Source organism: Rattus norvegicus, chromosome 2 (genome assembly GCF_021556685.1).
Source record: "Rattus norvegicus strain SHRSP/BbbUtx chromosome 2, alternate assembly SHRSP_T2T, whole genome shotgun sequence".
In the NCBI taxonomy this organism is placed as follows: domain Eukaryota; kingdom Metazoa; phylum Chordata; class Mammalia; order Rodentia; family Muridae; genus Rattus; species Rattus norvegicus.
This window is the reverse complement of record NC_141535.1, coordinates 128756737-128900915: the sequence shown is the minus strand read 5'-3', so window position 1 is coordinate 128900915 and position 144179 is coordinate 128756737.

Sequence of the window (144179 nt, the reverse complement as noted above, 5' to 3'; positions counted from 1 at the left end):
TCTTCAAAATTATTGTCCATTTTTATACTCTTGTTTTGAAATATAAACAATTTCAATAATTATTTTAATATCTCCAGGTAAAATTAAGTTTAGCCCAACGTTAGAAAAATGACATTTAGTGTCTAGAGTATTAAAACCTTAATAAGTTTAAGTATGAACTCATTCTCATTTCTCATAAATTTATGCAACATTTCTTCATATTCATACATTTATTTTGTTAGTACATGGACATGGGAATGGGTATTCACCTATGTGTAGGTGAAAGGATATATGCACAATGTGTAAGTATCACTGAGAAGGCCAGGGTCAAACTTGTGTGTTATTTCCCAGATATCATTCACTTCATTTTTGAGGTATGGTGTCTAATGTCCCTGGAACTAGATGAGTAGGAAAGACTGACTAGATAGCACATTTCAGGGAACTCCTCATTTCTGTCCCAATTAGTGCTGGGCTTACAGATGTGTCTAACATACCTCACATTCTTTACCAGGATTCTGTGGTATGAACTCCACTTAACCCACTTTCAGGACTCGATATTTACTAACTGAGATTACCTTTCCAACCTCCTTTTATATAATTATTGAGACTCAGGAGCAGGCTCACATATTATATCTTTTTCTGTTGACCTAAAAGCAAACATACATTCTTGGACAGATTTTATTGTTTGTGCTTAGAATAAGCCAGCTAACGAGGGTACCGACATTATTTTATGTCAGTACAAATACTCAAAAACCTCTTGGAATTAACTTTCTGACATACTCAAATGTCATAAACACGAACCTCTTATTCATCATGTACATATTAGGGATGGCAAAATATCAGGCTTCCTGTGCTGTTTATTTAAAGTGCTGTGCATTTTCAGTCATCCCTAGAGTATTTATTCTGGAAAGCATGTTTCAGCTTGTCTTTCAATGCTTCCAATACCTTTAAGCAGTTTCTCAAAGCCTTTCTCTGAATTTGTGATTATATATACATGACATATTTCAATTTCTCTGTAGCTACATTTTCATACATCATACTATGAAATTATATTTAATGATCAACTAAAATTTGATTTTCAGAAAGGGAATCAAACAATGAATGTATTCACTAAAGGATTCTGAGAACCAAAAGATCAATAAGGTATGTTACAGAAACTGCTTTCTTTGAGATATCTTGTCTACAGTGATGGTAATGGCATCAATTGTTCTCCCCACCTGTTGAATGCAAACTCTCTTCCATGATGATACGTAGATAACTCATACCAATTAATTAGAGTTCAGTGTATATTATTTTGATAACCAACAGATAAAACAGATGTGGGAATGAATGAAAATAGAGCTACAAAGTTTCAGATTCTTAATAGCTACATGTTCCATTGCATCTGATGGAAAAGAATATATACACTCTTATAGATCGTTTTCTTATTCATGAAAATGATTTCTACTCTACACACTTTCCTGTCAACAGTTAAAAATAAATTATATCTGTTGCAAAAATATATAAACTACAATGCAAAATGTTTTTATGGTTACAATATGTTGCTACAAAATGATTTTTCTTAATAAGTCTGCATTTCCTCTGTCAATAAATGTAAAATATCTATAGTTCAGGATTAACTATTATCCAGATAATGAAAAAGCATTTGTACACAGGCAAAAAAAAAAAGAAACTATTTAATTTTAAATAGATCTTGAGAATAGAGTTCGAAAAAAAACCCAACCTATTAAAGAGTTAAGAGACATAAAGTGCTTTTTTTATTGCTGGTAAATTTGATGTAATCTTGATGGAATGACAAGTCCCATGTCTCTTAGCTCCTCAGTGAAGGCTGTCAGGAATCATCAGACTTCAACTGCAGTCAAAGCTAATAGCCTTTTTTGTTGTAACAAAACTAAAAGGATTGGTTAGACGTAACGTAAAACTGTATTACTGAAAAAATCTTCTTTTGTCTAATGCTTTGTGCGTTAGTGAAAATTGAACAAATACACACCCTTTTTATGCTCTTAAAATGAGTCCTTACACTATTAAACAGATATTCTTTGGTCCAAAGAACTCTTCAGTCCATTTCACACAACAGAATTATTAGACTATTCTATGAGATTTCTTTGTATACTGTTATGATTACTGTAGTTTAATATTTCATATGTACCAAAAGTGAGACAATTTATTGAAGATGACATGTATTGAATGCTATGGTTCAAAAGAAACTCTTTGAGTTGTTATCATATTTCAATAAATTTATATTCAAATCATGATTTTACTGTCTCTACTGAAATTCTTTTTCATTGATTTTTATTAAGGTTCTTACTTAATTAAATATCACCCATTAAACAAAATACACAACAAACAGGTTATCTTTTTGCTTTTGTTTGTGTGTTAGTGCATCTACATAAGTAAATAATACAAATAAAGAACTACATTTCTCATCTATTATAAACTAATTAAAATTACAAATAAATACTGGTTGTGTGACTCAAAAAATTAACTCTACTAAGTTGTACTTTTGGCCTCTGCATGAGCACTTTAGCATATATGATCTACCTGTGCTTAAAAAACAAAAATACAACATTAAAAATTCCAAATATACTCAGTGAATAATAGTTTTATTAAAAAATAACAGTTCAGGTTGATCAGTGAAATGAGAATATTACATTTTTTTCTTCTTCTTCTTTTTTCTTTTATTTATTTATTTTTTTTATTAACTTGAGTATTTCTTATATACATTTCAAGTGTTATTCCCTTTCCCGGTTTCCGGGCAAACATCCCCCTCCCCCCTCCCCTTCCTTATGGGTGTTCCCCTCCCAACCCTCCCCCCATTGCCGCCCTCCCCCCATAGACTAGTTCACTGGGGGTTCAGTCTTAGCAGGACCCAGGGCTTCCCCTTCCACTGGTGCTCTTACTAGGATATTCATTGCTACCTATGTGGTCAGAGTCCAGGGTCAGTCCATGTATAGTCTTTAGGTAGTGGCTTAGTCCCTGGAAGCTCTGGTTGCTTGGCATTGTTGTACTTTTGGGGTCTCGAGCCCCTTAAGCTCTTCCAGTTCATTCTCTGATTCCTTCAACGGGGGACCTATTCTCAGTTCAGTGGTTTGCTGCTGGCATTCGCCTCTGTATTTGCTGTATTCTGGCTGTGTCTCTCAGGAGCGATCTACATCCGGCTCCTGTCGGTCTGCACTTCTTTGCTTCATCCATCTTGTCTAATTGGGTGGCTGTATATGTATGGGCCACATGTGGGGCAGGCTCTGAATGGGTGTTCCTTCAGTCTCTGTTTTAATCTTTGCCTCTCCCTTCCCTGCCAAGGGTATTCTTTTTCCTCATTTAAAGAAGGAGTGAAGCATTCACATTTTGATCATCCGTCTTGAGTTTCGTTTGTTCTAGGGATCTAGGGTAATTCAAGCATTTGGGCTAATAGCCACTTATCAATGAGTGCATACCATGTATGTCTTTCTGTGATTGGGTTAGCTCACTCAGGATGATATTTTCCAGTTCCAACCATTTGCCTACGAATTTCATAAACTCGTTGTTTTTGATAGCTGAGTAATATTCCATTGTGTAGATGTACCACATTTTCTGTATCCATTCCTCTGTTGAAGGGCATCTGGGTTCTTTCCAGTTTCTGGCTATTATAAATAAGGCTGCGATGAACATAGTGGAGCACGTGTCTCTTTTATATGTTGAGGCATCTTTTGGGTATATGCCCAAGAGAGGTATAGCTGGATCCTCAGGCAGTTCAATGTCCAATTTTCTGAGGAACCTCCAGACTGATTTCCAGAATGGTTTTACCAGTCTGCAATCCCACCAACAATGGAGGAGTGTTCCTCTTTCTCCACATCCTCGCCAGCATCTGCTGTCACCTGAGTTTTTGATCTTAGCCAATCGCACTGGTGTGAGGTGAAATCTCAGGGTTGTTTTGATTTGCATTTCCCTTATGACTAAAGATGTTCAACATTTCTTTAGGTGTTTATCAGCCATTCGGCATTCCTCAGCTGTGAATTCTTTGTTTAGCTCTGAACCCCATTTTTTAATAGGGTTATTTGTTTCCCTGCGGTCTAACTTCTTGAGTTCTTTGTATATTTTGGATATAAGGCCTCTATCTGTTGTAGGATTGGTAAAGATCTTTTCCCAATCTGTTGGTTGCCGTTTTGTCCTAACCACAGTGTCCTTTGCCTTACAGAAGCTTTGCAGTTTTATGAGATCCCATTTGTCGATTCTTGATCTAAGAGCATAAGCCATTGGTGTTTTGTTCAGGAAATTTTTTCCAGTGCCCATGTGTTCCAGATGCTTCCCTAGTTTTTCTTCTATTAGTTTGAGTGTGTCTGGTTTGATGTGGAGGTCCTTGATCCACTTGGACTTAAGCTTTGTACAGGGTGATAAGCATGGATCGATCTGCATTCTTCTACATGTTGCCCTCCAGTTGAACCAGCACCATTTGCTGAAAATGCTATCTTTTTTCCATTGGATGGTTTTGGCTCCTTTGTCAAAAATCAAGTGACCATAGGTGTGTGGGTTCATTTCTGGGTCTTCAATTCCATTCCATTGGTCTATCTGTCTGTCTCTGTACCAATACCATGCAGTTTTTATCACTATTGCTCTGTAATACTGCTTGAGTTCAGGGATAGTGATTCCCACTGAAGTCCTTTTATTGTTGAGGATAGCTTTAGCTATCCTGGGTTTTTTGTTATTCCAGATGAATTTGCAAATTGTTCTGTCTAACTCTTTGAAGAATTGGATTGGTATTTTGATGGGGATTGCATTGAATCTGTAGATTGCTTTTGGTAAAATGGCCATTTTTACTATATTAATCCTGCCAATCCATGAGCATGGGAGATCTTTCCATCTTCTGAGGTCTTCTTCAATTTCTTTCCTCAGTGTCTTGAAGTTCTTATTGTACAGATCTTTTACTTGCTTGGTTAAAGTCACACCGAGGTACTTTATATTATTTGGGTCTATTATGAAGGGTGTCGTTTCCCTAATTTCTTTCTCGGCTTGTTTCTCTTTTGTATAGAGGAAGGCAACTGATTTATTTGAGTTAATTTTATACCCAGCCACTTTGCTGAAGTTGTTTATCAGCTTTAGTAGTTCTCTGGTGGAACTTTTGGGATCACTTAAATATACTAGAATGTCATCTGCAAATAGTGATATTTTGACCTCTTCTTTTCCGATCTGTATCCCTTTGATCTCCTTTTGTTGTCTGATTGCTCTGGCTAGAACTTCAAGAACTATATTGAATAAGTAGGGAGAGAGTGGGCAGCCTTGTCTAGTCCCTGATTTTAGTGGGATTGCTTCAAGTTTCTCTCCATTTAGTTTAATGTTAGCAACTGGTTTGCTGTATATGGCTTTTACTATGTTTAGGTATGGGCCTTGAATTCCTATTCTTTCCAGGACTTTTATCATGAAGGGGTGTTGAATTTTGTCAAATGCTTTCTCAGCATCTAATGTAATGATCATGTGGTTCTGTTCTTTCAGTTTGTTTATATGATGGATCACGTTGATGGTTTTCCGTATATTAAACCATCCCTGCATGCCTGGGATGAAGCCTACTTGATCATGGTGGATGATTGTTTTGATGTGCTCTTGAATTCGGTTTGCCAGAATTTTATTGAGTATTTTTGCGTCGATATTCATAAGGGAAATTGGTCTGAAGTTCTTTTTCTTTGTTGTGTCTTTGTGTGGTTTAGGTATAAGAGTAATTGTGGCTTCGTAGAAGGAATTCGGTAGGGCTCCATCTGTTTCAATTTTGTGGAATAGTTTGGATAATATTGGTATGAGGTCTTCTATGAAGGTTTGATAGAATTCTGCACTAAACCCGTCTGGACCTGGGCTCTTTTTGGTTGGGAGACCTTTAATGACTGCTTCTATTTCCTTAGGAGTTATGGGGTTGTTTAACTGGTTTATCTGTTCCTGATTTAACTTCGATACCTGGTATCTGTCTAGGAAATTGTCCATTTCCTGGAGATTTTCAAATTTTGTTGAATATAGGTTTTTATAGTAAGATCTGATGATTTTTTGAATTTCCTCCGAATCTGTAGTTATGTCTCCCTTTTCATTTCTGATTTTGTTAATTTGGACGCACTCTCTGTGTCCTCTCGTTAGTCTGGCTAAGGGTTTATCTATCTTGTTGATTTTCTCAAAGATTGAAGAAAGTTATCATGTCTGTATATTCATTTGGTTTTAATATACTATTTAAGAACTAATTATGTTACATAACATTACATACAGTTGGGTGAGCTAGTAACTCATGTGCTATGGAGTTTAAAAGTAGAATAATAGTCAAATATGTAGATATATTGATAATATTTAGTATAATAAAAAAGAGTCTTTGTACATTGAGAAACTACACATAATGTATAATGGATGACCCATGTTAATTTTAGGATGTTTAGTCAGAACAAGAGGCTGAAAATGTATTTGTGTTCATTTTATTCTATCAAAATATATGAGAATAGTTTTAGAAGATTTTTAATAGATTTATTTCAATAGAACATGAGTAGGATTCTGTTTTTAGAATCACAGTTTAAAGTAAGTATATACTGTGGTGCATACAAATTTCCCAAATTTAAAGTAAGACCTCAGTTTTATTAGTAGTAAAATTAACTCTGTTGCTTATAGTTACTTCTAGGGAAAGAAGAATGGTAGATTTAGAAATACTTATAATATTATTTTAAATATACTAACTATTTTATACAATTACTTTCAAAATGCCATATTTGTTTTGTTTTGTATAGTATTTTATTTTACTTTTAAGAAATAGAGTATAAAGTCATTATCTCAGGGAGGAGGTATATCTGGAAGAAGATGGGACCAGGAAAAAATATGACTAACATATACTGTATGAGAAATTTAAAAATAAAATTTAAGAAGTCACTCTATATTATAAAGAAATGTGGCCATTTTGAGAATTTCTTGTTTTAAACATTGAAATATATATAGATGGGTAGCTTATATGTGGGTCAATACCCAAAGGTCAAAACTGCATTGAAAGAAATCTTCTGCCGTGAAAACTATGATTTGATTCAAGAAAAGTAAAAAAAGTCAATGGATTAGTACAGGAGACAAATTAAAAACACTCAATCAGTGATGAAGACAATAAAGGAGGAAGGAATGACTTACAGCATCTCTCTGAATCTGTAATTGAAATAATTTGAGTCTGAAAATGTATAATGACAATTGATATTCTGAACACAGGAGCCAAGTTTGCATGACACAATCAATAGTAATTGAATTAATAGTTAAAATGGAAACAAGGACACATGAAGTAATAGATTATAATCGGTAAACATAGAAAAATGAAGACTGAATCATCCTTTAGCAAATGTCATAAAGTTGCTTTAACTAAAACTGTTCAAGTAAATTTGTAAAGGATGGTAAATGAGTAAAATGAAAGTTTATATAATATGAATATTTCTCTATATAGTTCTTATTTAAATAACTTGACAACAGAGCTAGCTGTAGACAGAATTTTAATAGAAAAAGTTGACTGTCAACTGGATCATTATACTTATCATAGAAGCTATCCTCTGCTACTGCCTACCAGAGAGTCTAACTTAGGAAAGTTATAGAGAACAACACCCTAAATGTGAACAGCACAACTCTTTCTACTGATTGATTTAAACAAATGAGGATGTTGAGCGCGCACACGCACACACACAGTGTGTGTGTGTGTGTGTGTGTGTTTCTGTGTGGTGTGTGTGTGTGTGTGTGTGTGTGTGTGTGTGTGACTGTGGATGGAATGATGTTGACCAGCTGCCTCATGGCCATGCTGCTCTAGTATCGTATACAACACCCTCAAATTGTGAGACAAAACAAAAATTTCTTCTCTTTTTTTGAGTTGTTTTCTTGGGCTACTTTGAATCAGAGAAAGAACTGGAAGAGCTTGAAGGGGCTCGAGACCCCATATGTACAACAATGCCAACCAACCAGAGCTTCCAGGGACTAAGCCACTACCTAAAGACTATACATGGACTGACCCTGGACTCTGACCTCATAGGTAGCAATGAATATCCTAGTAAGAGCACCAGTGGAAGGGGAAACCCTGGGTCCTGCTAAGGCTGAACCCCCAGTGAACTAGATTGTTGGGGGAAGGGCGGCAATGGGGGGAGGATGGGGAGAGGAACACCCATGAAGAAGGGGAGGGGGAGGGATTAGGGGGATGTTTGCCCGGAAACCGGGAAAGCGAATAACACTCGAAATGTATATAAGAAATACTCAAGTTAATAAAAAAAAAGAAAGTGACAAAATTCAAAAAAAATCATCAGATCATACTATAAAAGTCTAAACACAACAAAATTTGAAAATCTGGATGAAATGGACAATTTTCTAGACAGATAACAGCTACCAAATTAAATCAGGATCAGAAAAACCATATAAACAGTCTCATAACCCCTAAAGAAATAGAAGCATCCATTAAAAGTCTCCCATCCAGAAAAAGCTCAGGACCAGATGGATTTAGTGCAGAATTCTATCAGACCTTCAAAGAAGACCTAATACCAACACTCTTCAAACTATTCCACAAAATAGAAAGGAACACTCCCCAATTCCTTCTATGAAGCCACAATTACACCTATACCAAAACCACACAAAGATTCAACAAAGAAAAAGAACTTCAGACCAATTTTTCTTATGAATATTAACACAGAATTACTCAATAAAATTCCTGAAAACCAAATCCAAGAATGCATCAAAGCAATCATCCACCATGGTCAAGTAGGCTTGATCCCAGGGATGCAGACATGGTTCAATATATGGAAATCCATCAACATAATCTATAATATAAACACAAAGAAAAAACCACATGAGCATCTCATTAGATTCAGAGAAAATATATGACAAAATTCAACACCCCTTTTTGGCAAAAGACTTGGAAAAATCAGAAATTCAAGGCCTATACTTAAGCATAGTAAAAGCAATATACAGCAAACCAGTATCCAATATCAAAGTAAATGGAGAGAAACTTGAAGCAATCCCACTAAAATCATGGACTAGACAAGGCTGCCCACTCTCTCCCTACCTATTCAATATAGTACTCGAAGTCCTAAACAGATAACAAAAAGAGATCAAAGGGATGCAATTGGAAAGGAAGAAATCAAAATTTCACTATTTGCAGAAGATATATGTAACTGAAAAATTCCACTGGAGAATTCATAAACCTGATAATACAACTTCAACTAAGAGGCTGGATATAAAATTAACTCAAAGAAATCAGTAGCTTTCCTCTACTCAAAGGATAAAAAGGATGAGCAAGACACAACACCCTCCACAATAGTCACAAATAATAATAATATAAAAAAACCTCGATGTGACTCTAACCAAGTAAGTGAAAGATCTATATGACAAGAACTTCAAGTCTCTGAAGAAAGGAACTGAAAAAGATCTCCAAAACTGAAAAGATCTCCCATGCTCATGGATTGGCAGGATTAATACAGCAAAAATGGACATCTTGCCAAACGCAATGTGCCGAGTCAATGAAATCTCTATCAAAATTCCAACTCATGTACCTAGAACACATGGGCACCAGGGAAAATTTCCTGAACAGATCACCAATGGCTTATGCTCTAAAATCAATAGTCAACAAATGGAACCTCATAAATTCCCAAGCTTCTGTAAGGCAAAGGACACTGTCAATAGGCCAAAACAGTAGCCAACAGGTTGAGGAAAGATCTTTACTAGCCCTACATTCGATAGAGGGCAAATATCTAATATATACAAAGAACTCAAGGAGTTAGACTCCAGAGAATCAAATAACCCTATTTAAAAAATGGGATAGAGAGCTAAACAAAGAATTCTCAACTGAGGAATATCTAATGGCCAAGAAGCACCTAAAGAAATGTTCAACATCATTAGTCATCAGGGAAATGCAAATCAAAACAACCATAAAATTACACCTCACACCAGTCAGAATGGCTAAGATAAAAAACTCAGGTGACAACAGATGCTGTTGAGAATGTGGAGAAAGAGGAACATTCTTCCATTGTTGGTGGGATTGCAAGCTGGTACAACCACTCTGGAAATCAGTTTTGTAATCCCTCGGAAAATTTGACATAGTACTACCTGAGGACCCAAGTACACCGCTTCTGGGCATATATCCAAAAGATGCTCCAGCATATAACAAGGACATATGTTCCACTATGTTCATAGTTGCCTTATTTATAATATCCAGAAGCTGGAAAAAACCCAGATATCCGTCAGCAGAAGAATGGATACAGAAAAGGTGGTACATTCTGTACACAATGGAGTACTAATCAGCTATTAAACACAATGAGTTCATGAAATTCTTAGACAAATCGATGGAAGTAGAAAATATTATCCTGGGTCAGGTAACCCAATCACAAAAGAATACACATGGTATATACTCCCTGATAAGTGAATATTAGTTCAAAAGCTCAGAATACCCAAGATACAATTCACAGACTACATGAAACTCAAGAAGAAGGAAAACCAAAGTGTGAATTCTTTAGTCCTTCTTAGAGGGAGTTAACAAAATATTCAAGGGAGGAAATACACAAAGAGTGGAGCAGAGACTGAAGGAAAGTTCATCCAGAGACTGCTCCACCTGAGGATCCATCCCATATGCAGCCACCATACCCAGTCACTATTGCTGATGCCAAGAGGTGCTTGCTGACAGAAGCCTGACATAACTGTCTCCAGATAGCCTCTGTTAGTGCCTACAAATACAGAGGTAGATGCTCACAGCCAATCACTGGACTGAGCACAGAGTCCTCAATAAAGGAGTTAGAAAAAGGACTGAAGGAGCTGAAGGGGTTTGCAACCCCATAGGAAGAACAACAATATCAACCAACAGACACCCCCGGAGCTCCCAGGGACTAAACTACCAAACAAAGGGTATACATGGAGGGACCCATGGCTCCAGCCTCATATGTAGCAGAGGAGGGCCTTGTGGGACATCAGTGGGAGAAGCCCTTGGTATTATGAAGGCTTAATGCCCCAGTGTAGGGGAATGCCAGGGTTGGGAGGTGGGAGTGGGTGGGTGCTCACAGAAGCAGGGGAAGGGAGGATGGGATAGGGGGTTTCCGGAGGGGAAACCAGGAAAGGGGATAACATTTGAAATGTAAATAAATAAAATATCCAATAAAATTGGAAAGAAAAGAAATTAAAAAAAAGAAATACTCAAGTTAATAAAAAAAAAACAGTGAAATGAGTCACTAATATGCTTATTCAGTTATGTTGTGATTACCGGTAGGTAATGAGAACTGATAACATTGCCCCTGAAGTGATTGACTACATAGTATGTTGTAGCTGTCTTATGAAATAGTTTAAAGAGGAAGGAACATCAGAAAACTAGAATGTCAGTATAATCTCCAAACTAATTCTGAAGTCCTCTGCTAACATGAGTGTGAAGTGCAAGTGTATGTATTGATAGAAAAAAGAAGGGAAAAATTTACTGAGTAATTAAAATATGTTTCTTTAACTTGGTATTGTTCAAAAATGTTAACAAAACTATGATCAGAACTGGTAAGTAAGATCTGTAGAGAAGGTAGGCAGAGAAGATTCTAGTCACATGTCTCTTTCCTAAACATTATTTTATTAAAGTGCATAACATTAGTGGTTCGTAGAGCTGAGTCAAAATATATAGCAATTATCAACAGTATATTTTTGCCATTTTTTATTTTCTTTTTTTTAAAATTTTTTATTAGATATATTTCTTTTCCATTTTTAAATATGAACTTATTTTAAGGTGATATTGAAAAATACAATAGGAAAAAACAGCACTTAAGTGTTTTTAATTAATAAGCTAAATTATGAAATTATGATCATTATGTTAGATCTTTCAGATACATATAGTCACATATATATTTATAAATAATAAGGGATAATATTATGGTGATTAGTGTTACATTGTGCCCCTGGAAACCAAACAACCAGAGATGTTGTAGAATCATGACAACCTGTTCAGAATAATAAAATAGACACTAAGATAACGGAAAATACTTTCTGAACAGGCACATGGAAGGTTGAATGTGAGATACAAACTGAGAATGGAGAAGTATTAGCTTTTACTGAAATTTGTCAAGATACATTGCAAATATATATGTATTGAGAATGTTAGGTTGACTATAACGCTAAAAATATAAGGTCACCATGTCCAAAACACTTAAGGGCAATCATGTTGTAGCCATGCTTATTGGTAGTCTACTCACAATAGCCAGACAATGAGAACAAACTCCACATCTCTCAACTGAGGAATGGATAATAAAAATGTGCTGTATATACACAACGGGATTTTGTTCAGCAATAAAGAAAAATGAAATCATGAAAATTTCAGGTAAGTGGAAGGAACTAGAAAAATTTACAGTGATGGAACCCTAATGTATTATATATGTGAGTTAACAACATTTAAACTAGTTCTTTATTTTTCAGAAAAGAATATTTGGAATGAATTAAAATGTGTGATAACTCTTGAACTGTTGAATATCAGCCCTGAAACAATAATAGAGTAGCTGATAAAAAAAAAACCCTCTGCCTGTTTATCAGTGTTGTAACTGAATATAAAAGGAAGCTTATTTCCCATTTCCCTTCTACTGAAGGTAAATGTTCTGCTTAGGAAACACTATATGGATTAGAAGACAATATGATATTGAGATTCACTCATCATAGCATTGCAATATAAATGATCCTAAAGAAATCAACAAAGGAGTAAAGTTTTTGAGTTTAGTAGAAACATATGAGCAAAGTAAAAGGTTGAATTAAATTAAATAATGTTTGAATTGAACTTCAGCACATTTCCAAGGCCTGGCTTATACCAATCTGTATGGCACGGTGAATTTTATATTGGACTATTGTTTCAAATGGATCACTTCAAATTTTGCAATTATATAATTAATCTCTCTTCACACACGTTTTCTAGTATGCCTTTTCTTCCATTAACCCTACAGTGACATTCTTCATTATATGCAGTCCCTCCCCAGAGGAATGTATCTTGACCATAGAATTAATAAAAATGTGCAACCAATTAAAGGATTTATTTCTTGTCTTTAGAGGTTTGGTGGTGTAATTTTCTTGATAGTCAAAATCACATTGTCATACATTTTTATACATTCCACATTTCCTAGTCTTAAAAATGTTAATATGTGCAAGAAACATTTATAGTTTGAACATTTGGTATGGTTCTTAAGTCAATTCTTTTGAGGAATAATGACTTTCACCTACTTTATTTAATTTGGACAAGGAGAAATGGAATATGCATATGAAAACTATTGCCTTAAAATAAATTTTAATTCCAATAATAAAGGAAGTACAGTTTGTATATGAATTGACACCTTACAGTATTGAGAGAAACAGTTACAAAGTACTTTGCTATACAAATATAAAAACAAAAGTGAAAACCATCTTGATATGGGTGAATTCACACATACAGGCAGGCATACACAGAGGCTCATACACAATCTCATACACAGAGTGACACATACACAGGCACACATACATACCTATGCCCACAGGCAAACACATATACAGGCACAAACACACAAAGACACACACACATACAAACACACACACACACATAGACAAACACAGAGGCAAAAACACAGACACAAATTTGCACAGCCATACACACGTATACACTCCAAATTACAAATTGCTCTCCCACTCTCTTTTGATTTACTTCATTTCTTTGCACAAACTTTACTTTATTCTCTTTTGTGTGACTTTAGCCTGTTTTTCTTCTTTATAAATATGTCTACAGAAGCTTTCTGTTAGATTTTATGATTATATCAATAGCAAGATATTATCCAATAAATCCAAAACTGTTAGGAAAAGTAGTTATCAGAAGCAACAATCTCATAACCTAAAATTTAGATAAAAATATGAAATTTATACAAAATTATTAATACAAAGAACATCCATATAACTGTAGCTTAATATATAAGTATGTATGTTTTAGCAAATTTTGTTAAGTGATTTAAAAATTAGTTATAAAAAACACTGTATTTCATGTTCATGAGTAGACATCTGCATACATTCTTTCCCAGAATTTCAAGAACTTTAAACTTCATGTTGATTTCTGAGATATATCCTTAACCACTATTTTGTCTTCAAAGGAGCTGCAGGTACTTTGCAAAATTGGATGTTGTTGTGATGCAATGAATCTTAGTTGTTGTTCATTGAGATGTTAAATTTCATTTATCTTATGTGCCTTTGGACATCCTTATTCTATTGATTTTTTCCAGCCATGCAAAAACACAAAGAAGCATTCTTACTTTGTAGAAAAGTCAGTTTCAGTCAATGGCATGGCTTCTTGGCTCTGACTTGTTCCTAAGGACACTTATCTAAAGCTCCTGCAGGAGCAGATTATCCTGTGCACATGTAACTTTCATCAGCTGGAATTATGTGGAGTCCATTGTCATTACAGGTGCAACAGGTTGCTTGTAAGACAAACAACCATTTACAAATATATATATATGTGTATATATAATATTACATGTACATATATATATATATATATATATATATATATATATATATATATGCCACTGTCTGCTAGTTCTTCTCCAGATATTTGTTATCACTGGCTCATTCAGTTCCAGATATTTTTTCAAAGTTTACCAAGTTTATAGAAATATGTTCTTTCTGTTTTACTTTTGAAGAATGTGAAATGATTCTACAAACACTGTTTGATAAAAATGAAACAAAATACAAAGATGCTATTTTCCTCATTAATGGGCAATATGGAAATAGAGCAAAAGATTAGCAAGAGTGGGTGCTTTACATATGGAACTGTTATGATAAGCTTTGAGTTTATTATTTGTTTGCTTGTTTCTTCTTTTTCTCTTTCAATTTTTCCTATGGTAAATAATAATGGATGCTATTTTATTAATCAGTTTATAATGATATAGAATTTTTATTTATTCAGAATTTCATATTATATATTTTAATCAAGTTAATCCCTCTCCCTCAACTACTCCCAAATCAAATGCCACCTTCTTCCTCACCCTCCAAGTCTAGTTTGTGTTGCTCAATCACTCCAAGACATGTGGTTATTAAATATGTTGAATAGCCTTTGTACAAGGTCCATTACACAGCATATCAACATTTTTGTTAAGGAGGATACCTAGACCTGTAGATTCTCCTTGCTACTGCAGTTGCATTGAATAAAGAACAGAATGTGGTTCATTAGCTTCCTGTCAGAAACGCAGCTCTCAAGGACAAATTAACTTCCTACTTTCTAAAATTCAGCAAAAGGCCCAAATACATACATGTTGCCCTCTTGTGTTTCCTTCAGGACTTAATTTTTAAAAATTAATTATTTATCTGAAATGTTATCCCCTTTCTGGTCACCCATGCCAGTTCTTCACCCCTCCATCTCCCCTCCACATCCCTTTTCCCTGGGCCATCAAGTCTCTACCGGATTAGACACATCCTTTCCCACTAAGGCCAGACAACACAGTCCCCAGCCACATTTCTGCAGGAGCCTTGGACCAGTCAGGGAATGCTCTTTGGTTGATGGCTCAGTCTCTGGGAACTCTGAGGGGTCTATGTTAGTTAACATTATTGCTGTCCTATGGGGTTGCCATCCTGGTTCAGATTCTTCAATCCTTCCCAAAACTTTCCATAGGAGACCCCAACCAACAACACACAAAACTAAAATAATTTGTGTCATTGACTGTTATTGCCTGGATCACTAGAAAAAAAAAGACAGATCCAATAAATTAAATATTTCTGTTGAGAAAGTTTGAAGACAATTACTTATAAAAACTACTGAATCTTTGTCCAAAATACTAATGATCTGGGGATCCAGTATTTAAGGAGCTTCACAGAGATATACTGCATCACTCTGCTTTACCTGTGCTTTCCAACAACTGTTATCTTTGATATTATTAACTAAGTTCAATAAGATCTTAGATGTAAGGGAGTCTGACTTGGTAAGTGTGAAGTCTAGGAGATCCTATGAATATTTTAATAACATTAATTCCTTTACTATTCCTATTTATCGTGTTGTATAATTCATGACTCAGGGAATGATAATCTATATAATTCCTGAAGCCTTACATACTCATGGTTTCTTGAGTTGGTTTGTATTGACACATATATAATCCATGTGCTTGAATATACTAATGACCTAATAAGAGAATAGTATCTTAAGATAATTTGTAAATTTTGAAGTTGTCAAAAAATCTTCTCTATAGTTACATTTCAGTTGACTCCAAGATACTATTGTTTTAGTAAACTAGTATTTATAAAGTATTATTTAATACAATAATGGAAGAAGAATAAATTTATACAACTGAGGTGAAAATAATTTTTGCCAACTATGTGAATATATCTTTGTCTCGAAAAACCATAGGATACTGAGATATATGTAGTAAATTTACATCTGTATTACTTACAGCCCATTCTTATGGAATTTCATATCAAATATAATCTTATCTATTAAAATTTAAATAGGTATTCTTAAGGATTACACATTAAAATGGCATTTATAAACAAAATAGTTTTATAGAACAGTGAATGTTTAGTGAATTAATACCTAATTTTCAGGGCAAGAATATTTTCCTGAAATGGGTTGAAGAAGACCAGTGTCCCAAAAGAATGTATAAAGAAGATAAAAACTACTTTATAATATTAACTTTTGGATAATAATAATAATAATAATAATAATAATAATAATAATAATGAGATGCCATCATAGGTTTAATATAAAATATTGAGGAAGGAGGACTGTCAGTGGTAAAATTTCTTAACCACCATGGAGGAAGGCTTTGGTTTGACTCAGAGTCAGCACATATTTTAATCAATTAGGATGACAAAAAATAGAGAGTAGAATAGTGATTGACAGAGGTGGGCATGGCTCAATACAAGAGAGAGTGATGGATATATTGGTCTGAATATTAGAACAAGAGGCAAAGTCCAAACCATGATAGTTAAAGGCACAGTATAGTATGACAGAGATAGTGAGGTATTTTCATTCTAGTTTGCATTATGCCTGTCTTAATTTCATATATTTGGCTTTTGTTCCTCCCCTGAAAACCTCTCTTCCTTCATCTAGGGTGCAATAAACTACACCGCCCGTGGAACCTTTACTTTCTCACTCACCAGGTGTTAATTTATACATTTTTACTCATATCCCCTCTTTTCTCGATCTAAAAACACCCTGCAGGGATGAGTAGATGATTCAGAGGTTAGAGTGAATGGGACTCCTGAGGAGAACTAGAGTTCAGTTCCACTTATAACTCAACCACTTATAAATGCAACGTTAAGAGATCTCTACATGCATACACATATATTCACACACACACAGACATACACACACATACACACACAAACACACAGACACACACAAATACACACATATACACACATACAAACACACATGCACACATGCATGTATGCACATGCACATGCACACACACATGGACATGCACAATAAATATTTAAGAATACATTGTAAAAGAATCTCCAATACTTCTCTCATTGTGCTTGTTTAATGAGTACCGGTTTCCATATATAAGTATATAAGTATGAATAATACATTAATTAACTAAGGAAATCAATAGAAAAGAATACTTATTTACTCACAGTCAAAGCTAGCAAGCAAATGTTATCTTTTAATAATGCCAAGCAACTGAAGTGACAGCGCGCTTCAGAACTGTATTGTGCAACTGCAACTGTTAGACAATACAAAATCATGTTTATGACAGCTTGCTGTCTGCTGCTTGTGAGATTGGCATGTCCCTTTCCTACCCAGAAGGTGAGAAGATGATGGATTTAAACAGTCAGTCTAAAGCATTTAAACCAAGGAGGCAGAAAGGGCAATATTTTGTAAAAATCCCTTAGTTTAAAACTCCTCATTTAAGGTCAGTGAAGTAGAAATCAAATCAAAGTCGTCTCACACAATGAATGCAGACACTGATATAAAAAAGATGTTAACTGTTCTAGATAACCATTGGGACCTGAGTTGGACAGCTTTGGGCAATTCCTTGCTCTCCTTTTCAAAGTTTAATTTGAAAGAGAAAACAGAACTGAAATTACTTAATTTTTTGTTGTTGTTTTACTTATTTTGCTTTGTTTTGGTTTGATTTCGGTGTTGAAGATCCACATCACTGCTACAGTACTCAACCACAATACAAAACACAGGAATAACAATTATATAAATGTATTAATTTATTTAAAATAAGTCCTTAGATTTTAATGCACATAGCAGAAAATGTCTAGAAGTGAATCTGTTAGTAGGCAAACTACTTTTGATGAAATTTTGAGGACCTGATTTCAAACAGCTGATTCCAGATAAAGTCAGCTATGCTGGCAAGATTCTGAAATAATATTATGTCCATTGCAAAAGTGGAAGTAGAGATAAGAAAATCCTTAGAAATTTGCAGGTCAGATAACAGTGTATACATAATGGCACACACATTTACAGGTTTAAGCACATACAGCATGGAGATTTCCATGCACTGCACTTAAGAACACATACAAACACACATACACATATATGCACATAAGCATACAAATACACATGTAAGTCTCTCTCTCTCTCTCTCTCTCTCTCTCTCTCTCTCTCTCTCTCTCTCTCTCCTATTGGAAAATGAATGAACAGTCCATAGAGCTCTTCATAGGAGAGGTACTGGTGATCAGAGAGAAAATTCCCCACCCCTCTCTTTCTTCTTTCTTCCTTGCAGGAAAATTGCCTTTAATATGTTTTCTTTTATATTTGCTTTGTTCTTTTGTTTTGTTTATTGTGAAATAGCAAGGTAGACCAAAGTGGCAAGCTAAGGAAGCATACTTGGAACTGTAAGAGCTCAAACACACGCTTGAAATTGTACTACTTTGTTGACATTAGGTTTAATTACTCGACAGTGCAAGTTGGAACAATACCTGCATGTCACAGCATGTCTAGCACTATCATTTAAATGAGGCACAAAATATTTGAACACAAAATCAGGATTTTCTGTGATTTGAGACAACTGGACTGTTAAAGACTAACTTGGGAAACTTTTAATTTTTCTGTTACAAGTAATAAAAAATACATAAAAACATAAAAAAATACAAAAAAAACAGAATAAAAATACATAAAAATAGACTTAAGATTTTCATCCAAAATTCCATTATTGTATAATTTCATGCATGCAAGTAATAGAATTATAAATTTTATTAAGAAATTTGAATTACTTAAAAATAGTTGCATTTGATGATATGAGATTCTACATAAGAAACCCCAATAAATCTACCAGAGAACTTCTCCAGCTGATAAACAGCAGCAAACTTTTATATCAGCAAAGTGGCTGGATATAAAATTAACTCAAATAAATCAGTAGCCTTCCTTTACACAACTGATGAACAGGTTGAGAAAGAAATTAGTGAAACAACTCCCTTCACAATAGCCACAGATAATATAAAATATCGTAGGGAAACTATAACAAAAAAAGTAAAAGATCTTTATGATAAGAACTTCAAATCTCTCAAAAAAAAATCAAAGATCTCACAAAAGGAGAGATTGTCCATGCTCATGGATTGATAGAATTAACATAGTAAAAATGGCCATCCTACCAAAGGCAATTTGCAATTCAATGCAATCCCTGTCAAAATCCCAACACAAGTCTTCAAAGACATGGAAAGAGCAGTTCTCAAATTCATCTGGAAAGACAAAAAGCCCAGAATAGCAAAAACAATTTTAAACAGTAAAAGATGGCTAAGGGAATCACCATCCCTGACCTCAATCTCTACTACAGAGCAATAGTGATAAAATCTGCATGGCATTGGTACAGAGACAGACATGTTGATAAATGGAATAGAATTGAAGACTCAGAAATAAAATCACACACTTACACACAGTTGATCTTTGACCCAGAAGCCGAAAACATACAATGAAAAGAAGGAAGCATCTTCAATAAATGGTGCATGTCTAACTGGATGTATGTATTTGGAAAAATGAAAATAGACCTATATTTGTTACAAAGCACAAAGCTCAAGTCCAAGTGGATGAAAAACATGAACATAAAACCAGATACACTGAATCTAATAGAAGAGAAAGTGGGAAAGAGCCTTGAATTCATTGGCACAGGCAAAATTTTCCTATACAGAACTCCAATGGTTCACACCCTAAGATCAAGAATTGATAAATGGGACCTCATGAAACTGGAAAGCTTTTGTAAGGAAAAGGACATATTCAATAAGACAAATCAACATCCTGCAAGTTGGGGAAAAGATCTTCACTAACCCCACATTTGATAGAAGGCTAATATCCAAAATATATAATGAACTCAAGAAGCTAACCACCAAAAAATAACCCAAAGAAGTCAATCCAAAAATGGTGTACAGAACTAAACCAAGAATTCATAAGAGTAATCTCAAAAGGCTGAGAAGCATCTAAACAAATGTTCAAAGTCCTTAGTGATCAGAGAATGCAAATCAAAACGACCTTTAGATTTTACCAGTCAGAATGGCTAAGATAAAACATATGTCGGCCAGGATGTGGAGAAAGAGGAACACTCCTCCATTGCTGATGGGATTGCAAACTGGTACAGCAACTCTGGAAATTAATTTAGAGGTTCCTCAGAAAATTGAAAATGGACCTCCCTAAAGACCCAGAAATACCACTCTTGGTAATATACCCCAAAGATGTCCCACCATGACACAAGGGCACACATTCCTTTATGTTCATAGCAGCATTATTTGTGATAGCCAGAAGCTGAAAACAGCTCAAATGTCCCACAACTGAAGAATTGATACAGAAAAAAATGGTTCATTTACACAATGAAGTACTACTCAGCTATTAAGATCGAGGACATCCTGAGTTTTGCAGGCAAATGGATGGAACTAGAAAATATCATACTGATTGAGGTAACTCAGCCCCAAAAGAACATGTATGGGATGTTCTCACTAATAAGTGTATATTAGCCAAAAAAAGTTCAGATTACTCAAGAAACAGTTCATAGAAATCAAAAGTTCAACAAGCTGAAGGGCCCAAGTGAGGATACCTCAGTCCCACTTGAGAGGAGAAGAAAACAACCACAAGGAAGGAGGGACAGAGGGAGGAATGGAGAGGAATAAGGGATGGGGAATGGGAGGAGAGGTGAACCTGATTAGGACTGAAGTCCTGAGGGCCAGTAGAAAGAATGGAAACTGGCAACCTTGGGAGGAAAAAGAGTTGGAAGGAAGATCTAGAATGTACCAGAGACATGGGATGTGAGAGACCCTCAGGATTCAAAGTGGGGACCCTAGATGAAATGTACTACAATGGGAAGGGGGAACTTATTGAACTCAACTCCAGCAGACAGACAGGGCATCTAGTGAAGGATGAGGTTGCTATGCCACAGTCAAAGCTCTGACCTATAATTATTCCTGTCTGAAAGAAATGCCAGGATGGATATGGAGAAGAGTCTTAGGAAAAGAGGTCTAGTGACAGCTCCAAAGTGGGATCCAGGTCAAATGAAGCCCCATGTCCTGAAACCATTACTGAGGCTATGGGGACGCTCACAAAAAAAGGGACCTATCATGTCTGTCCTCCAAAAGACCCAAGAAGCAGCTGAAAGTGTCAGATGTAGATATATGCACTCAACCAATGAACAGAAGCTGCTGACCCTTCTGGTTTCTTAGGGAAAAGCTGGAGGAAGCTGAGGAAGAGGGCAACACTGTAGGAGGACAAGTAGTCTTAGGTAACCAGGACCCCTGAGATCTCTCACACTGGATTAACAACCAGGTAGTATACACAAGCTGAGTGAGGCCTCCAACACATATACAGCAGAGGAGACCCAGATATGGGTTCAGTCAGAGAAGATGTACCTAACCCTGAAGAGACTGGAGGCCCCAGGAAGTTTGGAGTTCTGGTGGGTGGATGAGATGGGGACATTCGTGTGGACAGGGTGGGTGCAGTGGGACTGGGTGGAGGTATGGGATGTGAAATAGTCAGGGGCCAGACCGTGACGGAAATAAGATCTGGATTGTAAAAATAACTTAATTAAATAATTAAAATAGTTGCATTTGATATCTTCTTCGAAAGGGATAAATTTTTTGTTGTTTTGTTTTGTTTTTGTAATAATGTGACCCCTGAAAAGTTGAGCTCACATCAAGGAAGTCCTGAATCCCAAGACTAGCATAGCAACATTAACTTGATTCTAGGGAGGATGATAGAAAAATGAGAAGTTATCTCAAAATTACCTTAAAATCAATAGGACATTTTGGAGGTTGGTAGGGAGTAGTTAAAGATACGGGTAATATCTTCAAAATGTAGTATAAAAAGTTCTTAAGGAACTGATAAAATATTTAAAGAAGTAGAAATTTTCAAAACAAAGAAAAAACACATTAAAATGATTGTGAAAATATTTACTCAATGAGAGTACTAAGGAGTTCATATAAATACAGAAGCTGAATTTTGTAAAAGTGTGATCCATAGTGACAGATCAGACAGAATCTGTTGTGATACTGTATTGCTATAAAATATTATTTTAACTGAATATTAAGCTGGCAAATGTTATATTATCATAATAAGTAAATATTAAAACAAAATATTACATACCTTAGGAAGTAACATTAAAATAATTCATAGAATATACTTTTTAGAAGACTCAGAAGAGCTGTGCCAGACACAATATGTGCAGAATATATACATGAACAAGAACTATGTCATTCAAAATCCTCAGAACAACTTAGTATTATCATTCACTAGAAAAACTTAAAATTTCTTAATAGTGTATTCATTCAGCCTTAGATTTACCCTTAGGTTGTTTTCATTAATTAAAATTGTATTTGTTAGTCATGAAAGTATATATAATAACTACAAAATCATTTTTGATAGTACATATGTTGATAATACTACATCGTACATATTATTTTATAGCAATATAAATACTGAGTTCTCTCATACTTAATATGTATTTATTTAACTTTTTGGTTTGACTGCTAGAATATGCACTGATCTTTTTGTTATTTTTCTACTTCTGTTTCTAAAATTCTCATGTGATATTTATGCTATAACAGATTTTTCAGCACATGATCTTTATAAGAAACTTTGTATCATTAAGTTAAAATACAAGTTAATCCCAGAGACCTGTTATAACACAGTTGGAAAACTGTTTCCGAGAGAGTTGATTTTATACTAAAAGTCAAGGTTAATTTATCTATTACTTTTTTGATTATTGATTAATTAGAGATCACTATGATTGGGAGTATCTGGAACATCAGAAAGGCAATGGATATTTTGGGGTCGACACATTACATTGAAGAGCAATCAAAATGGAAACTAACTTAAGGACAAAGATGGAGTCCTTCCATGTTTGGCTTAGATTGAATACTGAAAAAATGTTATTTCTCTGGAGAATAACTTGCCTGTAGGGTTTACATTTGAAGCGCAGTTGTTAGGAGCTAGTATGTAGAAAATTAAACATCTTACCTTCCCCTTCTTTTTCTATCTATAGTATAAAATCTTATATCTAAATTCAGAATCCTAAATATTCATGATCAGAGAAGAGCCTGTCCACAACATATTAAATTCTTATATATAGTCATCCATTTTTTCCCTCTGGATATTTTTTTCTGAACTATTTTCATTGAATAAGTTAGTAGATTTTATACAACTCTGATGCTTATATCTCAGCTTCTTCTTCTCATTCATGGATTCTTCATATTTGATTTGTTTTTTTGTGACACAGAATTTTTATACTTTGTCGTTATTAGCTCTTCAGTGTTTTTCTCCTTTTTTGTGCATTTTAATTATATGCTTGTTTCTATCCTTTTCCAGGTCATCAGTCGTATTATACAGAATTTTTTTTTAATCTAAGAGAGAGGTCAACTTACTAAAAAGCCTCATACTCTTAAAACAATAAACTATTAACATATCATTTGTCAGCATCCTAATAATCCAGAGGTAGGGAGCATATTACAAGCCCAGAAAGTAAGTGTTAATCACAATATGTGCTTTCCAAAAAAGTGTTTTACTGGACAGGTAGAGAAATAATTGGAGAACATGGCTATAAAAAGCTTTTCTTAAGGCAACTAATGACCACAGCGTCAGAAAAAGAAAAAAGACTTTAAAGTAATAATATACAGAAAGGAGAAAAAACATGGTCTCAAACACTTGAGCAAAAAAAACCGACTATTTTTGGGAGGAATTGATGAATTTGCCAAAGTTACGGAGGTGCTCTGCCTGTTTCTAAGAGAAGATCTGATCTTCGCTGAGGCTGGTAAGGGTGACACCGAATAACAAATAATTCAATGGATAAAAAATAAATAAAGACGAAGTTCAGTGGATTATCAAATGTTTTATAAGTAATAGCAGTTTTAACTCACCAGTTAAGAGATATAACTGTCTCATTTAGCTGAAAATTTGAACTTCTTAATTTTCCAAGAAATACATTTCACTGGAAAAGATTCCCAAACATTGAATGCAAATGATTAAAACACTTTACTAAGAAAGAGAAGCCAGCATCTTGAAAGTTTTGCCAGTGGGTTAATGTCACCCTCTCTCCTTTCTCCACTGGTTGGCTACAAGAGGTGGTCATTTCAGTCTCCATATCTGAGAAATCTGAGCTATGGTCTCCTCCATAGACTCCCTGTAACCTCCTCTGTCCCAGATCTCAGACTAGTCCCAGAGATGCCTCCTGCACTGATTTCCATTTTCTCACCCAAGCCTCTCCTGTGTTCCTCCCCCACAGCTGATCTCTATCCCAATTCTCCTCAGCTCCTCCCTACACAGTCCTCTCCCTCCTTCCACCTCCCATGTATATTTTATTTCCCCTTTTGAGTGAGATTCATGTATCTTCCCTTAGGTTGTCCTTATTACTCAGTTTCTTTTGGTCTGTGAACTGTAGCAAAGTTATCCTGTAATTTATATCCAATGCCCTGTTATTAGTAAGTATGTACCATGTGTATCTTCCTGGGTCTGAGTTACCTCACTTAGCATGATTTTTCTACTTCCATTTATAAAGAGTAGACATTGAGAAAACATTCAGATCAGTTACTAGACAAACTTGAGACCAATCCCATGTGAGAGAACCAATCCATGACACTAGTAATAATACTCTGCTATGCTTGCAGAGAGGAGCCTAGCATAACTGTCTCCTGGAAGGATTCATCCAACAGCTGACTTAAAAGAAACAGATGCAGAGACCCACATCAAAATCACAGAAGGAGCTTATAGAAGACTGGAGCATAAGATTGGCCTAGCTGGGAGGCTCATAACATTAATTTTGCTACTGCAAGGAATCATAATGGAAATATCTGATTGTAGATACCTGATGTTGGGTAATGTTACATGTTCTTTTGGCCTCTTTTGTTTCCCTTTTATTTGAATTATCTCTTCAGAGCTTTGATTCAACCATATGGGTATTAAAATTAATTGATAATCTATTACCAACTATTAATCTTGAAATATCAGCATATATATTGAGCAGGGTGAACTTATATATTTAGGTGTGTGTGTGTGTGTGTGTGTGTGTGTGTGTGTGTGTGTGTGTAACAATTAATTTAAAAAGAGGCCATGAATTTAAATATGATGTTTTGGAGGAAGAGAAAGTCAGATATAACTAGTATAATTATAATTTCAAAAATTGAAATGATGCATAAGTCTGTATAAAATAAATATAGTTTAAATTAATTAAGCTTCCTCATTATTGCTACTAACACTGACTCTCATACACATGAACAATAAAATTCTAACTTCACATGTGAAGCTGTCTTTCAAAATTTTGGTCAGGGTTATTCTGCATATATGTGTTTTAATTCCATGGCTGAATATGTTCTTCTCTGTCAGTTTTTGTCTTATTTAGCCTTATCAGAGCTTGTATAATCAAGGTTATTCCAACTTCAACTTGTATTTTTCATGTGGACACTTGGGAATTCTCACTCTACAAATAAAATGTTAAATGAAAAGGCCAACAAACTTTAAAAAGACAAGTACCTGTTTGTAAATATCGGATACCCTTAGCCAACTGTAATGAAAGGTTTTCAGTCCCCAAATAAGTCATCATCCACAGGTTGAAAACCTCTGGTATAAATCATTTAGTGAATTCAGCATATGAGAAATAATCTTCACTGTTAAAGGGAGACTTATTTTGAAAACACCTAGGAAATATACTTCTACCGAAAGTGTCTTGGAGAGACTTTACAAACAGCTTTAACTGAGATGCTAAAGGCTGCCTTAACAAATGCAACATGCCCTCCTTGGATATGATCTCACAATGAAGAATGCAAGTTAAATGTCAAATTTCTCTGCTTCTGTCCTCTGATATGGCCAGATCTGTGCATATTCCTGATGCTATACCATTTTCATCTGATAGATAGTAGCCTCAAACAAGAGCCAAGTAAATTAAATTCGCCTTAATAAATTTCTTGCTGGGTATTATATCAAAAAGGCCAGAAAAATCTCTAACACATAGCCTTTTACAAACTTTCTTCCCATGAATTCTATTTAATATGCACTGCTATGCCATTAAAGTTTTTATTTTCCTGATGATTAATTATAATCAGTGTTTATTCAAATGTAAATTGTGTAGATTTCTATGTAAAATATTCCAGACCTCTGGCTATTTACAGTTTCTAGATGTTTCATTTTGGCATTTAGTATTGTAGTAATTTACTCTGGGGAAAACACCTGGAAACATGTGTTACAAATAATTTCCTCTATTCTGTTACACGTTGTTTAGTGCTTCTAAACTTTCTAAACTGGGGATTTTGTTTTTTTTTATTTTTGCATAAGTATCACTATTTGATTCATTTTTTTAACATTTTATTGGATATTTTATGTATGTATATTTCCAATGCTATCCCTTTTCCCAGTTATCCTCTCTCCCATCCACCCAGCCCTCCTTCAGTGAAGATGCTCCCCCTTCCACCCACCCACTCCCACCTCATCACCCATATTTACCTTCACTGGGGAAATGAGCCTTAGCAGGACCAAGAGCTTCTCCTCTTATTTGATCCATTCTTACTTGAAGCTCAGTATGTAAGCCAGGCTAGCCTAGAACTTGCAGCCTTCCAAGATAAGCCTCTAGAGGGCTGTAGTACAGGACACTACCATCAAACATGGTTGTTTCTTTTCCTTGATAACTAGAAATTATTATTACAAAAGTTTTGTTAATGGATTTCCAGTTGTAAATTTATATTGTGATAAAAGATTAATTTTATTATCATAAGTTTAACCAACTTCAGTTTTGTTGGAGGTTTATTACATAACTCTTCACTCTTTCATATTGCCCAAACACAGGTGCATACATTCTTCATGTGAGCCTGACATTAGTTTAGTTTCTGATAACTGTGCTATTCCAATACTTCTAATCCATGTAGCTTCAGAAATCTTGAGGTAGTTTGCTTCAATTTGGGTGTTATATTATTTCAGGATGAACAAAAATTCATATTCCTATATGTATCTATCTACATGTTAATATCAAGAGGCTTGTTGTTTTATATGAAAATATAGTGATTTTTACTGAGGTTAAAATGAAAGTGTAGCTTACTTCATGGATAATGGAAATTTTTTTCAGATTTAAAAGGGATGTATTGTAGGCCTAGAAAGCATTTCCATTTTTTTATTTTTTATTAGATATAATTCTTTACTTACATTTCAAATGTTATTCTCCTTTCTGGTTTTCTATCCATAAGTCGCCATTTCCTCCCCTCCCCCTCCCCATATGGGTATTCCCACTATACATCCCTCTTACACCCCCATATTCTCCTACACTGGGGGAAGAACCTTGGTAGGACCAAAGGCTTCTTCCCCTGGTGCCCCAACAAGGCTGTTCTCTGCTACATATGCAGTTGGAGCCCTGGGTCAGTCCATGTATAGTCTTTCAGAAGTGGTTTAGTCCCTGGAAGCTCTGGTTGGTTGGCATTGTTGTTTTTATGGGGTTGTAAACTCCTTCAACTCTTTCAATACTTCCTCTAATTCCCCCAAGGGGGTCCTATTCTCACTTTGGTGGTTTACTGCTAGCATTGACCCCTATATTGGACATGTTCTGGATGTGTATGTCAGGAGAGATCTATATCCATTCCCATTCAGCATGCATTTTCTAGCTTCATCAATCTTATCTAGTTTTGGTGGCTGTATACATATGGACCACATGTGGGGCAGGCTGTGAATGGCCATTCCTTGAGTCGCTGCCCTAAACTTTGCTTCCATATCCCCTCATATGTATATTTTTCCCCTTTTAAGAAGGAGTGGGAGCATCCGCATTTTGGTCATCCTTCTTCTTGGGCTTTCTGTGGTCTGTGGGTTGCATCTTGGGTAATTTGAGTTTTTTTGGCTAATATCCACTTATCAATGAGTGCATACCAAGTGTGTTTTTCTGTGATTGAGTAGCCTCACTCAGGATGATATTTTCTAGTTCATTCCATTTGCCTATGAATTTCATGAATTCGTTGTTTCTGATAGCTGAATAAGTACTCCATTGTGTAGATATACCACATTTTTTTAATCCATTCCACTTTTGAATGGCATCTGGGTTCTTTCCAGCTTCTGGGTATAATAAATATGGCTGCTATGAACATAGAGGAGATTGTTTCTTTGTGTAGGTTGGAGCATCTTTTGGGTATATGCCTAGGAGTTGTATAGCTGAGTCCTCAGGTAGTGGGATGCCTAATTTTCTGAGGAACCTCCAGAGTGATTTCTAGAGTTGTTATGCCATTTTGCAATCCCAGCAGCAATGGACGAGTGTTCCTCTTTCTCCACATCCCTGCCAGCATCTGCTGTCACCTGAGTCTTTTATCTTAGCTATTCTGACTGGTGTGAAGTGGAATCTCAGGGTTATTTTGAATTGCATTTCTCTGATGACTAACGATGTTGAACATTTCTTTAGGTGCTTTTTGGCCATTCAATATTCCTCACCTGAGAATGTTTTATTTAGCTCTGTAATTTTTAATTTGGTGATTTGGCTCTCTGGAGTCTAATTTCTTGAGTTCTTTGTATACTTTGGATAGTAGCCCTCTATCAGATGTAGGATTGATAAAGATCTCTTCCCAATCTCTTGGTTATCGTTTTGTCCTAATGACAGTGTCTTTTGCTTTACAAAAGCTTTGCAGTTTTATGAGGTCCCATTTGTCGATTCTTGATCTTAGAGCATGAGCCATTGGTGTTTTGTTCAGGAAATTTTCCCCAGTACCCATGTGTTCTAGACTCTTCCCTGCTTTTTCTTCTATTAGTTTGAGTGTATCTGGTTTGATGTGGAGGTCCTTGATCCACTTGGACTTAAGCTTTGTTCATGGTGATAAGAATGGATAGCTTTGCATTCTTCTGCATGCTGACCTCCAGTTGAACCACCACCTTTTGTTGAAAATGGATGGTTTTAGCTTCTTTGTCAAAGATCAAGTGACTAAAGATGTGTGGGTTCATTTATGGGTCTTCAGTGCTGTTCCACTGATCTATTTGCCTGTGTCTGTACCAATACCATACAGTTTTGATGACAATTGCTCTGCAATACTGCTTGAAGTCAGGGATGGTATTTCCCAAGAAATTCTTTTATTGTTGAGAATAGTTTCACTATCCTTGGTATTTTCTATTCCAAATAAATTTGCAAATTGCTTTTTATTTCTATAAAAGAATTGAGTAGGAATTTTGATGTGGATTTCATTGAATCTGTAGATTGGTTTTGGCAAAATCGCCATAGTTTATGAATGTGGATTTGTATTATTCTATATTTTCTTAAATCATCTTGATGATAATTTATAGTTTTCAGGTAGAATGTTGATATGTATTCCAAGATATTTCATATATGTGACTTTTACAATATTATGAAAATATTATACTTAATGATTCATTGTTATAAAGCAGAAAATATAGATTCCTTTGTCATAACATTCATATATAAATATGTGTGCACTAGTTCAAGTTGTCTTTTAAAATGTCTTATGTTTTCATAAGCAATCATGTAATTTTCAAGTACCGAAAATGTTCTTTCATTATTCAGTCATTATCTGCTTTTTTATACTTTTTGGCAACAGGAATTTGGGGAAAGTAAGTGATGAGATAGACATTATCTATTCATTCATAATTTTATGGAGACATTCTAATATTACCTTGTTTAATAGTATAATTGTTGTAGATTCATTCGCAGGTCCTGGAAATAAATACTATAGTTATTTGCAGAAGAAATATCCTCCCTAGTCTTGGGCATTTGAACTAAATTGTTGAGTGTCTTCGTTAGAAAGCTTGGAAAGTGTGGTCTTGATGGAACACATATGTCCCAGGGGAAAAATGTGAGAATTTAAGGTTATACCCTACGTGTGTTTGCCTTTTCTACTTCATGGTTATAGGGAAGGTGGAACCCTTTAAGTCTTCCTCTAGCAAAATGCCCACCTGCTGCTATGACTATGTTACCCTAGTATGCTCAATCATCCCTAAAGAACCATAACCTCAAATGAATTTTCTTTTCTTAAATGCCTTTGGACATGGTGTTTTATTTTATGACAACAACAGAAAAGTAACTAATTTGTGCCAGAGAGAGAGAGAGGGAGAGAGAGAGAGAGAGAGAGAGAGAGAGAGAGAGAGATGTTGCTATGAAGGATCCATATGTGTGTGTATGTGTGCATTTGTGTGTGCATGCATGTGTATGTGTATGTTTGTATACACACATGTACAATGGATGGCTTTCGAACATTGAGTATATTAGAAAAGGAGTTCAATGATAATTATAAAAGAGAGAAGAGCTGATAACAATATGAAATATGGAGTTTATCCATTGACACTTAGCAGAATGCATATTAACACCATTCAAAAGGTTCTTCTTACACTATTTGGGGGAAATACACGACTCCTTCCTATCCTTGCCTTTAAAACTTACCTGTCTGTACAGTAAAAGTTAATCGACTAACTTCTTTGGTGGATGAAAATTCAAGGTAGCATTATACTGAATATGTGTTATGGTTATTATTATTTACTGTTAATGAATGTTGCAATCAATATTGTGCTGGAAATGATAAAGAGATAAAGAGATTAGTGCCATTATAATGGGGTCTGATGCTCACTGGAATGAAGGCACAGTTAAACTATTGGCAAAACCCTAACCTGTCCACTTCTAGAAAGAAACTACAGTAAGAACTGCTGGTAACATAAATCGAATGGCCTTGACAAGTTTGTAGTTTAATATGACAGAGCCATTCACATGGTACTAAAAGTAGAGGCATGGCAGATATAAGAATAATGGAGTCATGAATTATTCTCCCACAGTTTCACACAGTAACTGAGGTCAGATAGTCTGTATCATGGAAACCCTTGCATGCAACACTAGAGTGCAGGGAGACCAAGAGACCATAGCATGAAACTGTGATGTGAAGCTATGTTTACAATGGTGACACTCAGATTGTTGTGATGTGTCACGATCGTAGGAGCTTCTGCCAATGGAAGCTGCCCACTAGTAGTGGAACCAACATGAGGGACTTGTATAAAACAGTCAATAAAGCTGTAGGACTGGACCCTCTATGTTCTTTGAAATACAATTCCTGTGCGTCAGGTGTGGGGCTTCAGATGTAGTTTTTCCCGTTATGCTCCAGGTTTACATTAATCCAGTATTTTCCCACTATGATCCATTCATTTCTTTGGAAATGATAATGAATATTTAATACCACTATCTGTTGGATATGTACTTTCATTTTAGAGGTAGTAACAATTAGAACATTACCTCAAGTTTCTATAGAGACTTGAATATCTAAACAGCATTAAGCCTGTGTTAGACTATGGGGACATTTGACATTGACTTGTATTTTGCCTTATGATATGATTACAAACCTACAAAGCCCGGGAAGAGAACATGGTGTTCTGAAAGAGAATACTTCCCAGTGTCATGGTATGTGGATATTTGTTCTTGTTGGAGTGTTTTTTATGGTGGTCTGTGAACATGTCTGTGATAGGATATCTTGGTTGTCTTAATTTATGTAGGAGGTCTGCTGGGGGTAAACCATTTTCTACATATGTGGTAATGGGATACTTATAATAGTGAGCCTGAAAGGGTCGTCAAGCACATGTAATATCAGCTGAGAAAAACAGACCCAGGCTTTCTTGTAACCTAGGCAGCAGCATGAGTGAAGGGCACTGTGGAAATACTGACATATAAATTGATGTTGAAACATAAAATGGAGCTTGATTTAAATTATAGCTCTAGAGCAATTAACACTGTAGTATGTAGGGGCTATGAATTTGATACTTCTATACATAGAAGTATATAGAAAGGAGAATTGCTAATTACAAGAGATGTGGGGTGGATAAATATAAAAAGGACAAGATAAAAACCCATCACCTTACTTTTTCTTATTAACATACTTACATTTTTATTGTTGAGTGGCTCAGTGTAGACAGTTCCTGATGATGCTGATTCCATTGTGAGCGCCTTTGATGGGAACTAAAATAAAATAAATCACAAATTAATTCTACACTATTCTATGTAGGTCTGGTGGTACAATTTCATGTAGCATAATTTTTCAACACCAGGAAGATAAAGCAGGAGCAAAATAATTTTAAGAGCCCAGTTCCATGAGGGACCCTGTCTCCACAAATTGAAGTAACATACAAAATTCCAAGTCCATTTCTCTTAGTTTCTTCTAGGAAGATTTCTTTCTTAACCCATAGCACAAAGTTGTTGAATTTAAACCATGGATTATCTTTGGCCCTATCAATAGGTTGTAATGAATGTTTTTTCTGGGAGGCAGGCATTATCAATGTCAGTTATTTTGGTTAAGGTCACTGTGCATGCTGTTGCAGGTGGACATGCTGTCAGCTGTAGCTCCATATGGTTTCTGTTTCCTGATACCAGACTTGCTCAGCAGTTCTTGTCAAGGGGGTCTGGTGATGAATGGCCTACATAGACACTGGTTAGTCTTGGGATACAAGCAAATCTACTAGTAAGAGAGTTAAGTTAAATAGTAAAGCTAAAAAGAAAAGTAATATCAATTCTGGTTGGATAAAAACAAGGGTCAATAGAAATCTAGAGGGTTAATTACATATAGTGTTAGTTGATATAGAGTGGAAACTCATTACTGCCATTGATCAATTTATAGCATAAACAATAAAAAGATTAAGTGTCGTGGCGTGATCTTGCATATTTCATTTCAGCATATTAGTAATGCTAGCATGTATAACTCATAATGCTAAAAAAATTGCCAACAAATAGATATTTCAAAGTAAAGCATTAAACACACAATATAGTTAATTCTGCTACTTATTTCAAGAATACTGTATTAAAATGAGAAATCATTTAAATAGGCACTTAAACTTTAAACATACAAATAAAAGAAATCACAAGAAGAGTACCCAAATTTCTTATTAAATAATAGGAAATCTCTGTAAAACAAGTCACGATAAACTTTTCATGAACTGGTTTTGACCATGTGTATGCGCATTGTATTGAACATTTTCTGTTTTCTATATTCTTGGGGATTTCACATGTGTACTACATTTTTTTCTTTAATAAGTTATGAACAAAATGCTTGAGATCGCTTGTGTCTGACTCCTGCACCTCTTTGTTACTTTGTTTTTCTCCTGCAGTTTGTGTAATAAACCATTGAGTCCCCTCCCACATCTCTTAAGGTCTTGCTTTCTGTCCATTATATCATGTTAAGGGCACACAGCAAACCAGCACAGGGAATCCTATGCCCAGAGATTTCTGAATTATGAACACTCACATGAAAGAGAATAAATTATCCAGTTGATTAAAGGTCACTACACCCTTTCTCAATCTCTTTCTTTACTTCTGTCCTTCTGTCCATCACACCCTATCTTTTTTCCCTCCCTCCTTCTCCCAGTCTCTTTTTCTTCCCTGCCCATATTTAATGATCAACTCATGCTGCACAATAGACTTCTGTGCCTCCTCACCATGGTTTTGAACTGTTAATCTCTATGTACTATGGATATAAGAGTTACAAAATTTTTTGAATATTATTTATCCAGTTCTATTCTCTTCCAGTTTCTGTGCCCCTAGTTTGCTAATGACACTCTATATCTTCAAACTACACAATGCATTATAGAGGAAATCTTTGGAAAGATGTTCTAAAACAAGAAGTAAACCACACAGAAGTAAACAAGCAGCTGTGTTAATTCAAGGGTCATACATACTGAAATTGCCAACTATTGGAGCAAAGGCAGTAGGAACAGCAATTTAAGCAATTTAGGGGACTTAACTTTGTTTTAGATAATTAAAGAAAAACTGACCAAAATGATTTTTAAGCTTAATATATTAATTGTCACAGTTAAATAGGAAGAGATAACTGAGTCTTTCCTACTTTAAGCTATAAGGCATAAGGATTGCTTATACAATGACTTATTTTTACTATTTTTCCTTGTATGGTATTTTATAGCAATGTTTACATACTTGTTAAATGTAGTTTTACTGTTTTAGAAGATATTTCAAAGTTATTTGAATATATTTCATTCTTAGTTGTTAACAAATATATTCAAGATTGAGTACTTCTTTTTTTTTTTTGTTCTAAGGAAATGATTACATTTTTATATGCAAAGACTGACCTTGAAAACAGAAAAGGGTACACAGAGGACAAATAATATTCAAAATGAATCTAATTGTTTAACTGTTGTTTATTCATTTAATCATTTTCCCTTTGAGAGAAAGATACATACTGAATAATTAAGTAAAAAGATTCATCATCAGCAACATTATTTACTTGGTGATTTTGCATTTATGGGATCTTGTTGTGGACTTAAATAATATACTTCATGAATGGATAACTACTTGATAAAAGTTTGTATTATTGCAAAACAAAATTCTAAATATATGTGTTCTGATAAAATCAGGATTTAAATTTTAGCAGTATTTATTCTCTCAGCATATTTAAAGTAAAGACAGTAAAAGAAACATTTTATCTTTGAAAGAACAAACATATTTTTGCTATCTTAATTAGCTATACTAATTTGAACTTCTCAGCATTAGTTGTAAAAGCCCATAAAAGATTAATGCATATTTCTTATTGTTTTAAACATTATTCAAAGTATGCAAGTAAATATATTTACAATTCTGTCTCTATGGGATCATCTCCTCAGTCCTTTCTAGTTCCCAAGATTCTCTCTGTCATATTTCCTACACATACTTCTTCCTCCATCCATTTCCACAGTGTCCCTAGAAGTCACTCAGTCAGCTTTTTACCTGATCTAACAACTTCCAGTCACTCAGACTTATCTAGATTATTCATCATACAGTATTATATATGACTTTTAATTAAAAATGGGTTAAACATGTTTCTGAGCAGCTCTTATCATATCCTTTTAGATATATGTCAAGACATCTATTTGATAATTATTCTATCAATTGAACCCCTTTCCTTGATTCTGTTGTTAGAAATTCCTTTACATAATTTTTTAAGGTGCCTTCTGACCTAACTGTACTTCAAAAATCATGTAGTCATTGTTGGCAGACACTCACGAATAGAACTAGCTGGAGCATAATGACTTACATTTTGATATATCCTAATAAAAATGTAAGAAAAATTCACTTATTTTCATTCTGATTCCCATAAGAGATTGTCTTGAATGATCAGCAATGTAGGAAGTCCCTACCCACGTTTGGCAGCATTAACCCAAGGTAAATAAACCTGGGTTATTTAAGAAAGGTAACTTAGTCTCAGTTAGTGAGCAGAATACCATGAAGCATTGTTCCTCCCTGGTTTCTGTTCGAGTCCCTGCCCTCACTCTTTCAATGATGGAGTGTGATTTCTGAGTTAATCTCTTTCCTCTCTAAATATCTTCTGTCACTTTGTCAACCACAGCAGCAGAAAGAAAACTTGTGTAGGGGAGTTAGCATAAATTTCAGAATTTAATCAGTGCTGATATGGCAAAGGTAAAAGAAGCATAGAGAGATATTCAAAAGTATCAAAGACTCAAAACATGGAAATGAATTCCATCTTTTTGAAAGGTCTAAAACTTTCTGTCAGTTTTGCCATTCCTCGTGACTTCTAGTAATTTCCTTCTTAGGTAAAGAACTCTCTCATGTCTCCTTTAGAAGTACATATTTGCATACACAACTTTCCAAATCCCTCATGTTTATTCACTTCAAAAGAATTTTAATTTGTTTTAAGGAATGAGCAAAGAGACTATGTTTCCCTGCTGTGTGTGTGTTTTTTTTTCTAACTCAGATGTCTTTGTTCTTACCTACCCATTGTCTATCTGAGCCTCATGCAATGCAAGTGTTACACCACATATATATCACTGAATTTCACCTTGAACTTTGAGTGACTAAGACTCAACATATATTCATTCTGATAACTCAGAATAAATATTCACCATGTCCAAATGTGCCACTGTTGCTGTACTCTAGCTAAAAGTAAAAACATCACTGAGGCTGAGTTTCTTAGGGTTTTACTACTGTGAACAGATACTATGACCAAGTCAACTCTTATAAGGGGATTACAAATTCAGAAGTTCAGTCTGTTAATATCAAGGTGGAAGGATGGCATAGGAGGAGCTGAGAGGTCTACACCCTGTTCCAAAGGCAAAGGAGAGAAGACTAGCTTCCAGCCAGCTAGGAGAGGATCTTAAAGCCAATGCCTACGGTGATACACTTCCTCCAAGGTCACAACTTTGAATTGTGTCACCTCCTGGGGCAAGCATAATCAAAGCAGCACACTGATAATATAAATCCAACAGGTCTCACATCTTCACCCTTTACAGCCCTATACAACAAACACATTAAACAGCTTTAACATGATTCCTTAGATTTCTTGAAATTATAACAAATATTATTTGTTTTGTTTGTTTGTTTTTTCTTTGTTTTTCTATCATGACAAGCAAGAAAGTGTTTACAAAACTGGGAGGATGAATTGGTGGATAATGGGAACATTTTCTATGCAAGCAAGAGAAGGGAAGTAAAGACACAGTGATTCAGGTGTTTTACTGAACCATGGCCTGGAAAAAATTGCAATTTTCAGCTTTAATGTGAGATGATTCAAGAATTAGAAGGAGCATTTTGAGAAGGATGTTCAGCCTTCCATTCAGTACCCCACATATTTCCCCAGGGACCATAAATATAGACACATATGAATCTACACAGAAACATAAAATGTACAGATTAGTCTATGCTTTATACCTAGGTTAATAGAGATCTCATGTGGAAAATACACACAATGTGAGATAATACAACTTAAAATAAAAGGGTGAAAAATTGGCAGGTTTTATATGCAAAGCTAAAAATGTGTTCCTCTAGAAATATTTGAAAGATTTGAGATATCATTCCATTAAAGATTGTATTTTATTTTGAGATTAACATATATTAGTTAGGATTGTTTTGAAAAAGTCAATATATTTTATGCTAACTATTGTCAAACGTCTTGAAAATTTGTACTACAGTTTTATTACACATTAATGTTATTTAAAAGAAATTTTAATCAAAGTAGTAGCATGACTCTGTGTGTGTGTGTGTGTGTGTGTGTGTGTGTAACATAATATCTTAACAAACAGAGAATATAGCTTTTATGAAATAACTGATTGGATAAATCATTTTAAGACTAATTTCTATTAAACTATTTACTGCAGGTACCACTGAACTTAAAAAAGACAATCTGCTCTAGTGAGACTTTTGCAATAATTACTGACCTTAATAGGGATGCTCATATTTTAGTCAAAATGTTTGAAGTGTATAGGTAAAAAGGGCCAAACATTCTGACAAATTTCTGTTCTGCTTCTTACAAATATAGTCATTTACTCTTTTGCATATATATTCTCTGCTGTTATTTGGTTTTCTACGTTACCTTTTACTACTACTACTACTTCTACTGCCACTACTACTACTACTACTATTACTACTAGTAGTAGTACTAGTACTAGTACTATCAATATTTTTGTAAACTAATACATTTTATTGGGTTCCCTTTTATGTGTTTATTATTTATTTATTTATTTATTTATTTATTTATTTTTGCTCATTTACTCCACAACCCACACACTGCCTTGATCAGCCTCTCTGAAAATTCATACAGACTACCCCCACCTTCTCCTCTGAGCTGGTTGGGCCTCCAGGTATCCCCCTACCCTGGCACTTCTAGTCTCTGTGGGGTTATGTGCTGCCTATAACACTGCAGATAGACAAGGCAGCCTAGTTAGAGGGATCCCTAAAGGTCCAGGTTAGTTAACTCTGTTAGACTTCCTGTGGGGTTTCTTTCCCTTTCCAGGCCAAAATTCTTCCTCCTATTCTTCCATGAGTTCCTAAGGTACATCCACTATTTGGTGTTAGGTGTCTGTATCTCTCTGAGGTTGCTCTGGGGATCCTCTCAGAGGACAACATGCTACTGACTGAAAGCATAATAGTATTATTAATAGTGTTAGGTGGGCACTGCTGAGGCTGCAGAGCGGAAGAGACCACCAAAACTGCTCACCCCTGCCCACATCCCTGGCCCAAGAGGAAACTGTATAAGGCCTCTGGGCTCCCGTGAGGGAGGGCCCAGGAGCAGCAGGACACCTGCCAGAGACACTGCCGGACCCTGAAGGAAACAGACCGGATAAACAGTTCTCTGCACCCAAATCCCGTGGGAGGGAGAGCTAAACCTTCAGAGAGGCAGACAAGCCTGGGAAACCAGAAGAGACTGCTCCCTGCACACACATCTCGGACGCCAGAGGAAAAAGCCAAAGACCATCTGGAACCCTGGTGCACTGAAGCTCCCTGAAGGGGCGGCACAGGTCTTCGTGGTTGCTGCCGCTGCAGAGAGCCCCTGGGCAGCACCCCACGAGCGAACTTGAGCCTCGGGACCACAGGTAAGACCAAATTTTCTGCTGCAAGAAAGCTGCCTGGTGAACTCAAGACACAGGCCCACAGGAACAGCTGAAGACCTGTAGAGAGGAAAAACTACACGCCCGAAAGCAGAACACTCTGTCCCCATAACTGACTGAAAGAGAGGAAAACAGGTCTACAGCACTCCTGACACACAGGCTTATAGGACAGTCTAGCCACTGTCAGAAATAGCAGAACAAAGTAACACTAGAGATAATCTGATGGCGAGAGGCAAGCGCAGGAACCCAAGCAACAGAAACCAAGACTACATGCCATCATCGGAGCCCAATTCTCCCACCAAAACAAACATGGAATATCCAAACACACCAGAAAAGCAAGATCTAGTTTCAAAATCATATTTGATCATGATGCTGGAGGACTTCAAGAAAGACATGAACACACTTAGGGAAGCACAGGAAAACATTAATAAACAAGTAAAAGCCTACAGAGAGGAATCGCAAAATTCCCTGAAAGAATTCCAGGAAAACACAATCAAACAGTTGAAGGAATTAAAAATGGAAATAGAAGCAATCAAGAAAGAACACATGGAAACAACCCTGGATATAGAAAACCAAAAGAAGAGACAAGGAGTTGTAGATACAAGCTTCACCAACAGAATACAAGAGATGGAAGAGAGAATCTCAGGAGCAGAAGATTCCATAGAAATCATTGACTCAACTGTCAAAGATAATGTAAAGCGGAAAAAGCTACTGGTCCAAAACATACAGGAAATCCAGGACTCAATGACAAGATCAAACCTAAGGATAATAGGTATAGAAGAGAGTGAAGACTACCAGCTCAAAGGACCAGTAAATATCTTCAACAAAATCATAGAAGAAAACTTCCCTAACCTAAAAAAAAGAGATACCCATAGACATACAAGAAGCCTACAGAACTCCAAACAGATTGGACCAGAAAAGAAACACCTCCTGTCACATAATTGTCAAAACACCAAACGCACAAAATAAAGAAAGAATATTAAAAGCAGTAAGGGAAAAAGGTCAAGTAACATATAAAGGGAGACCTATCAGAATCACACCAGACTTCTCGCCAGAAACTATGAAGGCCAGAAGATCCTGGACTGATGTCATACAGACCCTAAGAGAACACAAATGCCAGCCCAGGTTACTGTATCCAGCAAAACTCTCAATTAACATTGATGGAGAAACCAAGATATTCCATGACAAAACCAAATTTACACAATATCTTTCTACAAATCCAGCACTACAAAGGATAATAAATGGTAAAGCCCAACATAAGGAGGCAAGCTATACCCTAGAAGAAGCAAGAAACTAATCGTCTTGGCAACAAAACAAAGAGAATGAAAGCACACAAACATAACCTCACATCCAAATATGAATATAACGGGAAGCAATAATCACTATTCCTTAATATCTCTCAATATCAATGGCCTCAACTCCCCAATAAAAAGACATAGATTAACAAACTGGATACGCAACGAGGACCCTGCATTCTGCTGCCTACAGGAAACACACCTCAGAGACAAAGACAGACACTACCTCAGAGTGAAAGGCTGAAAAACAACTTTCCAAGCAAATGGTCAGAAGAAGCAAGCTGGAGTAGCCATTCTAATATCAAATAAAATCAATTTCCAAGTAAAAGTCATCAAAAAAGATAAGGAAGGACACTTCATATTCATCAAAGGAAAAATCAACCAAGATGAACTCTCAATCCTAAATATCTATGCCCCAAATACAAGGGCACCTACATACGTAAAAGAAACCTTACTAAAGATCAAAACACACATTGCACCTCACACAATAATAGTGGGAGATTTCAACACCCCACTCTCATCAATGGACAGATCATGGAAACAGAAATTAAACAGTGATGTAGACAGACTAAGAGAAGTCATGAGCCAAATGGACTTAACGGATATTTATAGAACATTCTATCCTAAAGCAAAAGGATATACCTTCTTCTCAGCTCCTCATGGTACTTTCTCCAAAATTGACCATATAATTGGTCAAAAAACGGGCCTCAACAGGTACAGAAAGATAGAAATAATCCCATGCGTGCTATCGGACCACCACGGCCTAAAACTGGTCTTCAATAACAATAAGGGAAGAATGCCCACATATACGTGGAAATTGAACAATGCTCTACTCAATGATAACCTGGTCAAGGAAGAAATAAAGAAAGAAATTAAAAACTTTTTAGAATTTAATGAAAATGAAGATACAACATACTCAAACTTATGGGACACAATGAAAGCTGTGCTAAGAGGAAAACTCATAGCGCTGAGTGCCTGCAGAAAGAAACAGGAAAGAGCATATGTCAGCAGCTTGACAGCACACCTAAAAGCTCTAGAACAAAAAGAAGCAAATACACCCAGGAGGAGTAGAAGGCAGGAAATAATCAAACTCAGAGCTGAAATCAACCAAGTAGAAACAAAAAGGACCATAGAAAGAATCAACATAACCAAAAGTTGGTTCTTTGAGAAAATCAACAAGATAGATAAACCCTTAGCCAGACTAACGAGAGGACACAGAGAGTGTGTCCAAATTAACAAAATCAGAAATGAAAAGGGAGACATAACTACAGATTCGGAGGAAATTCAAAAAATCATCAGATCTTACTATAAAAACCTATATTCAACAAAATTTGAAAATCTTCAGGAAATGGACAATTTCCTAGACAGATACCAGGTATCGAGGTTAAATCAGGAACAGATAAACCAGTTAAATAACCCCATAACTCCTAAGGAAATAGAAGCAGTCATTAAAGGTCTCCCAACCAAAAAGAGCCCAGGTCCAGACGGGTTTAGTGCAGAATTCTATCAAACCTTCATAGAAGACCTCATACCAATATTATCCAAACTATTCAACAAAATTGAAACAGATGGAGCCCTACCGAATTCCTTCTACTAAGCCACAATTACTCTTATACCTAAACCACACAAAGACACAACAAAGAAAGAGAACTTCAGACCAATTTCCCTTATGAATATCGATGCAAAAATACTCAATAAAATTCTGGCAAACCGAATTCAAGAGCACATCAAAACAATCATCCACCATGATCAAGTAGGCTTCATCCCAGGCATGCAGGGATGGTTTAATATACGGAAAACCATCAACGTGATCCATCATATAAACAAACTGAAAGAACAGAACCACATGATCATTTCATTAGATGCTGAGGAAGCATTTGACAAAATTCAACACCCCTTCATGATAAAAGTCCTGGAAAGAATAGGAATTCAAGGCCCATACCTAAACATAGTAAAAGCCATATACAGCAAACCAGTTGCTAACATTAAACTAAATGGAGAGAAACTTGAAGCAATCCCACTAAAATCAGGTACTAGACAAGGCTGCCCACTCTCTCCCTACTTATTCAATATAGTTCTTGAAGTTCTAGCCAGAGCAATCAGACAACAAAAGGAGATCAAAGGGATACAGATCGGAAAAGAAGAGGTCAAAATATCACTATTTGCAGATGACATGATAGTATATTTAAGTGATCCCAAAAGTTCCACCAGAGAACTACTAAAGCTGATAAACAACTTCAGCACAGTGGCTGGGTATAAAATTAACTCAAATAAATCAGTTGCCTTCCTCTATACAAAAGAGAAACAAGCCGAGAAAGAAATTAGGGAAACGACACCCTTCATAATAGACCCAAATAATATAAAGTACCTCGGTGTGACTTTAACCAAGCAAGTAAAAGATCTGTACAATAAGAACTTCAAGACACTGAGGAAAGAAATTGAAGAAGACCTCAGAAGATGGAAAGATCTCCCATGCTCATGGATTGGCAGGATTAATATAGTAAAAATGGCCATTTTACCAAAAGCAATCTACAGATTCAATGCAATCCCCATCAAAATACCAATCCAATTCTTCAAAGAGTTAGACAGAACAATTTGCAAATTCTTCTGAATAACAAAAAACACAGGATAGCTAAAACTATCCTCAACAATAAAAGAACTTCAGGGGGAATCTCTATCCCTGAACTCAAGCAGTATTACAGAGCAATAGTGATAAAAACTGCATGGTATTGGTACAGAGACAGACAGATAGACCAATGGAATAGAATTGAAGACCCAGAAATGAACCCACACACCTATGGTCACTTGATTTTTGACAAAGGAGCCAAAACCATCCAATGGAAAAAAGATAGCATTTTCAGCAAATGGTGCTGGTTCAACTGGAGGGCAACATGTAGAAGAATGCAGATCGATCCATGCTTATCACCCTGTACAAAGCTTAAGTCCAAGTGGATCAAGGACCTCCACATCAAACCAGACACACTCAAACTAATAGAAGAAAAACTAGGGAAGCATCTGGAACACATGGGCACTCGAAAAAATTTCCTGAACAAAACACCAATGGCTCATGCTCTAAGATCAAGAATCGACAAATGGGATCTCATAAAACTGCAAAGCTTCTGTAAGGCAAAGGACACTGTGGTTAGGACAAAACGGCAACCAACAGATTGGGAAAAGATCTTTACCAATCCTACAACAGATAGAGGCCTTATATCCAAAATATACAAAGAACTCAAGAAGTTAGACCGCAGGGAAACAAATAACCCTATTAATAAATGGGGTTCAGAGCTAAACAAAGAATTCACAGCTGAGGAATGCCGAATGGCTGAGAAACACCTAAAGAAATGTTCAATATCTTTAGTCATAAGGGAAATGCAAATCAAAACAACCCTGAGATTTCACCTCACACCAGTGCGATTGGCTAAGATCAAAAACTCAGGTGACAGCAGATGCTGGCAAGGATGTGGAGAAAGAGGAACACTCCTCCATTGTTGGTGGGATTGCAGACTGGTAAAACCATTCTGGAAATCAGTCTGGAGGTTCCTCAGAAAATTGGACATTGAACTGCCTGAGGATCCAGCTATACCTCTCTTGGGCATATACCCAAAAGATGCCTCAACATATAAAAGAGACACATGCTCCACTATGTTCATCGCAGCCTTATTTATAATAGCCAGAAACTGGAAAGAACCCAGATGCCCTTCAACAGAGGAATGGATACAGAAAATGTGGTACATCTACACAATGGAATATTACTCAGCTATCAAAAACAACGACTTTATGAAATTCGTAGGCAAATGGTTGGAACTGGAAAATATCATCCTGAGTGAGGTAACCCAATCACAGAAAGACATACATGGTATGCACTCATTGATAAGTGGCTATTAGCCCAAATGCTTGAATTACCCTATATCCCTAGAACAAACGAAACTCAAGACGGATGATCAAAATGTGAATGCTTCACTCCTTCTTTAAATGAGGAAAAAGAATACCCTTGGCAGGGAAGGGAGAGGCAAAGATTAAAACAGAGACTGAAGGAACACCCATTCAGAGCCTGCCCCACATGTGGCCCATACATATACAGCCACCCAATTAGACAAGATGGATGAAGCAAAGAAGTGCAGACCGACAGGAGCCGGATGTAGATCGCTCCTGAGAGACACAGCCAGAATACAGCAAATATAGAGGCGAATGCCAGCAGCAAACCACTGAACTGAGAATAGGTCCCCTATTGAAGGAATCAGAGAAAGAACTGGAAGAGCTTGAAGGGGCTCGAGACCCCAAAAGTACAACAATGCCAAGCAACCAGAGCTTCCAGGGACTAAGCCACTACCTAAAGACTATACATGGACTGACCCTGGACTCTGACCCCATAGGTAGCAATGAATATCCTAGTAAGAGCACCAGTGGAAGGGGAAGCCCTGGGTCCTGCTAAGACTGAACCCCCAGTGAACTAGTCTATGGGGGGAGGGCGGCAATGGGGGGAGGGTTGGGAGGGGAACACCCGTAAGGAAGGGGAGGGGGGAGGGGGATGTTTGCCCGGAAACCGGGAAAGGGAATAACACTCGAAATGTATATAAGAAATACTCAAGTTAATAAAAAAAAAAAAAGAAAAAGAAAAGAAAAAAAAATAGTGTTAGGGATTGGTGCTTGGCCATGTGCTCGATCTTAAGTTGGGCTAGGTGTTGGTTGGCCATTCCCTCAGTTTCTGCTCTATTATCATGCCTAGATTTCCTGTACAGAGAATAAATTTGAAATTGAAAGTTTTGTGCGAGGGTGTCTCTATCACTCCACTGGAGTCCCTGCCTAGCTCCAGGAAGTGGCTTCTTCAGGTTCCATATCCGCAGTACTCTCAGTCACAACTAATTAACTAATGGGAGTCATCCCCTTTTGATTCCTGGGTGCCTCCCTTACCCAAGGACTCTGTTATGTCCTGGAGATTGCCCCACCTCTTCATGCCCATCAGCTACATATTTCCATTCATTTATGACCATCTAGCCATCTCTTCTGTCATTCACCACACCTAATCCTTAACCTCCTATTTCCCTTCTGTATCCGTCCTTCCTAGAATTCTCCCTCCATCTGCTTTTTATAGCTATTTTAATACCCCTTGAAGTGAAATTCAAACTTTCTAGCTTGAGTCTTTCTTCTTGTTTAGCTTGTTGTGTCTGTGAATTATAGCACCGTACATGTATTTTATGGCTAATACACATTTATATGTGAGCAAATACCATACATGTTCTTTTGAGACTGAGGTACCTCATTCAGGATAATGTTCTCAAGTTCCATATATTTACCTGAAAAATTAATGATGTCTTTGGTTTTAATAGCTGATTACTTTTCTATCGTGTAGATGTATCACACTTTCTTTATTCATTATTCAGTTGAGGACTATCTAGATTGTTTCCAATTTCTGGCAAATATGAATAGAGGTCCTATGAACATAATGAGTGCGAGTGTGTGTGTGTGTGTGTGTGTGTGATGTGTTTGTGTGTGATTTACTTTTTTTGCTGGTATGGAATTATTTATCTCCTGTGTTTTCTTGAATATAGTAATCAGTTTTGGGTTGTAGCTTTCCTTATATTATTTTCTGTAGGGATGGATTTGTAGATAGATATGGTTTCAACTGGATTTGACTTGAAATATATTGTTTGCTCCATTTATGATGATTCAGACTGTGGCTGTGTATAGTAATCTAGGCCACACCTATGGATTTTTAGAGATTGCAAGATAACTGTCCAGGCCCTCTTAGCTTTTATGGTTTATTTTGAGAATTTAATGTAAATCTGATAGTTCAGCCTTTATGTGTTACCTGGTCTTTCCTTTTGATGCTTTGAATGTTCTTTCTTTGTTCTGTACATTTTATCTTTTGATTATTACATGGCAGGAGGATTTTCTCCTCTGTTTCAGTCTAATCAATGTTTTATTAGTTTATTGTATGCTTAAAGGCATCTCTTTCTTTAGGTTGGGGAAGGTTTCTTCTATGATTTTGTTGAGACTATTTCTGGGCCTTGAACCTGAGACTTCATCTCCTTTTATTCTTATTATTTTTATGACTTTTTATTGTATCACAGATTTTCTGGACGTTGTGTGTCAGAATATTTTAGATTTAGTACATTCTTTGACTGGCAAATCAATTTTATGATTGTATCTTTTAAGTCTAAGATTCTCTCTTCCATCTCCTATTGGTGATGCTTGCATCTATTTTTTCTGTTCTCTTCCCCAGGTTTTCCATCTCCAGGATTTTCTCAGTTTGCGTTTTCTTTATTGCTTCTATGTACACTTTCAGGTTTTACATAGTTTTATTTATTTTCTTTATGCGTTTAATTATATTTTCCTGCATGTCTTTAAGGAATTTATTTGTATCCTCCTTAAAGTCCTCTATTTGACTGATTGTATTTTTCTGTAATTTTTTCAGAGATTTATTAATTTCATTCTTTCATTCTAATCTATCATATTTCTACGATTGGATTTAAGGTCATTTTCTTGTGCTTCAGTTGTCTTAGTTTATGTAGGGCTTGCTGTAGCAGGGTAACTGTGCTTTGAAGGTACATTGCTCTGGCTTTTGTTGATTGTTTTCTTTCAAGGGCCTTTAACCTTCTGGATGGTTTTGATCCCTGAAGTTCTAGCTGTAGTAGGTACTGAAACGGGGTGAATCTCAACTGTCCTAGTATGTCCTAGTATATCTTGTCAGAGAGCTCAGAGAGCAGGGCTGATGGGTGGGGGAAGAGAAGCTAACCTATTTAATCAGGAGTCTCAGGTCCAAAGCAGGTGGGAGGAGAGGTGGAAGGAGAATGGAGGTCTCCCTGGGATAGCTTGGCTTGACCCAGGATAGTCAGAGAGAAGCTAAGTTAACTCTTAATTTTAACAAAAGACTTCACAGAGTAGTATAGCCCAACTTTACTACAAGGCACATAGAAGGTCCATGGAGAAGATACACGAGGTATTTTAACCAAATTTGAATGAAATATAGAATGAGGAGACTAAGGGTATGTTTAATGTTTGGTGAGATTTCTCAGAGGAAGAACAGCATTTTATCACTTTTCCTGGGTGATCAACCAATTTAATTTTTTAAAAAAATTCTCAGAGTTGCCCGTCTAATAGCACATTTAAGTATCAATAACAGTGATTAATACCAGTAAGCAACAGAAAAACTCTAGTTACATAGAGGGTTGGGTATTGTTAGGAAATGAAGCTAATTTTGACCTGTCCAGTGCCAAATGCTACTATAATACTGGTTTTTTAACCAAGGAGTTCAGAAAATAAATAATGGAAAGAAAGTATTCAAGTTGTCAAATATAGTAAATTATCTTAGCTAATAAGACTAAGAAAACAATAAATACTATAAAATTGACAGCGAAGAGCTTTGCTTGACAGCAATATAGTGGACAAACTAAGTTTGAGAATCCATTTAGATCAAAATTATTTTTATATTTTCAGATTTAAAATGCATATAATTTGGCATAATATTGAAATATTCCTATTTTGTTTATATTAGATTTCCAATATTACCATAGATGAAGCCATGGTCACTTCTTTAACTTGGAATTGGGAATACTCATAGGTATTAACTGATTTCAATATTAAGTGATGGTTTGGCAATAATGAAACCAATTGTGGTTTTAATAAACTTTGTTATATGCAAATTCACATGGTTGAATACTTGGTCCACAGACTGTGCTAGTGCTTTAGAAGGTGGTGAGATTTTTAGGAACTGAAGCCATTTTGGAGAAGGTTAGTCATCAGGAATGTGCCTTGAGGTTTCATAGACAAGATCACTTCCTGTCTTTGTTAGCTCTTTCTTGGTAGCCATGTCTTTTCTGTGGTTACAATGAAGACAGATGCTCCATGATCCTAATGCTACCTTTCATCAAATAGATGAATTCTGTCCATGAGAGCTATAAGCTAGAATTCAATCTTACTTCCTTAAGTTGAATTTTGTCAGGTGATAGCAACCAGTAAACAAACTAATACAAAGTATAAAAATCAGAGTAACATTTTAATTTATAGTGGTATAAAGAAATTGAAGCAAAACAAAACAAAACAAAACAACAACAACAACAACAACAACAAAACCTCCATTCTATCTTCAGAATGATTTCAAGCAGCCTGCCAAATGGCCATATTGATAAAGTGACATAAAGTTTCCAGGTAATTTAAACATTGAGACTTTAAGCTGTCTAGTTAATTTTACCTTTAAATATTTATTCAGGGCTGGCTCCCTGACTTAGGAGTTATGCACACCATTGATCGTATAGAGGACCTGGATGAGTTCCCAGCATCCATGGAGTAGCTTACAATCATACATACTAATGCAATTTTTGGGAATTTTGAATCCTTTTCCAGATGTCAGTAGGTACCAGTCACACAGACAGTATAAACACATACCTTTAGGTAAAGTATTCTTGTTCGTAAAATAAATTAAAAATAAATAAATATTGTGGGACAGCTTACTGTGCCAACAGAAAGAAAACCTGGTAAAGTTGAGCTGATTCAGGAATCCTGGAACTTCTCATAATTGAGAAATGTAGTCCAAATCTACTCCCAACCAGATTCCTGTCCTAAAACAATTGGCCTAACCTTGACCATGACACTCCGTTGAGAAGACTGTGATAATCAGTCACACAGGAACAATATCTGAAGTCCTTCCACATGCAGATGAGGCATCCCTAATCTCTCAGACCAAGTCAATAGAAAGTTTCTGTCTCTAGATCCTGACATACCCCCCCAAGTTTATAAGGTCTTATATACAAGAAAGAAAATGGATGAGTTATTTTACCAAAGATCATCAGAGAGTACCTGTCTTACTTAGCTGCAATATTTCAGGCAAGAGTTTTCCTCAAAGCTTTTGACACTAGACCTCCACCCAGTCTGTCCAGTCTGGTGAGTGAGCCTGACCACGGCCATTTCCTGCTTGGTGGCCCCTACATTGGCTCCATTGTCTGCTGAGTGTGGCCACCTGCCACCAACTTTGGGACAATGGGGCAGCAGTAAGAGGTTCAGCATCTCACCTTGCTCTGGTTTCCCCTTTGGGAGTTGTAAATCTATGGCTTCACCAGACAGGCCTGATCCCCTTGGATCAAGACAGATATTGTACCAGGTATGCAGACCAGTACTTGTTTAAAACATACATACATGCTTGAATGTATGCATGCACTAGATGCACAGGACACATGAAACTCAAGAAGGATGACCAAAATGTGGATGCTTCACTCCTTTAAAAGGGGAACAAGAATACTCTTGGCAGGGAATAGGGAAGCAAAGTTTAGAACAGAGCAGAAGGAACACCCATTCAGAGCCTGCTCCACATGTGACCCATACATATACAGACACCAAACTAGATAAGATGGATGAAGCAAAGAAGTGCAGGCTAACAGGAACCGGATATAGATCTCTCCTGAGATACACAATCAGAATACAGCAAATACATAGGCGAATGCCAGCAGCAATCCACTGAACTGAGAACGGGACCCTCGTTGAAGGAATCAGAGGAAGGACTGGAAGAGCTTGAAGGGGTTTGAGACCCCATGTGAACATCAATGCCAACCAACCAGAGCTTCCAGGGACTAAGCCACTACCCAAAGACTATACATGGACTGACCCTGGGCTCCAACCTCATAGGTAGCAATGAATAGCCTAGTAAGAGCGCCAGTGGAAGGGGAAGCCCTTGGTCCTGCCAAGACTGAACCCCCAGTGAATGTGATTGTTGGGGGGAGGATGGTAATGGGGGGAGGATGGAGAGGGGAAACTCATATAGAAGGGGAGGGGGGAGGGGTTAGGGGGATGTTGGCCTGGAAGGGGAATAACAATCGAAATGTAAATAAGAAATACTCAAGTTAATAAAGATTAAAAAAACATGCATACATTTTTATTTCTCATGGCACGGTTATGTATAAGAAATAACAAAGCACAAAAACCCAACATTAATTAATGAAAATACACACAATCATTTCCATTCCTTAAAGTAATAAATCATTGTTTATCTTTCAAAACCCCACTTTGAATTGTGTGAATTCTTGTGTTCACTGTTTATCATTTCTGTACATTTTTATATTTTCTAATGCATAATTCTTAACCCAAGGAGAATGTAAATTTTAGTCTTTATTTAACGCTAATTACATACATTTATTACTTGCTGCTTATATTTATATGCTAATGGGTATTATTCCAAATACTAATTTTCCTTCCTTGTTATCCTCCGTATCCTATTGTGTAATGACAACAGGTACTTTCTTCAATTTTTTACTGACAGATGTGTAAATCATGCCATACCATTCTGTACACCCACTGTGTCCTCAGTAATCTGCTTCATGTTGTGTTTTTAAGGGTATTTGGCTAATCAAGGAGAAGCTGTATGAGTTCAAAATTCTTCATCCATTTTAACTTAGTTGACAACTCAGCAATATGGTGTAAATTTCTACAAAGAAATGTTTTGATAAGTAATCTTTGTTATTGTTAAATGTTTTATATATCTTATGTAATTATTATTGAAATGGTTTTTAAACTTATCCCTATGTCTTTTCTTTATCTATAAATTATTTCAGAAATATTTTTGAATTGGGAGATTTATTCCATAATATATTTTAGCTTATCAGTATTTTTGTTCTTATTAATCTTCCTACATTTAAGAGTATATTCAGAAAATTTCAACCTGTACTATATATAATCATGATTCCTTATATTTTCTTATAAATTTTGCTCATTTTGAATTTGTTTTATATCATTTATAGTAAAGAAAACAAACATTCTACTAGAAAATCTTCAAAAATATTTTAAGCAGTCATTGTTTATATGTACAGATAGCAAATAATACTGTCGTATATGGTTACATTTCAATTGCTTTATTTATATTGGATTAATTTATTATACTAGGTTTATAGGGCTTGCATCAGTGTTAAATGTTCCATTCAAACTACAAAACATTGCAAAGGCTGAGAAATATGGTCTTACTTTTAGACTAATACAATGTACTTTCAATTTCCCCCAAAACATTATACCATAAAAGAGTAATATTGACTTAAAATAGAGATATAGCAGAGGCCTTACTTACTGTGACATTGTTTTCAGTAACCAGGTTATAGAGTTATCCTATCAACTATAGAAATATAGGCTAAGAAAATGTGTCATATATACCAATATTTGAGTACCATTCAGGGATTAAAAATTATGTCAGTAAAATAGATAGAAACCAGAGATATGTCAACTTCACAAAGCCAGAAAAAAAAAACATGAATGCCATTTTTTCTTACATGTTGCAACTAGATTAATACCACAATATTCATTTTATACTGTTGCTGTAAAAATATAAAAAATAAAAAACGGTATTGTCGTCTTTGACCCCGCTAGGTCCACACCACAGTGCCCAAGGTATCTGCTAGATATCTTGGCGGAAACACATCCCAACTCCTCAGCAGCCCAGAGTCTCCTGCCTCCACACACTTTGCTACACTCAAACCGTCACATATAAGAACACTCAACACAATAATGTTAGATCCAATTGATAAGATATAATTGCCCACTTAAACATACAAAGCCTGGTACCATCCATCCCTTTGGAACATTAATAACAATCTGTAAATACACAGAGCAGAATCAACATCACCTGCCATGGCCTCTCACCCTCTCCTCTCTCCTGTCTCTCCTTTCTGTTCAGTCTCCTCTTCTTCCTTCAAACTTCTCTCCCACTCATTCTTATTTCTCCTCCAATAACAGGCCTCCTTCTATCCTGTACCTGCCCCTCACCTGTACTTTACAAATTCCATGGGGAGGTGGTTCTGGTGAAGTCACCTAAGTTCTGAGTACATGACTAGGCAGCTGTCCTTGGGGAAGTGGAATTAGCATCAAAATATAGATAACTACAGGGCAAACCACAACATTATACAAATGATAAATGCATAACTAAAATATCTACAGAATATGGCACATATTATTATAATTGTCAGATTTCATTTTTTTAATTTGAATTTTGTACTAACATAAAAAAAGAAGAGTTCTAATCTGTTCTGTCAAACATTTTCAAAAATACCAAAAAGGAAGCAAATGCTTGCACTATAAAATACCTAAGAACTGAAAATTCTTCGTGTATCCTGGAGGGATAGAGAGATGGGTCAATAGCTAAGAATAAAAGAAGGAAAACATAAAAAAAAAACCTGCTCTTTCAACAGGCCTAAACCAACTTGGGGTCATAGTATTTAATACGGTAGTTCACAATTACTGGCAACTCTCTACTTCTGTTAGTCTCTGGCATTATTTTCCCATCCCCTGACACAGATAAAATATAAGGATAATTTAGAAAAATAAAGCAAAACTTTAAAACTATTACTGTAATAAATAATAATATACTACATGTATTAAAACATATAGAATCAGACATATAAAACATGTAGAAGGAGAAAATAAACTTAATGTTGATTGAAACAACAAAGACTCAAACTATTCTTATGACAAGATTTTCATTTTCTGTATTGAATATGACTGATCTTCATCAAAATAATAAATTATATTAATGAGGCTTTTTTGGATAATTAAATTGTATAAAGTTCTTCATACAGTAAAATACTAAAAATATAAATCCTTTGTTTTGCTTAGACTTAAAATGAAAATTTATAATTTCCCATATATTTGATAATTAGTGATTTTTAATATTCCTTACTGGCTACAAATCTTTATTAAAAATATGTAATTCCAAATGGTTCAAAGTGTCTCCTCAAAGGAAGCATAAATTGGAACTGTTTAGGCTGTAAAGCAAACCACTGTATCCCTGAAACAGGTAGCATCAGTGGTTTGGATCTTGTGATCTTATTTGAAGCTTGTTAAAATGTTATCTTTGCCAATGAAAACATCCTTTATGCATCCTTCTGAACTTTCCACCCTTAGATTTCCACGTTTTCATTACACTAAAAATTTGCTCTTAGCAACTTTTGGACACCTTTCGAATGTGTAGGACCCAAAGATAAATTCAAATGAAGGTCACGTCCTATTTAAATGCAATAAAATGCAAAATGTGAACAAAGAGTGAGTGTCTACCCAAATCAAAATGTTATGTTCAATGTGTCTTCCAGCAAGATACACAGGCCAGGACAGTATGAAACCTGTCACAAGCCCATCCCCCAAAAGATAAGCCTTACACATGCTTCCAACTGAGTGGAAGAGTAAATGTCTTCCATTCATTAGCACAAACATTTGAGTAAATTATCAATAATGTTAAGATTTATACTTAAAATGAGTTTTAGACTAATTTTAAAAAATACAATGATTTAGTATTTTTTAGACAATGATTTTAGTAGGAAAATAATAAGTTAAAATTTAATCCAGTATTTTAATTATCTATAATATAAAAGAGCATGCATACAGTATTTCATTATTAATCTAATGAGAAAGATAAAATTCATAATGGATTAGTTTAAATTTCCTGTATGAAAGAATATCCTCAGATCAAAATCAATAAGCATTTAAAGAATGCATATTAAAGACTCTTAATGGTTTTGTAGTCCATTTCCACAGGATGGTCTCCAAAGCTGTTTCAGCTCTGAGGAACCAGGAAGCATGGAGTGCAGGAACAGTGTAAATTCACTAGAGTATATTACAATGAGGATGTGTGGCAATTCAAAGGATTTGATCTCAATAACGACCTGAGAAGGGAGTAGTGCTGTCTGTCGTTCTAGAACTGCTGTGTGATTCTCCATCTGGAAGTCATGTTCACCAAGGCTTAGCCACTCTGTCTAAACTTTGCATCTTGAGCTCAGTAATGAAACTATTTTGAAATGTGTTTGATAAATTCTCTGTTCTGGAGAAATGCATGTTACAAACAGAAATGCATGGATATATATCATATCCACATAACACCAAGGACTTAGTTATTTCTATCTGCTTCTTATTCACTTTTAAAAATTAGGCTACTGATGCATATTAGAATTTAATTACACCAATTAGTACTGCCAGATCAGACATATGATGTGCCTTCAATTAAGAAGTACCTAATGGGTATTAGTACAATTTAGCTTCATAATTAAAGTTCTAAGAACAGCACAAATTAAACATTATGATTACCAAACATTAAAAAAATCCTCTGTTAAAATTAAAGCTTAGAACTTTATCTTCTTCTTTTAATCTGAATTTCAGAAAGAAAATCAGGATTATATAAAGGATAATGCTGATGTTACTGAATCACTCTTATTTAAAAAGAAAAATGCACAAAAGCAAATGAATATTTGAATGCATGTGATGAATCTCTATTTAAAAAGGTGTCAGACATTGCACACAAAATTTAAACTGAGTATTAAGGACTATATTTAAGGAGTTCTCTCTTGTTCCTATTGTTTTGCACTGAAATAATTGATATCTGTATCTACCATGCAAAACTGCTTTTGCAAACTTAGTCAAAGGCAGCCCAGCCATCACTTCCTGACTGGGTTTCTATTTGCACTCCAACCCTATTTCTTAGTCTCCTTAACCACAGTAGTTGAGATTGCAATGTTTGTCAGAAGATCATTTTTAGGGATGTGGAGCTTTCTGCCAGAATGCCTTGATGGACAAGACCTACTGGCCCAACAAATTTAATTACATAATGTTTAAAGCCATGCTTCTTTCCCAACTCTCTTTCCCTTCCCTTCTTTTCTGATAATAGTAAATTCAAAACCATACGTGATGCTTATTCATTTAATCTGTCTTTAATTATTTTTTTGATTTAGAAAAGTCATAATAAATAACTTTATTTAAAGAAAACAATTGCATTCCTTTTCTACAATGCATTTAAACTCTATATATAGTTTTTAATTTTCAAAAGGTTCTAGCCTAATTGTAGAACAAGGATGCATACGTATATACATACATTGTTTTATATATTCTGGGCTAGCTTCAAGTTCACATACAACAAAGGAAAACCATGAACTTAATGTGACTCTCCCTCTCAAGTTTTGAGATTATATGTGTGCTAAACTTGGTTACGCATGGCTGAATATCATACTCACAAATGCTCCAGTTTAGAGCTATATCTTTAGCAGATATTTATTTTTAAAGAATAAGATATAGAATAAATTTAATATTTTTTTTACAGTCCAAACATTTTGCCCCTCCTGGTCCACCCACTGATTGGTGCAGATCCCATACTTCCTCCCTCCGGTCTCCAAGAGGATGTCCCCATCCAACCCCATCTCAATCCCTCCAGACCTCCCCACTCCCTGGGACTTCAAATCTCTTGAGCATTAGGTATGTCTTCTCTGACTGAGTCCAGATCTAGCAGTCCTCTGCTGTATTTGTGTTGGGGACCTCACATGAGCTGAAGTATGTTGCCTGGTTGGTAATCCAGTGTCTGAGAGATCTCGGAGGACCAGGTCAGTTGAGATTTCTGGTCTTCCCACGGGGACCCTTCCTTCTCAGCTTCTTCCAGGTCATCTCCAATTAAACCTCAGGGGTCCCTGACTTCTGTTTGGTTGGGTGTAAATATCTACATCTGACTTTTTCAGCTGCTTTTGGCTCTTTCAGAGGACAGCCATGATAGGTCTCTGTTTGTGAGCACACCACAGCATCACTAGTAGTCAGGCCTTGGAGCTTCCTCTTGAGCTGGATCCCAATTTGGGGTGGTCACTTGACCTCCTTTCCCTCAGGCTCTTCTCCATTTTTGTTCCTGCAGTTCTGGGTCAGAGTCTTTGACTGTGGGATCGCAACACCATCCCTCCACTTGATGTCCTGTTTTTCTACAAGTTTGTTCTCCCCACTGTAGGGCATTTCATCTAATGTCCCTCCATTTGAGTCCTGAGAGATTCTCACCTCCCAGGTGTCTGGTACAACATTCTAGGGGCTCCCCGACCTGGCCCTCAGGGATTCAGTCTTGTGATTTCCAATCACCAGCAAATCATGTTCCCCTCTTCCCCACCCTGTCTTCTTTCCCACCCAGCTCCAACCTCCACCCCTTCTGTGATTGCTTTCTTCTTCCTCTCAAGTGGGATTAGGGCATCCTCACTTGGGTCGTTTGGCTTCTTAACCTTGAGTTCTATGGATTGTATCCTGGGTATTCTATGCTCTTCTGGATAATATCCACTTATTAATGAGTATATAACATGCAAGTCCATTAGGGTCTGAGTTACCTCACTCAGGATGACATTTTCTAGTTCCCTCCATTTGCCTGCAAAACTCAAGATATCCTCATTCTTAATAGCTGAGTACTATTCCACTGTGTAAATGAACTATATTTTCGGTCCATTCTTCTCTTAAGGAACATTCTGGTTGTTTTCAGGTTCTGGTTATCACAAATAAGGAAAATAACAAATTTTAAGAAAAATTGATTTAGAATCCTGTAGTGATCTTACAGAAATAGGACTTGAAGGATTAGTGACTACACAGGGATGTGAAAAAGCTGTAATCTATGGTGTCAAAGAGATTGGGTTTGACATTTCTGTGGTGTGCTGTTTTGATAAGAAAGAAAGTTCAAGAAATTTGTTATGTGAAAAATTCTTAACAAGTATTTCCCCATTCTACTGTGCACAGTTAGTACTGTCTTGGTATCATATAGGTATGTCAAATATTGACAGATAGATGAATATGTGTATATTTAATAATTTACTACACAAAAATACACATATAAATGAAAGAGAGAGAGAGAGAGAGAGAGAGAAAGAGAGAAGAAAAATCCTACAAAAAGAAGTAAAAAATTTAAAAAATATATATCTCTGGATTTATAATGTTCAAAAGTAAACTGTTTATTAATAATTTATAATTTGTATAAAATTTAAAGCACCAGAGGTAATTAATAATTCTTATATAATTAAGCTATAGTTATATATCACGTCCTCTTCCTTTCAGCCATTCTATGACACATAAAATTCCTCGAAAATTAGCTTATTCTTTAGTTGGTATTATATATATATGAGAAGAATATATAAAACAATGTGCTGAGTCCATTAGTAATGCTGATGTTTTTAAGACTGACCCTAGCCTGCCCCACATTTATATATATATATATATATATATATATATATATATATATATATATATATATATATATATATATATTCTGGAGCTGCATATGTAGCAGAGGATGGCTTTCTTTGGTACCAATGGAGGAAAAGCCCTTGCCAAGGCTAGTCCCTCCAGTGTAGGGGAATATCAGGGGGGTAGGAAGTAGGGATGGTTGGGGAGGGTCACACTCTTATGAGGAATGGGAGGAGGATGGGATGGGGTCTTATGTCTGGGAAAATAGGAAAGGGAATAATATTTGAAATGTAAATTTAAAAAATAATCAAAAAAAAAAAAAGACTGACCACATGAGCCTGGAGCCTGGATAACACTTTGGAGCTTGTTTTGAGGCATTAACACTACATTGCTTGGTAATTTTTAATTGTCTGCAGTCCCTGTAAGGTCTTTTCTATAAGTTCTGGCATGCAAACTCATATACTCCTTATAGAGGTCTTTTTGTCCCTTTTTTCCCTCCATCTTTATTAATTTGGGTATTTCTTATTTACATTTCAATTGTTATTCCCTTTCCCAGTTTCTGGGCCAACATCCCCCTAGCCCCTCCCCCTCCCCTTCTATATGGGTGTTTCCCTCCCTATCCTCTTCCCTTTACCGCCCTCTCCCCAACAGTGGTATTATTGATATTACTGTGATATAGTTTTCTTCTAGAAGACCTGGGCTTTTTTTGTTTTGTTTTGTTTTTGTTATTTTGAATTAGATATGTTTTATTTATATATCAAATACTATTCCCCTTCCCAAGGTCCCATCAATAAGCTCCCTATCACATGTCCCTCACTTTTCTTCTGTAAGAGTGTTCCCCCTCCCCAACCCCTCTCCTGCTTCCCCGTCCAGATATTTCCCTACATTTGGGGTCCTGCCTTGCCGGAACCAAAGGTTTTGTGATTTACTGTTTTCTAATTTATTTGTTTGTTTATTCAATTAACATCCTGGTCAAAGTCCCCATCCCTCATGCCCTTACTCATCACCTTCCAGTCTCAGTCTCCCAATTCCTGTCATTTTACTTCCTTAAATTTTATTCAGCAAAGGAGAACACACACACCCCACCCCATATCTTAGGTTCTGCCACATCCTGGGAAATCAAGTCACAGCAGGACTGAGCACACCCATTCCAACTTATGCCCAATCTGGCAGTCCAAGTAGGTGAAGTGGATCCAATGGCATGCAACAGAGTCAGAGACAGCTTCCACTCCCACTGTTACAGGACCCACATGAACACCAAGCTGAAATATCTGCTATAAATATCTAGAGGCTGAGGTCCAGCCACAGCATGCTCTTTGGCTGATGGTCGAGTTTCTTTGAGCCCTCATGGGAGCAGGCTAGTGGGTTGAGTTTAGAGATTTTCTTGTTGTGCCCTTGATCCCTCCTGCCTGCTCAATTCTATTCGCCTTCTTCCACGAGACTCTAAAGTTCACCTGATGTTTGACTGTGTGTGTCAGCATCTGTTTCCATCAGCTGCTGGATGAAGTCTCTCAGGAGACACTTATGTCTCCTGTCTACAAGCATAGCAGAGTATACTTAATAGTTTCAGGGGTTAGATTAGTGGGTAGATACTGTTTCAATTTAGTTTTGTCCTGGATTATCTTGTTTTCTCCATCTATGTTGATTGATAAATTTGCTGAGTACAGTAGTCTAGATTGGCGTCTCATCTCTGGTTTCATTGAGGCTTTAAAACATCTATCCAGGCCTTTGTTGCTTTAGAGTCTCTGGTGAGAAGTCGGGTCTAATTCTGGCAGGTGTGCCTTTGCATGTTACTTGTTCTAGTTCCCTCACAGCTTTTAACATTTTTTTTGTTTGTTCTTAGATTCAGTGATTAAATATATTGTGGTAGGAGGGTTTTCTTTTCTAGTCCAATCTCATTGGTGTTCTTTAAACTTCTTGAAAGTTTATAGAGTAAATATTTTGTGGTGAAAGGGTTTTCTTTTCTCGTCCAATCTCATTGGTGTTCTTTAAGCTAATTGAAAGTTTATAGGCATCATTTCCTTCAAGTTGGGGAAACTGAAGATGTATGTAGAAAAAAATTCTGATAAATTGAAGATTTACACAAAAAAATTCTGATAAAATTGAATATTTCATATTTCATATGTCTTCATATGAAAAATACCTGATAAAATTGAACACAAATATAGAAAAATATTCTGAAAAAAACTGAAGAAATATATAGAAAAATCTCATAAATTAGAAGTTTTATATGAAAATGGTAAAATTGAAGACATAAAAAGTACTCTGTAAAATTGAAGACATATATAAAAATAATTTGTGGTAAATTTGAAGACACATAGAAAAATTCTGACAAAATAGTAAACAGAAAATATTTGAACAGGTATGTAGAAAAACATTCTGAAAAATACAAGATTTGCCTGGAAAATATTTCTAATAAAATTGAAGACATAGATAATAAAAATTCTGATAAAATCGAAGACATAAATGGAAAAATTTCTGATAAAATTGAGGACAAATATAGGAAAAATGTGAAAAAAATTGAGATATATTGAATAAAATCAGATAAATTGAAGTGTTAAATTCCATATTTCTTCTATTGTATCTTTCCTTCCATCAGTTGTATTCTGTTGGTGATTCTTGTGTCTGTTCTCTTCCACATATTCCATTTCTGGGATTCCCTCGATTTATGGCTTCTTTATTGTTTGTGTTTACATTTTCATGTCTTGAACAGTTTTATTCATTTCTTTAAACTGTCTAATTTTATTGTATTTTATTTCTTTAAATAATTTATTCATGCCCTTTTTAAAGGCCTGTATCTCTTTGGTTGTATTTTCTTGTATTATTTTCAGGCTTTATTCATCTCTTCGTTAAAGGCCTCTATCAACTTTCTAAGATTGGATTTAAAGTCATTCTTTCTGTGCTTTAGTAGTGGTAGGATATCCAGGGCTTACTGTGGTAGGACAGCTGTTGTTGTTAAAATATAAAAATGAAAAGGAGTAATTGTCTTTACCCCGCTAGGTCAATGCCGCGGTGCCCCAAGATATCTGCTAGATATCTTGGCAGAAACACATCCCAGCTGCACACTTTCCTACACTCAAACTCTCACATAAAAGAACACACAACGCTTCCTGGGTGCTGCCGCCTTGGAGAGCTCTTGGGCAACACCCCGCGAGCGAACTTGAGCCTCGGGACCACAGGTAAGACCAAATTTTCTGCTGCAAGAGACCTGCCTGGTGACCTCAAGACACAGGCCCACAGGAACAGCTGAAGACCTGTAGAGAGGAAAAACTACACGCCCAAAAGCAGAACACTCTCTGCCCATAACAGGCTGAAAGAAAACAGGAAAACAGGTTTATAACAACCCTGACACACAGGCTTATAGGGCAGTCTAGCCACTGTCAGAAATAGCAGAACAAAGTAACACTAGAGATAATCTGATGGCGAGAGGCAAGCGCAGGAACCCAAGCAACAGAAACCAAGACTACATGGCACCATCGGAGCCCAATTCTCCCATCAAAACAAACATGGAATATCCAAACACACCAGAAAAGCAAGATCTAGTTTCAAAATCATATTTGATCATGGTGCTGGAGGACTTCAAGAAAGACATGAAGAACTCCCTTAGAGAAACACAAGAAACATAAATAAACAAGTAGAAGCCTACAGAGAAGAATCGCAAAAATGCCTGAAAGAATTCCAGGAAAACATAAATAAACAAGTAAAAGCCCATAGAGAGGAGACACAAAAATCCCTGAAAGAATTCCAGGAAAACACAATCAAACAGTTGAAGGAATTAAAAATGGAAATAGAAGCAATCAAGAAAGAACACATGGAAACAACCCTGGATATAGAAAACCAAAAGAAGAGACAAGGAGCTGTAGATACAAGCTTCACCAACAGAATACAAGAGATGGAAGAGAGAATCTCAGGAGCAGATTTCCATAGAAATCATTGACTCAACTGTCAAAGATAATGTAAAGCAGAAAAAGCTACTGGTCCAAAACATACAGGAAATCCAGGACTCAATGAGAAGATCAAACCTAAGGATAATAGGTATAGAAGAGAGTGAAGACTCCCAGCTCAAAGGACCAGTAAATATCTTCAACAAAATCATAGAAGAAAACTTCACTAACCTAAAAAAAGAGATACCCATAGACATAAAGAAGCCTACAGAACTCCAAATAGATTGGACCAGAAAAGAAACACCTCCCGTCACATAATTGTCAAAACACCAAACGAACAAAATAACGAAAGAATATTAAAAGCAGTAAGGGAAAAAGGTTCAGTAACATATAAAGGGAGACCTATTAGAATCACACCAGACTTCTCGCCAGAAACTATGAAGGCCAGAAGATCCTGGACTGATGTCATACAGACCCTAAGAGAACACAAATGCCAGCCCAGGTTACTGTATCCTGCAAAACTCTCAATTAACATAGATGGAGAAACCAAGATATTCCATGACAAAAACAAATTTACACAATATCTTTCTACAAACCCAGCACTACAAAGGATAATAAATGGTAAAGCCCAACATAAGGAGGCAAGCTATACCCTAGAAGAAGCAAGAAACTAATTGTCTGGCAACAAAACAAAGAGAAGAAAAGCACACAAACATAACCTCACATTCAAATATGGATATAACAGGAAGCAATAATCACTATTCCTTAATATCTCTCAAGATCAATGGCCTCAACTCCCCAATTAAAAGACATAGATTAACAAACTGGATATGCAACGAGGACCCTGCATTCTGCTGCTTACAGGAAACACACCTCAGAGACAAAGACAGACACTACCTCAGAATGAAATGCTGGAAAACAACTTTCCAAGCAAATGGTCGGAGTAAAAAAAAGCTGGAGTAGCCATTCTAATATCAAATAAAATCAATTTCCAACTAAAAGTCATCAAAAAAGATAAGGAAGGACACTTCATATTCATCAAAGGAAAAATCCACCAACATGGACTCTCAATCCTAAATATCTATGCCCCAAATACAAGGGCACATACATACGTAAAAGAAACCTTACTAAAGCTCAAAACACACATTGCACCTCACACAATAATAGTGGGAGATTTCAACACCCCACTCTCATCAATTGACAGATCATGGAAACAGAAATTAAACAGAGATGTAGACAGACTAAGAGAAGTCATGATCCAAATGGACTTAACGGATATTTATAGAACATTCTATCCTAAAGCAAAAGGATATACCTTCTTCTCAGCTCCTCATGGTACTTTCTCCAAAATTGACCATATAATTGGTCAAAAAACGGGCCTCAACAGGTACAGAAAGATAGAAATAATCCCATGCGTGCTATCGGACCACCACGGCATAAAACTGGTCTTCAATAACAATAAGGGAAGAATGCCCACATATACGTGGAAATTGAACAATGCTCTACTCAATGATAACCTGGTCAAGGAAGAAATAAAGAAATTTTAGAATTTAATGGAAATGAAGGTACAACATACCCAAACTTATGGGACACAATGAAAGCTGTGCTAAGAGGAAAATTCATAGCGCTGAGTGCCTGCAGAAAGAAACAGGAAAGAGCATATGTCAGCAGCTTGACAGCACACCTAAGAGCCTTAGAACAAAAAGAAGCAAATACACCTAGGAGGAGTAGAAGGCAGGAAATAATCAAACTCAGAGCTGAAATCAACCAAGTAGAAACAAAAAGGACCATAAAAAGAATCAACATAACCAAAAGTTGGTTCTTTGAGAAAATCAACAAGATAGATAAACCCTTAGCCAGACTAACGAGAGGACAGAGAGAGTGTTTCCAAATTAACAAAATCAGAAATGAAAAGGGAGACATAACTACAGATTCACAGGAAATTCAAAAAATCATCAGATCATACTATAAAAGCCTACATTCAACAAAACTTGAAAATCTGCAGGAAATAGACAATTTCCTAGACAGATACCAGGTACCCTAGTTAAATCAGGAACAGATAAACCAGTTAAACAACCCCATAACTCCTAAGGAAATAGAAGCAGTCATTAAAGGTCTCCCAACCAAAAACAGCCCAGGTCCAGACGGGTTTAGTGCAGAATTCTATCAGACCTTCATAGAAGACCTCATACCAATATTATCCAAACTATTCCACCAAATTGAAACAGATGGAGCACTACTGAATTCCTTCTATGAAGCCACAATTACTCTTATACCTAAACCACACAAAGACACAACAAAGAAAGAGAACTTCAGACCAATTTCCTTTATGAATATTGACGCAAAAATACTCAATAAAATTCTGGCAAACCGAATCCAAGAGTACATCAAAACAATCATCCACCATGACAAAGTAGGCTTCATCCCAGGCATACAGGGATGGTTTAATATACGGAAAACCAGCAACGTGATCCATTATATAAACAAACTGAAAGAACAAAACTACATGATCATTTCATTAGATGCTGAGAAAGCATTTGACAAAATTCAACACCCCTTCATGACAAAAGTCCTGGAAAGAATAGGAATTCAAGGCCCATACCTAAACATAGTAAAAGCCATATACAGCAAACCAGTTGCTAACATTAAACTAAATGGAGAGAAACTTGAAGCAATCCCACTAAAATCAGGGACTAGACAAGGCTTCCCACTCTCTCCCTACTTATTCAATATAGTTCTTGAAGTTCTAGCCAGAGCAATCAGACAACAAAAGGAGGTCAAGGGGATACAGATCGGAAAAGAAGAAGTCAAAATATCACTATTTGCAGATGATATGATCATATATTTAAGTGATCCCAAAAGTTCCACCAGAGAACTACTAAAGCTGATAAACTACTTCAGCAAAGTCCCTGGGTATAAAATTAACTCAAATAAATCAGTCGCCTTCCTCTACACAAAAGAGAAACAAGTCGAGAAAGAAATTAGGGAAACGACACCCTTCATAATAGACCCAAATAATATAAAGTACCTCAGTGTGACTTTAACCAAGAAGTAAAAGGTCTGTACAATAAGAACTTCAAGACACTGAGGAAAGAAATTGAAGAAGACCTCAGAAAATGGAAAGATCTCCCATGCTCATGGATTGGCAGGATTAATATAGTAAAAATGGCCATTTTACCAAAAGCGATCTACAGATTCAATGCAATCCCCATCAAAATACCAATCCAATTCTTCAAAGAGTTAGACAGAACAATTTGCAAATTCATCTGGAATAACAAAAAACCCAGGATAGCTAAAACTATCCTCAACAATAAAAGGACTTCAGGGGGAATCACTATCCCTGAACTCAAGCAGTATTACAGAGCAATAGTGATAAAAACTGCCTGGTATTGGTACAGAGACAGACAGATAGACCAATGGAGCAGAATTGAAGACCCAGAAATGAACCCACACACTTATGGTCACTTGATTTTTGACAAAGGAGCCAAAACCGTCCAATGGAAAAAATATAGCATTTTCAGCAAATGGTGCTGGTTCAACTGGAGGGCAACATGTAGAAGAATGCAGATCGATCCATGCTCATCACCCTGTACAAAGCTTAAGTCCAAGTGGATCAAGGACCTCCACATCAAAGCAGACACACTCAAACTAATAGAAGAAAAAATAGGGAAGCATCTGGAACACATGGGCATTGATAAAATTTCCTGAACAAAACACCAATGGCTTATGCTCTAAGATCAAGAATCGACAAATGGGATCTCATAAAACTGCAAAGCTTCTGTAAGGCAAAGGACACTGTGGTTAGGACAAAACGGCAACCAACAGATTGGGAAAAGATCTTTACCAATCCTACAACAGATAGAGGCTTTATATCCAAAATATACAAAGAACTCAAGAAGTTAGACCTCAGGGAGACAAATAACCCTATTAAAAATGGGATTCAAAGCTAAACAAACAATTTACAGCTGAGGAATGCCGAATGGCTGATAAACACCTAAAGAAATGTTCAACATCTTTAGTCATAAGGGAAATGCAAATCAAAATAACCCTGAGATTTCACCTCACACCAGTGAGAATGGCTAAGATCAAAAACTCAGGTGACGGCAGATGCTGGCGAGGATGTGGAGAAAGAGGAACACTCCTCCATTGTTGGTGGGATTGCAGACTGGTACAACCATTCTGGAAATCAATCTGGAGGTTCCTCAGAAAATTGGACTTTGAACTGCCTGAGGATCCAGCTATACCTCTCTTGGGCATATACCCAAAAGATGCCCCAACATATAAAAAAGACACGTGCTGCACTATGTTCATCGCAGCCTTATTTATAATAGCCAGAAGCTGGAAAGAACCCAGATGCCCTTCAACAGAGGAATGGATACAGAAAATATGGTACATCTACACAATGGAATATTACTCAGCTATCAAAAACAACGACTTTATGAAATTCGTAGGCAAATGGTTGGAACTGGAAAATATCATCCTGAGTGAGCTAACCCAATCACAGAAAGACATACATGGTATGAACTCATTGATAAGTGGCTATTAGCCCAAATGCTTGAATTACCCTAGATGCCTAGAACAAATGAAACTCAAGACGGATGATCAAAATGTGAATGTTTCACGCCTTCTTTAAAAGGGGAACAAGAATCCCCTTGGTAGGGAAGAGAGAGGCAAAGATTAAAACAGAGACTGAAGGAACACCCATTCAGAGCCTGCCCCACATGTGGCCCATACATATACAGCCACCCAATTAGACAAGATGGATGAAGCAAAGAAGTGCAGACCGACAGGAGCCGGATGTAGATCGCTCCTGAGAGACACAGCCAGAATACAGCAAATACAGAGGCGAATGCCAGCAGCAAACCACTGAACTGAGAATAGAACACCGTTGAAGGAATCAGAGAAAGAACTGGAAGAGCTTGAAGGAGCTCGAGACCCCATATGTACAACAATGCCAAGCAACCAGAGCTTCCAGGGACTAAGCCACTACCTAAAGACTATACATGGACTGACCCTGGACTCTGACCTCATAGGTAGCAATGAATATCCTAGTAAGAGCACCAGTGGAAGGGGAAGCCCTGGGTCCTGCTAAGACTGAACCCCCAGTGAAATAGACTGTTGGGGGGAGGGCGGCAATGGGGGGAGGTTTGGGAGGGGAACACCTATAAGGAAGGGGAGGGGGGAGGGCGATGTTTGCCCGGAAACCGGGAAAGGGAATAACACTCGAAATGTATATAAGAAATACTCAAGTTAATGAAAAAAAAATAAAAAAATAAGAACACACAACACAATAATATTAGATCCAATTGTTAAGATATAATTGCCCACTTAAACATACAAACCCTGGTACCATCCATCCCTTGAGAACATTAATAACAACCTGTAAATCCATAGAGCAGAATCTTAACATCACCTACCATCTTGTCCTGCCACGGCTTCTCCCCTCTCTCCGTCTCCGCTTCTCTCTCCTAGTCTCTTCCTCTTCCTTCAAACTAGAAGAGGAGATGGAACAAATAAACCATCTAAACAACCCCATAACTCCTAAAGACATAGAAGCAGTTGTTAAAAGTCTCCAAATCAAAAAGAACTCAGGACCTGGTGGGTTTAGTGCAGAATTCTATCAGACCATCGAGACCTCAAATACTCTCCAAACTATTCCACGAAGTGGAAACAGACAAGGCACCTCCAAATTCTTTCTCTTAAGCCACAATTACTCTCCCACTGAGACCACACAAAGACTCAACAAAGAAAGAGAATTTCAGACCAATTTCCCTTATGAATATTGATGCAAAAATACTCAATAAGATTCTTGCAAACCCAATCCAAGAACACATCAAAACAATCATCCATCATGATCAAGTAGGCTTTATCCCAGGGATGCAGGGATATGTTAATATACTGAAATCCATCAACGTAATCCAGGATATAAACCAACTCAAAGATAAGAACCATATAATCATCTCATTAGTTGCTGAGAAAGCATCTGACAAAATTCAACACCCCTTCATGTTAAAAGTCCTGGAAATATCCATATCTAAACATAGTAAAAGCGAGATACAGCAAACCAATAGCTAACATCAAACTAAATGGACAGAAAATTGAAGCAATCCTACTAAAATCAGGGACTAGAAAAGGCTGCCCACCCTCTTCATATTTATTCAATATAGTACTCGAAGTACTAGCCAGAGCAATCAGGCAAGGAGCATAGGTCAAAGGGATACAAATTGGAAGAGAAGAAATCAAAATATCACTATTTGCAGATGATTTGATAGTTTACATAAGTGACCTTAAAAGTTCCACCAGAGATTAGTTAACCTGATAAATGACTTCAGCAAAGTGTCCTGGTAAAAAATTAACTCAAACAAATCTGTAGCCTTCCCCCATTCAAAGGATAAACAGGCTGAGAAAGGAATCATGGAAATGATACCCTTCACAGAAGTCCCAAATAATAATAAATATCTTGGTGTGACTTTAACCAAGCAAGTGAATGCTCTGTATGACAAGAACTTCAAATCTCTGAAGAAATAAATTGAGGAAGATCTCAGAAGATGGAAAGATCTCCCATGTTTATGAGTTGGCAGGATTAATATAGCAAAGATGGCCATTTTTCCAAAAGCAATCTACAGATTCAATGCAGTCCCCATCTAAATTCCTAGTCAATTCTTTATAGAGACAGAAAGAAAAATTTGCAAATTCATTTGGAATAAGAAAAAATTCAGGATAGCAAAAACTATACTCTACAATAAAAGAATTTCTGTGGAAATCACTATCCCTGACTTCAAGCAAAATTATAGGGCAATAGTAATAAAAACTATATGGCATCGGCACAAAGACAGGCAGCTAGATCAGTGGAACAGAATTGAAGACCCAGAAATGACCCCACATACCTATAGTTACTTGATCTTTGACAAAGAAGCTAAAACCATCCAATGGAAGAAAGATAGCATTTTCAACAAATGGTGCTGGTTGAACTGGAGGTCAGCATGTAAAAGAATGCAGATCAATCCATTCTTAGCACCCTGTACAAAGCTTAAGTCCAAGTGGGTCAAGGACCTCCACATCAAACCAGATACACCCAAACTAATAGAAGAAAAGTGAGAAAGAGTCTTGAACAACTGGGCACTGGGGGTAATTTCTTGAACAAAACACTAATGGCTTATGCTCTAAGATCAAGAATCGACAAATGGGATCTCATAAAACTGCAAAGCTTCTGTAGGGCAAAAGACACTGTCATTATGACAAAACGGCAACCAGCAGATTGGGAAAAGACCTTTACCAGTCCTACATCTGATAGAAGGCTGATATCTAAAATATAGAAAGAACTCAAGAAGTTAGACTCTAGAGAGCCTATACCGTATTAAAAAATGGGGTACTGAGCTCAACAAAGCATTCTCAGTTGAGGATTATTGAATAGCCAAAAAGCACCTAAAGAAATGTTCAACATCTTTAGTTATCAGGGAAATGCAAATCAAAACACACCTGAGATTCCACCTCAACCCAGTCAGAATGGCTAAGATAAAGAACTCAGGTGACAGCAGATGCTGGCAAGGATGTGGAGAAAGAAGAACACTCCTCCATTGTTGGTGCGATTGCAAACTGGTACAACCACTGTTGAAATCAGTCTGGAGGTTCTTCAGAAAATTAGGCATCCAACTACGTGAGGACTCAGCTATACCTCTCTTAGGCATATACCCAAAAAATGCTCCAATATACAACAAAGACACATGCTCCACTATGTTCATAGCAGCCTTATTTATAAAGCCAGAAGCTGGAAAGAACCCAGATGCCTTTCAACAGAGGAATTGATTCACAAACATGGTACATCTACACAATGGAGTACTACTCAGCTATCAAAAATGACTTCATGAAATTTATAGGCAAATACAACGAACTAGAAAATATCATCCTGAGTGAGGTAACCCAATCACAGAAAAACACACTTGGTATGCTTTCATTGATAATTGGATATTTGCCCAAATGCTGGAACTGTCCAAGATGCTAGCCACAGACCACAGGAAGTTCAAGAAAGATTACCAAAATTCTGATGCTCCCACTCCTTCTTAAAAAGGGGAAAATATCCATAGGAGGGGATATGGAAGAAAAATATAGAGCAGCTCTGAAGGAAAGGCCATTCAGAGTCTGCCCCACAGGTAGACCATATATAAAGCCATCAAAACTAGATAAGATTGATGAAACTAGAAAATGCATGTTGAAAGGGAATGGATATAGATCTCTCCTGAGAGACACATCCAGAGCATGTCCAATACTGAGGTAAATGCTAGCAAAAAACCACTGAACTGAGAACAGGACCCCCTTGGGGGATTTAGAGGAGGGATTGAAAGAGATGAAGGGGCTTGCAAACCCATAAGAACAATAATGCCAACCAACCAGAGCTTCCAGGTACTAAACCACTACCGAAAGACTATACATGGACTGACCCAGGGCTCCAACTGCATATGTAGCAGAGAATAGACTTGTTGAGGCACTGGTGGAAGGGGAAGGCCTTGGTCCTGCCAAGGTCCGAACCCCAGTGATGGGAAATATGGGGGTAGGGCAGTAAGGGGGATGGATATGGGGAATACCTGTATGGGGGAGGAGAAGGGGATAGGCTTATGGACAGGAAACCGGGAAAGTGAATAACATTTGAAATATAAGTAAAGAAATATATCTAATAAAAAAGACAAAAAAGTATAATATTTGTTATACTGTATACTAAGTCAGAGTAAATTTATCCAGGCTGAGTACAATGCAGTGTAGAAAATTCAGCATATAGTTTAAAATGGTCTTGGTACATATTATTAAATTAGTTTCAAAGTCTAAAATTGTTCAATAACTAAAGGCATGAGGAATTTCCAGAAAAAGTCATTCTAAAACTCATTATATAGTTTTAAACAACATATCTAAAACCATTTGTTCCCTTGTCTGTCATGTTGTAAAATAAAACAGATAAAATATGCCCAATGATTGCTTAAAAATAACAATGGGGAGTTTCATACAGATATGATAGAAAAGGATTTTCTATTTCCATTTCCAAAAGAAAATTTTGAAATGAGAACAACTGGAAACAATTAATTGAAAGTATATTACCTTATTTTAATATATTTTAACCCAAATTTCTATTTCAGAATCACTGTCTGAGTTGAATATAGTTGAAATGTCACATGAACATATAAACTGTGCAAATTGCTATTCATTTGCAAACACAGAACACTTCACCTATGCAAACACAGAACACTTCAACTATGCAAAACAGTGTTAGCTGTACTAGTTACAGGATTGTGTATAAACTAAATAAGCAAAGGCGCTGCAGAAGTCAGGATTCATAGGAACAAATGAAGAGGTGCTATGGCTGTGATAACTGAAGTTATCAGTGATTTTAATCATTGTAATGTATGATGAATGTACACAATTCCAGGAATTATTAAAAGCCTGGAAAAGTGTGAGAAAGAAACATTGCTAATTCATAAGTCCTATTTTCTTCTTCTTTATTTTCCTGGCTTCTTGGCATCCTCCAATGAGAAAGTCACATGAGGCAGCAAATCTCAGAAAAGAGAAAGAGAGAGAGAGAGAGATCTATTGGGAGGATCCAGAGTGTGGAAGGTTAAATCCAGGGGTAGCTTCCTCTGGTCCTGGGAGCAGACAACAGGAACCTTTACCAAGTTTAGGATTGGTGTGATTTAGCTTGCCTGAGCACAGGGACTGGTGGGTTTTCCTGTTCAGGGTTTTGTGGAATATTGTTCAGACTTTTCACCTAGTATTTTGGAGCTTTAGATGATCTTTATGATAGTTACAGAGGCTGGAACATCATTAAGAGAGTTACAGAGGACTTGGGGAGAAGCCTGGTAACTGAAGCTCCTGGGAATTAGGTGAGTCTGGCTACTTTCTTGCTTAATATGGGCACAGAGTTCTGTGAGTCAAGTTTGATCTTCCCTGTCTCTGTATAATTGAGAATTGAAGGTCTCTGGTTTCAAAGGTAAAGACTGGTAATAACTTATTAAAAGTCTGGTTAGAAACCTTTTTATCTGTCGTTGGAGTCTAAACAAGTTTACAAAGAAGGGTATGATTAGTAAGTTTAGGAAAAAGAAGAAGGGGGATGGTGAACAAATGGGTAGTATCAAATTTCCCAGTGGATGACTACTGATCCATTGTCTAGAGGCATTAAGTTGTTTTCAAAGTTTTTTCGAGATCCACCTGGAGCGTAGGATCTGAAACATGCTAGAGTACCTATTCCAGTACCTAATAAAGTCGACTTTCAACCATACATAATCAAAAGAGATGGGGAAGAACATGCATACACATCATAGAAAAAAAACCACAAAGATGATGTCTCAATTCTGAAGATCTGTGCTCCAAATGCAAAGGAGCCCGCATTCATAAAAGAAACATTACTAAAGCTTAAATCACACATCAAACCTCACATGTTAATACTAGGAGAATTCAACACCCTACTACCACCAAAGGACAGGACATTTAGATAGGAACAAAACAGAGAAATAATGAAACTAGCAAAGTTTATGGTTCCAATGGACTTAAAGAATATGAATAGAACATGTTAGCCAAACACAAAAGGATAAAACGCATTCTCAGTACCATGGGGAACTCCAAAATTGACCATATAATCTGTCACAAAGCAAGTCTCAAAAGATATAAAAAGATTGAAATAACCCTTTTCATCCTTATGAAACTTCAATAGCAACAAAACCAACAGAAAGTCTAAATACTAGTTGAAACTGAATAACTCTGTACTTAATGATCACTGGGTCCAGGAAGAAATAAGGAAGTTAAAGACTTTCTGGAATTCAATGAAAATGAGGGCACAAGATACCCAAATTTATGGTACATAATGAAAGCAAAGCTAAAAGGAAACTTCATATCACTAAGTGCCTTCATAAAGAAATTGGAATATTCTCATACTAGGGAATTAAATTATACATTCTAGGGGGAAAGTGAGTAAGAAAACACACCAAAGTGGAGACAAAAGCAGGAAACAAGCAAACTCACGGTTAAAATCAATCAACCAGATTGATTAGATCAATTAGAAAGCGATAGAACAAAGCAAAAAACCCAAAAACTGAAAACCAACAAGATTAACCTCACTGGTTACAAAAACAATCCTGAGATTCCACCCTACACCAATCACAATGGGTAAAATAAAAAATCCAGGTGACAGCACATGGTGGCAAGGATGTAAAGAAAGAGGAACACTTGTCCATTGCTGATGAGATTGCAAACCAGTAAAACCACTCTGGTAATCAATCTGGATTTCCCTCAGATTTGAAAGAGATCTACCTGAAGACCCAGCTATACCACTATAGGGTAAATACTCAAAAGAATGTCCCATCTTGCCATAGGAGCACATGTTCCACTATGTTCAGACATTTTTGTGATAGCCAGAAGCTGGAAACAGCTCAGATGTTCCACAACAAAAGAATGGATACAGAAAACTTAGTTTATATACACAATTGAATTATTCAGCTATTAAGAAAGAGAACATCGTGTGCCTTGCAGGCAAATGGACGGAACTAAACCCTATCATCCTGAGTGAGACAACTCAGACCCAAAAGTACATGCATGGTATGTGCTCACTAATAAGTGGAAATTAATCAAAATCTACAGAATACCCAGGATACAATTCCTAAATCGCGAGTAGACTAACAAAGAGAGGCACAAGTGAGCGTGCCTCATTCCCACTTGGGAGACAGAAGGAAACAATCACAGGAAATGGAGGGAGAGAGGAACATTGGTGAGAAATGGGACAGGGAGTGGAAAAGGGGAACATGATCTTGTATTGGGTGGGGGGAAGAGGAGTGAAGCCTTGAGGGGCCAGAAGAAAGAATGGAAAAAGGAACCTTCAGGAGGTAGGAAGATGGAGAACTCTCTAGAATGTATCATAGACATGAAGGGTGAGAGATGCTCAGAACTCAGAGGGGGAAACCTTAAAAGAAATGTCCTATAGTAGAGAGGGGGTGCTTGTAGAGTCCATCTCTAGTACAAAGCTAGTTAAGTGTAGGGATTGATTTGCATTCCCAAAGTCAAAAACTCTGACCCAGAATTGTTCCTGTCTGAAAGAACTGCAGAGACAAAAATGGAGAAGAGCCTGAGGGAAAGGTAGCGACAGGCTCAAATTGGAATTCTGCTTAGAGGGAAGGTCCAAGGCCTGTGTGCTTACAAACAGTAGCCTACCATGACAGCACTTAAAAATGCTCAACAAGCAGCTGCAAGAGTCAGGTGCAGATATTTGCACCCAACCAAAGTGGTAACATCTGTGGTTGAATTACTGAAAAATTGGATCAGATGAGGAGGAAGGCGACCCTATTAGAAGACCAACAGTCTCAACTAACCTGTACCCTTGAGATCTTTCAGACACTGAACCACCAACCAGGCAGCATACACCAACTGTTATGAGGCCCCAACATATATAAAGCAGAAGACTGCTGGTCCAGACTCAGTCAGAGAACATGCACCTAACCCTGACTTGTGGCCCCACAGCATTAGGATGTCTGATGTGGTGGGAAAATATGTACATATTCTGGTAGATGGAGAAGAAAGTATGGGATGTAGAACAGTTGGGTTGACTGGTTGGGGGATAAATTCTGGACTTTAAAAAACATTAAAGGATACTTTTTTTAAAAAAGAAAGAAAAAAAGAAAAGAAAAATCAACAAGATAAATTAACCCTAGCTAAACTAATGAAAAGGTAAACAGACAGCATTCAAATTAACACAATCAGAAAAGACAGTGATATCTAATAACAGACACTGAGGAAATTTAAAGAATCTTAGGTCTTATTTCAAAAGCTTGTATGCTATAAACTCAGAAAACTAAATAAAATGGATTATTTTCTAATAGATGCCCACTATCAAAATTGTCCCATAACCCTTAATGAAATTGAAGGACTCATTAAAATCTCTCAACCAAAACAAAAGGGAAGCCCAGAGTCAGGGAAGTTTTCAAGCAGAAATCTATCAGAATTTCAATGCAGAGCTAAAACCAATACTCCTCAAACTATTCCACAAAACAGAAACAGAAGGAACATTGTCAAATTTATTTTATGAGCACCAGTAACCCTAATGCCTAAACCACTGGAAGACTCAAAAAAAGAAAGAGAATTTCAGATCAATCTCCATTATGAACACTGATGCAAAAATATTCAATAAAATATTTGCAAACCAAACCCAAGAATACATCAAATACTTCACCACCATAAATTAGTAGGTTTCAGTCCATGGATTCAGAGGTGGTTTAATATACAAAAATTCATCAACATATTCTACAATCCCTTCATGTCATGGAAAGATCAAAGATACAAGGCACAGTTCTAAACACAATAAAGAAATATACAGCAAGCCCATAGCTAACATCAAATTAACTGGAGAGGAACCGATAACAATTCCACTAAAATCAGAGATAAGAGAAGGCAATGCAGTTTCTCTTTATTCAATACTGTACTTGAAGTTCTATCCAGAGCAATAAAACAACTAATGTAGCTCAAGTGGATATAAATTGGAAAGGAATAATCAAAGTATTCCTACTCACAGATAATATGATCATATACATGAGTGACCCCCAAAATTCCTACAGCTGATAAACACTTTCAGCAAAGTTGATACAAAATTAACTCAAAGAAAGAAGTAGACCTCCTTTATATCCTTTATATAAATAATAAGAAGACTGAGGAAGAAAACAGTGTGAAAATATTATTCACAATAGTTACAAATAATATAAAGTATCTTGATGAAACTATCCAAGCAAGGGAAGGATCTCTATGACAAGAACCTTAAGACTCTGAAGAAACAAATTGAGAAAGATATCAAAAGATAGAAAAATCTCCCATGCTCCTGGATCTGTAGGATTAACAGAGTGAAAATGGCTTTCTTACCAAAAGCAATCTACATATTAAATGCAATTCCCATCAAAAATCCAACACAATTTTTACAGATCTAACAGCTCAGTTCTAAACCTCATATGTTAAAAAAACTAACTTCAGGATAGGTAAAACAATCCTGAACAGTAAAATAACTTCTAGGGCATCAGAATGCCTCACTTCAAGAAATATTACAGAGCACTAATACTAATAAAATTGCATAGCATCATTTATAGAAACATACAGGTTGATCAATGAAATAGAAATGAAGAACCTAAAAGAAACTGATACACCTATGTATACTTGATTTTTGACAAAGAATCCAAAACCATGTCATGGAAAAGGGAAAACATCTTCAACAAAATGTGCTCCTCTAACTGGATGTTCACATGTAGAAAAATGTAAATAGATCTATAATTAATATGCTGCACAAATTCAAGTCCCAGTGGATCAAAGACCTCAATGTAAAACTCAACACATTAAATCTAGTTAAAGCTAAATTGGGGAATAATGTTGAACTCATTGGTACATGAGGCAAATTCCAGAATAAAACACCAATGTCTCAGGCTCTAAGATCAACAATTAATCAATGGGACCTCATGAAACTGAAAGGTTTCTTGAGTCAAAGGACATCATGAATAGGACAAAACGAAAGTCTACACACTGGTCAATCATCTTCACCAACACTACATCTGACAGAGGGTTATTATCCAAAATATATAAAAACTCAAGAAGTTAGACACCTACAACAGAAAAAAATATAAATTTGGGTATAGAGCTAAACAGAATTAACAACACAGAGATCCTGAAGGATCAAGAAGCACTTAAAAGAAATGTTTAACATCTTTAGTCATCAGGGAAATGCAGCTCAAAATGACTCTGAGGTTCCACCTTATAACCATCAGAGTGGCTAAGATCAAAACTTCAAGAGGCAGCACATGCTGAGTAGAATGTGGAGCAATAGAAACACTCCTCCACTGCTGATGGGAGTGCACATTTATACAACCTCACTGGAAATCAATTTGGAGGTCTCTCAGAAATAGTTCTACCTCAATACCCAATTTACAACTCTTGAGCATATACCCAAAAGATGCTCTACTATTGCACAAGGGTACTTGCTCAGCTGTATTCATAGCATGTTTATTCATAATAGCCAGAAACTGCAAACAATCTTGGTGTCCCTCAGCAGAAGGATGGATAAAGAAAGTATGGGTTGTTTACAAAATGAAATCCTACTCAGCCATTAAAAACAAAGCCACCAAAACTAGATAAACTGATAAAGATAGATGAAGCTAAGAAGTGCATGCTGACAGGAATTGGATAGAGATCTCTCCTGAAAGACACAACCAGAGGATGTCAAATACAGAGGCTAATGCTAGTAGCAAACCACTAAACTGAGAATAGGACCTTCGTTGGAGGAATTAGAGAAAGGATTGAAAGAGTTGAAGGGGCCTGCAACCCCATAAGAACAACAATTCCAACCAAACAGAGCTTCGAGGGACTAAACCAGGGCTCCAACTGCATATGCAGCAGAGAATAGCCTGGTTAAGGCACCAGTGGAAGGGGAAGCCCATGGTCCTGCCAAGTTTGGACCCCCAGTGCAGGGGAATGTCGGGGGGATGTTGGTAAGTGGGGTTAGATGAGGGGGGAACATACTTATGGGGGAGGGGAAAGGGATGGGACTTATGAACAGAAAACCAAGAAAGGGAATAACATTTGAAATGTAAATTAAAACATATATCCAATAAAAAACATCAGCAACAATAACAAAAACAAAACAAAACAAATAAACAAACAAAACAAAAAAGAAAGAAAGACAAGGGAAACACCATTCCAGCAAAATAACTTTTTTAAAAAGAAAAAAAAAATAAATCAAACCAAATAATAATAAAAATTCCCGAAATTTGCAGAAAAAAAATGTATGGAACTAAAAATATTATCTTAAGTGAGGTAACCCAGACCCAAAAGGAATTGCATGGTACTCACTAATTATTGGATTCTTGCTATAAAATAAAGAATAAATATGCTACAACTCATTGATCCAAAGAAGCCAAATAACAAGGAGGGCCCAAGGCATAATGGTTGAATCTTTTTCAGAAGAGGAAATAAAAATAGGTATCAGAATTGCATGGAAGGAAGCAACTGAGTTAGACAGGGAATAAGCATGGAATTAAGGCTGGTGAGAGATCAGGTGTAGGGAAAGTAGAGAAAGAGAACAGAAATTGGCAGTGGGTGAATAGGGGGATATCCAGAGAATGGCTCCCCTTTTAAGGGGAGAATATTAGGGAAGAATTGGGGGAGGCTGTGCATGATGAGGTACTCGGAAGAGGAAGGGCTGATACTGCAATTTAAAGGGAATATATAAAATTTAAAATGTCATAGATATGTAAATTCAAGAGAGTGAACCACAACCATAGGACTCCATGAAATCATCAAGGAAAAAGATCCAAGCAACATAACAGGAAACAGATCGAAGTGTGAGACCAAAACCAGTTTTATTCTTTTGAAGAAATAAAGTTTCATAGATGTGAAAAACAAAGTTGTAAAAACAAGGTTTTGAGAAATACATCTGGATGCCTATGACAAACTTGTGACCTTTTTGAGAGATACATCTTACATCATGATGTCCAATGATATGATAAACTTTTGGTGATCAAGATTCTGACTAAGCTAATTAAGACAAAACAAAGAAAAACAACTGTTCTCAGAAAGACCCCTATACCTCCCTGTGGTAAATTCCAAGAACAACTGCAAGATGTCATCCTGACCCTGCCCGACCACCCAGTTCACACCCCCCCAAGGGACATACCAACTTAGCCCTTTCCCAGTGATTCTCCAAGGATGAGAAGAGTGAGTAATTGAGCCAAGAACAGCCCCTTGAGCACGCCAGCCAATACCGACCAGATTCTGTGTCCTGTATACCACCAGTGAGAATGGGCCAGCTAACTCTGTGGCTGAAGTCTGTCCTCTGTAATGAATAAAAGTTGTGTGCTTTTTTGGTTCAGGGTTGCCTCTCCCTGGGGGGATGAGCAACCCCATGTACGTGGATTAAAAACCTTACATCCTCATGCTATTGCAGTAGTCACTGTCAATCTGTGCTCTGTGGGTTTCGCTCCTGAGGTAAGGCCACTATGGGGTCTTATAACACTTTGTATTTCAGGAAAAAAAATTAATTCAGAACGGGGAGAGAGAGAGAGGGAGGGAGGGTGGGGGGAGGGAGTGAGGGGGGGAGGAGGAAGAGGAGGAGGAGGAAGAAGAAGGAGAAGAAGAAGGAGAAGAAGAAGGAGAAGAAGGAGGAGGAGGAGGAGGAGGAGGAGGAGGAGGAGGAGGAGGAGGAGGAGAAGAAGAAGAAGAAGAAGAAGAAGAAGAAGAAGAAGAAGAAGAAGAAGAAGAAGAAGAAGAAGAAGAAGAAGAAGAAGAAGAAGAAGAAGAAGAAGAAGAAGAAGAAGTTGGAGTGCTAGATAATAGAAGATGATTCTGCCTTACGTTCAGAAGTTCTTTGTAGTTGTATCCACTGGAACTGTCAGTTGTGGTCCTTCTGTAATGGTCTCTATTGCAAGAGTTTCCTGATAAGGACACATATTTAGAATGTTGCTAGGACATGTGATGTTTTAATAAGTGGAAACTTTAGGTTTTCCTCCAACATCTGTAACCTCATCAGTCTTGGGATTTTCTCTACAATACAAAGAATTACAGGTAATTAAGTATATCAGAGTTTAAGGAATATTTTCCGAGGAAGAACACAACTGTTGGTTATCCAATATCACATTGTCTGTCATGCACACAAACATACACACACACACACACACACACACACACACAAACACACACACACACAAAACACACGTAAACACATACCATTTTGCAAAGTAAGAAGGTTTTATTGAGTGTTTATGTATATACATATGTACATATAACAACAGTTGGTGAAAAATGGTACCAAAACTTGAAAAGAGGAAAGGAAAGGTATATGAGAGGGTTTAGAAGGAGAAATAAAGGAGAAGGGACATTATCATACCATAATCTTAAAATAAAACAAATAATGATAAAAAGAGCATACAGTGAGATGATAGGTCCAGTGTGCCTGAGACCTCAAGAAAAGGATGGAAAGAGTAAGAATGAGTGTACTAAGGATGTGACACTTAGTAAGAGAGCTCAAGAAGAATAGAACATGAAATGAATGGATATAAGTATGGTGAATGAGAAATGTGTCTCCTTTTAAGGGAGTTTGATTATTTTAGATCACTGAGCCTTTTTATGGTATGTGACAGACAAAATGTGACAAATATAGACCAGAAATCCTTTAATTTGTGCTTTCTAAACTGAGAGCAACAGTAGCAATAAGTAGGAGCATTAAAATATTCAGAAACAAGTAAGAACAGTAACAAGTGGAAAGTCTCCACTGGAAGGTATCTACTTTGAGCCTTTGAAGCCAGATGAATTGAAGAACAAGGATCAAGAAGATCTTTATTTGATGATTAGCTTCCTGCCTGGAGCTATTTGGATCTCTAGAAATACAGAAGGCAAAGTTTAAAGATGCAGTTGACTACAACAATCAGTGAACGGCAGCTCAATTGGCAGAAAATGGACAATCCAGAGTGGTCGTTGAAACTTCTGCAGGTGTAGTGCAACTTTTGGAAGCTCCACTCCAGAAATGCAGTATAGGCTTCACATGCCAAGAGGTGAGCAAGTTTTCTCAGGAGTGTGAAGGATGAGAGGCACTTCTACATAATATACATGATGTATATGTTTCATTTTCAGCTGCTGTATTTTGTCATCACTTTATTTGTTCAATTGTGTAGGAAATGATGTTATTACTTAGTACCACATTTTATCCAAAATAATGAAAGTGATTTGGGATGAGGAAAAAGCATTAATTAATCTTACACAAGAGGAACGAGGTGAGAGTTATTCTATTAATATGAGATTGCTTTAGCATTTTAGACATGAGTTACTTTGAAGGTGGTAATCTTAAAATTATAACTATTAGTATGACTGTGTTGTTTTTTATCAATCATTTTCATGTCCCAAAGGTTAATGATTAATGAAGATGTGTAAAGTCATAGTTGTAGTTTTTACAAAGTCACAACATTAATAGATAGTTACCTGCCTGAGAATGTCTGAAGAAAACACATATTTAAAGAGCTGAATGTTTGAGAGCATGAATCTATGCATGAATCAGCATTCTACTTTTGTAATTGATTTGTACTGAAAAATTGCTGTGTTGTAAAATGTACTGAGAATAAATGATGCGTAACCAAGTCCTAATAATCAAATTGACATTTAATAGTATTCTGTATTATACTTAAGTCAAATATAAAATTTAAAATGTCACGTACAAAAATTAGATCCAATACTTAAAGGAGTCTCTTTCTAGATATGAATTATAATATTCCTTAATATTAACATTACTTCAGGATTATAAATAAGCAAATAGCCTGATACAAATTTTATGTTTAATTTTATCCGATGTTCTGAAAATATATGAAGATACACATGTAACAGAAATATAGATTTCTTCAACAAAACGCTTACGTCATGAAATCCACCACAGTTCCTCTGACAGTCTGGCATGTCGAGGAGTCTATTTAGGCTCCCTCTTAAATGGTGGGAACTTTGACACAAGAAACACAGGGCGTCTTGCTTCATCTCTTTACTAACATACAAGGAAATTAGCTTTGAGAAGAAAATAATTTATAGAATGGTTTTAGTTGATTGTATGGGATTGCCTAGAACTCCCCAGAAAATCATACTACAAATTGGTTAATTTAAGTTTATATTTTCCTTGAAAATGGTAAGCTAGGGAAGTCAATAGATACACTGAAGACATTTTCTAACTAAAAATAATAGTATATAAGATATGTCATTTAGAAAATAAATCTGCAAGATATGCCCAAAGACTTGATGCAGAATCAGTGACCTAGATTCCTCTTTCTCCATCCAGGCATCATCACTGCATCTTTGACATTTTCAGCAAAGTGTGATGTGGGGCCCTATTTCTGCCTGATGATTCTGATTTGACAATTGTTTATTATTATGAGTTCAGATTAGTTCGGCAGGCAATAGCATACCACTCTGACTCTCTAAATTATAATGATTACTTTGCTTTGTTTCCTATGTAAGTGTAGTGAAAATATGATCAAAATTTGATGAAATCAGATGGGATTTCTACCCCTTGATGAAAATAATAAAACTTTAATATTAATTGAAGGGGTGGGCTTTATCATTGCCATATAGAAGCAGAACACATTTGTATGTTTTGCTGATGCTGGGAGGTCAAAAACATGGGGATACTGGCTGAGAGCTCGTGTTATTGGATTTTGCCATCACAATGATAAAGGCCAAACCTACAGTAGTAGAACAGATTTGTTACCAGCCCTAGACTGAAGTTCTCTCAAGGAAAGCCACTTCTTCTACTCTGGCATTTGAGAAAATGGTAAGTCCCCTTGGGAGAACCTCAAGTCGCTGATTAAGTGTAGATCTCTTCATGTAACTGTCAACCAGAATGAGGTAATGACTGAATAATGTGGACATTTTATTACAGACCTGGCTACTGACCAACAGATGACGCATAAGCGCATATTGGCAAAACCTCTTAAAATTAATTATGGTGCCTGCATTCCAATTGTATTATTACATAATATTTTATGAAATTAATTCAGCTGCTGAGTTGTCATAGGGTATCTTCAATTATTTTTAAGGGCACACAGCTACAAGGTGTGATACAATAACAGCTGACCTTGGTAAAGTAGGATTTCACAGATATGCACTAAAATGTCAACTTCTTTCACCCTTGCCTAAATCACCAAAAGGACCTTCCTTTCCATGTGATTAAGATGAATGCTAAGGTAAATGACAGAAGGAAGGATTTATGTCAACTGAAGGAACACTGTGGATAGGCTATTAATACAAATTACAATAGTAACAGTGATCAGGGGACAGGCTTAGAGCATTTAATTTATCCTTGCAAGACTCTCTCTCTCTCTCTCTTTTTCTCTTTCTCTCTCTTTCCTGTGTGTGTGTGTGTGTGTGTGTGTGTGTGTGTGTGTGTTTGTGTGTGTTTGTGTGTTCTGTCCTGAGAGGTACATGGGCATTATTAATACATGGACCTAGATGAAAGAAAAATATTTTGTGTTGTGGGCACAGCAGGTATAAATTAAAAAATCAGATGTGTAAGTTAATATGAACTCCCCTGGATCAATTTGCCTTTGAATAAAAATGTTACATCACATGGATATCAATAGCGTTTTCAACAAAGGCAAAATGTTCTCTATCTTTGAAATGTGGGTGGGAATTTTCTAGTTAACCTCTCTTCATGTACTAGTGAAAATAATGTTCATCTATGACTGTGGGGATCTTGAAAGGGGAGCTCAATTTACACTATTCAGTAACAGACATGTAATATAAAAGAAATGGAATGAGATATATGAGTTCTGTTAAAGCTTTAAGGCCGTTTACCATAACTTGTTTGAAGTTAAGCAGAATGATTAGCAAAGGGTCATCTGGGTTAAGTATTAAAGCTGGCTCTGAAGTAGCCATAGTTGAGGAGATCCAGATACCGAGTCTTAGATGTTTTCTGATGCAGTCCACACACACACTCACACACAGTCAGCAGGATTGATTATATGTAAAAATTCATAAAATAACACCCAGAGAAAAAGTACTATGAAAAAATATACAAGTTTTGCTGGCACAAAACTTACTCATTCACTCACTAAGCATACTGAAATAAAACAGAATGCATGGGAAGAAGTAAGCTAGAAAGTATCCCAGGCAATACCTGAGGTAATCGTGATGCCGTCAGGCTGTGTTAAGATGCTGCTGATACTCAGTCCAAAACCTTGAGATTACCTGTACAAAACTCTACACTCCATGTCTAACCATAGCAGAAGCTGATTATATGCCATACTTTCTAGACAGGTAACATGCACTGGATGAAACATCCACTGGATGAAACATCCACCACCTATGCTGAAGCAAAAATACAATTAATGTAACTTGATGCTAAATGAAAAAGCAAGATCCCTTACTCCAAGATTAACAACTGGCATACTTAATTGTGCTCTCAGCTCAGCAAGAGAAAGAAATTTCAAAATTCACTACAAATGTTCTGGAATCACTGGAGAGAACAGTTAGATATAATTTTATATAACTTTTTCACCTCTAAAACTTTTATTTTACTGTGTCCAGTGTTCTCAAGCCCAGATCCATATTTATGTGCACCAGAGGAAAGTTGTATTTGTACTCCAACAGTCATATCCATGCCATTTAATTTGATTGTGCCTATTCTGAAAGGTAATTTGCAGTGGATCCTAACTGCCTGGGTGGCCAAATTATGACTAAAGGTGAAGGCAGCTGCATCGCAAAGCTAAGCAAAGAGTCCTGAAGTTCTCTGTGGAATCTTCTAACATTTGTTTGGGCGTGCTAACAAGACTCCTGTTATGGGCTGTGAAAGTAAACATTCTGTGTGATGAGTTGCATGGGCTGATATTGAGAGGAAATATTTGGAAATGGGATGAAATCATAGCAGATGGGGAAGACGTTTGTAAGAATATTACATTGCCATGGAAGAAAGCCATGGCAATATTATCCAACACACAGCTCTGATCAGGATATAATGCTTAACTTCCATTTGCCACTGTTGTAAAAAAATAAAACAAAATAAGAAAGATAATGGAAGAAAAAGTCCTAGATGTCTTTTGCTTTCTTTTATGCAGGAGAGAGAAATTGAACTCCAATGGATTTGGTTGTTGTACCTGTGTAATATTGGCAAAACAAATGAAAAAGATACCGCTGATGAATCAGCTTATAGGACATTCACCACAGTCTACATTTACTGTTCTTGTACTTTCTCCCCTCCCAGGGAAACTAACAACAGCCCAGCCCATCATTGACTTCTATGCATGATGCACTGAAGATGTTCAGTTTTTCCTATGGCCATAGATCAAAATGGTACATTGATAAGCAGCTCCACCAATGTCATGGAGATCAGACTCTCTCTCTCTCTCTCTCTCTCTCTCTCTCTCTCTCTCTCTCTCTCTCTCTCTCCTCTCTCTCTCCTCTCTCTCTCTCTCTCTCTCTCTCTCTCTCTCTCTTCTTACTGTATAATATTTCAGATATCATTTGAAAAAGTAAAAGAAATTAGTATAGTACATATGAAAATAGAAGCTGCAAAACCTTGGGTATTTATATTATGCTTCATTTGAGCATGCAAATTTACAAATAACTCCTCTCAGGTATCACACAAAAGACATTAATGAGGAGCCTCCATGCTAGCTTGAAGTATAAAACTTCATTTGTTACTTGACAATATCTGAGAATCTCATGACAAAAAAAATTTGGGTGTCAAACAATTTTCTTCAGGAGTGTGCTTTAATTAAGAGTTAAACCAAACCACATGGGCAACAGATTAATCATCCCCTTTGCTCTGTGCAAAACTGTTTGAAAACTACCTGGGGTTGGTCTTGGATATTGTTTCTGGTTTAAACAGTATTCTAAGAGGCACATAGTTCTGCTATAGGACTTGCTGCTTCAAACAGAGCCCTGTAGAATGGCTATTATTGTCAAAAAATCACAATATAACTAGTCATATTGCAAAAGCTTGAGTGTGCCTAAGAAGAATGACAGGTAATCTGATTCTCTGTGGAATGCTCTGTTTCTAACGCTAGGGGCATAAGTCCACAGAAGATCAGGCTGCAGATGGAACTGGGGGCATTCTTTTTGGAGCTACAGTTCAGGCTCATAGGGCAGTATGACTCTTGTCCATAGAGCTATCATGTGTAATAGGGATATACTCTCTGCTTATGGAACTGGTGGAAACTAGATGGATAAAGGAAGAGTCTGTGACATCTTGAGACACATTATTATGTTACAAAATAGCCCATGAAGCAATTCCTGATAAAAGCTTTAATATTTAACATCAAACTCATCAAAATTTTTTCTCATAAACTTTATCTGTAGAAATTAATTATGTAATTTGTAATTAAGTTTTCCCACCAACAGGTAGATTGGGATGCAAATAAATGCAGATAATGAGGGATTAATAATGGAGCTAATAACTAAACAATAATAGATCCTTGAGGGAGATTCCAAGAGTCTAAGCACTTTGTTGACAAAATTGCTACATTATTTTGAGTGCTGCAATTCATAGAACATTAGTTGGCTAAAATAAAATGTTATAGAAATTTAAACTAATAAAAAATATCACATAAATACACACAATTCTGATTTTCACCAATGTAAGACTGTACATTGGAAAAGAAATAGGATTCTTTCCTGTTGCTCAGAATACTGCCCATTCAGGACATATAGAAGGTGAGTAACACACTGTGACTATGCAAACATACTAAAGCCAAAGACAGCTGCTAAGAGTTCTCCAACTTCCCCTCCAAAGGATACTTTTTTCTTTTTCTTTTTTCTTTCTTTGTTTTTTTCTTTCTCCTTTCTCTTGTCCCTCCCTGCCCCCCCCCAGAAACAAGGTTTCTTTTTGTAGCCACTGACTGACCTGGAACTAGCTGTGTAGATTATGCCAGCCTTAAACGTAGAGATCTGCATCCCTGTGCCTCCCAAATTCTGGGAGGCCTCTAGACTGCCGAGATGAAGAGCATGCAACTCTACTTCACTTTTTTCCCTTCTAGCAAGGAAGTCGTTATCTATAAACTAAAATTAGACTGACTCGAAATGTTCCTATGTCGTTACGAGTTCATGTATCTAATTCAGAGTAATCTATGCATTTCCTGTATATTAATTGCTAGAAGATATTACCTTTTCCATACACAATCTGGGTTAAAGAGTTGAGGAACTTCATGACTAAGATGGCTTTCTTCATGGAATTTTTCTGTCCTTTCATTTGTAAAATTATATTTTCACTAGATAAAGTCGTGCATGATGAGAGACTTTGTGAATCTATCCTGCTTTCCCTTTCTCTGTTTCCAATGATAACTGAAACTTTTCAAATCATTAGTAAATATCTGGAATTGCTAGAGCATGCCCATAATCCCAGGAATAGAAAAACAGGAGGAAAAGCAATTCATGACCAGCCTGAGCTGTGATGACATTTCTTCTCAAAAACTAGCAACAAAACAATATTTATGTAAGAGTGAGACTTGGTATCCCAAACCAAATACTTTGTCTTATCACTGAAAAACATACTAGTGACAAAAAAAGGAGTCTAGAAAACACTACGGGTTTCTTCCTTGAAAGGTGAGGTTAGGTAAGAGCATATTCTTCTATGAGTTACACAGATCAAAACTAGCGTATGAAAGAGATGTAGAATTGAAGTCAGGCATCATGAAACCAGCTGTCATGAAATGAGTTCAAATGTAGAAGTGCCAATGATCCTGACTGAAAAGATAGAAAAAAGCTGTCAAGTGGTTATAGTAAAAAATTGTCAAAATTTCAAGTAATTACATAATGCATGCTAGTTTTACTAGGGGGAGGAGTGAAGGTAAAGAATAATAGGTAAATAGAACTCATCCTTATGAAAGAGGTCCTTTGCACATAGCAGCCTCTATGGATAGAATACTTCCTTATTCTTAGATTTTCTTCCTGTAGGCCCTAACCCTGTACACTGTCCCCACTCAATAGAACTCATGGTTAGGAAACAATTCTCAGGTACTTTGTGGTATTTTACAAAAGAATTTCACTGTAGCCACTCCTGGTATTTTGTTTGAGAATTTTCACATGGAGATTCCCCCTCCCAAGGTTTTAATTTGCTTAAATATGTGAGGAAATTAGACCACAGGATCAGACCCTCTAGAAGCTTTGATCCAGCCTGACTGACCAAATCCATTTGTACTGGATTTTCATTTCACCCCTTCATGGCTGGTTTTGCTAGAGACCATGATACCCACAGACACTCAACAGCAACTGGTGGCACCGGAAGCTGGTCAGCTGCTTAGTATGTGGTAATCCTTAGTGTAACAAATCTGCTATTGAACATCGGAAGGTTTTGTGGATTTGCTTTTAAACTATTACTGGGATTGGATAACAAATGTGAAAGAAAATAAAACACATGACCAAAAATGGTAGAAGGTAGAAGAAAACTGAAGCAGTGTATTTACTGATGTCTCTGTCCTGTACGACGGAAGGGGCAGAGTAAAGGAAAGGCTTAGGAAAGAACGCAATAAAGCAAAAGAAATACCCCAATTCCCTGCATAGGTTAGTACAACACAGCAAAGTCGGACTAGAATGTTTAACAACTTGTAAATAATCTGGAAGAAAGAAGAGCATATTAATGCAGATTGTTACATTTATAAAACCAACAGATCCAGAATGAAAACTGAATCCTAGGGTGAAAGCTTAGCATTTTTACTTCATGTTTATTTTCAGAACTCATGTCTTATGAGAAATAAGGGTCATATTGTCTTATATCATGGCATAATTCCTGTAAATGGAAAGAACGAACTCTAGGAATAGATGTTTTGTTGCTTGATAGATTCATTCTAATAAAGAATGCTTGCTCATATTAGATAGAAGTTACCACACTGAGGTGTCTTGGGTTTCATGTGGAAGTTTTCACACTAGGAAGTTCAAGGATGTGTGCAAGTGCACCAAAACAGGTTAGATTTTATTTTGTGGTATATGGTTTTACTATTATCATTAACAATACCTACAGCAAATATTTTCATAAGCTATTTGGTATATATAGATATGTATATTTATTTGACATATATGTATATTTATCTGACACAAGATCCAAACCACAATCACTTGTAAAGTAAATATTTCTTCAGGTTTTCTAACAGAATGAACAGATGTAGAATATTTAGCTTCAAATTAATTGGAAGAACCTCATAGTGTCTTATAATTAAGCTGCCTTTAAATATGCTTGAACCTTCAGGCAAACATCTGTGGCTGTTTGTCTCCACATGCTTCTGCATGATGAGGTGATTTGAATTCAGCAAAAAAAAATTAATAGCTTAAGTTGAAACAAGAATTATCCTAAGGGAATCTGGAAGAAACACATTCAAGAGTAGATGAACTATAACTATTTCTTTTATGCTTTGGTGTTGTAAGTAATCGCTCATAACCAAACTCTTTATGAAGATAAATGGTTCAAATAATGAATAGCCTGAAGATACCCGGGAACAGTTGGAGGAAAAAAAAATGTGTCTTGAAGAACAAAGTCTTCTGGAAGATCTAACTTGAATGTAAGCTTTGCATACAAAGGATGTGGCTGCAAATATTCCAAGAGTTAGAAGGAACTCCAGTATATAGCATCCATTCAAGACATCTGAAGCCATTTGTCTTTCCAGATTAAACCCCACGGAAAGCTCCTTCACACAGAACTGAACAGAAGCGAGCATCACTCACACTTTGAGCACACATGCATTTCCATCCGAAGGAACAGCTGTTACTTGATGAGAAGTCTGTGAGTGTTGCCCAACCATTTTTTTAAGTTATCACCCAAACAAGAATAGTTTGGTACCAGATGTTATAATTGAAAATGTTCTGTTTATTTCAGTTGGTTGTGTTGTAAAATGTTAATAAGCTGTTTTTATATCTATTTTAGTGATGGTTGACTCTTCAGTGAGTTCTGTGCAATGATTGAATTTTTTTTTAAATAGGCAGCAATTATCTACACTGAAGATTAAATACAGTGAGTGTCATTGCACTTTGAGAACCAGATCCTGATCTAGAAAGAAAAAAAATAAGGGGGGGGGATTTTGTGGTTGTGCAGACAGCTCATACTAGACTTACAAAATTTAACAATATACTCTCTTGGGGGAAATGATGTCCTAATACTTAACGGTTATCATCAGCTTCACCAAAGGAAATGTACAAGGCAATGTCTACTATTTCCAACACAGTTTCCCATCGCTTACATACCTATCTATATAGTGCATATCTCCATTTATTTTTAATAGAGTTCTTTCATCTTCCCAGCATATGAATTGAATATTTTTATCATATAAGAAGTTGCTTCCATTGGACTGTCGAGGTAGATTAGAAGTTAAGAGCACTGCTGTTATTTCCCAAAATCTGGGTTCAGTTTCTAAGCATTCACTTAGCTGCTCATAGCCATCTAAAACTCCAGTTCTAGAAAAGTGGATTTCCTTTTCTGACCTTGCATAACAGTGGCAACACATGTATTTTGACTATGTATGTTAAGACAAAGTGCCATACAATGAATATAAAGTATAAATATAATACAATTTTACAAGGAAATGTTTTCTTATAGAAATAAAAAGGCTTTCAGTAATAAATCCTATATTGGTCATTGCTCAATTTCAGTGACTTCAGAGATGATCCTCATTTCCAGTTTCTTGTTTATTTCCTACAAATATGGTCAATGACTTTGTAAACATATGTAAATTTATCTACTTAAATTATAATCAACTGCCTTCTAGACCTGAACTGCCATGAAGGGTCAATTTGGAAGTACAGGTTTTTAGCCAATATAATACAAGACCTTAGATGTTTTACCATGGGGATAAAATTAAGATTAACAAAAGAAATATTAATCCATTTTAGTGACCTCTGCATAATGGTTACTAGGAGAGCTACTTAGTCAGTTTCATTTCATCCAAACAACCCATAGAAACGTTGTTAGTTAGCTGGGTTTTGGTAAAAACAAAAAACAAAAAACAAAAAAAAAAAAAAACCAAAAAAAAAAAAAAAAACCAAAAAAACCAAATGCAAGTTCCTTGTTCAAGGTCAAAATGTGAAGACAATGATCCATTGTCAGACACTTGTGATGTCAATAATTGATTTAATAGCTACTGTGCTGCCATAGCTACAATGAGACATAGATAATGGAAAACATTCTCATAGAATATTTGTACACTCACTGATGTGTCCAATGAAAATTTCGGCATGACATTTACTGTTGTTTGCCTACATCACAGATTTATCTAAGATGTGAAACTGGGAATTTACATTTATTGTTTAAAGGTGTATAATACATAATAAATTTAGTAAAAGGTACTCTGCTTGTACATTTATTCCAACATGGCTTGAGCCTCCATACTCCTCTATAGTGTAATATCAAAAATTATTAATGCATTTTTATTTTGTCAAACTGGTAAAATTGCTAAATAATTGTTTTAAGTCATCAATTAATTGTTGGTGCTCCCAGGACTAGCACATCTATGAATAATTCATTTGTATTTTTATTAAAAAGCATCATCCATTCTTCTCTTAAAGGGCATCTGGGTTCTTCCCAGCTTCTGGCTGTTATAAATACGGCTGCTATGAACATAGTGGAGCATGTGTCTTTGTTGTATGTTGGAGCATCTTTTGGGTATATGCCCAGGAGAGGTATAGCTGGGTCCTCAGGGTAGTTCAATATCCAATTTTCTGAGGAACCTCAAGACTGTTTTCCAGAGTGGTTGTATCAGTTTGGAATCCCACCAACAATGGAGGAGTGCTCCTCGTTCACCACATCCTTGCCAGCATCTCTTTACACCTGAGATTTTTATCTTAGCCATTCTGACTGGTATGAGGTGGAATCTCAGTGTTGTTTTGATTTGCATTTCCCTGATGACTAAGGATGTTGAGCATTTCTTTAGGTACTTCTCGGTCATTTGAGATTCTTCAGCTGAGAATTCTTTGTTTAACACTGTACCCCCATTTTTAAAAGGGTTATTTGGCTATCTGGAGTCTGAGTTCTTTGTATATTTTGGATATTAGCCCTCTATCGGATGTAGGAAAATGTCAGGGTGGGGGGCAGAAAAGGGGGGGTGGATGGGAAGGGGAACACCCTTATAGAAAAAGGGGAGGGAAATGGGATATGGGGCTTACATCCGGAAAACCTGGAAAGGGAATAACACTTGAAATGTAAATAAAAAATATCCAATAAAAAAAAAGCATCATCCATAACCTTTCTTTAAGGAAAGACTTTGAATCACTGTACTATGATCATATTCTCCCTACTTAACTCTTAACAGTATTATAGTCATTTATAGTGTCATATGACATCAATTTCTGCTCTCAGAAGGTATTATATCCTTATTACTTATTTGCCCCTGTAATCTCTACTAGAGAACTTTCTTCAGTTAGTCTTTATCACTGATGTAATTCACATCCATTTGGACAATATTTTTTAATAAAGATTGATAATAAAAGACAATAAAATTGATATAATGAAATTTTTATTAATTAACTTTAATTAAACTATGATGTAGTTTCCAAGTGATATAAACTTTCTAATGTAAAGCATAATTATTGCATTTCCATTTATGTAAGCCTGGTAAAACCTCTCCTTTTATATTTATAATTACAATTATTAGCTCCAAACAAATAATATACTTTGTCCACACATCCTAAGTGAAAGTATATCATGTCAACCAAAATTTCCTTGACTTTTTTTTCATTTAAAACTCAGAAATATACTTACTTCATTACATTTTAATTAACAACACAGCCCATAATAGAGGGAAAACATATGAAACTGAAACGTGTTAAAATTATTAAAATAAATAATACATATTAGAGAGCTACTGCTCTTGGGTTTCATGCTGAATTTTATTTTTTTAGATATGTAATTTAAAACAGTCATGGAAAAACCTAAACCAACAAAGAGTAGTGAACAGAATTCTTAACAGGATTAAGGCGTGTTTGAAATGTTTCACACAAAGTCCAGAGCCTAGAGCCAATTTAGTTTTCTTGTATTTAAACATCTCAAGTTGGGTGGGTAGGCCAAAATTAAACAAAACATAAAAAGCTTTCCATTTGTGATTTTTAATCAATTAGTGCAGGTTGGTTTGGATTGGTAAGCTTTCTAGTTTAAAAGAGTAGCCAATAGCTCCTCAGAAACTAAGAATTAAGTTTATAAATCCCTAGAATTAATACTTCAGTATCTGAGTTTAGAAATAAATGGGATAGCATCTATTGATAAGCTCAGTGAATTACTCAAATAGATAGCTGATCATGGACTCTCAACTGCCCACAGACATATGCAGAGAAGAGAAGCCGAAATAATTATCACAATATGGAATTGATACACTTTTGGTCCCTGTCAAGATTCAAGCACTGTGTATTTTGAAATCCTGGTACCACATAAAAAGTGAAATATTACTATAAAGAAAGATATAATGAAGAACCAACAGGTCAGTTTCCTCAAGATGTGATAGTCCTCCATAAAACTTCATGAGTCAGCCAAATAGTGTGTTTTGAGACAGAAAAAAAATGACAAGAAATAATATTCACTTAAATTTTTGAGGAAATCAAGTTGCAGTTTTCTCGTGGCTATTAATACAAAATCAATTTATTAACAATTAAAAAGTGAAAGATCTTTTAAAACAAAGTTGTATTTGATTAGGAACTGAACGTAACATGTTTTACAAATACATGCTGGGATTTAAGCTTGATGAGCACTTAAACAGCAATGACATAAATGAATTTCTAGCTTTGTGAATATAATGAATGTTTGTAGAAGCAGCCTTGCAGATCTTCCTGACTATGCTTTTCCTACATGTTATGCCACTCATCATTTTTGCCATTTTTTCCACGTGAAGATGCCTAGAATATAAATATTACTGATAAAGAAGATCTGAATTCCTTGGTTCAAGATGAAAATCATTTATTCAATATTTTTATTTTTTTGTTTTATTTTATATATTAGTAGTAGTTGTAACAAATCAGAAAATGATATCTGGTTAGACAACAAGGCCGAACAAAAATGTTAAATGGAAAATTGGGTTTAAGGGGGAAGGTTGCTTCCTTGCAGTCACATTTCCAGAATACATTAGAATCATCCATATGGATTCCCAAATAATTATTATGCAGACATTTTTATAGGCAATGCAGCCAGATATGCAGGTGTTTCTCTGAGGGTCTGAAGCAAATTCTTCTGGCAGTATTTCTGTCTCATAGCATAGATGCCAGTGCTTTGGGAAATTGCTTCAGCATCACTCCTGTTGGCTTTAGGAATGTTTATCCCAATCCAACTGTGTCTGTGCGTCTCTTGGGTCCAGTGGCCTCACATTTTATGTAGAGACTAAAAATGAGAGTTTTGAATCCATTAACTCTGGACTAAAATCAATTGCCCTCCCAGCTCACTGTTGAGGAAATGCTGTGGAGTTCTGTTTCACTGGCAGTCGATTAATTCCTAAAAATAATATTAACAATGAATCTTGAAAGGCAGATAAAATAACAAAATTATATAATTTAAAGAATCATCTATAGTTATTGCTACATTAGAAAAAATTTCAATACATCATGGCAATGATATCTACCAGTTTTATCATCTAGTTGTAAATTTGACATTTGAAGGTACAAATTTAAAAGCTAATAGTGTGTTGTACACCTCACTTAGCACAATTTGATTGTATATATGATATACATTTAATGTGTGTGTGTGTGCATGTGTAGTGAAAGAGAGAGATGAAAGGTATGAACACACATATGTACACATATACACCTTATATATACATATATACACATGAACTTTCTGCTAAAAATGTGAGATGAGTTTATTATCCACTTAGTGTCTAATTTTAGCCACTGTGTTTGGTAATGCATCATTTTGACCGTATCCTACCTGATGACATAATAAACCTGTTCAGGTCCTGCTGGGGAACAGATAGCAGCTATTATCTGATTAATACTGAAGTACTACTATACTATGCTGCTTCCTGCTTTTTCTTTGACAGTTCTTCTTCTTCTTCTTCTTCTTCTTCTTCTTCTTCTTCTTCTTCTTCTTCTTCTTCTTCTTCTTCTTCTTCTTTCTTCTTCTCCTTCTCCTCCTCCTCCTCCTCCTCCTCCTCCTCCTCCTCCTCCTCCTCCTCCTCCTTCTTCTTCTTCTTCTTCTTCTTCTTCTTCTTATTTTTTGCTAATACAGGAAATTAGTTTTGCCCAGTAATACGTCCTTTCCTTGTGAATATTTGAACCATTATTGAAACTGGAAATTGAAATTGGCCAAAGAACAAGCAGATGATTAGCATAGATAACTACCCTAGGAAAAATTTGGAAATTCCTCAAGAATATTAAATCATACAGAAACAGGATGAGGCAACAGTTAGCCCCTTTTTGGCAGCTTTTCTTTTCTTTCTCTCATTCTTTTTCTTTTTTTCTTGCTAAAATGGCATGGGGAAGTTATACATAAGCAACAAGAATTAAAGATTCCAAAAGGCTCTTTTTGTAAATTTCCAATAGAAAATAATCTTTCTAATAGAAATAGGATTTCATCATTTTCTTCATCCCCTTTCTACCTCAGGGGACTCATAGGTACCCTCCTCCTAGCCATGACAATAATGACTGTTAGGAGGAGAATTAGCCTATCCCAGGGATAAGCAGTCAATGGAGAGTGGTAAGCCATAACATTCTATATTTTCAGACATTAACAATCAAAAACAAAACAAAACCAGACTTAGCCGGTTGTATTTATACATTCATGCATGCATATGTGTAAGTAACAATAATACTCAATCTGAGGTCAAATGTCCAAATAACAACTTATGGAAGTTATATTTAAATTTATATATATTTTTTATCTTCAGCCTTAGTACTACTGTATGTTCCCCATCAACAAGCAGAAACACAAACAGCATTTATTGTCACATTCCTTTTAATTAAGGTAGTCAGGGGCCAAGAGAGTAAATGTAATATTTAAATTCAAAATTTCAGGATGAAGTGTGTATTTTCTAAAATTCCCCAAAGGTTGAGATTAAATACTTTTTGAGGCATCTGTTTCTAGAGCAGGGCAATTTCTGGACTGTTTCTGTAAGCAGAGGACTTAAGGCTTGAGTGTTTGGAGGTGCAATGTTCAAAAAGGAAAATAAAGAACTCCAAAATTATTCATCTAAGCAGAATTGTAATGTGGAAAAAAATTCTAGAACTCACATTCTAACTAAGTGTATTTCTGTCTCTTTGAGAAAGCTATTTCAGGAAACTGAATGTAAAATCCTGGTATTCGTAAAACAGGTTAAAAGTTAGGATTGTCAGGATGCGAGCTCTTATCATAAATACTTGCTTCAAACTACAGATCTGCAAGAAGTGATAAAAGATATGAGTGAGCAAACAGAAAGCTCTTGAGTGTTTTGTGTATGGAACTCAGTAAAGAAGCACTTGCTTAGCTAGTGTGAACATCCCCATCCCTACATTCTCCAATTAGCAGTACTCCGGGTTGATACCCAGGAGGCCCCATACTCTAAGAGGAGGAGGGGAGGAGGGGAGGCAGGGTGGCAGGAGGGTCTCAATGTGGGAGCAGGGGAGGAAGGCTGTGGATGGGTGCTACAGCTCCTGAGATGTAAATAAACAAATAAATGAATAAAATACTTAAATGCATAATTTTTATGATAATAATTTTTAGGTAGAATTTTTAATTAATTAATTATTTTTAAAATTTTTACACTCAAGATTTCATTCCCCTCCAGATCCACCCTACTACTGTTTCACATCCCATGCCAGCTCACCATTCTGCCCCTGTCTCCGCTACGATGTCCCCACACCACACACACAACCAGACCTCTAAAACCTTAGTATCTTCAGTCTCTTGACGGTTAGACGCATTTTCTGACTGAACCCAGACCCGAGAGTCTTTTGCTGCACATTTGTTGAGGGGCCTCATATCAGCTGGTGTCTGCTGACTGGTTGGTAATCCATTGTCTGAGAGATCTCAGGGACCAGGTGAATTGAGACTGCTGGTCCACTTACAGGGTCGCCTTCCTCCTCCACATCCTCCAGCTTTTCTGTAATTCAACCACGGGGTTAGCAGCTTCTGTTGACTGGTTGGGTGCAAATATCTGCATCCGACTCTGTGAGCAGTTTGTTGGTTCTTTTGGAAGGCAGTCATCATGATAGGTTTCTTACTGTGAGTGTTCCATTGCCTCAGTAATGGTGTCAGGCATTCCCCTACCCCGCCTACTTCTCCCCCCTGCCTCTTGAGTTGGATGCCCTTTTGGTCCCTTTGGACTTTAAGGCTCTTCTCCATTTCTATCCCTCCAGTTCTATCAGACAGGAACAATTATGGGTCAGAGTTTTGACTGTGCGATAGCAACCATATCCCTCTCTTGACGCCCTGTCTTTTTGTGGGAGGTGGGCTCTACAAGTTATATAATTTTTAAAAGGAAATATACAGAAACGTGCAATACAGAAAACTCTTGAGGACTTTTAGCTCACAAGAAATAGAAAGATAACAGCCTTATTTATAATAGCCAGAAGCTAGAAAGAACCCAGATGCCCTTCAACAGAGGAATGGATACAGAAAACGAGGTACATCTACACATTGGAATACTACTCAGCTATCAAAAACAATGACTTTATGAAATTCATAGGCAAATGGATGGAACTTGAAAATATCACCCAAATGCTTGAATTACCCTAGATGCCTAGAAGAAATGAAACTCAAGACAGATAATCAAAATGTGAATGCTTCACTCCTTCTTTAAAAGGGGAACAAGAATACCCTTGGCAGGGAAGAGAGAGGCAAAGATTAAAACAGAGACTGAAGGAACATCCATTCAGAGCCACCCAATTAGAGAAAGAACTGGAAGGAGGAGGGAGGGGGGAGGGGGATTTTTTTTTCTCCTCACCATCTTTATTGCTTCTTCCTTCCTTTTTTATCAAAATTTTTTATTAAATGCTCTGAATGGGCATTTCTTAAGTCTCTGTTCTAAACTTTGCCTCCCTATACCCTCCTAAGGGTATTCTTGTTCCCCTTTTAATGAAGGAGTGAAGCACCTGATTTTTTCGTCATCCTTCTTGAAGGCCCCACCTGTGGCCCATACATATACAACCACCAAACTAGATAAGATGGATGAAGAAAGAAGTGCAGGCTGACAGGAACCAGATGTTTATCTCTCCTGAGAGACACAGCCGGAATATGGCAAATACATAGGCGAATACCAGCAACGAACCACTGAACTAAGAACGGTTCCCCTGTTGAAGGAATTAGAGAAAGGACTGAAAGAGCTGAAGGGGCTTGAGACCCCATATGAACAACAATGTCAACCAATCAGAGCTTCCAGGGACTAAACCACTACCCAAAGACTGACCCTGGGCTCCAACTGCACAGGTAGCAATGAATAGCCTAGTAAGGACACCAGTGAAAGGGAAGTCCTTGGCCCTGTCAAGGCTGGACCCCAAGTGAACGGGATTGTTGGGGGGAGAGCAGTAATTGGGGGAGGATGGGGAGGGGAACACCCTCATAGAAGGGGAGTGGGAGGGGTTTGGGGAATGTTGGCCTGGAAACCGGGAAAGGGAATAACATTTGAAATGTAAATAAGAAATACGCAATTTAATAAAGAAATAAAGATATAGAAATAGAAATATAGATATAGATATAAAAAAGAAATAGGAAGATAAAATAATCAGTTTGAGGAATCAAAGAAATGTTTGTCTTTAAGGAAGAGGGCTAATAAATAATAATCACTGAATTGGGGGCACATGGTTTAAGTTTGTTTGCTGCTACAGTTTGGGATGGTGATAGCTTATATGAAAGTGTTCCACACCATCAAATATAGTTTTAGTAATTCATGTTTTTTCTTCCTAACACATATCACTACATTTATTGGCCATGATTATAGCATTATTTACAATAGTTGGTGCTCAATTAGACTGGTCCGCATATATGAGGTATTATGTGATATTGCTCACCATACCTGTGTTGAGCTTCCTTTTTGTACTATTACATAATTATGTTATCACTGATGCCCTCTTCAAAAATATCTGCCACATGCAACTTCCTTTCATTTAGAACGCTATTTATTTACAATTTATCGTGATAGTATTATTTCTAGTTTGTGTTTCTATTTATTTATCTTCTTCTGAATTTATTAAATGCCCAAATTTAAAACTTTATTTTTGTCTTAACATTTACAAAAATTTCCATTATTTCCTCCTAATATAATATATATGTATGTGTGTGTGTGTTTGCAACATCATATTTCCATGTTTTAAATACTTCTGCTATTTTTTTCGCCCTCTTTTAAAGTATTTGAACCTCAAAATCTAAACTCTTTTAGTCATCTTCTTTTCTGCTAACCAATGACTTTTCATTTGGATTTGCATTTACTCCCTTCAATATATTAGTTACTACATTTGCTTCCATTTTTGTGGGCTTAAGTATTCATTTTAAGCAATTATTACATATTATATATGAAATCATCAATTACATATTTTCCTTCCTGCTCTACTTGACACACAAATAATTGTAATTCATTTGAAAAAGTATACATTTTTAATTGTTGCTTTGATAAACACAACTTTCTAAGCATTTAAATTCCTGTAATATTTTTTTCTTTTTTTTTGTGGGGGAGGGTGGCCAGCTTATACAATTTTACATGTATTTAATTTCCAATGAAATAATCTACAGAGCCATAAGTGATTTGGAAACAATGTGTATTCCTAGGTACCAACATATCCTAGGTATTTTTTCATTTGTTTTGTGCAGATTAAAAAGTTTTCAATAGCTACCAATTGTTCCATATATCATTTCTCCTCTGCCTTCATTTGAAAGCATTACACAGTCTTTCACTGGTGTTCCCACCATGGGAAACATCTTGTATTCTCAAAATCATTAAATCTGCTTTCTGATAGTTACCTTGTCTATTGCTGGGAAATGAGAATTGATATAAATAGAGAGACATCTACCCAAATAAGCAATATTCCATGCTAGGAAGCTCAAAATGTTTACCTGCAGGTAGAACAAATGAAAATGTCTGAAGTTTTGAGCAGCAAGGATTAGTAAGCTCAACAGTGTTTCATGCCATTGCATGGTATGTTACAAAAGAAATCCATGAAACTCAGGCTTCGTTCTTATTAAACTCATTTGCTACTTCAAATGTTTAGAGGTTTACACGGTGCAATATAGTCCTTAAGCTGAGAAAAAAAAATAGTGTATTCGACTTGGAAAAAAAAATCATGACGAAATCTGCTCACACAAGGAATCCTGCGCTTTGGGATGATAAATGGAGTTTCCCTTTCCTATTTACCTGCCCATTAGTGAGCCATTGGAAGATAACACCTACTGTATCGTTACATCCCCATGTATTCTTATTCTTCCAAGAGAATGTACAAAGTAGAGTTCCACAACTCTAAATTTATGGCTTTACTACCCGAATAAAAAGCATACTCACCTGATTCACACTGTTTGATGTATACACAATCTAGATTTTATAGTTATAGGAGTAAACTGGAATAACATTGATAAAAAGTAATCATCACTAATCACTATTTTGTATAATTTTTTTCACTGTAAGGGATAAAAAGGAAATAGTGGATTTTGGATTAACCTTGAAATTTTGTAAAGTGTTTTTCAGAAAAGAAAACAAAAGGTGAAAGCAGAAATAATTTGGACATAGAAAACTCCATGAATATATAAGCATTTGGAATTTTTAATTTTCACTCATCAATGTCAAATGTTAAATATTGTATCAGTGACTGAATTAAACCCGTAGAACTATTAAATACATCATTTAAATTTCACTAACAAATATCATCATGCATCCATATAAATTCATAAATGGTGACTTTTAAAGGATGGTGATGCTTATAAAAATAGTTTTTAGAAAAAAATCACAGTGATGGCTCTGACATTCTGAGGTTTGTAGAGTCCTGTCAGTAAGCCCAGCAGCCCTGACTTCACGCCCCTCAATTCGTTCTCAGCCTGTGGAAATTATTTTAATCTAACAGGTGCAATTTTCAGCAAACTGTCACGATCCTGCAGTCAGTCATCCCAGAGGAGTTGGACTGAGTTGAAGAGCGGCCCCTCCTACTTTCGGGACTCTCCAGGAGCCGACCCCAGCCCTTCCTGGCCAGCCAGTTTCAGCTCGCCAACCCACACAGCCACCTCCATCCTGAGCAACACCGGTGGCCTGTGGTCCACCACTCCATTCAGCAGCTCAGTCTGGTTCAGCAATATCAACAGCAACCTTCCTTTCTCCACTACAACAAACACACTGTCAAGCATTGGCCTCATGGGCACGGAAAACTCCACCACCACCCACGCTCCTTCTGCTTCCGGTCTAGCTGAAGACTTGGGACAGACCTACCATCCCTGGTGGATATGAAGCCCTACAATAGGAAGAAGAAGCTCAAACCCTTGGTCTAATTCACACTTCCCTCATGAAAATTAAAATTAAGCAAAAAACGAAGTAAGGTGCCCTCATCTATATAGATCATGATATATGCCAGTTTCCAAACTGCCTGTCCTCTGAAGGCCCTTACTTCATCGCGCCCTCTCCTTCCTCGCAGGGCATGCTTGCTTCATTCACTTCTCTCACATCTTTCTTGCAATTATGATATTCTAAGATTTGCTGTTGTACTTGTAGACAAAAGTCTGGACGCAACCACAAACTACTACAACCTGTCCACCTGAAATCTTGACTTATGCAGATCCTCACCCATCTCTTCCTGCTTTCTATATCATAAGAACACAAATTTGGCATTGCAGTTAAGGGAGAAATTTGAACTGATTGACAAATCCAGAAATGTGACAATTTTTACTAAATTTATCGTTTGGTTTTTAATAATTTCACAATATTATGCGCCAAGATCTAATTTTACAAATGTATGAGGAATTTGTGCTGAAAATACAGAGCACTTTTTAAAGTAAGGCTATCTTGGTTTAAAAGCAGATTACAAAACTGTTACCAGCATAAGAGCAGTGACTGAATGTAAAGCACCTAGCAGTGACCACATGCGTTTTCTCTGCTGCTTTTTCTTGAGGTATGCACCATTTGTATACCTGAATGTATTTGAAAGATAAACTGAAATGCACATAGCCAAGTCTTGACATTACAGGATGGTGTAGTTCCTAAAATACAACTTTGTGTTGTAGTTTGAAATAAATGATGCTTTTTTTTAAAGAAAAAAGGAAAAGAAAGGAAGGAAGAAGAAAGAAAGAAAGAAAAGAAATAGAAAAATCACAAAGTGATTTTGCATTCTGAAGTAAAGACCCTTAAAGGTCTTCCATCATGCCCTGTCAAAACACATATCCAAACCATAAGTGTATGTCTGAGTAAAAATCCATTTACTTCTTCATGGTTTGTCATGTTTTATTTTGTAGAACAGGAATTGTCAGCAGTGATCTTGAATTTGTTCCTGTTGCTTACCAATGAAGCATTGTATATGTATCATGGTTTTGTGAAATCTAAAGACCGGATTGAATGAGTGCTGAACAATACAATGTAGACATGTAATTCTAGAAAAATAAATGTCAGTATAATATCTAAAGCAGAATTATCTTACTCTTCACAGAAAATGTCCAAATACATGAGTCAAAATTATACAAATTAATTAATATATGTGTTTAAGATAATATAGGTAAGAAAATACAAATAGAATACATAATTTTAGAGAACCACTAAAACATCCCTATTAGATTTTTGTCCCATTGAACAAGTCTTCTAACAATAGTAAAGGAAAACTTGAAGCTATTAAATCATGTGCTCAATTTAGTCCTTCATTTCATCTAGTAATGTGCACCCCAAACAGAACAGTGGAATAGCAAAACCTCTGTGGGATTCTCAGTGAAAAGAACAACAAAACAAAAGTCAAAGCAAATCAAACCCGCTCTCTCAAGAATCTTCTCCTCACAGGAGAATTAGAGGTGAAGACATCTGTTCACCTAGTGATCTAACCTGCAAAGATAATAAATAGTTTCTTACATATGCAGGAAATCAGATTCTTATAGTCGTGAGACTGTGAGGTCTCCAGATAAGACACTATTATTTTGAGCCCTGGAGTAGAAGAGAGAGAGAGAGTAGTTGTGTGTCTCTTAGTGTTCACATGTCAAGAGACAAACGATGCCTATGAAATAGATGTTTAGAGGTCATAAAAGGCCTCTAAATGTCTATGTGTGCCCACTGACTCCTGGGACTATTTTATTATAGACTAAAGAATGGAAAAAATGCCTTATGAGGGAGCAGATAGACATCATCTCCCTGATGTAGAAAAAAAGGAGGAAAAACGCTTCTTAACATTTCACTCATCTGCCCAAAGTTTGGCAATACAGTTGGGGAAGTTGACCTGAATTCCCTAGTAAAAGAAAAACACCAAAATATTTTTTTAGAAAATATGCTACTGACTACAGTATTTTACCAAGCACAGTCAAACTAAATTAATAAAGAAGAGTCTAGGAGTACAGTAGGTGAGTTCTCAGTTGATTTGAATAGGTGAGAGGATTGTGTATGAATTATGGATAAAGATATTGAGACATTAGCTTTTATTGAAATTCACAGAGGAAAATTGTAAGTCTGTAACTATGTAGAATACTGGGTTGTTGACAGCAGTTCAATGAAAATAAGGATTCTATGTCCAAAATAAGTAAGAATATCTCTTTTTTGTTAATGTGAAGAGTATTTTCCTGTACCAAATATGTTATAACATAAGAGATCTTATAACAGGGTCAGTGTAGAAACCACAATATTTCTATATTCAGCTGTTATCTTGAATAATTGGACATTAGTGTCAGTATTTAGAGAACAAATTACAGTGTTGACATCAGCCTGGATAGTTTGGGGATTTTATTGGCACTCTTTTGACCAACATCTCAATTATATATAGTCTTATCTCAGCACTGGAAATTTCATTTAGTGAGAGGAGATGGTCCATTGGACTTTGTCTCCTGAAATATTTGGTAATTTCATTTAGGTTTATGAGCAAGAGGTTGGAGAACACCAAGAAAACAAGACCTAAGTTAACATCATCGAGGTTTACATGAGTTCACAGAGCCTTAAGCAGTATGCAATGTCTTGCAGAGTCTACACTAGGTCCTTTGTGTATAAGTAACTTTTATTTACCTGATGTAATTGTCACCTCAAAGGCTTTCTGCTAAATAAGCTGATTCTTTTTAGTTCCTGGATGGCTGCTTCAATTGAACTGTTCTGGATCAGAGTGCTCACCAAGCTGACTGATGCAGACACACTTCTCTCAGCTTCTGAGTGAATAACTATTCTTGGCCTTTAACTCTACCAATCTGTGCTAATCTTCTGGCTCCTTTTTCTCTGGCTAGATCCAACTTGAAATGTGTCCACATTCTCTGCACTCTGTCTATAAAACTGTTCCAGTAAAAGCTGACTCTGAACTACAATAAATGAACTGCCATCAACTGAACTATTAGGAACTCAACTCTACTGCATGGCCTCTCAATTCCCTGATGTAATAGAAGTCAGCTAACTGACTAGAACACAGAGGTGTGTATGCCTCCGTCTCCTGAGCACTGAGATTCAAAGATGTACCATCATGCTTGGGCCTAAGCTTTTCTTTATCTGAAACTTTCCCTGTAATAGACTATTCTTGAACTCAGAGATTTGCTTGGTTCTGTCTCCTAGAATTAAAGCTGTGTTTGTATTCCAAAACAGGCCACACAGACCTAGAAATTCTTTGGATATGATTGCTTGAAAGAGCAGCCATGTTGCTGGATTAAGATTCCTCTACACCTTTGCCTATGTCTTATAATTTCCAGTTTAATGTTTTTATGGGATTCCTGACTGTGAAAAACAGAGTCTCTCTGATTCTTTTGCTCTGTCCTCTGCTCGTTTCCTTTTCATCGTCTTTTCAAAATGTAACATGATATTTGTTGTTTTATTCTATCATCTATTATTGTTTTATATTTTACTTTTATGTCTTATATGCCCGTTTTATTTTAATACATGAGGGAAAAGAAGTGGATCTTAGTACGATGGAGGTTGGGATGTACAGGGAGGAGGAGAGAGAGGGGAAACTAACTTTTACTTATTATGTGAGCAAAGAATCTATTTTCAGCAAAATGTTATCACAGAAAGGGAAATTTTGTTTTTCTGGGAGAGCTGAATTATAGTGAGGCTCTAAAGAAAGTCTACCTTAAAGCAAACATGTACTGTAAAGCGAAAGAATTTATGTTGGAAATATTATGAGTTATAAGTTGAGAGTACTGTTTGTGTGACTTAAGCTAAATGTCTAGGAAAGACCTTGTACAAGTTAATAAACATTATCTGAAAATAAGTGTGTTTCTGGCCAGCGCTCTTTGTTCTGTTTTAGTCTTCTTGTTCTTCCTTAGCAAGATTATTAATAATTTAATACAGAAATAACTGCTTTAACAGGATAATTGCATTGAGAAAATTTCTTTAGAACCGAAAACAAAATAAACAGCTAGAGAAAGAAGAATAATGCAAATTGGAAATCTAGCTTCTGCAAAGAGGAATCAGAAATCTACTCTCTTACAAAGATTTAGGAGATGCTGATAATGTCACATTTGTATATTTACATGTACAATGGATACTTGTATATCTTGCATATATATTTGTATTTATTGGTCCTATAAGGCAAGTACATACAAAAGTCTTTTTCCTTTTCTAACTTTCTCAATTCTTTCTTATATTTAATTATATTATTTTAACTTTGATTATTTTAATTAATACTAGCTTTACTAAAATAAAATACTTGTTTTTAAATTGAGAGTTGAATATAGAAATTCATGCAGGCTAATCTCATCCCTGAACACTAAACTGTGCCTATAAATAAAACATCATGTTTGTTGATTTTTTTTTATTTTTAACACTAGTCTTCATTTTCTCTTCAGCTTTTTCTATTTCTGTTTGTATAAACATTAAAGTGTGCTTTATGTATTTTTTCTACTAGACTCTTTGTCATTTTCATAATACTTTAAAATTGTTTCAATGTCCTTCCTCAAAGATATTTGCTTTGTAATTCTGCCCATTTTTCAATGATTTTAAGCTTAGTGAATTCAAGTGACTTTTTTAAAATAATAACTATTCCAGTGTTCTCTCTAATACACTAAATATATGTTTTTAACAAGATTTTGTTAGGTTTCCTGAACAGAGGTCAGATGTGAAGAATGCAGAAGCACAGTTAATCAGCTCTGACTGATGAGTCACCTCAACCACATCTGATTTTCAAACACAGGTCAAACTTAATTTGAGCTGTTACTCATAAATGCCAATAAAAAAGAAAAAATACAGCTTGAATTCTGTTGAAAAGAAGCATCCAGCAAACATATGAATGCAACCAGATATTTCTTCCTGATAATCTCAAAATGGACAACTATGTATCTGTATCTAGTCATTTATCTTCTTGGATTTTATTCTTTGTCCTCCATTATTGATCTTTGTGTTGAATCCATGCAACTATGGGAATCGAGCATTGCTCCTCACTGAACTAGATATTGAATGTGTATTGCACCTCAGTTTGCTCTTAAAATACATCTTAATACATGTTCTAAGCTCCCAGTATTTGGTGGTCTGAAGTTCAGTGCTGTAGTAAAGAGTTCTGTTGGAACTATGACCTGGAGCCAGCATATATATATATATATATATATATATATATATATATATATATATTTATATTTATATTTATATTTATATTTATATATATATATATATTAGCATCATGGATAGCCTTGTCTAGTCATGGCTGTGAAATTGCTACAAATCTGTCTATAGAGTTTGTAGGAAGACACTTTATCATCAACTCATAAAAGCATATGCCATACATGGTATATTGAAATTTTTAGTTGAAGAGTTCAAAGAGTGGATGTTAGTGAGGTTGAATCAGTACCTATGCTTGTAATGGTGTACTAATTTCAATATGTATGGTGAAGTAAATCTGAAATTTTGAGAGAATACAGGCATTCAGAGGAATTATAAAAGTAATAATTCAATAAGTTTAGAACTAAGAACTTATCTTTGCTTATTTATTTATAAAGACCATAATACTGTAGACAAATCAACCAGACAAAGTCTAGCTCAGTTACATATTTATTTGCAGTACTTACAAAAATATTGATCTTCCTTCCTTCTAAGTAATTCATGGGGCACAATATTAAACAATAGATAAAATATCAAATAAATATGCTCCAGGGCATTGTTGTCAACATAATTAAAAACCTAGTTGCTCCTGCATTTCCTCAGATTCAACTCCTATTCAGCATAATTACGTATGACAAAGTTATTGGTAAATTGCTTACGAAAATAAAACTCTAAAGGAATCATAAGTTTACACAATTTTATTTCTTGCCTAAAATAATCAATCTTAGATTTTATTAAATTTTGTTGCCAAATGTGTCCATTTTGACTTTAGTAAAACAGGTTTGTTCAGAGGATTGTTAAAAGGATTAGCCAGAAATCTACTCTTATCAATCAATCTTAGGCACATCTGAGCAAAACTATAAAGAAAATATCATTGGCATGATTAGATTTTATGATTAGATCCTGATAAAATTCCTTAAACTTATCAATTACTTGACTCCTGTTAGTTTCTGATACTCCTGATCTACACACTTTCTACTCACATAACACTTATTGGCCTGTAAGTTATGGTAGATATACTTTCATATATATGAAATTGGCATCTATGATGGTTAATTTTAAATTTCAGTAAACTGGAAACCAGAAAAGTAGGGTAGATTACAGAATTAGTAATTGAGGGCAACAGATAGAAATTAGAGCCATCTATGGGAATAACTAATTTAGAGTGGACATAGACACTGTTAAATTATAAAAAAAGATTCAAGCACTATCAAGTGAATGGACATGTCCTCCTTAGCAGAAGCAATGAAATAAAGATATCGAGCTTGAAGTTAATGTACTTATATAAGTTGACCGTGACTACAGAAGGAAGTTGTTTGATGGCCATACTAAATGACTTTTGTGAATTAAAAGAGTGAAAAGAGAAAGAGAAAGTTGTGGTGGATCAGAAGGAAGAGGCTAAAGGCCATAAGTAAGGTGATGAGAGGAAGGTGTAGAGTAGCAGACGAGAAAGATGAAGAATAATAAGATAAGGTAAGAAAAGGGAGGAAAGTGAGATGGAGAAAGAATGGGAAAGTGGGAGAAAGACAACCCTTACAGTTAGATTAAACACTCCAAATGACAGGAAAATTATGGAAAGTGTGGTCTAAGTAGGAGAGTGACCCTGGAATTGCAAGTTGGAATTTTTCTTTCCTGAAAAAGAACAGTTATTTATTAGTTGCTTCTCTGACACACTAACATTATAAAACATTCTAAGTAAAGAATTGAGATAATTCATGAAGAAGCAGAAAATGAAAATTTAAAATTGTGTCTATTTGGAAAATCTAGCATCAAAAGTGTAGAATAAAGCATAATACAAAATACCACATGAATAGGGAAATTATGTTAAAAGGGGGAACATTATTGTTAATAAAAGTACTGTTGAGTCCTTTGTATTGATGTATGAATGAAGACTAATGGAATCATTTTCCACAAACAGTTGAAATACTGACTTTATACAAAACCACAAAAAGAAGTCTGCAATGGGAATGTTGAGCACAGTTCGAAAACTATTGGAAAGAATGAAAGGAAACAAAAAGCACTGGCAGTAATCCCTGTGGCAAATTATTGAAGGAAGCCACAGCTGTGCTCACACAGAAGCCCTGGGCTTTGCTTCTCTCCCAATTCTTAGAGCAGTTCCTGAAGACTCTCCTGCTGCTTCTGTCAAGGCTGGGCCATTGCTTCAGGTAAAGAACAGCTTGGGAACCCGGTAGTGAATTCTGGTACTGTAGAGGAAACTGAAACCATTAGTTATTTTATGCTTCCATGAAATTCAATACTACATCAAGTCATCCTACTTCCCATAGATGAAACTTAAAACAATGGGTAATTATACATAGGGTTTGAGTGGCTAACAATAAAAGTTCTGTCTTTTAATGATGTTCATAGCATAACTATTCACACAAATTTTATTCAGTTTTACATTGTAGATGTGTTTTGTGCTAATGATTTGTGTTTCTCATATACATGTGCTACATATCATTTTTCAAATATTAATTTGAAAGAAAATTCAACTTATTGTAGAATAGTAGACAATAATTTAATGTATTTTTTCATATGAAATTTAATTTTAAAAAGATGCATCTATATTTTTCTGTGTATGTATGAGATTGTATGCATACATGCACACTTACTCATGTAGAGACATGAAGATATTGGAAGACCATCATGATCACTCTTGCCCTATTCTTTTGATGAAGGTATTTTCTTGAACTTAAGGCTCTTGTTTCTTCTGCTTACTGGGAACGACAACTCTACCAATATGTTCTTGCCACAGCATGCACAGAAACCAAGCTTATCTTTTGAATTCTGATAAATAAAATCTCTTACTCATGGTCAAAGTGCCAGCTACTTCAATCACGGATGCATCTCTACCACCTATAGCTTTGAATTTTTATAGCAAGTGTTTCATTTAAGTAAAAAGCAAATATAAATGTATAGAAAATAAAATTCATAGAGAAATTTCAAATAAAGTATCACAGCTTGAGGTAGCTAGTAATCATTAAATCTGGATGCTCATGTGAAGAATGATTGTATAATTTAATCCAGACATCTAGAGACCATTTATTAGTGGGTACAACTTAATTGGAAGTGGTTTTAAAATACTTTTAATGTCATGAATGCAAAAATTACAGAAATCTTAGTTTCTGTGGAATGAGAATACCCTGGAGAATTCACACCATTTTATGTAAAAGTTTGGTAAGAATTTCAGTGAAGTATAGACAATTAAGTGATATGGATTTGTTTTGTAGATTTTGCGTCTCTAGTGTCTTTTTCTTTTCTATGTTAGAAAGACTCAAAATCACCAATAACTTCTTAATTGTAAGAATAAAATGCTGCAAACCTTTCTTTAGAGGACATTAATGTGTGTGATACGGAATAATATGTAAAGAAATTTTGTGAGCTTAACTATTATGTATTTTGACTAATTATTTCATGTAAGAGGGAGATCAGTGTTTTTAGTGCTCTATTGGTTGAGATGACAGAGGACAAATGTTTGGTTTGACATTTTAACTTCCAGTTATTAGTGCTGCATTGCCCAAGTAAGAATGCCTTAACTCTTGTCTCCGCTTCTTTTGGCATCATTTCCAGAAACCATTGCTAGTCCTTGTGTGAAAAGTCATATTCCATAAGGTCACTTTTTGGAGTAAGTCAGACTTTGATACTTATATTTCAATTATTTTATTAACTTTTTGTTTTGTTTTCCCACTGTGGACTCTTGTAAAACATAATTTGCTTTACAAAGCAAGTACAAGGTGTGTTTCTCTATTATATACTATTCATCCAAAAGACCAGAATTCATGCTATTTATATTTAGAAATGGATATATAGACATTAAACTTGAATATTGCAGTGGACCTTTGATAGTCTGTTTTAAAACCAATGCCATCCCAAAATGCCATCCTAACTCAGTCATTGAGAAATTATTTCATCCACCTCCAAATGTGACATTCCTTGGAGACCACAGATAAATATGGGATATGTTTCAGAAAAGAGATGACAAAGAACCACAGAGAAACAAAACAGCGAATTGGAACTGCCATGGAACATTGCCAATGGTGAGACAATTCATACATTTGTAAAATGAACCAATAATTGACAAGGTAGCAAACACCTGCTATCTCAGCAGGAGGAAGCTGGGGCAAGAGGACTGCCATAGGTCAAGGCTGTTCTGTGAAACATTTCATATTAGGTCATCTAGGCTGGAGAATGATACCTTGTTTCAAAACAACTTTAAAAATACTTTAATTGAAAGAGTCTTTAAACTATTTTCTTCTTAAGTAATATTCTTTATCTCTGCCTATATTTTACTTACCAGGTATTTAAAAATATATAGCATTTTATAACTCCAGGAACATAAAGATAATTTTAATTGAAACAATATGGTCAGTATTTGTTTTAATAAATCCTGAAGTTTAATAAAATATCCAATGCTCCTTTGTTATTAAGATTGATTATGATATCTTTATTAATATAGGAGAATGTGATGAATTTTTCTGCTAAGAAAGAAGGCTGTTCATAACCCTAAATCATGTTAGGCTATAGAAGCAATAAATGTGGGATTTACTAAATGGTTTTCATACTCTTTAGTTCTGAGATATTTATCATTCTCAGAAATGCTTTATGTTTAATAATGACTATTAATAGTTCCTAATACAAAAGAGTTGTCAACTCTTTAGGACTCCCCATTTTCAGATTTGGATTTATAAAAATATCAATATTTCAATCACAATACACCACATCTTCCAATTTTTACTCAATTATATATTTCATTGATTTTTCTGTACACATAAATCATGTATGGTGTTTTGCACAGTGCTGGGAAATGTTTACAGAGTAGGCTGGAGACGAATTAACAAAAGCTTGTGAGTAGTGAAGAGGCTGAGTCTAAAAGGGACAGAGAAAATGTTCTATAGGGATGTTTTAGTTTTACAGGCACATAGTACATAAAACTAAAATTCACAATGATTAATCTATAAAAACGAAAATGAATCTGTGACAGATATTGCAATGCTACTGAAATACCTTTAAAATAGAATTGCAGGATATGACTAATAAACATTAATAACAATTCTGTAAATATATAAAACTGTAAATACAGGGAAAGATGGGAAGTATCTTCGATTAAACAGTAAATATTAAATTCATGATATTTGAAGCATTATTGGGCCAATGTGAAGAAAAAGATGGACAAGAAGTAGTCTTCATTGTTTACAGTTAAAAAAATAATGTTTCATGCAAAATTATATAATTAAGTGACCCAAAAAGTTCCACAAGAGAACTACTAAGGCCTGATAAACAACTTCAACAAAGTTGCTGGGTATAAAATTAACTCAAACAAATCAGTAGCCTTCCCCTTACTCAAAGGAAATACTGTCTGAGAAAGAAATTGGGGAAATGACACCCTTCACAATAGTCACAAATAACATAAATTACCTTGGTGTAACTCTAACCAAGCAAGAGAAAGATCTATATGGCAAGAACTTCAAGTCTCTGAAGAAAGAAATTGAAGAGGATATCAGAAAATGGAAAGACCTCCCATGCTCATGGATTGGCAGGATTAATATAGCAAAAAATGGATGGCCATTTTACCAAAAAGCAATCTACAGGTTCAATGCAACCCCCATTAAAATTCCAACCCAATTTTTCATAGAGTTAGAAAGATCAATTTGGAAATTGAATGGAATAAAAATAAACCCAGGATAGCAAAACCTAATCTCAACAACAAAAAGAACTTCTACGGAAATCAGCATTCCTGACCTCAAGCAGTATTAAAGAGCAATAGTGATAAAAACTGCATGGTATTGGTACAGAGACAGACAGATAGACCAGTGGAATAGAACTGAAGACCCAGAAATGAACCCACACACCTATGGTCACTTGATTTTTGACAAAGGAGCTAAAACCATCCAATGGAAAAAAAGAGAGCATTTTTAAAAAATGGTGCAGGTTCAGCAGGAGGTCAGCATGTAGAAGAATGCAGATCAATCCATTCTTATCATCCTGTACAAAGCTTAAGTCCAAGTGGATCAAGGACATCCACATCAAACTGGATACACTCAAACTAATAGAAGAAAAAGTGGGGAAGAGTCTGGATCACATGGGCACTGGAGAAAATTTCCTGAACAAAACACCAATAATTTATGCTCTCAGTAAAGAATCAACAAATGGGACCTCATAAAACTGCAAAGCTTCTGTAAGGCAAAGGACACTGTCATCAGGACAAAATGGCAACCAAGAGATTGGGCAAAGATCTTTACCAATCTTACATTCCATAGAGGGTTAATATCCAAAATATACAAAGAAGTCAAGAAGTTAGACTCTAGAGAGAGGTAAATAACCCCATTAAAAATGGGGTAGAGAACTAAACAAACAATTCTCAGTTGAGGAATATTTAATGGCTGTGAAGTACCTAAGGAAATGTTGAACAACCGTATTCATCAGGGAAATAAAAAATCAAAACAACCCTAAGATTCCCTGTCATACCAGTCAGAATGGCTAAGATCAAAACTCAGGTGAGAACAGATGCTGGTGAGGATGTGGAGAAAGAGGAACCCTTCTCCATTGTTGGTGGGACTGCAAGCTGTTATGACAACTCTGGAAATCAGTCTGGAGGTTCCTGAGAAAATTGGGCTTTGCATTACCTGAGGACCCAGCTATATCTCTCCTGGGCATATACCCAAAATGTTCCAACATACAATAAAGACATATGCTTTATTTAGAAAGCCTTATATATAGAAGCCTTATTTATAATAGCCAGAAGCTGGAAAGAACCCAGATGCCTTCATCAGAGGAATGGATACAGAAAATGTGGTGCATCTACACAATGGAGTACTACTCAGCTATCAAAAACAATGACTTCATGAAAATTATAGGCAAATGGGTGGTACTAGAAAATATCATCTTGAGTGAGGTAACACATTCAGAGAAAAACACACATGGTATGCACTCACTGATAAGTGGATATTAGCCCAAAAGTTTGAATTACCCAAGATCCAGTCCACAGACCACATGAAGCTCAAAGAGAAAGATGACAAAAGTGCAGAAGCTTCACTTCTTTTTAAAAGGGGGAACAAAAATATTTACAGGAAGGGATATCCAGGCAAAATTTGCAGCAGAATCTGAAGGAACGGCCATTCAGAGCCTGCCTTACATGTGAACCATATATAGAGATAAGATTGATAATGCTAAGATGTGCATGCTGTCAGGAACCGTATATAGATGTCTCCAGGGTGGCAGAGTGAGACCATGTCAAATACAGAAGTGAATGCTAGCAGCAAACCATTGAACTGAGAATAGGATCCCCGTTGGAGGAATTAGAGAAAGGATTGAAAGAGGTGAAGAGGCTTGCAACCCCATAAGCACAACAATGCCAACCATCCAGAGCTTCCAGGGATGAAACTACTGCAAAAGCCATGGACCGTCCCAAGGCTCCAGCTGCATATGTAGCAGGGAATGGCCTTTTTGGGCACCAGTGGAAGGAGAAGCCCTTGGTCCTGCCAAGGCTAGACTCTCAGTTTAAGGGATTGTCTGGGGGAAAGAGGGGTGATTGGTGAGGGGAACACCCTTATAGAAGAAGGCGGGATGGGATAGGGGGCTTATGGCCAGGAAACCGGGATAGGGAATAACATTTGAAACATAAATAAAAAAAATCCAATAAAAAGTTAGATACTAATGTTATAATCTTCTTTTAGAGTTTGCCACAGTTAATCGATGTTTATGTTCTCTCTGTCTTTTCTCTTTTTAAAATTTTTATTAGATATATTTCTTTACTTACATTTCAAATGTTAGTCCCCTTCCCGTTTTCCTGTCCATAAGTGCCCACCCACTCCTCTCTCCCTCCCCCATATGGGTACTCCCCCCGTACATCCCCCTTACTGTTCTCCACGTATTCCCCGCACTGGGAGCCAAACCTTGGCAGGACCAAGGGCTTCCTCTTCCCCTGGTGCCCCAACAAGGGTATTCTCTGCTACTTATGCAGTTGGGGCCCCTTGGCCAGTCCATGTATAGTCTTTCGGTAGTGGTTTAGTCCCTGGAAACTCTGGTTGGTTGGCATTGTTGTTCAAATGGGGTTGCAAGCTACTTCAACTACTAAGGTTATAATCTTATAATAAACTTCCAGGATATGTAAATAAGTTACTCCTTTAATTTTTTTGTATGGTATTTTGGGCGGCTTGATAGTTGAGAGAGCAGTAGTTATAAATCCTAAAATCAAAAAGTCTTAAAATATTAAATGTTATTTCTTGCTTATATGATATTATTATTCTCTGTTATATCTTGCAAGGTGACCCAAAGATACAGTCCTCTTCTATGAGTGATTTGACAATGCATAAATCTTAGAAGTTACTCTGAAAATTATTTTTATAATGGCCAAAAAGAGGATAAACATTGAAAATACAAAATTATAAGGCTATAGAGAGACAGCTCTGTGGATAAGATAGTGCTATGTTTTTCTCCTATAGATTGAGTTTGAATCCTAACACCCACATCAGACACCTAAGAGATGTCTGTAACTTCAACCCCAGGACATACTATAATGTCTTCTAGCCTCTGTAAGTACATTACATGCTGACCATACACTCACACAGAAACACACCTACATGTAAATAAAAGATTTACAAATTTAGAATTGTGAATGAAATGTTTCTATGATTGAAACCTGTTAAAGGACAATAACCTTTCTGTTGGTACTTCAGGTCCTACATTCTGAACAACAATAGAAGTGTACTGTACATATTGTCTCAGTTTCTTATGTTAGGAAGAGAAACTTGATTATATGTACTGTTCACAGTTTCCATTAAAATCCCCAGCACTGAATGTAAGTGGCTTTATAGGTGTTCATTCGGCACATGCATCATATTTAGCTGCCAGTTCACATGTTGTCTCTTTTCACCTCTAATGCAAATATGCTTAAGAATTTTGGACATGCATCTCAAAACATCCATCAGTAGTCTTCAAGGTTGAAGGCCTCTTGTTGATGGGATTAATTTCAATGCAGTTACATTCTATTAATGATAAAGGTGAACATAGGCATATGAGTCAACTCAATGTTATGGCAAGCAAGTATAAATTATGTGAGGTCCCAGGAGAGATACAGGAATGGATCTCATTATGTTAGTACCTGGATCAAATACCATATAATGTGGATATATTTGCTTTCATATCTGGTTGACAGCAAAACAGAAATAGGCGGAGCTTTAGAGATAGAAGGAAATTTAAAAGCATGTGAGGTAAGCAAATAAACTCAGACTCCTTTAGCTTCTTTAGGGAAATGTGCATTTATAATGGATGAGAATTGTTCCCTAGGAGAGAACACTTCAAGTATATTTCTAAAGCATTAAGTTGTCTGGAAGACATAAAAACTTGAAGGGACTATTCCACATAGAAAGCTGTTTCAGGAGACTGCACAGTTACACATTTATTGTGGTTACTAAGAGACTTGGATCACAATGGGCAGGAGGAGATTTACATTAATGTGAATGATATTCTGGAATTGAGAGGGAAAACAAAAGTTGACCTCAATTGAGAAATAGCTTTAAGTGGGGAAGGTAATGAGTATCATCAAATAGGAGATGCATAGTGAAATACTGAAAATATTTATACGCAGTTATGAAGGGTCACTGAATTCACCTGTGGTTTCCGATATATCATCAGATATTCAAGAAAGAGTAGAAGAAAAATTCTATTTATTTTGCACGTTCAAAGAAGTCAAAGTCATAATTCCTTGAATTTTTCCCACCAGTAGTCTGTTTGTTAAAATTACAGAAAAATAGGTAAAATGAAAACAAATTACAATAAAAAACTTTAAAATGTAAAATGCTTTATTGTATGTTTTCATTGAAAACATTAGAAATTAGCATAGACAATTTACATGTTTAAGGGAATCATAACTAATATGTATGAACATGGAGGAAGCCTAACGGACTCAATGAATTTTCAGGTTTATCCATTCATTCTACTGAAATAATAATGAGAAAAAATAAATTATGAATAGATTTATATGTATTTTATGCCATATATATTTCAAAGTTGAGTAGCTCCTTTAAACAAATGTAAAATCACAAATACACAGATGCTTTCTCTGAATTGTCCAGGGTTAATTGAAATCTGCTTATGAAGGCAGTACCACAAGCCACAAATTGAGCCTGTTTTCCGTAACATGTAGCTCAAAAGCCCAGTGTGCAATTTGCTGATATGAATTTTAATAGAGGTTTTTACTCTTCTATGACTTCAGTGAATAGTCAGTTTGGGAGGAAAAGCCACATGCACTAAGGTTTGTTGAATCATGTTCATTTAATTTTAAGCAAACCACTTGGAATCTTACTTCAAATATACTTAGTCTGATATGTAATAAAGCCAAATATATCTGATACTTGATACAATTTAATAGTAGATGGAGAATTATTTGGTTTAGTTTGCCAAAATATAGCCATGCCTAACCTATTCCTGTTAAGGAAATCATAAATGGAAGAGGAAAAACATCAGTTTTTATATGAGATAATTTGTGTCATTAGTAATTATTTTAAAAGTGATTATAGAAAATTAGTGTCTCTATATTATTTTACTGAAAATTTCCCATTTAATTATATATGAAAAACACAAGGAGGACTGTAAAAACCTAGCATTAATAGGTGAGTGAATAGAATCCTGGGAAGAAATATACTCAAAGAGAGTTCTGGCTCACCATGTTTTAAGGAGGGAAAAATGAGTTAGTCTACTATAGAAATATTCCCTCCACCTTATAAATATGGACAAACTTTTAAAATCCACAATCTAGAAACCACTATGCTACTACTCTCTTCCTAAAAAGCTCAATGAAATATTTCTTTGGAGCTCCGCTTTGGTTTGGTTGAGTATCTAAATTTTAATTTATCCCATTATCTTGAGTGAATTACTTCTTGCAAGAAGACAAGAATCGAACTCCTACCAGCAGTGCACTCGTGTGCAGCATTAGGTTATGTTTCCTCATGCACTTAAGTAGTAGTTTATTTTTTTATCAGCATACATGGTTTTAAGTACGTCATCTCTTCTTTACTATATTAAATTGGCTTCTTTTGGCAATAGATGGCAACTAACACAAAGACCTCCAACTGGTCAAGGTGAAAAGAGTAAGAATGTGGCTTTGTCAGCATTAAATGGGATATCCATATCACAGACCCTGTAATTGTAGAAAATGAGTAGAAAGATTGTGTGTTCCAGAGGATATAACTTTCTATAAGGAAATAATGTTTCACAAATAAAGCAGGGCAAGGACAAATATTAATTCATATAATTTGGGACAACATAAACAAGACTCATAAAAACTCATGATAGAGGGCATTTCTTAAGCCTGCACATGATGTAGAGGCTTTTTAAGATTTTAAAGCTTACGCCTTTTAGCTAGCGCCATCTTCCAGCCAGCTATCTGAACTTAACCACACTACTTAATCTATTACCTGCCATGTGACTACCTCTGGACCTCTCTGCTCTGCTGAAGGCTATACTGTTCCCTCCTTGTCTGCCAGTAAAATCCCTGTGTCTCATTCCCAATCCCAGATTTTCAGTCTGTCTTTCTGCCTGTCCAGCCATCTGTCCAGCCATCTGTCCAGCTATCTATCTATCTATCTATCTATCTATCTATCTATCTATCTATCTATCTATCTATCTATTGAAGGTTTCATCCACCATTTACTGTCCTATTTTGGCCTTCAGATGTTTATTAGAGCCAGTCAGATACAAGTCTAGATTACCTCTAGTGAGGAAGGATACATATTTAAAAACTATAAGACAGTGATATGTCATAGAAATAACAATACCAAGAACTTTTCAGCATTTAGCTCTCTGCCCGTACAGAAATAACAGTTATATACACAGAGTAACACCTTCCTACAAAGTATTCCAACACTGAGGTCAGAGAACATACTGGTAGGGAGATGGTAAGGTGAGAGCAAATTCTGACCATTAGTTCAGAACCCATCAGGAAAATATAGGCTCCAGGAACTGGAGTGGCAGTTGAGTATATTCAGTATGGATATATTGAGTTCTTAAAGTTAGTATGTTCAAATAGAAGGCCATACATCCAAGAGTGTGTGGGGTACCACAATGTGGATGGACTGGGAAAGGAATGGAATATTATCAGAAAAGTTTATATGAAATTTTCAGAGAACTGAGGAAAACATATTCTTTTGAAATTGAAGTGTTTGTCTAAACTTGATGTAGGTTTAAGAAAAATAAAAAGGGAGAGAGAAATCTTTTGAAACAAGTAAAATGAACACAAACTATTTGAGATTGTTAGATATAAAGAATTTCTTTTAAATAAAATTTATTACACTGATCAAGAGAAATTCAAACCAAATTCACTAACCTCTTACATAAATACTTGGCCTTTCATATTTATCAATTTACATTTCAAACACAGAGTGTTAAAAACTATTCTGCATGAAAATCGAGAGATAGAGAACATTTCAGAGAATGGAGAGCCAAGAATGACACTCACAGGAGTCAGTGAGAACAGAAGAAGCCAGGAGAACATGGTCCACATAATCAAGGCTCATATGAGCTCACAGAGACTAACATGGTAACCACAGCCTGAAAATGGGTCCACTTGGAACTCTGCATATATATGATGTCTGCTAGCTTGATGTTTTGTGGAACTCCCGCAAGTGGGAACAGGTGTATCTCTGGTTCCTTTGTCTGATCGTGAAACACGTTTTCTCCTACATTATTTTGCTGAGCTTTAATGGAAGGGACATTCACCTTGTCCTAATGTATTTTGTTTTCTTGTGGTTGGTTGTTGTCCCTTGGAGGCTGACCCTTTTGTGAAGAGGAAACAGGGAGAGTTGATCTGGGGGAGAAAGGTTTTAGGGGAAGCTGGGAAAAGTGGAGGGAACAGAAACTATTGTATGAGAAACTATGTTAAAGAGAGAGGGGGAAGGGGAGTAAAGGAGGCAAAAAGGAAGGAGAAGGAAGAAAGGAGAGAGAGACACAGAGACAGAGAAAGAGAGACACGACATAGACAGAGAGAGACAAAGAGAATGAGGAACACAAAGAAAACAAACATTCAAACAAAAAGAAAGTAAAACCTATTACCCATATTAATACTCTCAAACAAAGTGGTTAGAAGAAAGGAATGTTATTTTATTTTCTTCCTATTTTTTAATTGAAAATATTTTTTCCTCACATATCGTGACTAGTTTCCTAAACTTCCATTTCTCTGAAGTACTACCCATCTCCCCTGTCCTATGAAAACATTTGTTCACCCTCAAATATTCAAAAATCAGTGTTATTTAAACTGAAGAATATATTGAGCAAACACTTGGTATAGATTTCTTAAGAAAATAATAAAAGAGTCAAGCAACAAATAATTGAAAATGGACAATAAACACAAATCCGTGTTTCTTATTGGAAATCATATAAAAATGTTGCATGTACCAACATATAAGCAACATACAAATTAAATTCACATGGAAATATCACCACATTTAATGGGAATCACTATTTAAAAACTAAAGGTAAGCACAGGTCAGCGTATCAAAGAGAAGACTGGCAGTCTGCTGTCAAAGAAACTCAGAGCAGGAATTACTAGAAAGCATGGAATGGAGGCTCCAAAATATCAAGAGATAGCTCCCAGCCACCCAGCAATCCTTTTCATGGGTTGGATTGTAAAGACATAGAGAATATCTTATCAGATACTTGAACCTCTCTGTGTTACTGCCTTCTCACTGTCATAAGCATTTAACAGACATTATGCATTTTATAAGATATAAGTTTGTTGAAATATTTGTGTACATCTATCTATCTATCTATCTATCTATCTATCTATCTATCTATCTATCTATCCATCTATATCTATGTATCTACCTACCATCTAACTATTCTTATGTACTAAATAAAGATTAATTTAATTTACCTAAAATGATTTTTTGGATATACTTAGGAAATTACAAAAAGTACAATCATCACTTAGAGAAACTCTACTTGAAAATTTACTAACTTTCAGAAAACAGAAAGCAAATGAAAATAAATTTGATCATATTTAACATTTGCTATTCATTTTAGAGGTTTACAGTCAATGTTTGGCTTCCTAAATTCCCATTTGATTATCCGTTTTCCTGGTGATGTTTATTCTCTCCCTAGTTCCTGTAATTTCTCGTTTGTTTCTTCACTATGTTGGATTCTTACAAGGGTCTTCCACATCCCTGACTGATCATGGACAGCAGATTTTTTTGCTGTCCTGCTGTTAGTTCCTCATTGCATCTGATTCCCAAAACAGGTTCCCAGGTTCAGTAAATGTGTTTCAGAGTTTGTTGGTTGGTTTATTTGTTGTTATTATTGTTGTTTGTTATTGCTAGTTGGTTTAGTTTTCTCTTTTAGTTCTTGAGATGAATAGCTGCTTACCACTCTAGACTTCGGTACTTATGAGGAATAGTCTGTGATTCTTTCAGCGATTTCTTCTGTTCCCAAATAACTCAACTTTTTTAGTGTGTATCTTTATATGTGTATTTTAACTGTCTTAATAATATATATTAAATTAAATTAATTAATTAAATTAAAATTAAATACATGCATATATAATTTTTAATGTTTTCATTGGATATTTTTATTTACATTTCAAATGTTATTTCCTTTCCCGGTTTCCCTGACATAACCCCTTTAATCTCCCTCCACTTCATCTATAAGGGTTTTCCCCTCCCCATCTTCCTCCCTTTGGGATGAATGGGAGGGAAGTTTGTGAATATAGTAAATTTCTCAAGAAATCAGAGAAGACATGGTTCACTCCAGTGAAGCTATTTTCTCCTCTATTTTCTCCATAGTTCATGTCGTGTTAATTTTAAATTAAGCTCTTATATACGCTACAGGATCTCCCCTTAAATGCTTCTCTTTCAAGTTTTAATTTATTACATTGTTTTCCATTTACTGATACAATGCTTCACTAAAGACACATGTTTTGAATCTAGATTCAATATTTTTAATACTTTCGTAAATAACCTGTTATGGTAATTTTACAAATTATATTTTTTCAATTTCTTAAAAACAAACCAAACAAACAAACAAAAAGCCCTTATGTATCAATCACTATTATTTTTGATAACTTTGTTTGGTAAAATATTACACTCATAAAGATTAAAAATAATAGTCAATATATTTAACCCTTAAACCCATTGTCTAATTCAAAGTATTTTGTAATGAAATTGATTACTAAGTGTTTTTAAACTCTTTGTCTGTATTTGACATGGTTTGATGTGTTTCCTGTCAATTTCTGATCAATTATGGCCTTGACATAAATGAAACTTTATGGAATAAATTTGTATATATTTGTGGGTGTTCCTTGTTCATTTCTGTTCTTTATGAACCGCACATATACACAGTCAACTTGTGTCAAGAATCTTGATTCTTTACTGAAACTCTGGTGTTCATTTTAGCACCATTTCTTCCACATAACCATTCTGCAAATGTTTATTAAGTTAATCAACACCAACATGTGTACTATGCAGCAAATGATCACAAATTAACCTAAGTTGAGACCTTTTTTATTTTAAATTAATGATTATAATCATTAAATTCTATATTCATACATGAAAATAATGAAGCATAAATTAACTGTTGTCTAAGCACATTGATTTTAGAGATAAAACGGGTGTCAGTTAAAAATATACCCCTGGTTTTTACCATACCAATGACCACATATTCTGTAGCACTGGTCCACCATATATTGCATTTTTATTGAATTTCTAAAAATCATCTAATCCAAAATAATTATATGTACAAATTTTAAAGTGGCATAATCTATGTAAATGTTATGAAGTAAATAAAGTCACCAAATGGTTAGCCAAGCATTTAATTTTCCTTATCACATTTTACGAATAAATCTTGGAAATTTATACAGTTTAATTAGTGTTATGAACTTATACGAGTGTAGGTGAGGGGCTAATTACATAATTTATAGGGGACTAAATAGTTTTCTCTGTACTCTTTATTATTTCATTTTCTAATTAAAGTTTCTTTATTTTACACACTCAATATTTATTTTATTTTGTTTCATTTAACTAATCATTTAAAATTACCCTGAGTGCAAATTTACTGTAATGCTTTCACTTATTTATTTTATTTGTATATGCTTTGAATAGTTATTTAGGCAACATATGAGTTTATCTTTTTGATAAACGCATTATTAATTATTGTGAAGTCCATATTGACAAAAAAACCTGGTAACATAAATGTATCATCACTGGTGAGAAGAGCAGTAAACAAGGAAAAAGTGGAAAACTGTTGAAACATATACCATAGGAGAAAAGTCCTTGCTCTCTCTTGGATACTGGATCCTCATAGAAAAAAATTACCTAAAAGGAGGAAAGACAATAGATTTTATAAAACAGCACCTTTGCTGGAACTACTCAGAAAGTATTGCATGTATATTAAATTTACAGCTCATGAGTTTTTGGTTTTACAAATGTGTTCCCTTTCCAGTTTTATTTCCCTCACTGAAATGCCCTCAGACATGAATGCAGGCAGGAAGCATAGTCTCTCTCTCTCTCTCTCTCTCTCTCTCTCTCTCTCTCTCTCTCTCCTTTTCCCTCTCTCTTTCTCTCTCATTTTCCCTCTCTCTCCCCCCTTACACACACACACACACACACACACACACACACACACACACACAAGCACACGCACATGCACACACACACACACCCCACAGATATCACATTCTATCCAAAATCTTCATAAATAATTTGAGTTGAATATAGAGGAGATTTTTTATTGTTGTTTTAGTAAACATGAAATTTACGGTAAAGGAACAAAATAAGAGGATTTGAATATAATATGAAACTCCTGTTACTCCCATAGAAAAGAAAAAAAGATGAGTCTTTCAAGTTGACTGAAAATCTTAAACAGTTAAATAGTATTATCAAAAAAAACAGTTAAATTGCATTACCAAAAAAAAAAGTAATTATGCTGAAAAAATACAGTCTGAAGACTAAGGCAAGTGCTGTCCTTTTCCTTTCTTGGAGGGCATTTATTCTTGGACATTGTGTGTGGTTTCTCCCCTAGGGGTGAGGCTGACCTGGAACCCTATGGACAGCTCTTCACAACTAAGCTTGCCAACAAATTGTCAGAAATGATTAGTGAGAAATAAGAAAAGAATGTTTCCCCTGTTGATAATAGGGGACAAATAAAAGAGACTCTGAAATTAACATAGGGAATCACATTTGACTGATAAGAATATTGTGCATTCAATTTTATTCAATATCCTAGATCAACTTTGTATTTACATATTTTTAAATGCATCATATTGAACCTGTCAGGCTTGAAATAATAGAGAATTCTGTGCCAACTCATAAAGATAGCTCTTGTGCCTGGCTATCACTTTTACAATAAGCAATGTGTGTTTTAGTGTTGTCATGATACAAGGAAGTTCTAATTAATCATGTTTTCCCCTAATCATGATTTATAGGAACCTGCACAATATCTTTGGATTTATTATCATAAAATTAGATTATAATTTCCCAAATTAGATTATAATTGAAAAATCTTTAAAATGAAAGGACTTATTATGAATATAGTTTGATTTCTTTTTCTGAATATATTAAAACAAAAGGGGTAAAAACTGTAATTTTTTCTTAAAAATCATAAAAGTCTTATTGTTAATAATATGAAATCCGTATTTATACTGAAGTAATATTTTGATCTACTGGATTCATAAACAGAGTGATAATTCTTTACCTCATGTTTGAGTCATCTACCAATGAAAAACTAAGCTGATAAAGGTTCTAAATATATGATAATGTAGAAGTTAAAATTAATATGAGATGTAATCAATTTTCCTGTTTTATGTATATTAATCTGTTTTACACCTGCATGTTTTCTGATAGGATGTCCCATTTCACATAACTGACACGTTTAATGACCATTTCAGTACTAATTCATCCACAGTATTGAGAAATAATTCCATTTTACATCACAACTCAAAAAGTAATTAACTCATCACTCAGGATAAATTTGAAAGTCATTATTCTGTATGCTAATAATTTTGATGATCGAATGCTGACTCTCTATATCTACCATATTTAGAATTCAATTGAATTCCTTATTTAAGGTAACAGATTCCTAAGGTCGAAATTAGATTTATAAGTTTGAAAGTATTATTATTTTAACTGTACATGAATATATAAATTTCAAATGGAATTTTTGAACTTCAATTATGAAATTCAGTAAGTTTTGATTTCTAATATTTCTAATATCTACAAGATTGAGGAAATATCCACAGCCCTAGGAATGCACACTTGAATTTAGTTCATGAGATAATTCATATTTAATATTATTAGAAATATTAGAGTTAATTATGCATATATGTTTGGAATTATTTATGTTGGCTAATAAATGTGCAGAGAAAATTTAATAACACACAGATTTTTCAGAAATGTTTGCTAGCTTTTCAGAGCTTCAGAGGATTGATGTCCATGTTGAACCAATATGTCAAGCAGCTCTACACCAAAAGTGAGAATTTATTTCCAAATCATTTGGTAAATTTTGCAAAGTAATCACTGTTCATTTTTCAAATTAAATTTGAAAAGCAAACTCAAAATTCTAAGTCAGGATATTGTATATAAAATAGCATTTAGGGAAAAATCTATCAGAGTCTTTTATCCTTATGCATTTATTTAAAATGAAAGGTAGTGATGGCATATAAAGATAACCTAATCCATAGAAACTCAAAGATGATATTTTCCATGTTTTCCTTGCATTGATTTGCAGATGCAGCTATTCCAAATTATTATTTCACAAACCAAGATGATTCTCAGCAGGGAGGTTGCACCCCATGTGGTTTTCATCAAAGGGAGCTTGGTCGACATTGGCTGATCTGAATATTACCATTATATTACTAATTTACACCTTTGGAACAGGGTCAAGGGGCTTCTAAATTTTTGTTGACTTGATATTAACCTGAAAGAAGAATGTTAATAACTGCTGAAATTTATCCACGGTAGCTCTACATCAAGAGTTTTAAGTTTTGTGTTTAAAATGAGAAAACTCTAACCCAAAGTTTTGATTTATAGTATACTGTTTTGGGATCACCTCCTTTGACACAGTCATATTTAATTTGTAATAGTCATGATAGAGAAATAAATAAGGGAAAGAAATTTCTACTTTTAAAAATGATATTACCTAGGCAATTTGCTCCTATGGCAAAGTTTGCTGGTATAAAAATTCAACATGTGGATATGTAACTTTTAATGGCTATTAATATTAAATATATCTTACTCGAATATCAGATTACTAATACTATTTTATTGAAGTAGATTTTTTGTATTTTTCTTGATTTTATACGTTAAATGGTATAAAATGCATTAATTACATTTTGTTACTGAGAATATTTAAAAATAATTTTGAAATATCACTATTTTCTAACTCTAATTAAGGATATACCATATATTACACAGAGACTAGGCATTGATTCTCTTTTTAAGCATCAAGACTTACTAGTCTATACATGTGCGTGTAAAATGTTTTCAGAATAACAAAAACTTAAAATCTGCAGTGTAACACTATTATGATTACCAATGTCATCCTGTATATGATGAATTAAACATTTTCTGAATTGACTTAAAGTTAACAAAAGGTTATAAAAAGTATCTTTTTAGTCATAATATTGCATTGGTAATTCTTCAGTTATAGACATTAGGAGAAATTATACTGAGATAAAATAAAATAAATGTAGTTAGTGCTGTTGTGAATTAACAATCAAATAAGTCTTTATCACTGCTTTCATTAAATAATAGAATATGAGACATTCTTCTGAGCATCACTTAGTATATAATAAGAAATCCTTAAGAATCACAGAATGGCTTTTCTCTTGTTCTTGCTTCTTGCCCTTGTCCTCTTCCTCTCTTCCCCTTTGTCCCTTCTCTCCCCATCCCCCTCCCCCCTTACCTCCATGAGCTCATGGCTGGCCTCTATTCCTCTCCTCTTCTACTCTTCTTCTCTCATTAAACCTTTCCACGTGGAACCATGAAAACAACAACAACAACAACAACAACAACAACAACAACAACAACAACAAAAAGAATTACAGAATAAGAACTTTCTAGGAAATCAGAACTGGTCATAATTGTCAAAATAAGGACATTGGGTAGACAAGTAAATAGTTTTAAATACAGGATGTTGCTGAAAAAAGAAACAGAATCACAAAATCTATTCTGGCAGGCTCTCCTGCCATAGTTTCCAGTGTCAAATAAAGGCATCCCATAAGGTTCCTATCTCTATTGTTTTAAAAATCGCAGGAATTATATCATAATGAGAATATATGCTTATCAGAATGTGGTTCTGTACCATTAAAAGAAAGCCATGGCATACCTTTTTTTTTAATTTATTTATTTTATGTAAGTACACTGTAGCTGTCTACAGGCACACCAGAAGAGGGCATCAGATCCCATTACAGATGATTGTAAGCCACCATGTGGTTGCTGGGAATTGAACTCAGGACCACTGGAAGAGCAGTCAGTGCTCTTAACTGCTGACTCATCTCTCCAGTCCCCCACAACATACCCTTAACACTTTACTGACTCATGTGAGTATCCTTTCCAACTATTAATATCTTGACTTATACTCTAGTGTAGGAACGTGTTGGATAGTAAAAAACTTGTGTAAAAAGAGTAATTACTCTGTAGTCTTTTGTCTATTTGAAAAACAAATATATTTAAAAATAATAAATATGAAGAATTAAAATACTAATGGGTTGAATATGAGAACATCTAATGCATAGCATGTTTTTATACATTATGAAATAATGTCCTTGTCTTTTTGATAACTTTTGGATGAATGTCGATATTATTTGATATTACAGTGGCTGCTCCAGCTTGTTTCTTGGGACCATTTGCTTGGAATTCAGTCCACTGATTTTAAGAGTTACTAAAAAAAAAAGCCATGGATTCAAAGGATTTATGGTCATGGCAGAAAGTGGATGAATAAAACCATCCCCACTTCTCAGAATAGGGCTGAGATTAGATACCTTTTGCAAGGAAGAAAGTTTGGGAAGGGAAGCTACATTGGCTAAGCTTCCAAGCTGTTAGGTACCTCATTATAATGGGGACCTGTCTTAAGATCAAATGACCTGTGGTCATATCCTCTGCCTGTGAAGGGGCTGAGGGTGTTGTCCTTAAATGACTGATGGTCACAGATCTAAGGAAAACTGTGGGCCAGTGACCAGCCTTGCTTACTGGGAGACAGAAGAAGCTCCTATCCCCCCTTTCAGGGTTTCTGGGATTCAAAAGTCCTCAACCAGGAGCCAGGATGTCTTTCACTGCCCCACAGTAGATTACAGAAAATAAACAAACTCAAAACTCAAAGAAACCAAGTAGAAACAAAAATAACTATACAAAGGATCAACAAAACCAGGAAATGGCTCTTTGAGAAAATCAACAAGATAGATAAACCCTTAACAAGATGAACAAGAGGGCAGAGAGATGGTACCAAATTAACAAAATCAGAAATGAAAAGGGAGACCAAACAACAGAAACTGAAAATTAAAAAACATATATCAGATCTTACTACAAAAATCTATACTCAACTAAACACGGGTGTTTAGAAGAAATGGACAATTTTCTAGACAGATATCAGGTACCAAAGTTTAATCAGAATCAGATAAACAGTGCCACAACTTCTAAAGATATAGAAGCAAGGGGTTGGGGATTTGGCTCAGTGGTAGAGTGCTTACCTAGGAAGCGCAAGGTCCTGGGTTCTGTCCCCAGCCCCAGAAAAAAAAAAGATATAGAAGCAAGTCACTAAAGGCCTCCCAACTAAAAAAAGCCCAGAACCATATGGGTTTAGTGCAAAATTCTATCAGAACTTCAAAGAAGGCCTGATAAAATACTCTTCAAACAATTCTACAAAACAGGAAAAGAAGGAACACTACCCAGTTCCTTTTATGAAGCCACGATTATGCCTATACCTAAACCACACAAAGACCCAACAAAGAAAGAAAACTTCAGACCAAGTTCCCTTATGAATATTGATGCAAAAATACTTAATAAAGTTTTCACAAACGGAATCCAATAATACATCGAAACAATGATACATCCTGATCAAGTAACTTTACCCCAGCAATTCAGGAATGATTTAAAATACAGAAATCCATATAATCTACTATATAAACAAACACAAAGGGAAAAAAATACATGATCATCTCATTGGATGCTGAGAAAGCATTTGACAAAATTCAACACTCCTTCATGGTAAAAGTCGTTGAAAGATCAGGAATTCAAGGCCCAAACATAAAAATAGTAAAAGTAATATACAGCAAATCAGTAGCCAACATCAAACTAAATGGAGAAGAATTTCAAACAATCCCACTAAATTCTGGGACCTGAAAAGGCTGCCCACTCTCTGCCTACCTAATTAATATAGAAAGAAATTGAAGATCTCAGAAAATGAAAATATCTCCCATGCTCATGGATTGGCAGGATGAATGTAGTAAAAATGGCCATCTTACTGAAAGCAGTCTACAGATTCAATTCCCATCAAAATTGCAACTCAGTTCTTCATAGAGTTAAAAAGAACAATTTGCAAATTGATTTGTAATAACAAAAATCTCAGGATGATGAAAACGCTTCTCAACAATTAAGTAATTTCTGGGGAAATCGCTATCTCAGACCTTAAACTGTAATGCAGAGAAATTATGATTCAAAAACAGTATGGTATCAGTACAGAGTCAGGCAGTGCGATCAATGGAATAGAAGTGAAGACCCAGAAATGAACAAACACCTATGGTCACATAGTCTTTGACAAAGGAGATAAAACCATCCAGTGGGAAAAAAGACAGCATTTTCAACCAATGGTGCTGGTTCATATGGTGTTCAGCAAGTAGAAGCTTGCAAATTAATTTACCCTTAACTCCTTGTACAAAGCTCAAGTCCAAGTGGATCAAGGACCTTCACATAAAACCAGATATGGTGAAACTAATAGAAGCACAATTAGTGAAGTGCCTCAAACTCACGGGCACTGTGGAAATATTCCTGAACAGAAACCCAGTGGTTTATTCTCTAAGATCAAGCATTGGCTCATGGGACCTCATAATATTGCAAAACTTCTGTAAGGCGAAGGACACTGTCAATAGGACAAAATGGCAACCAACAGATTTGGAAAGATCTTGTCCAATTCTACATTCAATAGATGGCTAATATTTAATATATACAAAGAACTCAAGAAGTTAAACTCTACAGAATCAAATAACATTTTAAAAATGGGGTATAGAGTTGAAAAACAAATCTCAACTGAGGAATATTGAAAGGTTATAAAGCAACTAATGAAATGTTCACCATCCTTAGTCATCATGGAAATTTTAATCAAACAACACTGAGATTCTACCTCACACCAGTCAGAATAGCTAAGTACAACTCAGGTGATAGCAGATGCTGGTAAGGATGTAGAGAAAGAGGAACACTCCTCTGTTGTTGGTGGAATTGCAAGGTTGTACAACCACTGTGGAAATCAACTTGGGTGTTCATCAGAAAATTGGACAGATTATTTCCTGAAGACCAAGCAATAATACTCCTGGACATATATCCAAATTATGTTCCAACATATAGCCAGGACACATGTTCCTTGATGTTCATAGCAGCCTTATTTATACTAGTCGAAACCTGGAAAGAACCAGATGTCCTTCAACAGAGGAATGGATACAGAAAACATGGTACATTATATAATTTGTTACTATTCAGCAAGTAAAAACAATGACCTCATATATTTCTTAGACAAATACATGGAACTAGAAAATATTACCCTGAGTTAGGTAACTCAATCACAAAAATACCACACGTATGCACTCACTGGTAAGTGGATATTATGTCAAAAGCTTTGAATACCCATCATACCATTTACAGACCACATGAAGCTCAAGAAGAATAAAGACCAAAGTGTGGATGCTTCAAAACTTCTTAGAAGAGGGAACAAATTATTCATGGGAGGAATACAGAGACAAAGTATGGAGCAGAGACAGATGGAATGTTCATCCAGAGAGTGCCCTCCCTGAGTCTCTACCCCATATACAGAAACCAAACCAGACAGTATTGTGGTTTCCAAGAAGGGTTGCGGACAGGAGTTTGACATAGTTGTCTCCTCAGAGGCTCTGCCTCTGCATGACAAATACAGATTTTCATTTTCACAGCCAACCATTGGACAAAGAATGAGGACAAAGAATGAGGACAAAGAATGAGGACAAAGAATGGAGGAGTTAGAGAAAGGAATGAAGGATCAGAAGGGGTTTCCAAGCCTATAGAAAGAAAAACAATATAAACCAATCAGACATCCCAAAGCTCCCAAGGATTAATCTACAAGCCAAAAAGTACCCATGGATCTACCCATGGCTCCAGCAGCATATCTAACAGAAGATAGCCTTTTAGGGCATCAATGGGAGGAGGGCCTCTTGGTCCTGTGAAGGCTAGATTCCCAGTGTAGGGGAATGCCAGGGCAGGGAGGCAGGAGGGAGTTGGTGGGTGGGTAGGGAAGCACCCTTATAGAAGCAGGGGGAAGGGAATGGAATAGGTTTTTTCTGGAGGGAAATTCAGAAAAGTAGATAATATTTGAAATGTATATAAAGAAAATATACAGTAAAAGAAAAGAGAAAAAAGAAAAATTCCAAGCAAATGATCTCAAGGAACAAGCAGGAGTAAACATTCTTGTAGAGTGTCATATAGGTGAGGGCTGGTAGAGGAGAGAATGAGGCCTGTCATTGGACAAGAAGAAAGAATGGGTGGGAGAAAAGTTTGAGAGAAGGGGAGGAGACTGGAATGGAAAGGAGAAAGAGACAGGAGGAGACAGGGAGAGTAGTCATAAAGAGTACATGGAGGCTGGTAGTAAGATCCCACTCTGTGTATTTACATCTTGTTATGAATATTCTTAAGGGATGGATGTGTACATGGCTTTGCATGCTTAGGTGGGCATATCAATTGAATCACGGGTTATTGTATTGTGTGTTCTTTTATGTGAAGATTTAAGTGTAAGAGAGTGTGCGGCAGCTAGAGACACTGGGCAGTCACTGAATTGGGATGTGTGCTTCTGGCAAGGTATCTACCAGATATCTTGGTACACTGTGGTGCTGGATCTAGCAGGGTAAAAGAAAGCCATTTTTTATATAATTTTACAACAACACGTTCTAATATCGAAAAAAATCTACTTTCAACTAAAAGTTATCAATAAAGATAAAAATGGGCACTTCATGTTCATCAAAGAAAAAAAATCTACCAAGATGAACTCTCAACTCTGAACATCTATGCTCCAAATGCAAGGTCATTCACATCCAGAAAGAAACTTTATAAAGCTTAAAACACACATTGCACTCCATACAATAATGGTAGAAGACTTCAACAAACCATTCTCATCAATGGACAGATCATGGAAGCAGTATCTTTTTAAAGCTAAGTTTGACATTTCTTTCTTTTTAAAGTCTTCCTTTGAAGAAACAGGAACAAATTGGCTGATATACCTGGTCACCAGTTGCTGTAGTTTGCTCTCTTACTGCTCTTCGTAAAACCTGAACACAGCCATCTCAGGAAACAAAAGTTTATTTCAGAGCACAGGTCACATTCCAACTTGGCTAGAAATGAAAGACAGGAATCTACATGCAAAACCTGAGGCAGAGTCCATGGAGGAAAGATGGATACTAGCTTGCTTCTTTCTGGACGGCACAGACTGTCTTCATACACAGTGTAGTCAAATGCCTCAGAGGCGGCTCTATAAACAGTGCTATTGGTCCTACCACATCGAATATCAATCAAAACTGCTCCATTGACATGCCCATAGTTAAATCAAAAAGAGTCATAACCAATTAGAAATTGGTAATTACTTCTCAGATAATGAATTCTCAGATAACTTGGTATAAGCTGACAAAACCTAAGCAGCACAGTCTATTCCTTGTTACCCTGTCAGACATATACATGCACACACATACACACATATCACTGTTGAAACAGTGTTTTTCTTTTTTTTCTTTCTTTTTTTGTATGCTCATCATGTTATCATCACAAAAGAAACAATATTCCAACTAAGAAAATTGCACAGGATGTAAAAAAGGTTTTTCTTCCATTTGTTTGGTACAATTCTATTTTTTTTTGTTTTTGTTTTATCTTAATGCATTTCATAATGATTTTTAATTAAATTATTTTACTTATTTATATTCCAAATGTTACACTCTTCTGCTTCTTCCCTCCCTAAGTTCTTCATCCCACTCATTCCCCACCTTCCACCTATGAGAGGATGATTACCCACCACCCACCACCCACACACACCCACCCTTACCTCACCACTACCACCATTCCTCTTCCCTTGGACAAAAGTTTCCATTGGATTAAGCCCATCCTCTTCCACTGAGGCGATACAAGGCAGTCTTCTGCTACATGCTACATGTGTGCCTGGGAGGCATAAAACATGTGTGCCTTGGTTTTTAGTATAATCTCTGACTCTCTGAGGAGTCCATGTTAGTTGACACTGTTGTTCATATTATGGGGTTGCAATTCCCCTCAGCTGCTTCAGTTGTTCCTCTAATTCTTCCATATTGAACATTAACTGCAATCTAATGGTTAGCTCTTAGAATCTGCATTTGTCTCAGTTGGTTGCTGAGGCTCTGTCATGCGAGCCATGCCAGGATGCTGTTTGCATGCACAATTTGGCCTCAATAATAATGTCAGGTTTTGGTGTGAGCAAATGGGATGGATACAAAGTTGAGCCAGTCTCTGGGTGGCCTTTCTTTCAGTCTCTGCTCTATTTTTGTCCCTGCATGTCCTTTAGACACGAACAATTCTGAGTTAATTTTTTTGAAGATCAGTGGATGGCCCCCTGTCTCTACTGGGGACCATGTCTATCTAATGGTGGTGGTCTCTTCTGGTTCCTTCTCCCCACTGATGGGCATTTCTGCTAACGTGATATTCATTGATTCTTGGTAGCCTCTCACATGAAGGACTTTCTAGAGGCTCTCTCTGCCTGAAAATGTCCACAGCTACCTTTCTCTATTCATTCTTCTGGCTCTCTGAGCATTCCTCCTGTCTCTCTGGATGCCTAAACTTAAGCCTTCTTTTCTCCTTCCCCTCACATCTCCAGTTTGCTCACTTCCTCTGCCTCTCATGATTATATTGTTCTTCTTTTAAGTGGTTGTCAGGTATCTACATTTGGGCCTTCCAACTTGTAAGGATTTCTAAGTTCTGTGAGTAACACAATGGGCATTCTGAACTTTCTAGCTAATATCCACTTATCCATGAGTAGATAACACTCACATCCTTTAGGGTGTGTCTTACCTCACTCAGGATGGAATTTTCTAGTTCCATCCATTCATCTGAAAAAATTCATGATGTCATTTTTTTCCTTTTCTCCATCTTTATTAAATTGATTATTTCTTATTTATATTTCAATTGTTATTACCTTTCCCAGTTTCCAAGCAAACATCCATCTAACCTCTCCCTCTCCCTTTCTATATGGGTGTTCCCCTGCCCATCCTCCTCCTCTTACTGCCCTTCCCCCAACAATCCTGTTCACTGGGGGTTCAGTCTTGGCAGGACCAAGGGCATCCCCTTCCACTGGTGCCCTTACTAGGCTACTTATTGCTACCTATGCAGTTGGGGACCAGGGTCAGTCCACGTATAGTTTTTGGGTAGTGACTTAATCCCTGAAAGCTCTGGTTGGTTGACATTGTTGTTCATATGGGGACTCGAGACCCTTCAAGCTCCTCCAGTCCTTTCTCTGATTCTTTCAATGGGGGTCCCGTTCTCAGTTCAGTTCTTTGCTGCTGGCATTCGCCTCTGTATTTGCTGTATTCTGGCTGTGTCACTCAGGAGAGATCTACATACGGTTCCTGTCAGCCTGCACTTCTTTGCTTCATCCATCTTATCTAGTTTGTTGGTTGTATATGTATGGGCCACATGTGGAGCAGGCTCTGAATGGGTGTTCCTTCAGCCTCTGTTCTAAACTTTGCCTCCTTATTCCCTTCCAAGGGTATTCTTGTTCCCCTTTTAAAAAAGGAATGAAGCATTTGCATTTTGGTCATCCTTCTTGAGTTTCACCTGTTCTGTACATCTAGAGTAACTCGAGCATTTGGGCTAATATCCACTTGTCAATGAATGCATACCATGTTTATTTTTCTGTGATTGGGTTACCTCACTCAGGATAATATTTTCCAATTCCATCCATTTGCCAATGATTAGATAAAGTCATTGTTTTTGATAGCAGAGTAGTATTCCATTCTGTAGATGTACCACATTTTCTGTATCCATTCCTCTGTTGAAGGGCATCTAGGTTCTTTCCAGCTTCCGGCTATTATAAATAAGGCTGCTATGAACAGAGTGGAACATGTGTCTTTGTTGTATGTTGGAGCATCTTTTGGTTATATGCCCAAGAGAGGTATAGCTGGGTCCTCAGGTAGTTTAATGTCCAATTTTCTGAGGAACCTCCGGACTGATTTCCAGAATGTTTGTACCATTCTGCAATCCCACCAACAATGGAGGAGAGTTCCTCTTTCTCCACAACTTCACCTCCATTTGCTATCACCTGAGATTTTAATTTTAGCCATTCTGACTGGTGTGAGGTGGAATCTCATGGTTGTTTTGATTTGCATTTCATTTATGACTAAAGATGTTGAAAATTTCTTTAGGTGCTTCTCAGTCATATGGCATTCCTCAGCTGTGAATTCTTTGTTTAGTTCTCTACCTCATTTTTAATAGGGTTATTTGTCTACCTGCGGTCTAACTTCTTGAGTTCTTTGTATATTTTTGATATAAGCCCTCTATCAGTTGTAGGACTGGTAAAGATCTTTTCCCAATCTGTTGGTTGCCGTTTTGTCCTAAAACATTGTCCTTTGCCTTACAAAAGCTTTGTAGTTTTATGAGATCCCAATTGTCAATTCTTGGTCTTAGAGCATAAGCCATTGGTGTTTTGTTCAGGAAATTTTCTCCAGTGCCCATGTGATCCAGATTCTTCCCCACTTTTTCTTCTATTAGTTTAAGTGTATCTGGTTTGATGTGGAGGTCCTTGATCCACTTGGACTTAAGCTTTGTACAGGGTGATAAGCATGGATCGATCTGCATTCTTCTACATGCTGACCTTCAGTTGAACCAGCACATTTTGCTGAAAATGCTATCTTTTTTCCATTGGATGGTTTTGGCTCCTTTGTCAAAAATCAAGTGACCATAGGTGTGTGGGTTCATTTCTGGGTTTTCAATTCTATTCCACTTGTCTATCTGCCTCTCCCTGTACCAATACCGTACAGTTTTTATCACTATTGTTGTGTAATATTTCTTGAGTTCAGGGATGTCCTCATTTTAATATCTGAATAGAAGTCCAATGTATAAATGAACCACATTTTTTTGAATCCATTATTCAGTTGAGGGATGACTGGGTTGTTTCTAGCTTCTTGCTATTGTAAATATGGTTGCTATGAACATAGTGTAGTATGTGTCCTTGTGGTAGTGTAGTGTGTCTTTTAGGCATATATCTAGGAGTCATATAGCTGAATCTTCAGGTGGAGCTAATTCCATTTTTTTCATAGAACCACCAGTCTTAGTGTCAGAGTGGTAGTATCTGTTTGCAATCTTACAGCAATGGAGAATGTTTATCTTTCTCCACATTCTCACCACCACAGACTGCCATTTGAGTTTTGATCTTGGCAATTCTGATTGGCATAATGTGGAACTTCAGGGTCATTTGGATTTGCATTTCCCTGATGATTAAGAATGTTGAACATGCCTTCCATTTCTGTGTAATCTTACAGCTGAATTGGTCCCACAGTTCTCTGCAGCCAAATCCTGTTGGGGAGAGAGCTGGACTCTCAGAAGTGAGAACAATCCTCAGAGCTCAAGGGACACCTCCATTTCTGCTCACATTCATGGCCCAGGAGGAACCTGCCTGGTGCCCTCTAGTTGCAGAAACCTAGAAGCAGTTAGGGACAGGACCCTTCCAGTTTCTGCCTGCTCCTAGAACTGAAACCCACTTGGGAGAACTGCAGACACACCTGAGAGCACAGATGAAAACAATTCTTCTGCTCTGAGTGACTTGTATGGAGGGCTCAGGACACATAAACCAAGTTGTAGTATGGGATAGGAACCTTCTGTTTTCTGCCTGCTCACAGAATTGACATAGTCCCACAGCTCTCTGTACCCAGATCCTGCAGGGAGAAAACCGGTCTATGGGAGTGCTGACACAGAGGCTTAGAGGAGGGTCAAGTCACTCTCAGAGATCGTAAGGCAATCTAACACCAGAGACAACTTGATGGCAAGAGGTAAGCACAGGAACCTAAGCAACAGAAACCAGGACTAATTGGCATCATCAGAGCCCAATTCTCCTGCCAAAGCAAATATGGGATATCCAAGCACAGGGGAAAAGCAAGATTTGGATTTAAAATCACATCTAATGATGATGTTAGAGGACTTTAAGAAAGACATAAATAACTCCCTTAAAGAAATACAAGACAAAACAAGTAAATAAGTAGAAGCCCTTATAGAGAAAACACAAAAATCCCTTAAAGAATTTCAGAAACGCAACCAAGCAGGAGAAGGAACTGAAGAAAACCATCCAGGATCTAAAATTGAAAATAGATACAATAAAAAAGCACAAAGGTAGACAATCATGGAGATAGAAAACCTAGGAAAGAGATCAGGACAAAAGAGATAGAAGAGAAAAATCTCAGGGGCAGAAGATACCATAGAAAACATTGACACAACTGTCAAAGAAAATGTAAAATGCAAAAATCTCCAAACCCAAAACATCCAGGAAATACAGAACACAATGAAAAGTTCAAACCTAAGAATAATAGGTATAGAAGAAAGCTAAGACTCCTAACTTAAAGGGCAAATAGTCCCAAGAAACAAATTGGAGTAGCCATTTGAATATCGAATAAAATTGAATTTCCAACAAGAGTTATCAAAAAAGATAAGGAAGGATACTTCATATTCATCGAAGGAAAACTCCACCAAGATGAGCTCTCAATCCTGAATATCTATGCTCCAAATTCAAGGACACCTACATTCATAAAACAAACCTTATGTAAATTCAAAGCACCCATTGTACCGAACACAATAATAGTGGGATATTTCACCACCCCTCTCTAATTAATATACTAATCATGGAAACAGAAATTAATCAGAGACTTAGAGAAATTAACAAGTTATGAACCAAATGGATTTAAGAGATATTTATAGAACATTTCATCCTAAAACAAAAGAATATAACTTTTTCTCAGCACCTCATGGTCCTTCTCCAAAATTGACCATATAATCAGTTACAAAATAGGCCTCAACAGATACAAAAAGATTGAAATCATACCATGCATCCTATCAGATCACACTGGACTAAGGCTGGTCTTCAATAAAAACAAAAACTACAGAAAGCCCACACTTCCATGGAAGTAGAACAGCAGTCTAGTCAATGATAACTTGGTCAAGGAAGAAATAAAGAAACTATAGACTTTTTAGAATTTAATGAAATTAAGGCACAACATACCCAAACTAATGGGACACAATGAAAGTCTTTTTTAGTAGTACTAAAAGGAAAACTCATATCTGAATGCCTCCAAAATGAAACTGGAGAGAGCATACCTTACTAGCTTGACATCATAGGTGACAGGACTATAACAAAAATAAGCAATACTCCGAAGAAGAGTAGACATCAGGAGAAAATGAAACTCAGGACTAAAAATCAATGAAGTAGAGATCAAAAGAACTATAAAAAGAGTCAACAAAATCAGGAGCTGGTTATTTGAGAAAATCAAGACGATAGATAAACCCTGAACCAGACTAACCAGAGGGCACAGAGAGTTTACCCAAATTAACAAAATCAGAAAAGAAAGGGGAGACATAACAATAGATTCTGACAAAATTCAAAACAAAAAAACAAACAAAAAAACCATCAGATCCTACTACAAAAGCTCATATTCAACAAAACTGGAAAATCTGGAGGAAACGGATGATTTTCTTGACAGACACTAGGAACCAAAATTAAATCAAGATCAGATAAACCATCTAAACAGTCTCATAACTCCTTAAGAAATAGAAGCTGTTAATCAAAGTATCCCAACCAATAAAAGCCCAGAACCAGATGCTTACTGGAGAATTCCATTAGACCTTCATAGAAGACAAAATACCAATATGGTCCAAAACTTTCCAAAAAATAGATACAGAAGTAACACTGCCCAATTCCTTCTATGAAGTCACATTTATGTTTATATCTAAACCACACAAAGACCCAACAAAGAAGGAGAACTTCAGACCAAGTTCCCTTATGAATATCAATGAAAAATATACTTAATAAAATTCTTGCAAATCTAATCTGAGAAAAAAATCAAAATGATCATCTATCATGATCAAGTAGGCTTCATTCCAGGAATGCAGGGATGGTTCAGTATACAGAAATCCATCAACATAATCAATTGTGAAAAAAATCCAAAGAAAAAAATCACATGATCACCTCATTAGATGCTGATATATCATTTGACAAAATTCAACACCCTTCATTTTAAAAGTCTTGGAAATATCAGGAATTCAAGGCCCATCTTAAACATAATAAATTCAATATATATAGAGCAAAATAGTAGCCAACATCAAACTAAATGAAGAAAAGTTGAAGCAATCCCATTAAAATCAGGTACTAGATAAGGCTGTTCACTCTCCCTACTTATTCAATATAGTACTCAAAATCCTAGTCAAGACAATCATACAACAAATGGAGGTCAAAGGCATACAAACTAGAAAGGAAGAAGTCAAAATATCAGTATTTCCAGATGATATGATAGTATATTTAAGTGACCCCAAAAGTTCCACAAGAAAACTACTAAGCCTGATAAAAAAAACTTCAGCAAAGTGGCTGGGTAAAATATTAACTCAAGCAAATCAGTTGCCTTCCTCGACTCAAAAGATAAACAGGCTGAGAAGGGAAATGACACCCTTCACCATAGTCCCAAATAACATAAAATACCTGGGTATGAATCTAACCAAGTAAGTAACAGATCTGTATGACAACAACTTCATGTCTCTGAAGAAAAAAATGAAGGAGACCTCAGAAGATAGAAAGACCTCCCATGATCATGGACTGGCAGGATTAATAGAATAAAAATGGCCATTTTCTTAAAAGCAATCTATATGTTCAATGCAATCCCCATCACAATTGCAAGTCAATTCTTCATAGTCAGAAAGAGCAATTTGCAAATTCATTTGGAATAACAAAAAAACCAGGATAACAAATAGTATCCTCAACTACAAAAGAACTTCGGGGGAATCACCACCCCTGACCTCAAGCAGTATTACAGAGCAACAGGGATTAAAAAAAAATGTACTGTATTGGATCAGAACAGGCAGGTAAATCAGTGAAACAGAATTGAAGACACAGAAATGAGCTCACACACCTATGGTTACTTGATCTTTGACAAGGAGCGAAAACCATCCAGCAGAAAAGAGATAGCATTTTCAATGTGGTGTTGGTTCAACTGGAGGTTAGCGTAGAAGAATGCAACTCAATCCATTCTTTTTGCCCTGTACAAAACTTAAGTCCAAGTGGATCAAGAACCTCCACATAAACCAGATATACTCAATCTAATAGAAGAAACAGTGGGGCAGAGCCTCAAACACATGGGCACTGGGGAAATTTTACTGAACAAAACCCCAATGACTTATGCTCTAAGATCATGAATGACAAATAGGGCCTTATAAAATTGCAAAACTTTTGTAAGGTAAAAAAAAAAACACTGTCATTATGACAAAATGCAAGGAACAGATTGGGAAAAGATCTTTACAAATCCTACATATGATAGCGACCTAATATCCAATATCTACAAAGAAGTCAAGACGCTAGACCCCAGAGAGCCAAATAACCCTAATAAAATGGAAAATATCCTGAGTGAGGTAACCCAATCATAAAAGAACACACATGGTGTGCATTCTCTAATAAGTGCATATTAGCCTAAAAGCTCACATTACCCAAGATACACTCCAAAGACCACATGAAGCTCAAGGAGGATGACAGAATTTCAGATGCTTTAGTCCTTCTTAATGCTAGAAATAAAATATTCTTAGGAGGAAATATGGAGACAAAGTTTGGAGCAGAGACTGAAGGAATGGCCATTCAGAGACTGCCCCACCTGGGGACGCAGCAGCCCTCCCATATATATATATATATATATATATATATATATATATATATATATATATATATATATATATATTATATATAATAGCTAACCATTGAACTGAGAACAAGGTACCCATTGGAGAAATTAGAGAAAAAATTGAAGGAGCCGAAGGGGCTCACAACCCTATAAGAACATTAATACCAACCAACCAGAGCTCCCAGGGACTAATCCAATACCAAAAGAGTACATATGGACAGACCCATGGCTCGAGCTCTATTTGTAGCAGAGGATGACCTTGTTGGGCACCAATGGCCGGAGAAGCCCTGGGTTCCTGCCAAGGCTGGAACCCCCAGTAGAGGGAAATTTCAGGGTGGTGAGGGGAATCGGGGGTGGTTGCTGTGTGGTAACACCTTCATAGAAGAACGGGGAGGCTGGATGGGATAGGGAGCTTGTGGATGGGAAACCAGGAAAGTGGATAACATTTGATCTGCAAATGAAAAATATCTAGTAAAAAGGAAACAATGTTGAATGTTTTTAGTGCTTCAGCCACTCATGATTACTCCGGTGAGGACCCTTTGTTCAACTCTCTGCCCCATTTTAATTGGGTTATTTCTCTTTTGAAGTCTAACTTTTGGATATTTGCTCTCTTTCTGATTAAGTATCAGGGAAGATATTTTCCCAAATTGTAGGTTGTCACTTTTGTCCTGCTGACACTGTCCCTTGCCTTACAGAAGTTTTTCATTTTCATTAGGTTCTATTCATCAATTTTTTTTTTATCTTATAGTCTGAACAACTGTTCAAGAAATTTTCTGCTGTGCCAATGTGTTTGTGGCTATCATTTTCTCTTCTCTTAGATTCAGTGTATCTGCTCTTAAGAAGAGATCCTTAATCTACTTCAACTTAAGCTTTATATAAAGAAATAATTTTATAATTAATTTTTACTAGCCTGTTTGTTTCTAATGAAAGTGGGAAATAAAGTTTGTGAATTTGGATGACAGGGGAAGCAGTGAGAATATGCAAATAGCAGTAAGAGGGAATCAACAACCACAATATATTGTATGAAAGAATAATCTATTTTCAATAATATAAAATTTTTTAAAAATTCAACACTTAAAAAGTCCATGTCTTTTAGAATGTGAAACATCCATTAACTCTAAAAATGCCTGAAGAAATATAATGTCTTATATCAAGAGAGAAGAACTAAGGCAATTTTAATCCTATCAAGGCAAACTCAAAATTCAATATTATAAGTAGTTAAGTTGCTACTTAATAACAAAAAATAACTGGTACATGAATCATGATATTCTGCAATCAAAAGGGCTTTTGAGGTAAGGATCTATAGCACAGATTATCCTGCTTCTTAGGCTCAGACTTACTGTACTCTGTACCTGATGATGTTGGTACCCGATGAGGATAGCACAGCTCTGGTGTCACCAATATGTTGGGGTCTCCACTGCACATTCACTAATGGTCTCCTTGCTTATATTCCAGCATTCCTGCTATGTCATTCTAAGAGCCCTTAATGCTATAAAAAATAATAGCATGTGGAGATTGTAAACTTTACCCAATTTGGCTTCCAGACATCGATGCTATCTGCTTAGACTATAGCTTCTACGTGCCAACCCTCAGGGAATACATCCCTTAATGAGGATGATCCCTTATTAGTCAAAACCAATGTTTCAACCAAGCAAACTAATTTCTCCACAGGAAAGCAAAGATTTCAACTGCAGAGATTCAATATATATAGTATATGACAAAGTTTGGTTTTCTAGGTCACAGGCCAGACCTCTAAAGCCTGCACTGGTCTTGCTTGCTCTTCCAAGTTCACACAACACCTCATATACTCTAAGCACTCTGTTATTTTTTTTTTTCAGCCCAGAACTCCACAATTATTTGTCTTCCTTTGCTAAAACAGTTCAAGTCATACAAGCTTCATGGTCCTGTCTGTTACAGCAACATCTAATCTCCAGTTCCAATTCCTGTTTTAGTTTTGTTTTGGTTGCTGTGGGAAAACACAAAATAAAGCAACCAACTTGGAAGCCGACAGCCATTATTTCAGTTTATAGGAAATGATCCATCATTGTGGATTGCCAAGTGTTTGAATCAGGAATCTAGAGGCAGGAACTGAAAATCACAGAAAGACAAAACTTCCTATATACTCCAAAATTGCCCAAATATTAGACTCATTTGTTTTAAAGCTAGTCTTGAATTGTGTTTTAATAACGATATCCACCCACATTCACTATAACAAGTTTTTAAGGAAATGATGCCCACATTTGAGATTCTTTGTAAGGCTGTCTTTGGCCTTTCCCACGTTTATATCAGTGAATCATAAATGGGCCATAGTTCTTATCTAGTATCAATTTTGTGTTCTTTAAGAATATACATGAATTAACTAATTAGTTTTAAAATGTGTATTCAATGTAAAATCAAATATTATTTTTCTTAATCCACATATAAACTTATAGTATAAGTTATGGTTCTGTGAACATCAAAATTGATTTTATCTCCATACAAAATTTCTATTGTGAGATATTCCTTGCATTATTTTAACAATAGCTAAGCATGACATTTGCAGTTATTGCCATGTAACAAACACAACTTTAATGTACTGTTACTATTAAATTTTAAGAAATTAAAAATATCCTCCTCCACTTTTAATGACAAAAATTTCTGAGGAGTCCTTTTTCTCTCTCTGTTTCTCTCTGGCCTGTCTGTCTGTCTCTGCCTCTCTCTATCTCTCTTTTTTTCTCCCCACTCTCTATACTTCTCTCCCTCCCCACTTTCTCTCTTTTTCAGTCTTGTGTACATGTGTGCATATGTGTATGCTCAGCTTTGTGTGGCATATGGTTCCATACATACAAAAGCCAGATCAAGAATAGAGGTCTACTAAAATTGTCATTCTTCAGGAGCAATCACTTTTATTTTTATAGTATGTTTAATTTTATTATCGATGAACCAACAAATGAAATACTCACCAATAATATTTTAATCAATAGAGATTAAATATAGGTTAACGTGTGCAAAAATCTCTTTAAGACTAAACATAATGTCAATAAGTATTTAAATCTTTTCTGTCCAACATGAAAAACAAATCAATACGTCAAATAAAATCTATCAAATGCATTTGCTAAAAATGAAAAATACAAAAGTACATTAGTTTTTCTCTTATCTCTCTGATAATTTAATACAAAATCTTCCTAATTAATATTTCATTAACGTTGGGGACACATACATCACACAGTCATCAATTCCTCTAAATTCTAAAATGCCATTCATTTATGCACATATCTTTTCTATTCAAATTTACTATTCATATTACTCACCAATTTGCATATTTTAAATATTCATACATAATTCAGCATACCATGCATAGCTATTAGTGATACCTATAATTTTTATATGTGCTAAAATATTAAACACTGGATATTTTTAAAAAATTAGCAGTGTATTTCATAGTATTAAGTTCATGAAATTAAACGTACAGCAACACTTAGGAAATGTATGTGATTCATGGCAACTAAGATGGTCATGGTACATTACTTTGTTATTTTATGGCACTTAATTATTTTGAAGCCAACTCTACCTCATCAATATTTGAGAAGTCCTCCATTAATTCATGCCTTCTTTAGTTCTCAAACCTTCCATTGTTATTAATTGTTTAGACATTTACAAAGGAAAGTATCCTACTCAATCAAAAATATTTCTCGGAGAAGATAGAGTCAACAACTTAAACCAAAATATACTTCCAAAGAGGGATGCTTTTGTGAAATAGATAATAATTGTAGTAATATTTTGAAATTGCTGAGTTTAATTTTCTTTCTTTGTTCTTTATTGATAAATATCTAGATTATTTCCACTATCTGGCTATTGTAAATAGAGCAGCAGTGAAACTGGTTGAGTAAATATTTTTATTGGTAGAATAAAGGATCCAATGAGTATATTCCCAGAATTTGCTGGATCTTGATGAAGATTCATTTCTATCTTCCTGAGGAGCTTGCACGCATACTTCTTTAGTGGTTGTATAAGTTTGTGTTTTCATCTGAAATGAAGGAATGTTTCTTTATCTCCTGGCCATCACGAGCCATCTCTTGTTTTATTGTTATTGGTCATTCTGACTGGTATAAGACAAAATTAAAAAAAGGTTTTTATTTGCATTTCACTAAAAAACTCAGAATGTTGAACATGTTCTTAAGTGTTTCTTCTATTGATACTTCTTTGTTTAGAACCATACCTCATTTTAATTGGGTTAATTATTTCCTTAATTGCTATTTTTTTAAAATTTCTAATACATTTTGGATATTAGCTTGCTATTAGTTGTGTAGGGAATAAAACTCTTTTCCATTCTGTAGACTGACATTTTGTCAAAATAACAGTATCTTTTATCATGCAGAAGTGTCTCAGTCACATGAGTTTCCATTTGTTATGTTGACTTTGTGTCTGTGCTGTTCAGAAAGTCTTCTCCTGTGCCAATGATATCAAGGCTATATCTCACTTTCTCTTCTATCAGGTTGCATTTATTTGGTTTTATTTAGAAGTCTTTGCTAAGTTTGAAATTGAATTTTGTGCAGAGTGAAATCTATATCTATTTATGTTGTTCTACATGCACCCAACCTGTTTGACCAGCACCATTCATTGCCTTTTCTACGTTTTGTTTTTCTGTCATCTTTTCAGAACTCAGGTGTTTATATAGTATATGAATTTATGTCTGTGTCTTCCATTCCGCTACGAAGATGTGTGCTTTCGTGCCAACAAAAGGTTAATTTTATTACAATACCCCTGTAGTAAAACTTGAAATCAGAGATGTTAATACCCATATCAATACTTTTATTGTTCAAGATAAATTTAGCTCTCCTGGTTTTTATGCTTTTATGTAGACCTGAAAATAATCATTTCCAGAATATGAAGACTTATGTTGACATTTGATGAGGATTGTACTGAATGTTAAGATAGCTTTTTATAGCATTGCCATTCTTACTGTTACTTACACCAATTCCTGACCATGAGATGGATTTCCAACTTTGATAGATTTCTTTCTTCAAAGATTACACATTATTTTGTTTTTTTGTTTGTTTTGTTTAATCATATATGCTCTTCACTTACTTGTTTACAGGTAGCATATGATATTGTAAATTATTTGCTGCTATTGTGAAAGGTGATATTTTTCTGGTTTCTTTCTCAAACCATTTATCAATTATATTCTGATTTTTGTGACTCAGTTTTGTAATTACCTTCCTTGTTGAAACTATGCTAGCTATAGGAGATTACCAGGGAAAGTTTCCTAGTTGCCTATGCCTATGTATATTATAAAGATACTTTCACTTCTTTCTTGACAATTTTTCTAGCTTTGCTGTCTTT